The following is a 144,179-nucleotide window of genomic DNA, read 5'->3' as shown; positions in this document are numbered from 1 at the left end:
GCTCCTGGACAGTCTGTGGCGCTACTTGGCAGCGTCGGAGGCATGAAAACATAATGTCCCTCAGGTTTTCAATTGGTTTCAGGTCTGGGGAGGAGAACGACTTGCCAATGTTGCTGTTCTTTTGTGAATGCCAATTGATCTGCATGGTGCTGTTTCGTGAGCAAAGGGTCCCTCTAGCGGATGTTGGGCCCTCATGCCACCCTCATGGAGGGTGTTTGTATGTTTCTGACCACTGTTTGGTGGTCAGAAACATACAAACTGGACAACATGTGCTGGACAACATGTGGCAACCTGAATGGACTGCAGGCACCGCCTAATGCCACCAGTATTGACAAGGACACTAGACAAATGCAAAACTAAAGAAGAATCAGTCAGGAAGGATAAGGAGAGAGAAACTGTCTGAGTCCACCACCTGCAAAAACCATTCCCTTTTTGGGGGTTGTCTTGGTGTTGCCTTTACAGTGCACCAGTTGTCACATTAATTTGTACCAAAACAGGTGACTTTGATTCACAATCGCTTATGCTTCTGTGACAAACCCCATTAGGCAGTGACGTTAAACAAGGGTTAAGATTAGTTTTGGTCAGCAAGAGTGCAATGTTTAGCTAGGTTTGTGGCTCACTTTCCGTTGCATCGTTGTGCGTGAATGCTAACATGAGTACATTTCTGTTTGTAAATTTGTTCTCTTTTAGCAATGTCATATTGTCGATGTCTTATCATCGGTAAATGTGTATATTTGTTTACATTACTGTTGATGATCCCCGTTTGTACCAATGCTAGGTCTGACTGAATTTAGCTTACTGTAGCCTCGTTACTTTATGCTTTATCTCTTTAGCTTATTATATCAATGGCTATATATATGTAAATTTAGATACCTTTTTTCGGCCATTGTCATTAACAGTCTAAGAATGTTTGAATACTGAAAGCCAATTTCCATAGTGTTTGTTATTACAGAAATATTACTACCACCCTACGATGTCAGCCATTTAATGTCTGGTTAAATACTGATGTTTGCCATTGGTAAGTTTGGGGACATCCTGGTATGACACACAGCTCCACCCTAGGTGTCATGTACTGGTATGACATCATTACGTTCAGTGTGCTAATGGAGGAAGAAGAGTTAAGAGAGTCTGATGAAGAATCTGGTATACAGTTTGGATTTCAATGTGTGTCTAGGTCAACAGTTGTGCTAAGTTTTTCTCCTTAGTCTGCTAATGAGCCACCATATATATTATGTGGATGTCAGAAATCCATGTGGCTTGACTAAATATAAAAACATCAGTAGCACTGCACACCATTAAAACCCAAATCCCCAATGTAAAATCCCAATAAATGATAGGCCAAAACTGAGTATGGCACTTTTGACACATTGGACTCTTCAAGTGTGTTTGTGGATGTACATTGTAAGTAAACCAAACATTACCATCTGATGTTTTCATTAGTCAGTGCCACCACCATATCAAACAGAAAAACTGAAGCTGCTAGCACATTAGTATACTTGCTCAACCATACTGTATAATCTATAATGCTCCATGGTAATTGATTTAAAACACTGTATTGTAACACAATGTCCACTAGATGGCCCATAGAACCCATCAGTGTCAGTCAGTCCATCTAGAGCAGAGGTCTCAAACCGGTTCCACGGAGGGCCATGTGTCTGCAGGTTTTTGGGTTTTCCTTTAAATTAGTTCCCAGTTCAGACCTAAACAACCAGATGGGGGTAGAAACTAACCAATTAGTGACCTAATTAGTCAAAAAGTACAAGGTGAGAGCGAAAACCTGCAGACACTCAGTTCTCTGTGGAACTGGTATGAGACCTCTGCTCTAGAGTTAATCCACACTTACTAGAACTATCCAATATTAATATACACACTTTATTTCATCTACAACTAATATAAACATATTCTGTTCATGTAACTATCAGATGATCCACACCTGACAGAAACATCCTCCATTCTATGTGACAGCATACATTTATTATTAAAGTGTCTGACATCAATGGTTGACCAGCATTTAAATATGGATTGAACTGGAATGGATGGCGATTTTAGAGGTGAGTCGAGACTGAATGATCTATAAAACCCGCTTCATGATAAATTGCTTCTCAACATGAGTTGTAGATTTGTCAGTTAGCCACATCCTTCACAACATCACAGTGTTTATTCTGTAAAAGGCAACTTGTGTGATTGAGGAAGGAAGACCTCTGCATCTTGGTTCCTAACATAGAGTTGTATAGAGGATCCACCTTTGAATATTTGATACATATGTTGTGCCAACATGGGACGAGTCAATTAATGTAGTATTTAAGTACATTTCTACTATTTCTAAAACCTCCTTATTTAAGGTCTGAAATAATAAATGTACATACAATGGCTGAACAAGACTGGAAGGGGTTTCTCTATCTAACTCTATGCCCACAGACCACAAACTGAAGCACAAACCAAAAACCTCCCAAACTGATTCTGTTTCCTCAACATACAAAGTAAAAGAAGAGTGGTATGGTAAGTAACTCATATTAAATGTATATTTAAATCATTGGTTTGTAGACAAGAACCCTAGTCTCGTGTGGTGGACATTTTCTTTTTCCAATTTACTGTGCAAAGTATGTATTTGTGTGATATACTGTCTCTGGTACAAATTGAACATGTCAGATGTTTATAAGATATATCTGGGGTTCTGGGAACATTATAGTACAGTGACATTAAATGGTCCATGTTTGATATAGTGTAGTTATATGTGTATTCTTGTGATTGGAGATAGATAAAACACTTTTGCATTTCATATTGGTGTTAAAACAATAACCTGCCCTCCAGATCATCACAATAAACAGTAGATGGAGCCATTTGAGACACAACCAGTATATCAGAATGCTGTAGTGGTTTTATATTACTGACCAGCTGAATGAGGACATCATATGAAGATTGGCTGTAAGTTAATAATTGACCAGCTGAATGAGGACATCATATGAAGATAGACTTTAGGTTAGTAATTGACCAGCTGAATGAGGACATCATATCAAATGTGACTGTGGGCTTCAGTAATGTTAAGACACCATTTTCTGTCCCTTTTAAAATGCAGGGCCACCTCAAAAGAAGAAATGTGACCCTTTTCTATCTAGTACTTCATGCATCTTAATGTCGCCACACTCTGACTAGGCTACATTTAGAAGGTGTTAAAACAGAACTCACACTTGATACCAAAGCAACTAGAAATCTAAAAATGTATGTGATGTCATACCCATAGCATACTGTCCCAAATTCCATGGCTATAAACCAATCATCTTTCAGGATTCTAAGAAACCAGTTGATAAATATGTACAGATAACACTCACAATTAAATATTACAAGGAGAACAGCAAGCCACAATGATGTTGAACGTTCTCAGAGTTGTATTGCCACGTTTCACAACAAACAAAGAATTTGTTTTGGGCCGTTAGTGCAACAATTACTACAAAAGAAATAAAAACAAACAGACTAAGCAAAAATAATAATCAGTTATAGATTGTGTCCAGTTGAGGGTTGTGTGTATGTGGGGAGGGGTAATAGATTTGTCCAGTTGAGGGTTGTGTGTGTATGTGGGGAGGGGTAATAGATTTGTCCAGTTGAGGGTTGTGTGTATGTGGGGAGGGGCTATAGTCAGTTTATGAGCCCTACTGCTGTTGTACTACTTCTGACATCATTGATTATGTGTTTGTCAACAGTGTGACAGGATATGGCAGAGTTATTATATATATATATCATATATATATATATATATATATGAAAAGTCTTTTGCATTTGGACCCCACACAATGTTAAATTTTGTATATGAAATTCTGAGAAAAAGTGACACAACCACTTCTCCAGTACCCCACCTGATGCACTTGCCATAATGAAAGTAGCTTAACTGAAAACAGGCCACATGCTAACAACATAAATTATCTGGTTAAATAGTTCTCTAAGCAAGCTATTTATGTATCCATAAAGACAAGGAAACAAAGAAACTTGTTTGTGTGCCACATGATTGACAGCCCTCATCTGATGGTTTCTTCTCAAGTGTCCAATCACATTTTTCCAAGCATAAAACACACAGTCCAATGAAGAAAGCTCTATCAAATGGTTTAGGTCCTGCCTCGTATCATTTGGATGTTGCACTAATTCACACCATCCAAATGAAATGCGTGAGTGTACACAATTCAAATGCAATGTGCATTTATTTATTAATATATTTAATTATTTAGGTATTTAATTATTTATATATTTATTTATTTATTAATTTTATATTATGGCACATTTAGTCCTCCATAGTTATACTACTACAGACATCTTTGGTAATTTTTTTGTGTGTGTTTTGCATTATATGTTTAGTGGTTATAGCATTGGTGTGTTATGTTGTTATTAATGTAAAATAAATAGGGTAAATTATTAAGGTGCAGAAATTATGAGATTCCAGTAGGGGACACTCTACAATAAAACAGCAGGACCACCTGAAGCATTTACCATAATCTAAGCAGGAGTGTCAATGGAATGAATTAGTAGAACATAACGATAAACAAGGACTTCTGAATCAGCAACTTGTCCTTTGACTGTTAGTTGGTTGTAACCACTGAATTCACTGTCTGTTTCCACTCAGTGACATTAAGTATACTTACTGTAGAACAGGGAAGTGTTTTGTACCATTCAGCATGTCAGCTTAAACAGATGGATGTTAACTGACATGCATCACATCACATGTTACATACGTGTTGTAACTGACAAACAGACATCTAGTGGGAGTGTTCTCTGTCATCTCTCCTCCACTGATTCAAGATGTCCACCATCACCCCAGTACTCAAGACAGAGAAAGTAACTGAAATGAATAAAGACTGACTTGTAGCACTCATTTCTGTCTTCATGATGTGCTTCAAGAGGCTTGTCAAACAGCAAATCACATCCACAGTGTAGTCAGTCTGTCCCAGAGTACCCTCACAGTGTTGTGTATTCAGTCTATCCCAGAAGACCCTCACATTGTTGTGTATTCAGTCTGACCCAGAGGACCCTCACAGTGTCGTGTATTCAGTCTGTCCCAGAGGACCCTCACAATGTTGTATATTCAGTCTGTCCCAGAGGACCCTCACAGTGTTGTGTATTCAGTCTGTCCCAGAGGACCCTCACATTGTTGTGTATTCAGTCTGTCCCAGAGGACCCTCACTGTATTGGGTATTCAGTCTATCCCAGAGGACACTCACAGTGTTGTGTATTCAGTCAGTCCCAGAGGACCCTCACAGTGTTGTGTATTCAGTCAGTCCCAGAGGACCCTCACAGTGTTGTGTATTCAGTCAGTCCCAGAGGACCCTCACAATGTTGTATATTCAGTCTGTCCCAGAGGACCCTCACAGTGTTGTGTATTCAGTCTGTCCCAGAGGAACCTCACATTGTTGTGTATTCAGTCTGTCCCAGAGGACACTCACAGTGTCGTGTATTCAGTCTGTCCCAGAGGACCCTCACAATGTTGTATATTCAGTCTGTCCCAGAGGACCCTCACATTGTTGTGTATTCAGTCTGTCCCAGAGGACCCTCACATTGTTGTGTATTCAGTCTGTCCCAGAGGACCCTCACTGTATTGGGTATTAAGTCTATCCCAGAGGACACTCACAGTGTCGTGTATTCAGTCTGTCCCAGAGGACCCTCACAATGTTGTATATTCAGTCTGTCCCAGAGGACCCTCACAGTGTTGTGTATTCAGTCTGTCCCAGAGGACCCTCACATTGTTGTGTATTCAGTCTGTCCCAGAGGACCCTCACTGTATTGGGTATTCAGTCTATCCCAGAGAACACTCACAGTGTTGTGTATTCAGTCAGTCCCAGAGGACCCTCACAGTGTTGTGTATTCAGTCAGTCCCAGAGGACCCTCACAGTGTTGTGTATTCAGTCAGTCCCAGAGGACCCTCACAATGTTGTATATTCAGTCTGTCCCAGAGGACCCTCACAGTGTTGTGTATTCAGTCTGTCCCAGAGGACCCTCACATTGTTGTGTATTCAGTCTGTCCCAGAGGACACTCACAGTGTCGTGTATTCAGTCTGTCCCAGAGGACCCTCACAATGTTGTATATTCAGTCTGTCCCAGAGGACCCTCACATTGTTGTGTATTCAGTCTGTCCCAGAGGACCCTCACATTGTTGTGTATTCAGTCTGTCCCAGAGGACCCTCACTGTATTGGGTATTAAGTCTATCCCAGAGGACACTCACAGTGTCGTGTATTCAGTCTGTCCCAGAGGACCCTCACAAAGTTGTATATTCAGTCTGTCCCAGAGGACCCTCACAGTGTTGTGTATTCAGTCTGTCCCAGAGGACCCTCACATTGTTGTGTATTCAGTCTGTCCCAGAGGACCCTCACTGTATTGGGTATTCAGTCTATCCCAGTGGACACTCACAGTGTTGTGTATTCAGTCTGTCCCAGAGGACCCTCACAGTGTTGTGTATTCAGTCAGTCCCAGAGGACCCTCACTGTATTGTGTATTCAGTCAGTCCCAGAGGACCCTCACAGTGTTGTGTATTCAGTCAGTCCCAGAGGACCCTCACAGTGTTTTGTATTCAGTCAGTCCCAGAGGACCCTCACAGTGTTGTGTATTCAGTCAGTCCCAGAGGACCCTCACAGTGTTGTGTATTCAGTCTGTCCTAGAGGACCCTCACAGTGTTGTGTATTCAGTCAGTCCCAGAGGACCCTCACAGTGTTGTGTATTCAGTCTGTCCCAGAGGACCCTCACAGTGTTGTGTATTCAGTCAGTCCCAGAGGACCCTCACAGTGTTGTGTATTCAGTCTGTCCTAGAGGACCCTCACAGTGTTGTGTATTCAGTCTGTCCTAGAGGACCCTTACAGTGTTGTGTATTCAGTCTGTCCTAGAGGACCCTCACAGAGTTCTACAGGGGTTCTATGGAGAGTTAACTGACTGACTGAATTACATCCTGGTACATTAACTCAATGGTGTTTCACCACAGGGTTCTGCTGAAGGTGGTAGTTCATCAGGGTCTCATTGTCTACCCCCCCTGGAGTCTCATGACAGCAGGGTCCCCCCGACCTCCCCAACCCATTGTCTGTTCTGACCCAGGAGATCCACCAAACTGCCAGTTCTGAAATATTCTACACAGAACGGTCCAACTGGAGAACAGTTTCTACCAGATAATCAGGATTTTAAACGACCCAGACTTCATTTATACATCCCCGATCCACTTCCCTTGACCCATACTGATCACACAGGAACATACCAGATGCTCTGACGTCTTTTCAGGTACATTAAATGTACATTAGAATATTCCTTTGCACATAACCGTGATATTGGTGAAATGTGATGGTGGGTATCTGTTATTTGGCTGAAATGTGATGGGTTCCTGTAAATTCTGGACAGTTTACATTTCAATATGTTCATTTATTCACCAGCTACAAAATAAATTATTTCATATTTAGGACTACAGTGCAGGAGATGACAACAATGGCCTTGACAACTAAAGAATGTGTGTTTGTGGTCTTTCTCTGGTCTCTGACAGGTATGGGCTGCTTCTGATGTAAAAATATTAAGAGAAAACCTCCTTTTTTGTTGCTTTCTGTTAGGTTACTTTTCTCAGCATCTACAGCAACAAGATGGGGAGAAATTGCTATGTTATTTTCAGCTAATAGACTTTAATCATGGTACCATTATGATGTATGACTCTGTTTCAGTGGTACTGGGTCAGAATGGATGGAGTGTGACCTACTCCATTCAGAGTATCTGTGTCTTGAAGGGGTCAACAGTGGAGATGTCCTGCTCTTACACATTTCCCAGTGGAAAAGTCACATCAACCTTCTGGTTCAGTAAATATGATGCTGATGGGAATCCTGTTAACCTGATTGAGGACTCAGACTACACAGGTCGTGTGAAGTACCATGATGAGAAGTATCGACACACCCTGACAATCACAGACCTGAGAGAGACTGTCTCAGCTGAGTACAAATTCAGATTCATAACAGATCAGTATGGAGGGAGATATAGTGGAAATCCTGGAGTCACTCTGACTTTCACAGGTACAGTGATAAACCTCTACTAATCAGTTAAATTCTATTTAGAACTGTAACATTTTATTTGTATTTATGATGCCTGGATTGTGTCTATTGGAGGTCATTAATTAATGTTTTAACAGTGATGTTGTTTTAAGTGGATATAAAACAACTACCCTAATATGTAACACTACTTGTTATTTACACAGAGGTTTTGTCTGGTCCTGGCTGGGGGCCTCAGCCAGGGCCTGACTGGGGGGGGGGGGGGGTTGAGCCTCTAGGCATCTCTGTGCTGTGTTGCCTCTATTTGGGACCCAATTTAAATTCAGTTGTATCTCCATAGTGTGTGGGTCATTGTTTGTGTCCGTCATGTTTGTGTGCAGTTCGTGGTCTATCTCTCCTTTTGTTGTTTTTTTTGGTTACTGTTAAAAGGATCTCATGTCCTTGTGTCCTGCCTTCCTTCAGCTGTGACAGGTTTATCTGTTTTTAACATCATCATTTCAGGTCTTCAGGTGGAGGTGAGTCCTATAGAGTGGTCATACAGGAAGGCACTGACCTGCAGAACCACCTGTTCTCTGACTGGTAACCCCACCTACATCTGGTACAAGAACGGACAACAGATAAAGGAGAGCTCCTCCTCCCAGTACAAAGACCCAGTCTCCAGTAACTATAGAGACAGTTACTCCTGTACTGTTAAAGGTCATGAGGATCTCCACTCTCCTACAGTGTGTGAGTGTTTATCATGTCATGTCAACATTGTATTTATATTTATACCTTACTTATGAATTAGACGTCAATATTAATTGTCCACAGGGAATAACAGTTAGTTCTTACATTTAGAAAATAGATGTTGTAGTACAGTAATAAGGACATCCTACCCAGTGACGTTACAATCAGTAAATAGTCAATGCTAGATGGAAGAGGGAAAAAATATAATAGGAATTAAATACATTGCTCCATTTATCATACCCTGCATTGTATAGTTAGTACACAATATAATTACTATAAAACATTAATAAATTAATAAATAAGTGATATTATATGAACTTCCTTACAAGTGAAACAATTTTCATACATGTATTTTTAGAACTAACTAAAAAAAACAATAAAGTCTTCATGTATTGTAAATGTCTTCAGGTGTTTATGGTTCACATTGTTGGAGTGTGACTTACACCAAGAGGAGAATCTGTGTCTTGAAGGGGTCATCAGTGGACATCACCTGCTCCTACACTCACCCTAGTTATTATACAGAACAAGGATCATTCTGGTTTACAAAGAAGGACCCTGTGGATCTCCGTTCTGATCCAGACTATCTGAGTCGTGTGACATACAGGAACCCAGGGAAACAACACACCATGAAAATTAAAGACCTGAGAGAGAGTGACTCTGCTGAATACAAATTCAGATTATTAACCAATAAAAACAGATTTTCTGGCCTTCCTGGAGTGATCTTGACAGTATCAGGTGGGTCATTTTGGACTGTAATAGAACGTCTAATTATGTAATATTAATATTAATATATAAATGTGATATACTTATTCCTTGCAAATGTGTACTGCATCTAATGTACTTTAAACATTATGTAATTTATCTAATGTACACTAAATATTATGTCATGTATATAATGTACTCTAAATATTATTTGACCTCTCAGATGTCTGGTTGGAGATGGTTCCTTCATTTGTGTCAGAGGGGGGAAGACTGACACTGCTGTGTAAAACCAGATGTACACTGGATCACATCCCAGAATACATCTGGTACAAGAATGGACGTGTCACCCAACCAGTAACCAGTTCTAACAGGCTGATCCCAGACCAGGAAACCAGTTCTAACAGGCTGATCCGAGACCTGGTCAGCAGGGAAGATGCAGGAAGATACTCTTGTGGTGTAAAAGGGAGTGTTGATCTCAACTCTACTGAAGAGACTCTAACCATCATGTGTAAGTACATAGTTGTATTTCTTCAGTGAAAGTCATTTATAAAATGAGTAACAATAATACAGCCTACATGAATTCAGATGTTTCTCTTATTCAACATAAGATGCTCCAAAGAACACCTCAGTGACAGTCAGTCCCTCTGGTGAAATAGTGGAGGGCAGTTCAGTGACTCTGACCTGCAGCAGTGAAGCCAACCCACCTGTGGACAAATACACCTGGTACAAGAAGACTGTAACCTCACCAAAAGCATCAGGACAGAGTTACAACATCACTAACATCACATCTGAGGACAGAGGAGAATATTATTGTGAGGCTCAGAATGAGTATGGACGTCTCAACTCCTCTTTAGCGTCTGTGGACGTTCAATGTAAGTACACCTAACAATCTGATGTTTTTATTAGTCAAAGCACAATATCAAACAGAAACTAAAGCTTCAATGAATTCTTACATCACATTATTTAGAGCTAATAGAATATTATGTAACTTTTACAATCATAATATAAGTCCAAGTTCCCTGATGCCATCTTGAATAATTAATTTTTTTGAAACATTGTATTTTAACATAATGCCCCCAGACAGACCAAAGAACACCTCAGTGTCAGTCAGTCCCTCTGGTGAAATAGTGGAGGGCAGTTCAGTGACTCTGACCTGCAGCAGTGATGCCAATCCAACTTTGGACAAATACACCTGGTACAAGAAGACTGTATCCTCACCAAAAGCATCAGGACAGAGTTACAGCATCACTAACATCACATCTGAGGACAGTGGAGAATATTACTGTGATGCTGAGAATAAATATGGACGTCTCAACTCTTCCTCTGTGTATGTGGATGTTCAATGTAAGTACACCTAACCCTCTGATGTCTTCATTTGTCAGTGCCACAATATCAAACATAAGTACTAAAGCTTCAATGAATACTTACAACATTAAAAGAAGAGCTAATAATATATTATAAAAATTTACAATAATGATAAAAGTTCCAGTTCGATAATGCCATCTAAAGTTAAATAAAGGTATGTTAAAACCCTGTATCGTAACATAATCCACCCCAGACGGACCAAAGAACACCTCAGTGTCAGTCAGTCCCTCTGGTGAAATAGTGGAGGGTATTTCAGTGACTCTGACCTGCACCAGTGATGCCAACCCACCTGTGGACAAATACACCTGGTACAAGAAGACTGTAACCTCACCAAAAGCATCAGGACAGAGTTACAACATCACTAACATCACATCTGAGGACAGTGGAGAATATTACTGTGATGCTGAGAATAAATATGGACGTCTCAACTCTTCCTCTGTGTCTGTGGATGTTCAATGTAAGTACACCTAACCATCTGATGTCTTCATTTATCAGTGCCACAATATCAAACATAAATACTAAAGTTTCAATTTATACTTACCACATTATAAGCAGAGCTAATAGTAAATAGTAACCCCTCAGTGTCAGTCAGTCCCTCTGGTGAAATAGTGGAGGGCAGTTCAGTGTCTCTGACCTGCAGCAGTGATGCCAACCCACCTGTGGACAAATACACCTGGTACAAATAGACTCTAACCTCACCAATGTATTATAATGAGTGATTTTGTCATGTTATTCATATTTTCTATTAGTGAAACAATCCTTAGTCTCTGGAGTTGTAGGAATCACAGTGGTTGTTCTGGTTCTCATCCTCTGTCTCTCTGGATTCATCTGGTTCAGGTGAGGGGATGATGTATCTTTTTAAAACATAATTTCACATTCATACTCTGATGTAAAAATGAATGAATTCATTAATTTCTACACATGCAAAATAGGAAGAAGTCCTCCCAATCAACATCTAATGAAGGAAACATCAGAGACACACAAAACAATGGACAGGTGAGTCTGTCAGAATACTTTTCTATGAAGTAATTGGTGTAATAGTTGCTCTCATGTTGCCTGTTCTCTTTCTCCCATTAGACAGACTTCAGTCCTGTGTATGACAACGTATCAGACATGGTCATGACCTCTACTGCAGCACAGACAGCAGACACAGACGACCAGGATGACCTTCACTATGCCAGCGTCCACTACTCTTCCTCCAATGAACAGGAAGAACCTCTGTACTCCACTGTCCAATCATCTCAACCCCAGAAACAGGAAGAGGAAGTCCAGTATGCTGCTCTGAAATTCAACTGTCCCAGTGCTGCCCCCCGGTGAGTATATTCTGTCATTACATCAACACAGAGTCAAGAGTTCAGACAGCTACAAGGTCATTCATATGATATTGTTTATTGTAGAAGTAGAGAGCAATCAATTCATTTTTCTAATATATTCTAAGATGCCCTTTATGATCATGTCGTCAAAAGTGTCAATAGCATTTGACATATTGGTGAAAAGAGATTCCCAGAGCTCTTTCCTGTCCATGGCATCTATTAGGTCAACAACACTAGTGGTGTCTTGCTGTGAAAGTGGGCCCATTGTGCTTTACTCAGAAAATGTGGCCCTTTTTACAGGGTCATTACAATGGCAGATTTTCATATTCTGTTATTAACATTTATGCTCAAGAGAATGTTGCAAAAGGTATTTAACGGGCTCAGCTACAAAGCTGCAGATATCTACAGGTGTGGTTGTCCAGAACTGCTTATGTTTCATGGTCAGAGCCTTTTAAGGCTTTATGTACCACAGAAACAGCAAATTTGGAAAAACTTGACTATCTCGTTTTGATGCGATCATAAATAGATGTAATAAAATAACAGTTCCAGTTTTTCCCAATCTATTTGACAGGTGTAACTGTTCTCAGAACAGTTAACACAGCATAATTAAGCACTACTTTTTTTCTAGCAATGCATTTTTCTAGCATACTGCAACCATTGAATCAATTTACTTTATTGATCCAACCCTTAATTACATCTGGCCAGAGAATTTCATGAACATCAGAGCAAATATTTTCATGAGTCATGCATTCTGGGAAAAAAACGCTGTGAATTCTGTGTCCATCCTTGACATGCTAGTGCCTCAATTTCTCGACAGGCCTCTTCCATTGCTTTAAGAAGACTTACTTAGTTGTAAGAGTTGCAATCATATACTTTCCACCTCCAAGAGGAGAAGAACTCCTCAATTGGATTCAAGAAAGGAGAATATGGTGGAAGGAACACCATCCTGAAATGTGGGTGATGATTTATGCAACACTATGCTGAGAGATGCCTGAATCTTTTCACTTCAATTTTCTTTGAGGCGGAGGGGGATGTTCTGGACCACCGTGTCAACAATGATATACTCTTGTTCAATTGAAAAAAGTCTTGTTCGTCAACCTGAATATTCTCGAACTTCATTTCTAAATAATATTTGGACAAGCAGGAACATTTACAGTACAAAACTAGACCTATGTAAAACAAGACTACATAGACTCTAACTGTAGAAGTAGAATGATATGGATACTTTTTTCCCTCTGAAATGTGCGGATAATTTAATCCACTGTGGATCTGTTTATGTTGGCCTGAACTCTCTGCCCATCTTCTCTTAAGGAGAGACCCAGATTTCTGACATGGTCAATAAGTGTGGCTCTGATTTCATTTGAAACATGTCCGTACCCTCCTTCTACCTGTCCTCCCTCCTCTCACACCTTGTCCTCCTCTTCCTCTCTGTCTATGTCTTCTTATATTGTCTTCTCTTCCTCTTTTCACTCTACCAATGTCGTCCAATCTACCCATCTCTTCTCCCTCTACTCCTCCATCTTCTTCTCGCCCTACTGTGCATCCTCAGCTCTTCTTCCTTCTTCTCCTACATCCTCAGATCTTCTTGCTTCTTCTCCTACATCCTCAGATCTTCTTGCTTCTTCTCCTACATCCTCTGCGCTTCTTTCTTCTTCTCCTACATCCTCAGCTCTTCTTGCTTCTTCTCCTACATCTTCAGTTCTTCTTACTTCTTCTCCTACATCCTCAGCTCTTCTTGCTTCTTCTTCTTTATCCTCAACTCCATCTCCTCTTCCTATACCCTCTACTCCATTCCTATCATTTCATTCTACCTCCTCAACTGTTCCTCCCTCTCTGTCCTGTCCACCTCCTCTTTCTCTTAAACTTCTTCCTTTTCCACATCTCATTCTTCTTCTTCGTTGTCTTTCTTTTCCCCTTTTCTAGTTGTTCTAATTAGGACAGATGTGTAAACAATTAGTACATTTGAACTTCTTGTGTTGTGTGTCTTATTAATTCATCAGATATCAATTTGGGGCTGATTGGAAACAAACCATTTGCAACTGAGAATTTACCAAATAACAGAGTTTTGTTTGTTGTGTTTGTAAAATGATACACAAATGTTTGTGATTTTTGTAAAGTTCCAAAAGAAAAGCTGCTATGTTTTTTTCTGATATTTTAAAGTTTTGGTTGGCTGTGAGAATTGTGTGCACAGTGTTTGATGCATGTTTTGTAACTTATATTAAATTAAGGAAAATTTACCATCTGTTTAGAACAATTATGATGTGTTTAGATCACCATGTTAACTGTTTTGAGAGCAGTTACCTGAGTTTGGATAAATGTGTCATATCTTTTGAGAGAAACTTTAACACAGTTTAATGTACAGCATCTAATCTGACAAAGACAATTTTAAGTCCAAAATTGTACAAGGTAGCAAATCATGGTGGCAATAACTTAGTTACATTCCAAAACATAAAACGGTCATGACGATTCTCAGTCATTGCGGATAAATAATACTCCGATTTAGATTTTATTTTCTGAAACCATAGAATGTAATTTTTGTTTCATTTAAGAAATTGTTATGTAAAAAAGCTCCAAGCCATTTCAACCAGAATGGAGGCCATTCTCCTCCAATCCCTGTCTAATGTATCATGTAAAAAACAACGTCATTAGAACTGTTTAAAATGTTCAGCCGTTGCAAACTTAGGGCTCATTTACATTATGAGAGATAATAAAACATTTCATGGTCTTGTCATAGTTTGCATAATCATTTTCATAGTGTTTAAAGGGGCATGTTTCAGACAATGTATAGTACTGTTGGAATCACTTGAGGGAAAATCAAGAGTTGTGGCGTCTTGGAAGATGGCGCCTCGAGCTATCAATCCCTGCAAGTTTACTCAACAAAAGAATCAACTGAAACAGGTTTTCTTTGATATCTCTAATGTAGATCATAACGTATATAAGCCCTTTGGTAAATTTCTTCCCAAAGCTGTAACACATTGGCAACTCACATTTTTCCCTCAAAACATTAAAATGTAGAGAGATTCCAGAGATCCAAAGGAAATATTTTATATTTGGATTTTTTTTTCCTGTTTCTCTTTAGACTGACGACACGTGGAGCTGAGGAGGAACCCTCTATGTTGTACAGCACAGTCATACCCAGAACCAAGAGAACCTGAACACAACAAGACCAAATCCAAGAGGACCTGAACACAAAAGGACATGACGACAACTATACCTGACCGCAAGAAGAATTGATCATAACAAGACCTGAACACAATAAGACCTTAACACAATAAGACCTGACCAATACATCATCTCAACACAACAAGACCAGAATACAAAAAGACCTGAACACACCAAAACCAGAACAAAGAAGACCAGAACACAATGAGACCTGAACACAACTAGACACAAACTTATTGCACACAAACAGAATAAGTTATGATCATAACAAGACCTGAACACACCAAGACTTGAAACAAGACGACCTGGACACAACAAGACCCAGACACAGTGAGACCATAACCAAACAAGACCTGAACACAACAAGACCTGAACACAACAAGATATAATCACAACATGATCAGAACACAACAAGACCAGAACAAAAGACCTAAATACAACAAGACCAGAACACAAACAGCTTTGACAAAACTGTTGGGCAAGCATTTGGATGATTTAAAGTTGATTTCCCACTGAGGCATTTACTAGGATACCCAAGATACTACCTGTTAATTGACCTTGTCAGATCCAAAATTCTGTAGCTTGGATCAAACTCAGTGGTCACAGATCTCAGATATTTGGGAACATATTTAAAATATTGACAAATTACATATAATCTGGTCCACCGGTAACTGATTTTGTAAGATAATCACAAATGAATATTATGGGATCTCAGATGACATCTGCTGTCAATGTGTATCTGTGAAGGCTGGAAGATAACCATGAAATGGTCAAGAAACCATGAAATCCCAAGAAAGGATCATCAGATTCAATCCCAGCCACTTTATATCTCAACTCTTATTTCTAACCACAGTTATAAAAATCAACTATATAAACACAGAGTATAATATGTGATGGCTTAGGTAATTTCAGAGTCATGTTTTGAGTCCTTACAGGAACGCCCTAGTGTGTATTTAACCAATGTTTTATGCTACACCAACTAAACCACATACTGTCAGACAAACTCTGTTCACGCTAGTAGGAGTGAAGAGCCATTGGTCAATCTAGTCTTTTAATATTATTTAATTGTAACTATTATTTTATTTTAAAAGACTGGGACCTGGATCTCTTTTACAGCTGTGCCCTGTGTAAATGTTTATACAGGGCACACCCTTAAAACAGATCCAGGTCTCAGTCAAACCATGGTAAATAAGAGGATGGACTTTATTTTCAAATGTAGGTAAATGTTTTAAAGGAATATTTTTAGATACATTTTAAGTACATATATTTGCTGGACCGCATAAGCGGAGCCGGCTAAGAAGAGCGAATGTCTCTAACTGAGTGATTGACTGATTGACTGACTGACTGTCTGTCTGACTTACTGACTGCCTGAATGACAACCCCTTGTTAAATAGCGTTGTGGTTATAGAAGCGGACTTGTGAACTTTAGGTCCCAAGTTCGTATCTCCTCGAAGGCGAAGCAAAGTATGCGTTGTGTATTGACGAGAACTTTGCTGGCTGAAACTGTATATGGTTACATTGCGACTGTTTCTGGCATGGAATAGTTCATCTTCAGTCTCACTAGAAATTGAACGGCCAGTGGCAAACGCCATTCATAGACACTATTTGTGGTGGAGGTAAACTTAGTAAAAAACGTTAGTCAGTTTAACTGTATCAATTTCAACAATTTCAAACAAGACAGTGGCAAGAGAGGATATGTTCAGGATAGAGACAAGAGGCTATACTGACACTTGGTAAATGTACAGCTCTGTGGTGTAGTGGTTAACGACCCAGCCTTTCATGTGGGCGACCTGGGTTTGAATCTTGAGGTGGCAACCTTGTGGGCTGGCTGAACTAGGCTTGCCTGGTTTAAAAAACATGACTTTTACCTTCAATGGCAAGAACTGGTTTTCCTGTTTTTATCCTTTTTCCTACCATTTAATTTCATTATAATTTTGCTTGTAAATCTTCCGATTCATTCATTATTGTTGTTTGTGTGAGTAAATCGAGTTAATATTGTTACTTTGGTAATACTATAGAATTCATTTCTCATATCTTTTATTGAGAATATATTAATGTGGACACCTGTCCTGCTGTATGTTGATAACAGAAATGTAAAACCATGAACACACTTGTTTCACCATTATACCATTCATTAATATATATATATATATATATATATATATATATTATTATTTTTTTTTAATTCATCATTAATTATATATCTAACATGTAAATATGCTCAATGTTTAAGAAAAACATAGACGATAGACTGTAGACTAGTAATTGACCAGCTGAATGAGGACATCATATGAAGATAGACTGTAGGTTATTAATTGACCAGCTAAATGAGGACATCATATGAAGATAGACTGTAGGTTAGTAATTGACCAGCTGAATGAGGACATCATATGAATATAGACTGTAGGTTAGTAATTTACCATCTGAATGAGGACATCATGTGAAGATAGACTGTAGGTTAGTAATTGACCAGGTGAATGAAGACATTATATGAAGGTTTTTGCTAGGCATCAGATTTAGCAATTTTTTGTTTTGTTTCTAGTAACTGAAAGATATATCATAGGGGTATTCATGGGGGTATTTCAGAAAGCTGGGTTACCATACTCTGAGTTGAAACCACAACTCTGGGTTAACTGACTCTGAGCTGTCAAACGATTTCAGAACAGGTGGTAACATTTAGTTCAGTCAACTCTGAGTTAAGTTAACCTTTAGTAAAGCACATGTACGAGGAGATAAAAAGGCCTCATCAGTGGAACGCAGATAACATGATTCACCATAGCAACAGGACAAAAAGGTCTAAAAACCCATTCTTCTCCCCAGTGGAGTTAGATATATTAAAGTTGAGGGGCGCATGGATTCCAATCAATATCAGCAGATTCTTGAGAATAATGTTGGAGAATCAGTCACAAAGCTGAAGTTACACCAGGGCTGTATAGTTCAACAAGACAATGACCCAAAACACTGCTCAAAATCTACCACGGCATTTATGCAGAGGAACAAGTACAATGTTCTGGAATGGCCATCCCAGTCCCCAGACCTGAATACCATTGAGAATATGTGGGATGATTTGAAGCAGGCTGTCCATGCTCAGCAACCATCAAACCTAACTGAACTGCAGATGTTTTGTAAGGAGGAATGGTCCAAAATACCTTCATCCAGAATCCAGACACTCATTAGAGGCTATAGGAAGCATCTAGAGGCTGTTATTTTTGCAAAAGGAGGCTCTACTAAATATTGATGTGATTTTTCTGTTGGGGTGCCCAAATTTATGCACCTGTCTAATTTCATTTTTGAAAGCAAATTGCACATTTTCTGTTCATCCAATAAACCTATTTTCTCTACTTAAATATTACTGTGTCCATCTGTTATTTGATTGATCAAAATGAAATTGCTGATCCAAACAATTATTTAAAAATGAAAATCATGGAAATTGTCAGGGATGGCCAAACTTTTACATTTGACTGTATGTAGAGCTAAAAGTATGGTTTGTAACTTGTACAAACATGATATAAGCCATAGATGGCAGTTCCATAATGCCATCTAAAGAAATAAGCTGTGTTAAAACACTCTATTGTATCATAATGCCCCCAAAGATGTCCCAAAGAACACCTCAGTGTCAGCCAGGCCCTCTGGTGAAAAAGTGGAGGACAGTTCAGTGACTCTGACCTGCAGCAATGATGCCAACCCATCTGTGGACAAATACACCTGGTACTTTCAAAACAAGCCTTTGCTAAATGTCTATGGGCAGATGTACAATGAACGTATTTTGAGGTCAGAAAACAGTGGACATTATGAATGTGAATTCTGGAAAAGAAAAGGGTCCAAGAACTCTACAGCATGAATGCTCTTTAATAAAGGTATATTTTCAACTTCACTACTTCAATATACAATTGCCAACTGTGTTGGCTTATACATTGTTTTATCTGAAAAATGTATTTAGCTTCCTGTATTTAGTGTTAGTTTGTAATTACATGCCATGTATTTATATCATAAATATTACATTGTATCCAAACAAACCAAAGTTCAGACTGCAGCTGTAGCAGTCACAGTGGTTGTTCTGGTTCTCATCCTCTGTCTCCCTGCGTTCATCTGGTTCAGGCGAAAATATATTTATATTTTTCAAACAACATTTTCTTTATTCATTTGAATTTCACTTTTGAACATGGATGTGTTATTCATTCATTAATCATTTCATTAAAAGGGGGAAGTGGTTTTCCAAATCCACCTCTGTTCAAAGAAACACCAGAGACACACCAGACAGTGAACAGGTGAGTCTGATAGAATAACTTTGAATCTGTTGCCCTGTGGAATATTTCATCCCCTTGTGTATCTATACAGTGGGGAGAACAAGTATTTGATACACTGCTGATTTTTCAGGTTTTCCCACTTACAAAGCATGTAGACTCTTTAGACCGGTGACACGAGGTGCTGAGAAAGAACCCTCTATGTTGTACAGCACAGTCACCATCCCCAGAACCAAGAGGACCTGAACACAACAAGACCAGAACCAAGACGACCTGAACACAACAAGGCCAGAACCAAGAGGACCTGAACACAACAAGGCCAGAACCAAGAGGACCTGAACACAACATGGCCAGAACCAAGAGGACTTGAACACAACAGGATTTGAACAGAATAAGATCTAAAAAGAAACTTAATGAGAATTTTAAAACAACGTAGTTTTGTTTCTCTAAAGTAGACTGCTTTGATGTCAAGTTGTAACGCTCCCAACAACGCTCCTAATTTTGGCATACTAATTATTTAGGTTTGTGCATTGATTCCAGAGCTGGACAGGGCGAATGAAACTACGCCGACGCATCGGAAAATAGTATTATTTTATTAAATATCTAAATACACCTCAAGGTGAAACAATATTGAAATGCATATGTTATAATCGACTGGTAGCATTCTTGAGTCCCAGTGTACAGTCCAAGGTAACGAGGAGAACTGCCGTCAGCTGTTAGTCCCTCTGTTCTTCCTTATCCAATTCCAATCCAAGCTGGGTGGCGTTGTCTTTGACAGAGCGGACCGATGGACTTTCCCAACATGTACGGTAGGGCGCTATCTCTTACACCTGCACACAAACTACACAACATTCTGTTAACACAGCATTCTGGTGATTTAATTGAATGAAGGGAAGAGCAACGACACGACCTACGCACAAACTATCCGTTAACACCCCCTCCCCTGGTGACTGGTTAGATGCCATTAAATAGGGAGGACTGAAGGAAATACTACATCACCCACAACTCTACATGCATAAATTAATTGGGCCCCACTGCAACCATGTGATGTGGACACAGCAATTTCACAAGTGCCAACCGATCACACACACACACCACAGTCTGTTAAAAATGGCCAGTGGCAAACAAGGATATGTTTAGGATAGAAGCTATACTGACACGCTTTGAACTTAGAGCTCTGTGTTGTAGTGGTTAGCGACACAGCCTTTCCTGTGGGCGACCCAGGTTTGAATATCAAGAGAGCAATACATTCTATTGCGTTCTGGCTGAACTATGCCTGCCTGGTTTCTAGTTTATTTATTTATTACATCCATTTTGATTACAGTTTTTAACAATCGCTATGACAGTTTTTTCAATACATTTAACAAGTTTCCTAAACTCTTAACACGGCTAGCACAACATCCATCTTTGTAGGCTATACAATTAACACATTTCTTGTTGCTTTGACACAAAATGCATACAGTTAACACAAATTTAAAATGCTTGAACTTCTTTTACACACAAGCTCAACCAAGACCAAAACAATGTAATTTTACAGTCAAATTTACAAATGCTTTCACACTGTATGTCAGAACAGATAACACCATGTTCTAAACCTAACCTTACAGGCTAAAGTCAAGGTAAACAGCTGTTTATATTGTGAATTGATACACAAATATATTCCCTGTATCTTATTCCATTGCTAATGAGAAACAGCTAATTGAAGTTATGCAAATATATAAATCACAGCTGATTCCCATTAAGGAAGCACACTCAGGTGTTGAGGTTCTTTCAATCGCATGATCATATGTTATAAAAGAGTACTCTTTGGGCTGATATTGTGTGGAAAAGGAACAATTTGGAGCAACACAAAGAAAGAAAGAAAGAAAGAAAGAAAGAAAAATATGCCTGCACGAGGGAGAGGAAGACGAGTACCAGGACAAGGGAGAGGAGTGGGACAAGGACAAGGGAGAGGAGTGGGACAAGGACAACGGAGAGGAGTGGGACAAGGACAACGGAGAGGAGTGGGACAAAGACAAGGACAAGGGAGAGGAGTGGGACAAGGACAACAGAGAGGAGTGGGACAAGGACAACGGAGAGGAGTGGGGCAAGGACAAGGGAGAGGAGTGGGGCAAGGTAGAGGGAGAGGAGTGGGGCAAGGACAAGGGAGAGGAGTGGGGCAAGGACAAGGGAGAGGAGTGGGGCAAGGACAAGGGAGAGGAGTGGGGCAAGGACAAGGGAGAGGAGTGGGGCAAGGACAAGGGAGAGGAGTGGGGCAAGGTAGAGGGAGAGGAGTGGGGCAAGGTAGAGGGAGAGGAGTTAGAATGCGTGGTGGCGCTCAAAGAAGGACCAGAGCTAGGGTAACTGATCAAATAAGAGCTACTATCATTGACCATGTCATAAACCACGGGCTATCATACAGAGAGGCTGGTGAACGAGTACAGCCAAATCTCAGCCGGGACACAGTGGCATCCATTGTCCGTATTTTCAGAGAAACCAACAGGTAGGATATTGCTTTTCCTATAGCAAAGTGTAAATACAGTAATTTTACCATTTACAGTATTAGAGTGACTGTATGCCTCCGGTCTCTAAAATGTAACTGTCTTTTGTCCCTCTAAGGATTCAACGTCTACCTCCCTCAGGGGGCAGAGGAAAGCTCCTGAATGAAGAACAGGAACATGCTATTGTCAACATGGTGATTGCTGACAATGAAATAAAACTGAAGGACATTCAGTCCAGAGTTGTAGAGGACAACCTTGTCTTTGGGAACATTGCAGCAATCAGCATAACATCCATTTCTCAGACTCTAGCTAAACACAGAGTCCGAATGAAACAACTATACAAAGTTCCTTTTGAAAGGAACAGTGAGCGCATCAAAGAACTCCGTCACCAATACGTCCAGGTAAGGTTATGCAATTCAGTCATTTCTGTACTATACACAGTGTGTTTTGCAGTAAACTACTCTATAAACCTGGAGTACATTAGGACATACAGTAGATATACAGTACAGCACAGCATTTACATACACTGTGTCTAATTACTTTCAGAGAGTCATGGAGTTGGAGGCCAATCAAGTCCCACATGAAATTATCTATGTTGACGAGGCTGGCTTCAACTTGGCAAAAAGGCGTCGCCGTGGGAGAAACATAATTGGCAAAAGGGCCACAGTTACCGTGCCGGGCCAGAGAGGAGCCAACATTACCATGTGCGCCGCAATCTCCAACAACGGTGCACTCCTGCATAAATGTGAGATTGGCCCCTACAACACAGTCCGCCTTCTCCTGTTTTTAGAAGACCTGCACGAAAGACTGGTGCCAGAGGTAGAAAGGGGACAGGTGGGAGACCACTTGCCAATATATGTGATCATATGGGACAATGTGGCATTCCACCATTCCCGGGAAGTCACAGCCTGGTTTGACACCCATCCAAGGATGATGTCCCATTTCCTTGCCCCTTACTCTCCTTTCCTCAACCCCATTGAGGAGTTTTTCTCAGCCTGGAGATGGAAAGTTTTTGACCATCATCCACATGACCAAATGTCCCTCCTGGATGCAATGGATGCTGCATGCCAAGACATCACAGCGGAACACTGCCAGGGGTGGATAAGGCATGCCAAACGATTCTTCCCACGATGCCTTGCCAATGAAGATATCAGGTGTGATGTGGATGAGAACATGTGGCCAAATGCAGAAGACCGGGCAGATTAGAAGATTACTTTGTTTTTGTTATTATTTTTCCAGTGCTTTTTCTGTTTGTTTATCTTGCAGCAATGTCCTTTTACAAATAAAGTCTTTACTGCAGCAATTCTGTCTCTGTCTTTTTTTTTCATAAACTGTACATTCTATAAAGCTACTCTAAGATGGTCATTCATTTTTTCTATTGAATTTCTGCAGCAAAAGAAACAAAATGCATGCATTTACTAAACCCAACAAAACAAAAATGTAGATAGGCATCAAAAGAAACTGCAGTGCAAAACACAATCTATGATCAATACAATATACTGTATATTGTATAAGGGCAGACCTGATACATAAAATAATGCAGTTTCTGTAATTTTAGCTGATGATAGTGTTTTTTTTGTCATTGTGTTATGATTGACTAAATGTTCCTGTTGGAAGAGAACATGTGTTAGTGTTTTGAATAATTATTTGATTTTGAAACATGTTTGCAGTGTTTTGTTAGACATAGTGTATTGTGTTAGTGTATTATAGTATTTTGTAAATTGGTTTTGGAGTTTAGTTTACAATGTTTGATTTTGAGCATGAAATTAACCGTTTTGCCAATTGTGTGTTTTAGGTGTGTTGGTGCGTTAAGAGTTTAGGAAACTTGTTAAATGTATTGAAAAAACTGTCATAGATATTGTAAAAAACTGTAATCTCAGCTCAAATATTTTTCCAGCTTTGGCTCCCCCTAGAGGAGCAATGTGCAGATGGCAGCATGTTGAATTGACAGGTGATGATTTGTGAACCCTATCAGAATGGACAGAGGTAGGTGAAGATCTTAAATGGACATATATTCTTAATAATATTGACAAATTATGAAATTATTAAAAATGTTCAAATCCACAGTGAGGATTTTGTTTGCTTATATAAGCATTTTGATATAAATAATTTGCATTTTGGTATAAAACATTGGCTACATTTTGGAATAATCCATGTTCTGGGAGAAGATGTTGGGAAATAACCAGATTGGAACAATGACCCACTGAGCTTCTCCAAATAGTCACCTGGCATTTATTCATCATTAGAACTTGCACTCTAAACATTTTCACCCTGCGTAAACAGAAGAGTCTGGTTCCTCTCTAGGCTTCTTCCAAAATGTTGGCCTTCTTAGGTAGTTTTTCCTAACCACTGAAATTTGACACTGTTGTTATTTGCTCCTTGGGGTTTCAGGCTGGGTGTTTTGTAAAAGCACTTTGTGACAACTGCTGTTGTAAAGAGGGCTTTATAAATACATTTGACTGATTGATTGATGACCTTGGATTAAGGCTTAATAAATTAAATAGATATTTTGTCACAATTAAAAAGTGAAAAATTCAACTAGATTTATTTTGTGCCCACTGCACATAACAGGTGCATCTTTCTGACATAGTTGACAACAATATTTGAACCCTGTAGTTCCTGGTCTATATGAATAGAGTGACATCTGGGACACAGGTTCTGTGTAATTTATTCATCTCTTTTTTGACCGGCAGTGACAGAAGTAGCTGTTGTCTCTTTAATCTACAGCACAGGCTAAGAAGACAGCACCTAGAGTGTATGAAACAAGGTTTACACTCATCAAGACATGATTATAATAAGATCTGAACATAGCAGGACCTAAAGACAGCAAGACATAAATACATCAAGACCTAAACACAGCAAGACATGAATATAGCAAGACCTGGACACGACAACACCTGAACACAATCAACTGGACAGAAAAATACTGTTTTCTTTCGACAACACTTCACATACACTGATGTAATCACTGTGTATTTCAACTGTACTATAAATAAGTTGAATGAGACAGATGCTTCATAAAGAACTGCTGAAGAAGTACAGTGGAATGTTTACTTAGAAGCCGTCTTCCAACCATGTTGATTAATAGATAATACTGTTGGCTCTGTTACAATCGGTACATTATAGTAGTGTCAGCAGTAGAACTGATTCATATACTTTCTTTTTTTTTGTATTGAAACCAATGTAGGTGGGTTTTTCTATACATTAGCTGGTTTATAATTATTACAAATGTGTGGTAATGTTGAACTGCCAGTAGGGGGAGCTGAAGTATCAAACACTGGAACCATCAGTAGCACTTTAACCTAGATGACTGGAGTTCATTGAATGAGTTAGTGGAATAGCATGAACAAGATCATGGATCACCGGGGGTGGTGGTCCCTCTTTTTAAGAAGGGGGACCGGAGGGTGTGTTCCAACTATAGGGGGATCACACTTCTCAGCATCTCCGGGAAAGTCTATGCCAGGGTTCTGGAGAGGAAAATACGGCCGATAGTAAAACCTCGGATTTAGGGGGAAAGGCCCGGCCACCAGGCGCTCGCGAACGAGCCCCAACCCCGGGCCTGGCTCCAGGGTGGGGCCCCGGCTGCGCCATGCCGGGCGACGTCACAGAACACACGATTTCTTTCATCATTAAGGGGTTTTTGAACCGCTCTTAGTCTGACCCGTCTCCCAGGACCTGTTAGCCTTGGGAGACCCTACCAGGGGCAGATAGCCCCAGACAACATAGCTCCTAAGGTCACTCGGGTACTCAAACCCCTCCACCACGTTAAGGTGGCAGTTCAAGAAGAGTGGTATGGTAAGTAAATAATATTAAATGTATATTTAAATGATTGGTTCATAGACATGAACCCCTAGTCCCGTGTGGTGGACATTTTCTTTTTTTTTATTTATTGTGCAAATGTATATAGGTCCGGGAAAAACAATTTTTTTTGAACACTGCACTTTTTTTCCTTTCCAAAAAAGTTGAAAAAGAGGGTTTTGAGTGAGGAAAAGAAGGGTTAAAATGAAGAGACCACTGCAAACTGAACGCTTCTGTTCCTCACTCAAAACTTTCCTTTTCAACTTTTTTGGAAATGAATGAAAAAGGTGCAGTGGTCTCTTCATTTTTTCTGGAGCTGTTGATGTAAATGCATGTATTTGTGTGATATACTGTCTCAAGTTGAACATTCAGATGTTTACTTGATATTTCTGGGGATTCTGGGAGCTTTTTATCACAGTAAATTTAAATGATCCATGTGTTAAATGGTGTAGTTAGATGTGTATTCTTGTAACTGTACATGGAGGATAAAACACTATTACATTTCATATTGATGTGTAACGACTCGTCTTGGTGTAGTGTTGGAGGGAACCAGGCGCAGGCAGATAACACGTTCGTTGGTTTTATTAAACAACAAACAAACCAAACACGAACAGAAAACAATACTAATGACTGAATGAAATCAAAGTGCGCAACATGCGTCTTAACAATAAACATTCAAACAGTACATTAAACAACACTCACCGATTAACTAACAAACAGCAACAATGACAGCGACAGCAACAATGATCCACAATGTGGGGAGCAGAGGGGAAACATATATACACATACAAACGAGCTAGATTGGGACCTGGTGTGGAAGATGGGAAACATGTGACAGTCCGGGATGTGTTCGTGAGAATATGGGAACTTGTGGAAATATGGCACGGTGGCGCTGCTGCTCACCGCACCATGACATGATGTTCTTATTGACCCACCAGATCACCACGTTAACCAGTAGATAGAGCCATTTGTGACACAACCAGTATAACAGAATATTGAATATATAGACTGTAGTCTATATCTTCAATACTGTAGGTTAGCAATTGACCAGCTGAATGAGGACATTATATCAAATGTGATTTTAGGCTGCAGTAATGTTAGGATACCTGTGGGTAGAGATTTAGTTCATAACTTTGGAACATTCAGTACCTCCTTGATGTAGATGATGATATGTGATCATCATAAAATGCAGTGCCTCCTCAAAAGAAATGTGACACTTTTCTATCAAGTCCGTTATGCATGTTAATGTCTTCACCCTGACTAGGCTGCATTTAGAAGGTGTTAAACACAGAACTCACACTTGATACCAAAGCAACTAGAAATGTGAAAATGTATGTATCTCATACCCATAGTATACTGTCTCTAATACCATGGCTATAAACTAATCAGCTTTCAGGATTCTAAGAAACCAGTTGGTGTGTACAGATGACTACTACTACTACAGACATCATCATTTGGACCCCACACAATGAAATTCTGAGTAAAAAGTGACACATCCACTTCTCCAGTCCTCCACCTGACCATGCACTTGCCATAATGAAAGTAGCCTAACTGTGGACAGCTCTAACAAATGGTTTAGGTCCCGCCCCGTATAATTTGGATGATGCACTAATTCACACCATCCAAATGAAATGCGTGAGTGTACACAATGAAAATGCAATGTGCATTTATTTATATATTTATTTATTTGAATTTTTATTTCATATCATCGCACATTTTGTCCTCCATAGTTATACTACTACAGACATTATTGGTAAAAATGTTTGTTTGTTTTGCATTATATGTTTAGTGGTTATAGCACTGGTGTGTTATGTTGTTATTAATGTAAAATACATAGGGTCAATTATTAAGGTGCAGTAATGTTGAGATTCCAGTAGGGGACTCTCTACAATAAAACAGCAGGACATTCTGAAGCACTTTTCATGATCTAAAGAGGAGTGTCAACAGAATGAATTAGTAGAACATAACGATCAACAAGGACAAGACACTTCTGCATCAGCAGTTATTTATTTATAACCACTGGATTCACTGTCTGTTTCCACTCATTGACAGTAAGTATACTTACTGTAGAACAGGGAAGTGTTTTTACCATTCAGCATGTCAGCTTAAACAGATGGAGGTTAACTGACATGCATCACATCACATGTTACATACGTGTTGTAACTGACAAACAGACATCTAGTGGGAGTGGTCTCTGTCATCTCTCCTCCACTGATTCAAGATGTCCACCATCATCCCAGTACTCAAGACAGAGAAAGTAACTGAAATGAATAAATACCGACTTGTAGCACTCATTTCTGTCATCATGATGTGTTACAAGAGGCTTGTCAAACAGCAAATCACATCCACAGTGAATTCAGTCTGTCCCAGAGGACCCTCACAGTGTTGTGTACACACACACTGCAGCAGGGATTTTGGCCCACTCCTCCATGCAGACCTTCTCCAGATCCTTCAGGTTTCGGGGGTGTCGCTGGGCAATACAGACTTTCAGCTCCCTCCAAAGATTTTCTATTGGGTTCAGGTCTGGAGACTGGCTAGGCCACTGCAGGACCTTGAGATTCTTCTTACGGAGCCACTCCTTCGTTGCCCTGGCTGTGTGTTTCGTGTCGTTGTCATGCTTGAAGACCCAGCCACAACCCATCTTCAATGCTCTTACTAAGGGAAGGCGGTTGTTGGCCAAGATCTCGCAAAACATCCTGCCCTCAATACGATGCAGTCGTCCTGTCCCCTTTGCAGAAAAGCATCCCCAAAGAATTATGTTTCCATCTCCATGCTTCACGGTTGGGATGGTGATCTTGGGGTTCTACTCATCCTTCTTCTTCCTCCAAACACAGCGATTGGAGTTAAGACCAAAAAGCTCAATTTGTGTCTCATCAGACCACATGACCTTCTCCCATTCCTCCTCTGGATCATCCAGATGGTCATTGGCAATCTTAAGACGGGCCTGGACATGCACTGACTTGAGCAGGGAGACATTGCGTGCGCTGCAGGATTTAAATCCATTACGGCGTAGTGTGTTACTAATGATTTTCTTTGAGACTGTGGTCCCAGCTCTCTTCAGGTCATTGATCAGGTCCTGCCGTGTAGTTCTGGGCTGATCCCTCACCTTCCTCATGATCATTGATGCCCCACAAGGTGAGATCTGGCATGGAGCCCCAGACCGAGGGAGATCTAACGTCATCTTGAACTTCTTGCACCAATAGTTGTTGCCTTCTCACCAAGCTGCTTGCCTATTGTCCTGTTGCCCATCCCAGCCTTGTGCAGGTCTGCAATTTTATCCCTGATGTCCTTACACAGCTCTCTGGTCTTGGCCGTTGTGAAGAGGTTGGAGTCTGTTTGATTGACTGTGTGGACAGGTGTCTTTTATACAGGTAACGAGTGGAGAACAGGAGGGCTTCTAAAAGAAAAAACTAACAGGTCTGTGAGAGAGGGAATTCTTACTGGTTGGTAGGTGATCAAATACTTATGTCATGCAATAAGATAAATTTTTTGGCCATTGTCATTAACAGTCTAAGGATGTTTGAATATTGAAAGCCAATTTCCAAATGGTTTGTTATTAGAGAAATACCACAACCACCTTACAGTGTCAGCCCTGTTACTCCCATTTATTGCTTTATTCAGATTAAATACTACAAAGTGGATCTCCTGCCTCCTGTGATTCTCATATCCTACTCTTCACCCAATCACCCAGTGGATTCATAGTCTGAGGCCCCGCCTCTTTGACAGCTTCCTAACTGGACAGATTGATATCCCTGACCTTTAATTGACTTGGTGTAATGTGATGATAACCTGTTCCCTTAGTTTTTATTCAGCAGTGTGTTTTATTTTATTGTTTGGAGGCGTGGCATAAACTTCTCACTCTACAGGCATCAACAGCAGTGATACTGTGCAGGTGACTAATGAAGTTAACTTCTATTCAGAAATAAATACTAATAACCAAACACTGTACAATCAGTGGTACAGTATGGTGAAGGAAACAGTGTTTACCCCCATCATAGTGAAATGGACTGATAGCACCAGGTGTGTTTTGTGTTTTCCAACATCCAGTTTTCCCACATTCCACCAGCTATATAATATGTATTATATTCATTTTCTAAGACTACAGGGTGGCCCAACAATGACCTTGAAAACAACAGGAAGTGTGTTGGTGGTCTTTCTCTTGTCTCTGACAGGTATGTTCTCATTTCAATATGCATGTTCTAAAGAAAAAAATCAATTGTGTTGTGTTCTGTTATGCATCATCACATAGTAAATACAACAAGTCAAACACTTCTGTTATTGTCTGCTAATTGACCTTAGTTTAATGATGGTACTTTTGTGTCATTTGACTGTGTTTCAGTGGTACTGGGTCAGGGTGACTGGGGTGTGACCTACTCCACTCAGAGTATCTGTGTCTTGAAGTGATCAACAGTGGAGATGTCCTGCTCTTACAAATTTCCCAGTGGAACAGTCACATCAACCTTCTGGTACAGAAAATTTTATGCTGATGGGAATCCTGTGGACATGACTGATGATCAAGACTACAGAGGTCGTGTGAAATACAGGAGTGATAAGAAGAACTACCACACCCTAAAAATCACAGACCTGAGAGAGAGTGACTCAGCTGAGTACAAGTTCAAATTTATTACAAATCTGCCTGGAGGGAAATGGATTGGCACACCTGGAGTCACTCTGTTTTTTCAAGGTATTTTTTTATATAATATCTTTGAAGATCCAGTTCATGTTGTTAATACAGATATATTAAATTCTGTATAAAGTATAATATTTTCCACTATTGTGTTCTAATGATAAGTCAGTGACAACAGGGTGTAGAGTTACAGAAAGTTGTTTATTCTCCAGGTCTTCAGGTGGAGGTGACTGGTGGAGATGTGAAGACACTGACCTGTAGACACTGTCCTCCACCTAGTAACCCCAACCCCACCTACATCTGGTACAAGAACGGACAACAGATTGATGAGAGCTCCTCCCCCCAGTACAAAGACCCAGTCTACAGTAACCATGAAGACAGTTACTCCTGTTCTGTTAAAGGTCATGAGGATCTCCACTCTCCTACAGTGTGTGAGTGTTTATTTAATACATCATGTTAACCCTGTTTAACATCTGGTTAAGGTGAAGGAACTACAGAACTGTCCTCCTCATGTTGTTCTCCTTCTATTGACCAACATCAACCCGGTCCTCCTTGAACTGTATAAATACAAAATGTCCCCCTAAGATCGGAGTCACTGCCCGGTCTAAGCCAGGACATGTTCCTCCGCAGCTGGTAAAATATAGAACATGAAAGCTCTAAACCCAGGACAGCAACAGCAGCAATTAGTGCAGTGAAAAGTTACCTCATTTCATACATATCTCATAAACCACGGCTATCAGCCAATCAGCAGTCAGGATTTATACCACCTTGCGTATAATGGGCATATATATTAAAGGAAATAATGCAGAGTGCCTGGATTCAGTATTTGTAAAATATTACAAACCCAAGACTTGACTTGTGTCTATTGTAAGGCTATAAACTACACAATTAGAACGGTACAATTATTTTTTATTTTCTCAAAATCATGGCATACAGTTTCACATACCTTGCTTTTCAGATAATCTTTTCAGAATTTTAATAACATGATTTTGTTTTAACATGGTAATTGTTGTTTAGTGTTATGGTACCTGTGACAGTCAGAGTTGTTCCAGGGAGACTATAACCCCATTTAAAGCTGCCTATTTTAAAAGTGAAGCGATACTCAGCTGAATCCTCCTCTCTCAGATCAGTGATTCTCAGGGTGAAGGGACCTCTGTATCTTCTACTCTCTTGGTCAGGATACTCCACCCGACCTGCATACCCTGGGTCTGTGGTTAGGTCCATAGGGATAAACTTATCCCTCCACCTACCACTCTGTTTAGGACTAAACCACAGTGGTGATGTGACATAATAATAACCAACATAAGTACAGGATATGTCCACAGATGACCCCTTCAAGACACAGATACTCCTCTTGGTGTAAGTCACTCCGCTGCAGTACTGACCCTCAACACCTGAAACACAGTGACAGAACAAGAGGACATTGTCTTATTTATTATATAATGTAAGGATTTCTCATATTTCAAACAAGAACACACAGACCTTGAAGCGTTAACCAATCAAGTAAAAGAGGGGAAGGAGAGTCCAGGCCCTCAGCCCTCCATGGAGTCAGATACCTGTGATTTACTGTACAACATAAAATACATCATATGTTCAATATGATCAAGTCCCCATCTATCTCATGTACTTACATGTGACATTGAGAGTCTTTTCAGGAAACAGGAGAGTCTTATGACCTTTGACACAACAGGAGTATCTGCCTGCATCTTCCCTGCTGACTGAGAAGATATGGACAGTAGAGTTGGTGTTGGTGTTTTCTATAGGCTGTCCATTCTTATACCAACTGTATTCTGGGTTGGTGAGGACAGGTGAGGCAATTTGAATTGATTAATGTTTTTTGAAATCATGGGTGATGTTTCATAGCACACTCTATCTCACTCTCTCCCTTCTCTGCTCTTTCATTCTCACTTTCTCCCTCCCTCTCCAGAGTGTCCATTCTGATCCTGACAGTGACATGTACACAACTCTGAACATGAAGACCAGATCCCCTGAATATGACACGCTGGTAGTAAGTATTGTCACGTTTCCTCCCCTATATCAACATCAGACCAACTATCCTGTGAGAACCACTTGTCCCAGAGCTGAATAAAGGGCCTGTTGAACACAGCTCAGTTCCTAAACACCCAACCTGTGTCTGTTTCTTGTGTCTCTCCCTGTGTCTGTTTCTTGTGTCTGTCCGTGTGTCAGTTTCTTGTTATGTAGTGTTGTTATGAGGGGTAATAAGATACTTGGAGACAGTGGTAGTAGGTGGAGCCTAAAGCTTTTATTAATGAACTTATTTTATGATGTTCTCTTTCCCTACACTCCTCCAGTGTTCTTCTGCAGTGGCCTCTTCAGGCAGTGTTGGGTTGTGTATTTTCTTTAGTCCATGACTGTTCAGTCTGTAAAGGGAAACATGACATTGTTAATAATCTGATTACCTTAAAGAGGCTTCTTCTCCCCTATATAAGTTCCCTGATGGGAATCAGGTGTCAGTAGACAGAGAGGAACCTTCCCTCTCCTGTCTGACTCCAATGGAGCTCCAAGGTACTGAACTGGTGAACACTTGTCCAGGGGAGACACTGATCTGATCTATGTGTGTGTGTGTGTGTGTGTGTGTGTGTGTTGTTTCAACAACTGAACAACACCTGTGTGTGTTTGTCTTTGCACATGGTCAAGATTGTGGTGTATGAAGTGTTTATTAAGTGCATCTTCTTTCAGAGTGTGAGACATCCAGATAAACACTGAGCCTTCTGATTATGAGAACTGTAGAGAACGACCACAGAACCTGCACTGAAGAGAACCACCACAGGACCTGGACGGAAGAGAACAAAAACAGAACCTGGACTAAAGAGAACAAACAGAACTGGCCTTGCATTTTCACATGTCTATTATATGACTATCATACTTCTATATTGAAGGAATCCAGATGATTCATTTATCTTCAGTAAATGTAGAGTGGATATTTGTTTCATAGTAATGATAATGATAGTAAAGTATATTGATGATTAATTGTACAGTTTATGCTTCTTCTATCTTTCGTTTTGAAAATGTCAAGTTCTTTTCATTGCATGACTAATATGAATAATATTATCAATATCTCTAGTTGTCTTTTTTGTTGTTTTAGAATTAACTATTTAATATTTTTCCTTGATCAATAAATCAGTCAGTCACTTTCCCAAAATGCATCACAGTTTTGATGCTCTCAAACACGACTGGTGTGAGTAATGAAGACATCACTGGACTTTCAACTGTCTCCATTTTAAAGCAGTGGTCAGACTGAAGGAATACGAAGATGTAATCAGTTTCTTCCACTAAAATGTTTTATTGCTGTAAATAATTTAAAAAGTTGAATAATATCACACATGTTTTGTTTTTCTAGAGTGCCCCAGGTGAATATCTATGGTGCCTGATTAGTTGTGTCATCCACAGACCGGAAACCTCTCACTTTGCTTTCTTTGACTGTCATTGAGTTTACTAAGTATTCTGGATGCTTTCTTGAAATATGTATCTTTAATGATTAGAATAGTCCTTATTTTTGGGCATAGTAATGCTGTTTTGACAATTGTTATTTGCTTGCTTTTATATTAAATAGAATAAAAAGTTGGTTCATATAAATTAACTTGTCTTCTGTTGTAGGCATAATGATGTTAGAAATATATATTTTTTTTTTATCTGCTATGCAGAGTTTAAAACTATAAACCTCATTGTGAAACCATAAACATATGGATAATAGGTGAAAGCCTGGGACCAGTTTTAAACTTGAACAGATTTTGTCCCATCTGTCGTCAGTCTAAAGTTTAAACATAATTAACACTACATCAGTTGTGGACCAAACCATTAAAACAGTTCATGTTGTTTTTACAGAATAGGAAGTCAAATAACACATTTCTAAAATCCTTATATTTTCTTTACATGAATGCTTACTCAATACAAACATTGTGGATCTTTCTTGTCATATTTACAGATGCTTGTACACAGGATGTCAGAAATTAAGACCTAATGTTCAAAACCCACCACATCTGTAACTGACACAACGGTAAACGAGTGGGGACCCAAATGTGGACACAGAGGCAGAGGAGGGCGGTCCAAAGTAGTTACTGAATGACCAGGAAGTGGGCAGGCTCGTAGTGGTGGACAGGCAGGGGTCGTTATCAGAAGGTCAAATGGTCGAAGGTACAAGGGTAGCAGGCAGGCTCGCGGTGGGGGACAGGTAGTGTTCGTTGTCGGGCGGTCAGATGGGCGAAGGTACAGGGGAGGGCAGGCAGGCTCGTAATCTGAAATACAAGCAATGGGCGCAACCGGGGAAGAGAAGGACATGTAGAGTGGATAATGCAACACATAGAACGCTGGAAACGACTGTACAAGACAAGACGATCTGGCAACTGCCAAACAGAGAACAGGGTTAAAATACACAGGGCTAATAGGGAACCGGGAACACCTGGTGAGGGGCGGGGACAAGACAACAGGTGAAACACATCAGGGCGTGACAGTAACAACAGCAGCTAAACAGTTATATTGAAACAGCTGATGAGCAGTTTTGAGTGTACAGATAATTGAACCATTGAGAAATATATTTTTACTGTAAGTTGTGTAAAATAAACCAATCACAGCAGAATCTCAATAGGAGACAGGGCCAGATGTTCTTTCAATTACATGGATATAAACCAACGACGTGTTTCTGCCAGGATAAACCCAGCCTCATATTCATAAATGATTCCATGTGAGATCTGATTAGCATCCAAATCCATGACTGATAGACATCAAATTCAGTATGTCTAAATGCTATTCAGTATGTCCTACTGTATATACTGAGGGAGAGGAGTAGTTGATCCAGGGTGAGGAGAGCTGGACGAGGGAAAGGAGTAGCTGGACGAAAGGCTGGTGAAACAGTGGTTTATCACTGAGAGTCTGGTGAAACCGTGGTCTATCTCTGAGAGTCTGGTGAAACCGTGGTCTATCTCTGAGAGTCTGGTGAAACCGTGGTCTATCACTGAGAGGCTGGTCAAACTGTGGTCTATCACTGAGATGCTGGTGAAATAGTCAACGCTCAACCGTGGTTTCCATTTTCCAGCAGAGTTGGAGGAACATCATTAGGGAGGGCAGGTGTGTTTGGGGGGCATTGTGTACCAAGCCCCAGTTCAGGGGACTTTTGAGTTGGTTTCCCTGGGCCTCCCACAGGACTCCCACAATATGGTGTATTTCTGTTCCTCTTTTCACAATGTGCAAAGTATCAGCTTGTCTACCACCAACATTGCTCAGGCTGACCCAACAGAGTTTGAGTGAAACAGTTGAACCCAGATCATTTGAAATGTAACGGAACTCTGACTCCAATTCGTCCAGGTATGGGATCCATCCAATATGTCTTGTTGAATAGTGAGTTTTACACTATGCAAGTCTACATGTAAACATGGGTTATACTACCTACAGCAGAACATACTAAATAACACTCACATATTCTGTGTGTAGCCCAGGATTAATAATGACACTTATTTATTTATAACATTCCTTTTATTTTGTTGAGGTAATAAAATGTGGTTGGATGTAGTGGTTACAAGCTGTATTTAAATAAAACGGTTGATAACACTTACTACACTATTTATCTGTCTGACCCCATGTCACCACTAAGGGTTAACTTACAGTGTTTTGGTCTTTGATTGGTTTGCAAGTGAGCCAATGGGTGAACTCTGAGTCTTGTGCTGACCAATCAGCTATCAGCTAGGTTCCGTTACTGTTACACCTTTAGATTTTCATCTCCTCACGTTCTTTTGGCGCCGCACCAGAGAGGAGGAGGAGCCAATAAGGAATATCTGCAGACCGCAAGTCGGGGGCGTTGCGTAATATGGGGGTAGCTGAATTTCAAGTTACGCCCACTGAATATCAAGTTACGCCCACTGAATATTAAGTTACGCCCACTGAATATTAAGTTACGCCCACTGAATATTAAGTTACGCCCACTGATGTTCGCCATTGGTTAGTTTGGGGACATCCTGGTATGACACACGGTTCGACGCTAGGTGTCATGTATGGGTATGACATCATTGCGTTCAGTATGCTAATGGAGGAAGAAGAGTTAAGAGAGTCAGATGAAGAATCTGGTACACAGTTTGGATTACTATGCGTGTCTAGGTCAACAGTTTTATGTGGATGTCAGAATTCCCTGTGGCTAGTCATTAAACGCCTTGGGAAATAAGAACTCATAGATAAAAGAATCCTTGACTTTAGAGAATATGTTGAGTAATGATGAGAATCCTTGACTTTAGAAAGTATGCTAAGTAATGATAAGTAGTGTTTTGGGGGCCAAATCCCAGAGAGTTATGAAACATTGATAGAAGATTCTAGAAGGATCTGTCCTGCGTAAACTCACATAATCGATGAATGTATCATTATGTTAATTACACTGATACAACTATTCATAATGGTAAACTTATTGTAAACTGTATAATCATCAGTGCTCATTTGCATAAATATTTCGAAAAATAGATTCGCCATAATCGTCCGATTCCAAAGGTAGATTATTTGTAGCCACTTTCGTGAAGCGTTCCGTGTATAATTCGGGTTGTCCGTGTATAATATGGGTTGTATAGTTGTATAGTTTGGGTTGCTATGAGAACTTTTCACCAGGCAACGACATTGCCAATGCATCTTAGAAAGGCTCATGTGTAGACAAGAATAGAGATTACAAGGGTGTACATCACTATATATGATGTTTTGAACCATAATACATCGTTTGTATTATAAATATGATATGAAAATAAATATTTAGTCCACATAGTATGGGGGTGTTCTTGAGTTTTTGGGAAGAAGTTGGTCATTTATCTGAGTTTATAAAATATATAAGTCCAAACGTAACTAGCGATCTAGTGCTAGTGTTAGGGTTAGGGTTAGGGTTAGCGTTTTGTGTCATTACACCTAAAAGAACCGTTAGATAGGGTTATAATCTTTCATTTTATAATGTTTTATTTCTAGGTAGAAGAACCAATTTTTTGGGGGGTGCCTATATTTTTTACCTTCTATTATTCAATTATTTCATTATTTTCAACCCAATTACAGTGTAATTTGATAGTAAAGGCATGAAAGTATGAGTAAATACCATTGACACAAAACCTCATAATGCTTTCAAAAAAAAATCTTGATGCTGAATGGCAGAAATGTTTTTCGAAAACGATTTTTTTGCCTTTCAAACAGATGAGTTTTATAAATATTGACCCAGAAGTCTGTTTTTAGGTGTTTTTATTGTAGCCAGAGGTGTTGTTATTACCAGGATACATCATAATAGGTTGTATCTGTTACAGAAATGAATCTAGGACCCAAAATGTCCAAGTAGTGAAATCCGGCCGAAATCCCCATAGGCTACCAAGGGTTAAGAGGCAATGTATAAGTCTTGTATTGGAAGTAGTCAAGGTACAATTGAATGCATTAAATCCAAGGGCCCAAATGGCTCTATTATTTTAATGGGGTTTCCAGAACATGCGCCACCAATATTTAACAGCAAGGGTTTGTTGGGTGGATTCCAGAAAGATAGGAGATAATGGTGGTGGATCGAAGAGGATCCACCCAAGGGATTAGCATAGAGGGATGGCCAGGTGATGTTATACAAGATGGTAATGTATTAAAATGAATGTCTGATGTTGGAAAGACAGTTGTTCTGCAGACCAACTCAGACTTTAATGACGAATCGTAAAAGCTATTTTGAATTCCCAAGCTCCTGGGTCTTTACAGCTTTTTGGCTGAAAAGTATTTTCAATGAGAAAACACAAAAAAAATAAAAATCCACACATAAAAACCTCTAAATATAAAAACATCAGTAGCACTGAACACCTTAAAACAACCGAATCCCCAATGTACAATTCCCATAAATGATAGGCCAAAACTGAGTATAGCACTTTTGACATAATTAACAACTCAACTATTCAAGTGTGTTTGTGGATGTACATGGTAAGCAAACCAAACATTACCATCTGATGTTTTTATTAGTCAGTGCCACCATATCAAACAGAAAAACTGAAGCTGTTAGCACAATAGTATACTTGCACAACCATACTGTATATTCTATATTGCTCCAGTGTAATTGATTTAAAACACTGTATTGTAACATAATGTCCACTAGATGGCCCAAAGAACCCATCAATGTCAGTCAGTCCCTCTAGAGATGCACACTTAATAGAAACATACAATATTAATATACATGTTTTATTTTATCTACAACTAATATAAACATATTCTGTTAAGGTAATTATCAGATAATCCACACCTGACAGAAACATCCTCCATTCTATGTGACAGCTTACAGTTATTATAAAAGTGTCTGACATCAATGATTGACCAGCACTTAAAAGTGGTTTTAACTGGAATGGAGGACGATTTTAGAGGTGAGTCGAGGCTGAATGATCTATAAAACCAGCTTTATGATAATTTGCTTCTCAACATATATTGTAGATTAGTCAGTTAGCCACATCCTTCACAGAATCACAGTGTTTCTTCTGTAAAAGGCAACTTGTGTGATTGAGGAAGGAAGCCATCTCTGCATCTTGGTTCTTAACATAGAGTTGTATAGAGCATCCATTTTTGAATAATTGATATTACAGATTTTGTGACAACATGGGCCGAGTCAATTAACGTAGTATTTAAGTACATTTCTACTATTTCTAAAACCTCCGTATTTAAGGTCTGAGAAAATAAATGTACATACAATGGCAAAAGCAGACTTTGTTTGAAGGGTTTTCTCTATCTAACTCTATGGCCACCGACTACAAACTGAAGCACAAACCAAAAACCTCCCAAAGGGTGTCTGTTTCCTCAAAATACAAAGTAAAAGAAGAGTGGTATGGTAAGTAACTTAAATTATTGGTTTGTAGACATGAACCCTAGTCCCATGTGGTGGATATTATCTTTTTCCAATTTACTTTGCAAAGCATGTATTTGCGTGATATACTGTCTCTGGTACAAATTGAACATTTCAGATATATCTGGGGTTCTGGGAATATTATATTACAGTGACATAAAATCCATGTCCACATGTGACATAGTGTAGTTAGATGTGTATTCTTGTGATTGGAGATGGAAGATAAATCTCTTTTGCATTTCATATTGGTGTTAAAACAATAAACTGCCCTCGAGATCATCACAATAACCAGTAGATGAAGCCATTTGAGATACAATGAAGATAACATAATACTGTAGTGGTTTTATATTACAGACCAGTTGAATGAGGATGTCACATGAAGATAGACTGTAGGTTAGTAATTGACCAGCTGAATGAGGACATCATATGAAGATAGACTGTAGGTTAGTAATTGACCAGCTGAATGAGGACATCATATCAAATGTGATTGTAGGCTGCATTAATGTTAAGATTCCTGTGGGTGGAGATTATTCGTAACTTTGGAACATTCAGTAACACCTTGATGTAGATGATGATGAGTGATTGGAAGGGATCATTTTCTGTAACACTTTTCTCTCAAGTACTTTTTGCATGTTAATGTAGCTACAGCCTGACTAGGCTACTTTAAGAAGGTGTTAAACACAGATCTCACACTTGTTACAAAAGCAACTAGAAATGTAAAAATGTATGTGATGTCATACCCACAGTATACTTTTTCTAATACCCTGGCTATTAACCAATCAGCTTTCTGCTGATTCTAAAAACCAGTGGACAAATATGTACAGATAACACACTACATTAATATTACAAGGAGAACAGCAAGCCACATACTCAAAATAAGGAACGGTTTTATTGCCAAGTTTCACAACAAACAAGGAATTTGTTCTGGCCCATTGCAAATATTTATACAAAATAAATAAAAACAAACAGACTTACCATTGATAATAATGGGTTATAGATTTGTCTAGTTGATGGTTGTGTGTATGTTGGGAGGGGGTATAGTCAGTTTGGTCACTCCTCTCCTATTTAATCTTTAATTTAATGATCTACAAATCACCTTTCATTATAAATAACTTCTCAACATGATATGTAGATTAGTCATTCAGTCACTTACCCATCACTGCATTACAATGTTTATTGTCTAAAAGGCAACTTGTCTAATTGATTAAGGAAGCTTCACTGTGTCTTGGTGCCTGACATAGAGTTGTATAGTGGAACAACCCTTGAATATTTAAAATAACAGATTCTGTGACACTGCCTTTAAATGCAGCCTCTCTTTTAGATAAGTACATTTCTTCTGCATCTACATCCTCTAAATGTAACGTCTGTGGAAATAACATTCACACCATGGCTAAAGCAGACTTAGTTGTGTCCTCTATCCCACTCTATGCTAAGTGACTACAATGTTTTGTTAACCACAGACCAAAAACCTCCCAAACTGTTTCTGTTTCCACATACAATACAGCTCTTCCTTTTCCTCAGTAAGCAAATCATTTTAAATGTATATTGCATTATTTGTTTTGTAGAGAGTTCCCGTGTTTTTGTCCAATACACTCTGCATTTAAATAAATATAAATGCATTTTACATTTTACATTGGTGTTAAAAACAATAACCTGCCCTTGAGACCATCACATTTTTCAGTAGATGGAGAATATTGTAGTGGTTTTGTATGACTGACCAGCTGAATGAGGACATCTATGAAGACAGACTGTAGACTGCAATAATGTTGAGAAACCTACGGATGGAGTTTTAGTTAACAACACTGGAACATTAAATATCACATTGATGTAGATGATAATGAGTGATCAGAAGGGGAAGTATTCTGTCTCTATTCAAAATGCAGGGTCACCTCCCGAAAAGAAGAAAATAAACACTTTTCTATCATGTTAATTATTCACGTTAATGTCTTCACTCCCTGACTAAGCTAAATTAAAATGTGTTAATCACAGAACTCACACTTGTTACAAAGGCAACTTGAGCAGTAAATAGTGATGTGATGTTAAAAACCTGCAGTCCCATGGACCGACTGCACAGTGTACATTTCTATAAATATCATGAACGGTAATCACAAGAATTATAATTTTTTCTTTAGCTGCTATCTAAATATTCTAACAAAGCGGTGCATAGTTGATGTTCCTATGGGGATCACAGCCTGCTAGAGTTGCACCAAAACCTGCCAACACTGACTGGGCCATAGTGTACATGTATATAAATATGCAGAACTGAACTGTAATAACTTGAATCGTACTTACCTAATATCCAGACATTCCAACAAAGCGATCCCTATGTAGTTTGTGTTCCTATGGGGATCACAGCCTGCTAGAGTGATTTTGGACATACAAATGTGAATGTTCTGTTTACATGCAACCCGTTGCTAAAAATAAATGTACTCTGTACATAAATATGTATACCCGTTCTCTGTGTACTACAGAATTGTACAGTATCGGCTTTTCCCAGTAAACTTTTGCCTATTGTTAAAATGGTTATATAAAATGATACACAATAGCATTCTGCTCAACAAAACTGACATTCCTGTACAGTACAGTAAGGAGTGAGTGTCAGCAGACAAGTAGAACAAAACTGAAATTTGGATAAGACAAACATTTCCAAGGTGGACTGGCCTGGTGAAAAAAACATTTTGACCAGTACGGCTCACGCAATGACAAAATAACATTTCAGATTGGTGGCATTGGCCTACGTACTGAACTAAAAACGATGTTAGGTTTTGAAGAATGAATTCAATGTTTTGGGTGAGTTAATACATTTTGCAGACATGCCATAGAGTTGTGATGTCCAATTAAACAGTTATGATGATTGTACTGTTGTACAATATGAGCCAAAGCCATTGAGAATAACTGTTAACACCAGAACCATCTGAAGCCCATTGATTCATGTAAGGAGTGTCAATAGAATGAGTTAGTAGAACATAACGATCAAGAAGGACAAGACACTTCTGCATCAGCAACTTGTCCCCCAACTGTTAGTTGGTTGTAACTTTGGATGTAAATTCACTGTCGGTTTCCACTCACTGACAGTGAGTATACTTACTGTAGAACAGGGAAGTGTTTTTTACCATTCAGCATGTCAGCTTAACCAGACAGATGTAATCAGACTTGCAAAACCATACATTACATATGTGATGTAAATGACAGAAAGACATCTACTGGGAGTGTTCTGTGTCATCTTCATCCTTTCACTGTCACAGATCGTTCTCCCTGACTGACTCAAGATGTCCACCATCATCCCAGTACTCAAGTTAGAGTAAGTAACTGAAATGAATGACTACCGACCAATAGCACTCACTTCTGACATCATGCGAGAGGCTTGTCAAACAGCACATCTTGTCCACAGTGTATTCAATCTGACCCAGAGGACCCTCACAGTGTTGTGTATTCAGTCTGTCCCAGAGGACCCTCACAGTGTTGTGTATTCAGTCTGTCCCAGAGGACCCTCACAGTGTTGTGTATTCAGCCTGGCCCAGAGGACCCTCACAGTGTTGTGTATTCAGTCTGTCCCAGAGGACCCTCACAGTGTTGTGTATTCAGCCTGGCCCAGAGGACCCTCACAGTGTTGTGTATTCAGTCTGTCCCAGAGGACCGTCACAATGTTGTGTATTTAATCTGACCCAGAGGACCCTCACAGTGTTGTGTATTCAGTCTGTCCCAGAGGACCCTCACAGTGTTGTGTATTCAGTCTGTCCCCGAGGACCCTCACAGTGCTGTGTATTCAGTCTGTCCCAGAGTGTTCATTTAATACATCATGTTAACACTGTTTAACATCTGGTTGAGGTGAAGGAAATACAGAACTGTCCCCCTGATGTTGTTCTCTTTTTGTTGACCAGCCTTAAACCAGACCTCCTTGAACTGTATAAATACAAAATGTGCCCGTAAGATGGGAGTCACTGCCCGGTCTAAGCCAGGATATGTTCCTCCCCAGCAGGTAAAATATAGAACATGAATGCTATAAAACTAGGACAGCAACAGCAGCAATTAGTGCAGTGAATAGTGACCTCATTTCGTACATATAGTGGGGAGAACCAATATTAAATACACTGCCGATTTTGCAGGAGAAGTCTGTCATTTTTATCATAGGTACTCTTCAACTGTGAGTGACTGAATCTAAAACAAATATCACATCATATGATTTTTAAGTAATTAATTTGCATTTTATTGCATGACTTAAGTATTTGATATACAAGAAAAGCAGAACGTAATATTTGGTACAGAAACCTTTGTTTGCAATTACAGAGATCTTACGTTTCCTGTAGTTCTTGACCATGTTTGCACACGCTGCAGCAGGGATTTTGGCCCACAGCTCCATACAGACCTTCTCCAGATCCTTCAGGGTTGGGGGCTGTCGATGGGCAATGAGACTGGCTAGGCCACTCCAGGACCTTGAGATGCTTCTTAGGGAGCCACTCCTTAGTTTCTCTGGCTGTGTGTTTCTGGTCGTTGTCATGCTGGAAGACCCAGCCACGACCCATCTTCAATGCTCTTACTGAGGGAAGGAGGTTGTTGGGCAAGATCTCGCGATACCTGGCCCCATCCATCCTCCCCTCAATACGGTGCAGTCGTCCTGTCCCCTTTGCAGAAAAGCATCCCCAAAGAATGATGTTTCCACCTCCATGCTTCACGGTTGGGATGGTGTCCTTGGGGTTGTACTCATCCTTCTTCTTCCTCCAAACACGGCGAGTGGAGTTTAGACCAAAAAACTCTATTTTTGTGTCATCAGACCACATAACCTTCTCCCAGTCCTCCTCTGGATCATCCTGATGGGCAAACTTCAGACGGGCCTGGACATGCGTTGGCTTGAGCAGGGGGAACTTGTGTGCACTGCAGTATTTTAATCCATGACGGCGAAGTGTGTTACTAATGGTTTTCTTTGAGACTGTGGTCCCAGCTCTCTTCAGGTCATTGACCAGGTCCTGCCGTGTAGTTCTGGGCAGATCCCTCACCTTCCTCATGATCATTGATGCCCCACAAGGTAAGATCTTGCATGGAGCCCCAGACCGAGGGAGATTGACCGTCATCTTGAACTTCTTCCATTTTCGAATAATTGTGCCAACAGTTGTTGCCTTCTCACCAAGCTGCTTGCCTATTGTCCTGTAGCCCATCCCAGCCTTGTGCAGGTCTACAATTTTATCCCTGATGTCCTTACACAGTTCTATGTTCTTGGCCATTGTGAAGAGGTTGGAGTCTGTTTGATTGAGTGTGTGGACAGGTGTCTTTTATACAGGTAACAAGTTCAAACAGGTGCAGTTAATACAGGTAATGAGTGGACAACAGGAGGGATTCTTAATGAAAAACTAACAGGTCTGTGAGAGCCAGAATTCTTATTGGTTGGTAGGTGATCAAATACGTATGTCACTTTTTTTGGCCATTGTTATTAACAGTCTAAGGATGTTTGAATATTGAAAGCCAATTTCCAAATGGTTTGTAATTACAGAAATCCCACAACCACCTTACAGTGTCAACCCTGCTACTGCCATTTAATGCTTTATTCAGATTAAATACTACAAAGTGGATATCCTGCCTCCTGTGATTCTCATATCCTACTCTTCACCCAATCACCCAGTGGATTCATAGTCTGAGGCCTCGCCTCTTTGACAGCTTCCTAACTGGACAGATTGATATCCCTGACCTTTAATTGACTTGGTGTTGTACTGTGATGATAACTTGTTCCCTTAGTTTTTATTGAGCAGTGTATTTTACTTTATTGTTTGGATCCGTGGCATAAACTTCTCACTCTACAGGCATCAACAGCAGTGTTTCTGTGCAGGTGACTAATGAAGTAAACTTGTATTCAGAAATCAATCCTAATAACCAAACACAGTACAATCAGTGGTACAGTATGGTGAAGGAAACAGTGTTTACCCCCATCATAGTGAAATGGACTGATAGCACCAGGTGTGTTTTGTGTTTTCCAACATCCAGTTTTCCCACATTCCACCAGCTATATAATATGTATTATATTTATTTTCTAAGACTACAGGTTGGCCCAACAATGGCCTTAAGAACAACAGGAAGTGTGTTGGTGGTGTTTCTCTTGTCTCTGACAGGTATGGTCTCATTTCAATATGCATTTTGTAAAGGAAACATGCAATCATATTTTGTTCTGTTATGCATCTTCACACAGCAAATACATCAACAAGTCAAACACTTCTGTTATTGTCTGCTAATTGACCTTAGTTTATTGATGGTACTGTGTTTCAGTGGTACTGGGTCAGGGTGACTGGGATGTGACCTACTCCACTCAGAGTATCTGTGTCTTGAAGGGGTCAACAGTGGAGCTGAGCTGCACCTACAAGTATCCAAGTGGTCATAAAGTCACATCAACCTTCTGGTTCACTAAAGTATATCCTACTGAGAATTATGTGAATCTGTTGGATGACCCAGACTACACAGGTCGTGTGACATATCATAACATTAATAATAACCACACCCTGATAATCACAGACCTGAGAGAGAGTGACTCAGCTGAGTACAAGTTCAGATTGATTACAGATCAGCCTGAAGTGAAATGGATTGGCACACCTGGAGTCACTCTGTCTTTTCCAGGTATTTTTTACATTATATGAACATCCAGTCCATGTTGATAAACATTTTATTTTCTGTATAAAGTATAATATTTTCCACTATTGTGTTTTAATGATAAGTCAGTGACAACAGGTTGTAGAGTTACAGAATGTTGTTTGTTCTCCAGGTCTTCAGGTGGAGGTGACTGGTGGAGATATGAAGACACTGACCTGTAGACACTGTCCTCCACCTAGTAACCCCAACCCCACCTACATCTGGTACAAGAACGGACAACAGATAGATGAGAGCTCCTCCCACCAGTACATAGACCCAGTCTCCAGTAACAATGAAGACAGTTACTCCTGTTCTGTTAAAGGTCATGAGGATCTCCACTCTTCTACATTGTGTGAGTGTTAATTTAGTACATCATGTGAACACTGTTTAACATCTGGTTAAGGTGGAGGAACTTTCCTCCTGATGTTGTTCTCCTTCTGTTGACCAACCTCAACCCAGTCCTCCTTGAAATGTATAAATACAAAATGTGCCCCTAAGATGGGAGTATAAGCCAGGATATGTTCCTTCCCAGCTGGTAAAATATAGAACATGAATGCTCTAAACCCAGCACAGCAACAGCAGTTATTAGTGCAGTGAAAAGTGACCTCATTTCATAAATATCTCATATACCACGGCTATCAGCCAATCAGCAGTCAGGATTCATAGAACCTTGCGTATAATGGGCGTATATATTAAACGACACAAAGCATAGTGCCTGCATTCAGTATTGGAAAAATATTACAAACTCAATACACAAGAGTAAACTACACAATTACAACGGTAATTCTTCTTCTTTTATTTCTCAAAATCATGGCATACAGTTACCTTATTTTTCAGAAAATCTTTTCAGATTTTTAATGACATGATTTTGTTTTACTGTTCAATGTCTGTGTGTTCTTGTTTGGTGATGAAATATGAGAAATGATTATATTATATAAGAATTAAGACAATGTCCTCTTGTTATGTCACTGTATTTCAGGTGTTCAGGGTCAGGACTGTAACAGAGTGACTTACACCAAGAGGAGAATCTGTGTCTTGAAGGGGTCATCAGTGGACATATCCTGTACTTATGTTGGTTATTATTCTGTCAGATCATCACTGTGGTTTAGTCCTAAACAGAGTGGTAGGTGGAGGGATAAGTTGAAACCTGAGGACCTAACCACAGACCCAGGGTATGCAGGTCGGGTGAAGAATAAAAATGAAAAGAGTGGAAAAAAGGGCTCCACCCTGAGAATCACAGATCTGAGAGAGGAGGACTCAGCTGAGTATCGCTTCACTTTTAAAACATATTACTTAGAATGGGGTCATGATTTCCCTGGAACAACTCTGACTGTCACAGGTACAGTAAAACTAAACATAAATTACCATGTTAAAGGTGGACTCAGCTACATGAGTTCACCATGAGCAGCACATCAGATATAAACTCCTGCATGTGAACACATTTGTTTAACATTGTTAAAGTTTGGTTGCCATGTGACCCAAACATTGGTCAAATTGTGGAGAAGATCAACCTTGTGTCCCACACTCTGAGTTGTTGTATAAATTGAGGCACTATGTTGTTTTACTATAGATGTTGTGTTGGAGATGCCTACATCTGTGTCAGAGGGGAACAGGGTCACTCTGACATGTACAACTAATTGTAGTCTGGACCCCAACCCAGAATACAGTTGGTATAAGAATGGACAGCCTATAGAAAACACCAACACCAACTCTACTGTCCATATCCTCTCAGTCAGCAGTGAAGATGCAGGCAGATACTCCTGTGGTGTCAAAGGTCATGAGACTCTCCTGTCTCCTGAAAAGACTCTCGATGTCACATGTAAGTACATGAAATGGATGGGGACTTGATCATATTAAATATATGATGTATTTTATGTTGTACAGTAAATCACAGGTGTCTGACTCCATGGAGGGCTGAGGGTCTGGAGTCTCTTTACCTAATTTTACTTGATTGGTTTATTAAGACCCCTATTTAGTAAGGACCTCCTATCACCTGGTTATTTAGGTTATAACCGTGCACTACATTTACCACTGTATTAGAAATTGTCAAGCTCCTCCAAAATATCACCCTGTCTCACAGTGACCTCACCCTGTCTCAAAGGGACGTCACCCTCTCACAAAGTGACCACCCTGCCTCAAAGTGACCTCACCCTGTCTCACAGTGACCTCACCCTGTTTCACAGTGACTTTAACAATGTTGAATCCTAAATGGACCCCATTAGTCATCTCTTCATGCTAATTGATGAACAAATGTCAGACACTGTCAATATAAATCCCTCAGGAGTTTTCCAGACTGCAGAAATTCCACAGAGATCAATCAGTTTCTTTTAGGTAGTTATTACAACAATTGAACAGTGTAGTGAATTGTAGTGTATTATAGAATTTCACCCTGATTTCACAAGGGAAACGCATTCTTCTCAAATCTACATTAATATATCTGGCTGATGGATTAGACCACAGCTTCCAATCCAGTTCCACGGATTTGCTAGTGTCAGCAGGTTTTCACTTTCAGAATGTAACCTCACCAAAAGCATCAGGACAGAGTTACAGCATCACTAACTTCACATCTGAGGACAGTGGAGAATATTACTGTGAAGCTGAGAATAGAATAGGATCTAACAACTCCACATCTCTGATGCTCATTATTGCAGGTTGAAGTTTGAGGGAAACACCCTCCATGGAATCAGTAGGGTTATGGTTAGTGTGGTTAAGACAGTTAATGGCTCAGACGTGGCTATTTTTATCATGTTTGTATATCAACAGTAGAGAACTTTCTAGAAGGTCATTATAGAGATGCTGACTGTCCTCTTATTAAAAATTCCGTTATTGTTATCACAAGAAAATGCACAGAATTCTGTTTTGGAAAATATTCATTAAATGATGCATCTTGGATTGTATAATTATTTGATGAATGGAAATTTTAGGATTATTTCATGAAATGAAAACAAATATTTTCCCTTATAAAATTAACCTATTATATTCATCATGTCCACAAGTGTTGTCCCAACTTTTTGAATTACTAACATAATTAATTAATTAATTACAGATGGCCCAAAGTACACTTCAGTGTCACTTAGTCCCTCTGGTGAAATAGTGGTGGGCAGTTCAGTGACTCTGACCTGCAGCAGTGATGCCAACCCACCTGTGAACAAATACACCTGGTACAAGAAGACTGTAACCTCACCAAAAGCATCAGGACAGAATTACAACATCACTAACATCAGACCTGAGGACAGTGGAGAATATTACTGTGAGGCTGAGAATAAATATGGACGTCTCAACTCTTTCTCTGTGTCTGTGGACGTTCATTGTAAGTACACCAAGCCCTCTGATTTTTCCATTAGTCAATACCAATATATTATAACAGGAACGGAAAAGCCTTAAATAATACTTACATCATGATATGTTGACCTATTAGTATATTATGTAACTTTTACAATCAAAATGAGTCTCAGTTCTATGATGCCATCTTAAGTAATGATTTGTTTTAAAACAATGCATTCTATCAAAATGTCTCCCAGATGGCCCAAGAAATACCTCAGTTTTAATCAGTCCCTCTGGTGAAATAGTGGTGGGCAGTTCAGTGACTCTGACCTGCAGCAGTGATGCCAACCCACCTGTGGACAAATACATCTGGTACAAGAAGACTGTAACCTCACCAATAGCATCAGGACAGAGTTACAGCATCACTAACATCACATCTGAGGACAGTGGAGAATATTACTGTGAAGCTCATAATAGAAAAGGAACAAATAATTCGACAGCTCTGATGCTCATTATTGCAGGTTGAAGTTGGATCTTCAACATTTCACTACGATACTTAACCTTTATTCTCCTTTGAAAACATTTTTTTTTTTATACTTTGTATTATAATTAGGTGTGAGTTTTAATATATTATTTGCAATTCTGACATATCATCCTCATTGTATTTTAGTGAAGCTGTCATCAGTTCTGACTTCATCTGTAGGAATCACAGTGTTTGTTCTGGTTCTCATCCTCTGTGTCTCTGGATTCATCTGGTTTAAGTAAGGAGACATTTTATGTTTTTAAACCAAATGTCACATTTACACTCGGATGTGATGTTTAATGATATTTAATAATTAATTGTGTTCAAAGAAGGAAGAATGTCTCCAAATCCACCTCCTCTGACAAAAGAAACACTAGAGACACAGAAGACAATGGACAGGTGAGGCAGTTAGAATTGATTATTATATTTTGAAATCATGGGTGATGTTTCATAGCACACTCTTTCTAACTCTATCTCTTCTCTGCTCTTTCACTCTTGCTCTCACTTTCTCCCTCCCTCTCCAGAGTGTCCATTCTGATCCTGACAGTGACACATACACAACTCTGAACATGAAGACCAGATCCCCTGAATATGACACACTGGTAGTAAATACATTATCATGCATTATTAACATGTCTTTGAGTTGTGAGATTTTGATGACAGAAAACAAACATAACACTCATATTCTCCCTCTCTACATTTATCTCCCTCCCTCCCCCACAGAGTGTCCATCCTGATACTAACAATGACATGTACTCATCTCTGAACATGAAGGCCAGGTCACCTGACTATGACACCCTGGTAGTAAGTATTGTCATGTTTCCTCTCCTCTATCAACATCAGACCAACTCTCCTGTGAGAACCACTTGTCCCAGAGCTGAATAAAGGTCCTGTTGAACACAGCTCAGGTCCTAAACACTCCACCTGTGTCTGTTTCTTGTGTCTCTCCCTGTGTCAGTTTCTTGTTATGTAGTGTTGTTATGAGGGGTAATAAGATACTTGGAGACAGTGGTAGTAGGTGGAGCCTAAAGCTTTTATTAATGAACTTATTTTATGATGTTCTCTTTCTCTTCACTCCTCCAGTGTTCTTCTGCAGTGGCCTCTTCAGGCAGTGGTGGGTTGTGTATTTTCTTTAGTCCATGACTGTTCAGTCTGTAAAGGGAAACATGACATTGTTAATAATCTGATTACCTTAAAGAGGCTTCTTCTCCCCTATGTAAGTTCCCTCATTACTCCTGATGGGAATCAGGTGTCAGTAGACAGAGAGGAACCTTCCCTCTCCTGTCTGATTCCAATGGAGCTCCAAGGTACTGAACTGGTGAACACTTGTCCAGGGGAGACATTGATCTGATCTACGTGTGTGTTGTTTGTTTGTGTTTATCACCACAGGACCTGGACGGAAGAGAACAAAAACAGAACCTGGACTTAAGAGTACCACAGCAAAACCTGGACTAAAGAGAACAAACACAGAACTGGCCCTGCATTTTCACATGTCTATTATATGACTATCATACTTCTATATTGAAGGAATCCAGATGATTCATTTATCTTCAGTAAATGTAGAGTGGATATTTGTTTCATAGTAATGATAATGATAGTAAAGTATATTGATGATTAATTGTACAGTTTATGCTTCTTCTATCTTTCGTTTTGAAAATGTCAAGTTCTTTTCATTGCATGACTAATATGAATAATATTATCAATATCTCTAGTTGTCTTTTTTGTTGTTGTAGAATTAACTATTTAATATTTTTCATTGATCAATAAATCTGTCAGTCACTTTCCCAAAATGCATCACAGTTTTTATGCTCTCAAACACGACTGGTGTGAGTAATGAAGACATCACTGGACTTTCAACTGTCTCCATTTTAAAGCAGTGGTCAGACTGAAGGAATACGCAGATGTAATCAGTTTCTTCCTCTAAATTGTATTATTGCAGTAAATAATTAAAAAATGCCAATAATATCACACGTTTTGTTTTTCTAGAGTGCCCCAGGTGAACATCTATGGTGCCTGATTAGTTCTGTAATCTACAGACAGGAAACCTCTCACTTTGCTTTCTTTGACTGTCATTGAGTTCACTAAGTATTCTGGATGCTTTCTTGAAATATGTATCTTTAATGATTAGAATATAGTCCTTATTCTGGGGCATAGTAATGCTGTTTGACAACTATGTTATTTGCTTTCTTTTATATTAAATAGAATAAAAAGTTGGTTCATAGAAATTAACTTGTCTTCTGTTGTGGGCATAATGATGTTAGTAATATATATTTTTCTTTTTATCTGCTATGCAGAGTTTAAAACTAAAAAAAATCATTGTGAAACCATAAACATATGGATGATAGGTGAAAGCCTGGGACCAGTTTTAAACTTGAACAGATTTTGTCCCATCTGTCGTCAGTCTAAAGTTTAAACATAATTAACACTACATCAGTTGTGGACCAAACCATTAAAACAGTTCATGTTGTTTTTACAGAATAGGAAGTCAAATAACACATTTCTAAAATGCTTACATTTTCTTTACATGAATGCTTACTCAATACAAACATTGTGGATCTTTCTTGTCATATTTACCGATGCTTGTACACAAGATGTCAGAAATGAAGACCTAATGTTCAAGACCCACCACATCTGTAACTGACAATTGGGGTCCCCAATTCATCTAAACAATTGGGGACCCAAATGCGGACACAGAGGCAGAGGAGGGCGATCCAAAGTATTTATTGAACAACCAGGTAGTGGGCAGACTCGTAGTGGTGGACAGGCAGGGGTCGTTATCGGGACGGTCAGATGGTCGAAGGTGCAAGGGTAGCAGGCAGGCTCGCGGTGGGGTGGGGGTAGTGTTCGTTGTCGGGTGGTCAGATGGGCGAAGGTACAGGGGAGGGCAGGCAGGCTCTTAATCCGAAAAACAAGCAAGGGTCGCAACCGGGGAAGAGAAGGACAGGTAGACTGGATGATGCAACACATAGAATGCTGGAAACGTTGTATTGAAACAGCTGATGAGCAGTTTTGAGTGTAGAGATCATTGAACCATTGAGAAATATCTTTTTACTGTAAGTTGTGTAAAATAAACCAATCACAGCAGAATCTCAATAGGAGACAGGGCCAGATGTTCTTTCAATTACATGGACATAAACCAACGACGTGTTTCTGCCAGGATTAACCCAGCCTCATCTTCATAAATGATTCCATGTGAGATCTGATTAGCATCCAAATCCATGACAGATAGAAATCAAATTAAGTATGTCTAAATGCTATTCAGTATGTCCTACTGTATGTACTGAGGGAGAGGAGTAGTTGATCCAGGGTGAGGAGTAGCTGGACGAGGGAAAGGAGTAGCTGGACGAGAGGCTGGTGAAACAGTGGTTTTCACTTAGAGTCTGGTGAAACTGTGGTCTATCGCTGAGAGGCTGGTGAAATCGTCAACGCTCAACCGTGGCTTCCATTTTCCAGCCGAGTGTGTGGGGTGCATTGTGTACCAAGCCCCAGTGCAGGGGACTGTTGAGTTGGTTTCCCTGGGCCTCCCACAGGACTCCCACAATATGGTGTATTTCTGTTCCTCTTTTCACAGTGTGAAAAGTATCAGCTTGTCTAACACCAACATTGCTCAGGCTGACCCAACAGAGTTTGAGTGAAACAGTTGAACCCAGTTCATTTGAAATGTAACAGAACTCTGACTCCAATTCGTCCAGGTATGGGATCCATCCAATATGTCTTGTTGAATAGTGAGTTTTACACTATGCTAGTCTACATGTAAACATGGGTTATACTACCTACAGCAGAACATACTAAATAGCACTCATATTCTGTGTGTAGCCCAGGCATAATAATGACACTTATTTATTTGTGACATTCCTTTTATTTTGTTGAGGTATTAAAATGTGGTTGGAAGTAGTGGTTACAAGCTGTATTTAAATAAAACAGTTGATAACACTTAGTACACTATTTATCTGTCTGACCCCAAGTCACCACTAAGGGTTAACTTACAGTGTTTTGGTCGTTGATTGGTTTGCAAGTGAGCCAGTGGGTGAACTCTGAGTCTTATGCTGACCAATCAGCTATCAGCTAGGTTCCGTTACTGTTACACCTTTAGACTTTCATCTCCTCACGTTCTTTTGGCGCCGCACCAGAGAGGAGGAGGAGCCAATAAGGAATATCTGCAGACCGCAAGTCGGGGGCGTTACGTAATATGGGGGTACCTGAATATTAAGTTACGCCCACTGAATATTAAGTTACGCCCACTGAATATTAAGTCACGCCCACTGAATATTAAGTTATGCCCACTGATGTTTGCCATTGGTCAGTTTGGGGACATCCTGGTTTGACAGACAGTTCGACGCTAGGTGTCATATATAAGTATGACATCATTACGTTCAGTGTGCTAATGGAGGTTAAGAGAGTCTGATGAAGAATCTGGTATGCAGTTTGGATTTCTATGTGTGTCTAGGTCTACAGTTGGGCACATTATATTACAGTGATATTAAATGGTCCATGTGTGATATAGTGTAGTTAGATGTGTATTCTTGTGATTGGAGATAGAAGATAAAACACTTTTGTAATTCATATTGGTGTTAAAACAATAGCCTGCCCTCCAGATCATCACAATAACCAGTAGATGGCGCCATTTGAGACACAACCAGTATAACAGAAAACTGTATTGGTTTTATATTACTGACCAACTGAATGAGGACATCATATGAAGATAGACTGTAGGTTAATAATTGACCAGCTGAATGAGGACATCATATGAATATGGGCTGTAGGTTAGTAATTGACCAGCTGAATGAGTACATCATATCAAATGTGATTGTAGGCTGCAGTAATGTTAAGATTCGTGTTTGTGGAGATAATTCGTAACTTTGGAACATTCAGTAACACCTTGATGTAGATGATGATGAGTGATCTGAAGGGATAATTTTCTGTCCCATTTAAAATGCAGGCCCTCCTCAAAAGAAGAAATGTAACACTTTTCTCTCAAGTCCTTTATGCATGTTAATGTCCCCACAGCCTGAATAGTTTACATTAAAAGGTGTTATACACAGATCTCACACTTACCAAAGCAACTACTACAGAAATATATCAACCTGTAGAAAGTGTTGGCGACACCTGAGACACAATAACACTTGATGTTTTTGGGACAATTCCTCTAGATTAACGGGTGACATGGATTTTGGGGGTGGGTCACAGAAACGTTGTCCCCTGTTTCACTGACTGAAAATCACTATATATTTCTTGGTCAACTGTGTATCTGTGTATAAAAAAAAGAATACAGTATTTCTCAATAGTTTTGGCTCCTTTCTCAAATGTTTTGGCACATGTTTGGGTGTGAAAAAGAATAATTACAATTGTCTACAGTTGGCACAATGCAATCATGCACAAAGATGATGATGATACTGATATCAGATATCACTTCTACTGGAAGCCGATGATGCGCTCTGCAGACTTCACCACCATCTAGACTTGAGATCAGCAGCGGAGCAGCTGCCGTACCAGGCCTTAAAGCAGCCTGAGAGGATTGTCTCAATGGTGCACCTGTAGAAGTTGGTGAGAGTTTTTACAGACATTCCAAATTTCTTGAGTCTCCTCAGTTTTGGGCCGTTTTTACAGCCATTTTAATTGCCGATTTTTCATGCTCATCCTCACGTATGTGTTGCCTTTTATCAGGTGCGTGTGTCATCAGGGTGATGAGATCGTCCATTCATCTATTAGGATGCAAATTGAAAGGGGTCCAAGATGTCAGGAAGGGTGGAGCAGACGTGGGTCCCGACCAGCCGCTCGAAGTACTTCATATCGATGGAGGTCAGTGCTACAGGGCAGTAGTCATGTGATACTACTACAGACATCATTGGTTATGTGTTTGTCAACAGTGTGACTGGATATGACAGAATCATGTACTAATACTGAGATCATTGTTTATTTGTTTGTCAAAGTGACAGGAAATGACAGTGTCATGTTATTCTACTGCAGATGTCATTATTATGTTTCTGAATGTAACTTTGTCAAGTAGTAGTTTAGTTTTTTATTAGATCATCTGATGCATTTGTGCATTTCACCAGAACCATCAGAAGCACTTTCATGCATCTAAGGAGGAATGGCAAAGAATGTGTTAGTAGAACATGATGGTTAACAAGGACAAGACCATTTCTTATCAGCAGCTTGTCCCCTGACTGTTATTTAGCTCTAATCACTGATTATGCGGCCAAGAATGTATGTAATAATATAGCTAGGACATTAATTCCCGACCAAGGTTGCAACTTTTATAGTTACTGTGTAACAAAACCCTTTGTACGATTGCTCAATGCAATTAACCTGTGGGCTGTGTCTCCTCACCGTTTTACTTTGCTCCAATTCAGAAATGTTCAGCACTGCAAGCCCCACCCATCAAATTTCTGCGAACAGGGACCCTTTTGGGGGTAAAACATAGTCCCCAGGAATTTTATTTAGTCCCTGGTTCCTGTGGTGGAAATGCAGTGAGCTCCTCAAAACTTTCCTAGTTCCTGAGTAAAGATCCTGTGGTGTTTTTCATCATTCAGCTTGTCAGCGTAACCAGACAGATTTAAACAGACATATAACATATAATACGTTTAATGTGTTTTACCTGACAAACTGAAAGCTAGTGGGAGTGTTCTCTGTCATCGTCATCCTCTCACTCTCCCAGGTTGTTCTCCCCAACTGATTCTAGATGTCCACTATAATCCCAGTACTCAAGTTAGAGAAAGTAACTGAAACGAATGACTAACAATCAGTCCCAGAGGACCCTGTAAGTGGTTTATGAAATGTTTATTCAGTGTGTAGTCTTTCAGAGTGTGAAATCATTCTGAAAAACCGACACCCAGATACACATTGAGCATTCTGATTATGAGGACTGAAGAGAACCTCCACAGAACCTGGACTGAAGAGAACCACCACAGAACCTGGACTGAAGAGAACCACCACAGAACCTGAACTTGGAAGAATCACCACAGAACCTGGACTGAACAGAACCACAGAAGAACCTGGATTGAAGAGACCCACTACTGAACCTGGAGTGAAGCAAGCACATTTATTTATATAGCACAATTCATACATAGAAGCATTTCAATGTGCTTTACAAAAAACAAGAAATAATGTAACCATTCAATTGCATGGTTCAGATTGGATACAGTTTGTTATAATCACTAACATCCTTTTGTCTAATCTGTAGTCATAATTTACAAAGTCTAAACATAATTAATACTACATCCATCAGTTGTGGGCCATACCTTAAAAAATTTCATTTTGGATCATACCATTAACACATTGTTTTCACAGAATATGCAGTCAATTATTATTATAGAATTCATCATTAAATCTTTGTCATTACTGTTGCTACAGTATTCCCCACAGTAACTTTAGGCCACCAGTCCCAATGCAAATACATATTGTTCAGCTCCCTGGCACTGACACAGCTCCCCGGGGGACTAGAATAAGCAGACCAGAAACCAGGATGTCGCGGTTCTTTTTGGAGTATATTTCATCAAACAGTGGAACGTACAAGGCTTTAGACCAGTAGTGGCCAAACAGCAGGCTCTTAAGCAAAGGCAAGGAAAAACCAACTAAAACTACCGAACAGAGTCCGGGTACTTGCTTTACTTTACCAAAAGAAATCTAGGTAGTGGAGTGCTATTGCTTTGCATCATCACTGTCTCTGATTTCACCATGCCAGGCCACCAACTGTCACAGGCTTCATCCCTGTTCCCTCAAGCTTTCCTGATCCGGGCCAGCTGAGCTTTAAGAGGAACGCACATCATTAGTGATGGCAGGTGTGTGTCTGAGTGCGGGGTGTGCCCCAGTTTAGGGTGTGTAACAATGCTTTGTGTAATAACAACACATTTTAGTTAGTTTCCCTGGGCCTCCCACAGGATTCCAACAATATGGTGTATTTCTGTTCCTCTTTTCACAATGTGGAAAGTATCAGCTTGTCTACCACCAACATTGCTCAGACTGACCAAACAGAGTTTGAGTCAAACAGTTGAACCCAGTTCATTTGAAATGTAATGGAACTCCGGTTCCAATATGTCCAGGTATGGGACTAATCCAGTATGTCTTGTTGAATAGTGAGTTTTACATTATACAAGTCTACATGTAAATGTGATACACACAAAGAATGTACACAATAATGTTTTTTTCCCCTTTTCTCAATATGTTGATTGTCGAGGTAAATTGTTACACTATTTTATTTATTCAATGTTGAAACGCAAATTAACGAATGTATATTTACAAAAAAAGGACTTTTATTTTGACATTCTGGCTGGAGAGTCGCGAACGGAACAGTGAACTGCGCATGCCCTCTCATATCTGCAGAGGAGCTGTGAAAGAGCAGACGCGACTCTCGTTTCTTTTCTTTGAATCCTGTTTTACAGGTAAAAACATGGACATACAAAAGAGAAACATTTGAATATACCAACGCAATTGCACTGTAACCATGTTTAGTGAATGTAAAGTGTTAAATGTGTTTTACTTGGTGACGTTTTGTTTGTTCTGATGTATGCTCACTTTAACATGGGGAAAATAAGTTTAAGTTATGCTCCAGTGGTCATTATACCTAACTAGTGTGGCATTAATAGTTGTTTGGTCATAAAAAGTTTGTTTGCTCATGAGAATGAGTCAATAGCGTTAAGTGTATCTTTGAAGCTCACTCTGTGATCACATTTGGCGCGCTTGCCAGTCACGTGACCAGGCACTGAGGGAAGCATAGAAAGCCACTGAATCTCTGTGTGTCCATCATAATACATTCCTGTGGAGGTAAAAGCGTGAATTGTTTTCCACAATGGTTTTAAGGAGCAAGTGCCTTTTGAAAACAGATTTTCCCCCGTACATATGAACTTAATTCATACTAAATCTCATTGTGTTAATGAATATTGGTATTACTGGTTATAAAACATGTAAGATATAAAAGTTAAATGTTAACTGAAGATGGTAAAGTGAAGAAATGAGACGGAGTGACAGAAAGTGCTTTATTTTGGTGTTGGTGACAAAAGAGATGTAGTGAGACAGATAAAATAATGTGAAATAATGCTTTAAAAGCAATTGTTGTGTTAAAATTGAGTTTTTGGGCATTAAATAAAGATATCTGCAGAGGAGCTGTGAAAGAGCAGACGCGACTCTCGTTTCTTTTCTTTGAATCGTGTTTTACAGATAACAGTAATCTGTCAGCTGGGTCTCCTGAGCCGGGGCCTGCAACATAAACATGGGTTACAGCACATACAGTAAGACATACTGAATAGCATTCACACATACAGTACTGTGTTAGATTTTTATCAGGGAGTCATGGATTTGGAGGCGATTCAGACCCAACATGGAATCATTCATGAAGATGAGGCAGGGTTTAACCTGGTAAAAACACATCAGTGACAAATGTCCCCCCTGGATGTAATGGGATGTAATGGAGACATCTCAGCTGATTACTGCCAGGGGTGGATGAGGCCAGACTGCCAGGGGTGGATGAGGCCAGACTGCCAGGGGTGGATGAGGCCAGACCGCCAGGGGTGGATGAGGCCAGACCGCCAGGGGTGGATCAGGCCAGACTGCCAGGGGTGGATGAGGCCAAAAAAGCAAAAAGTCCTCTTCATGAATGCCTACCGCCCTGTAGCACTCACACCAATCATCATGAATGACTACCGCCCTGTAGCACTCACACCAATCATCATGGATTACTACCGCTCTGTAGCACTCACACCAATCATCATGAATGACTACCGCCCTGTAGCACTCACACCAATCATCATGAATGACTACCGCCCTGTAGCACTCACACCAATCATCATGAATGACTACCGCCCTGTAGCACTCACACCAATCATCATGAATGACTACCGCCCTGTAGCACTCACACCAATCATCATGAATGACTACCGCCCTGTAGCACTCACACCAATCATCATGAATGACTACCGCCCTGTAGCACTCACACCAATCATCATGAAGTGTTTTGAGCGGCTAGTTAAAACACACGTCACAGACTCCATGTCTGTAACACTTGACCCACTACAGTTTGCCTACAGAAAAAACAAATCCACAGAGGATGCCATCACTCTGTCCCTCTACTTTGCACTCTCTCATCCACACCTGATAGAAACATCCTCTATTCATGTTACTGCATCATATAATCCACAGCTAAAAGAAACATCCTCTATTCATGTTACTGCATCATATAATCCACAGCTAATAGAAATATCCTCTATTCATGTAACTGTATCATTTAATCCACACCATATGGAAACAACCTCAATTAATGTAACTGTATAATTTAATCCACAGCTAATAGAAACATTCTCTGTTGTACGTGATATTATATAGCTATTAAAATAGTTTTTGAAATGTACTAATTCATGAGCATTTTTACGTGGTAGCAACTGGAATTGCAGCCAATTTATCAAGACTGGATGATCTACAAATCACCTTTCATGATAAAATACTTCTCAACATAATTTTTAGATTACCCATCACACTAACCTATCACAGTGTTAATTCTATAAAAGGCAACTTGTGTCATTAAGGAAGGAAGCCATTCACTGTCTTGGTTCTTAACATAGAGTTGTATAGAGGAACTAACTTTGAACATTCAAAATAACTGAATCTGCGACAATATGTGTAGTGCAATCAAATACAGCCTCTCTTTTGAATAAGTAAAAATCTTCTGCATATACAACCTCGAAATTTTAAGTCTGAGAAGAGAACATTCACACCATGGCCAAAGCAGAGTTTGCTGTTACCTCTATCGACCTCTATGGTCCCTGAATACAATGTTTTGTCAACCACAGACAAAAAAAAAAAAAAAACTCAAACTGTTTCTCTTTCCTGGACATTTAATAACACTCTTCCTTTTACTGAGTAAGTAAATCATTATACATTTATATTTTATTATTTGTTTTGTAGACATTTCTCGTGTTTTTGTCCAATATACCCTGCAAATGTATTGATGTGAATCCATCTATTTGTATCATATTCTTTATCTGGTACATTAACTTGAACATGCCAGGCATCTAAATTATATTTCTGGGGTTCTGGGAGCTTTATATTACAGTGACATAAAATGGTACATGTGTGAAATGGTGTAGTTAAATGTGTTTTCTTGTGACTGGAGATGGAGGTTAAAATAATATTGCATTTCTTATTGGTGATCATATAGGGTTTGAGTTTACAACACTGGAACAATAAATATCACCTTGATGTAGATGATAATGAGTGATCAGAAGTGGAAGTATTCTGTCTCTATTCAAAATGCAGGGTCACCTCCTGAAAAGAAGAAATTAAACACTTTTCTATCAACTTCATTGTACACGTTACTGTCTTCACACCCTGACTAGGCTATTTTAAAATGTGTTAAATACAGAACTCAGACAGTGGTATACGATCTAAACAACCATGGCTATGAACCAATCCACACTGTTTAATCAGTTTTGTATATTATTTGATCATCATTAGTGTGTTATATTGTTATGGATACAACATTAATAAGATCATATTAATTATTAAGAAGGAGTGTCAATAGAATGAGTTAGTAGAACATAATCATCAACAAGGACAAGATACATCTGCATTAGCAACTTGTCCCCTGACTGTTATTTTGTTGTAACCACTGAATTCACTGTCTGTTTCCACTCACTGATTGTAAGTCAACTTACTGTAGAAGAGGGAAGAGTATTTCACCATTCAGCATGTCATCTTAACCAGACACATGTAACCAGACTTGCAACACTTCACAAACATTATATGTGGTAATTGATAAACAGACATCAAGTGGGAGGGTTCTCTGTCATCTTCATCCACTCACTATCCCAGGTCGTTCACCTCGACTGATTCAAGATGTTGACCATCTTCCCAGTACTCAAGACAGAGAAAGAGACTGAAATGAATGACTACCGTTGTGTATCACAGAGGACTCTCACAGTGATGTGTATTCAGTCTGTCCCAGAGGACCCTCACAGTGTTGTGTATTCAGTCTGTCCCAGAGGACTCTCACAGTGTTGTGTATTCAGTCTGTCCCAGAGGACCCTCACAGTGTTGTGTATCCCAGAGGACTCTCACAGTGTTGTGTATTCAATCTGTCCCAGAGGACCCTCACAGTGTTGTGTATTCAGTCTGTCCCAGAGGACCCTCACAGTGTTGTGTATTCAGTCTGTCCCAGAGGACTCTCACAGTGTTGTGTATTCAGTCTGTCCCAGAGGACCCTCACAGTGTTGTGTATCCCAGAGGACTCTCACAGTGTTGTGTATTCAATCTGTCCCAGTGGACCCTCACATTGTTGTGTATCCCAGAGGACTCTCACAGTGTTGTGTATTCAATCTGTCCCAGAGGACCCTCACAGTGTTGTGTATTCAGTCTGTCCCAGAGGACCCTCACAGTGTTGTGTATTCAGTCTGTCCCAGAGGACTCTCACAGTGTTGTGTATTCAATCTGTCCCAGTGGACCCTCACAGTGTTGTGTATCCCAGAGGACTCTCACAGTGTTGTGTATTCAATCTGTCCCAGTGGACCCTCACAGTGTTGTGTATCCCAGAGGACTCTCACAGTGTTGTGTATTCAATCTGTCCCAGAGGACCCTCACAGTGTTGTGTATTCAGTCTGTCCCAGAGGACCCTCACAGTGTTGTGTATTCAGTCTGTCCCAGAGGACTCTCACAGTGTTGTGAATTCAGTCTTTCCCAGAGGACCCTCACAGTGTTGTGCATTCAATCTGTCCCAGAGGACCCTCACAGTGTTGTGTATTCAGTCTGTCCCAGAGGACCCTCACAGTGTTGTGTATTCAGTCTGTCCCAGAGGACCCTCACAGTGTTGTGAGTGTTCATTTAATACATCATGTTAACACTGATTAACATCTGGTTAAGGTGAAGGAACCACAGAACTGTCCTCCTGATGTTGTTCTCCTTCTGTTGACCAACCTCACCCCAGTCCTCCTTGAACTGTATAAATACAAAATGATAAAAAAAGATGGGAATCACTGCCCGGTCTAAGCCAGGATATGTTCCTCCCCAGCTGGTAAAATATAGAACATAAATGCTCTAATCCCAGGACAGCAACAGCAGAAATTAGTGCAGTGAAAAGTGACCTAATTACATACATATCTCATATTCCACTGGTATCAGCCAATCAGCAGTCAGGATTCATACCACCTTGTGTATAATGGGCGTATATATTAAAGGACACAATGCAGAGTGCCTGCATTCAGTATTGGTAAAATATTACCAACCCAAGACTTGTGTTTATTGTAAGGCTGTAAACAACACAATTTGGAACGGTAAAATATTTTTACATCTTCTTTGGGGAGGATCTTCAATGCTCCCCAAAGAATGATGTTTCCACCTCCATGCTTCACATTTGGGATGTTGTTCTTGGGGTTGTACTCATCCTTCGTCTTCCTCCAAACACGGTGAGTGGTGTTTAGACCAAAAAGCTCTATTTTTGTCTCATCAGACCACATGAAGTTCTTCCATTCCTCCTCTGGATCATCCAGATGGTCATTGGCAAACTTCAGACCGGCTTGGACATGCGCTGGCTTGAGCAGGGGGACCATGCGTGAGCCGCAGGATTTTAATCTATGACAGCGTAATGTGTTACTAATGATTTTCTTTGAGACTGTGGTCCCAGCTCTCTTCAGGTCATTGACCAGGTCCTGCCGTTTAGTTCTGGGCTGATCCCTCAACTTCCTCATGATCATTGATGCCCCATGAGGGGAGATCTTGCATGGTGCCCCAGACTGAGGGAGATTGACTGTCATATTGAACTTCTTCCATTTTCTAATAATTGCGGCCACTGTTGTTGCCCTCTCACCAGGCTGCTTGCCTATTGTCCTGTAGCCTATCCCAGTCTTGTGCAGGTGTGCAATTTTATCCCTGATGTCCTTACACAGCTCTCTGGTCTTGGCCATTGTGGAGAGCTTGGAGTCTGTTTGATTGACTGTGTGGACATGTGTCTTTCATACAAGTAACAGGTTCAGACAGGTGCAGTTAATACAGGTAATGAGTGGAGAACAGGATGTCTTCTTAAAGAAAAACTAACAGGTCTGTGAGAGCCAGAATTCTTATTGGTTGGTAGGTGATCAAATAGTTTTGTCACTCCATTTTGGCCATTGTCATTAACAGTCTAAGGATGTTTGAATATTGAAAGCCAATTTCCGTATGGTTTGTTATTACAGAAATCCCACAACCACCTTACAGTGTCAGCCCTGTTACTCCCATTTATTGCTTTATTCAGATTAAATACTACAAAGTGGATCTCCTGCCTCCTGTGATTCTCATATCCTACTCTTCACCAAATCACCCAGCGGATTCATAGTCTGAGGCCCCGCCTCTTTGACAGCTTCCTAACTGGACAGATTGATATACCTGACCTTTAATTGACTTGGTGTTGTACTGTGATGATAACCTGTTCCCTTAGTTTTTATTGAGAGGTGTATTTTACTTTATTGTTTGGATCTATGGCATAAACTTCTCAATCTACAGGCTTCAACAGCAGTGATCCTGTGCAGGTGACTAATGAAGTTAACTTGTATTCAGAAATCAATCCTAATAACCAAACACAGAACAATCAGTGGTGCAGTATGGTGAAGGAAACAGTGTTTACCCCCATCATAGTGAAATGGACTGATAGCACCAGGTGTGTTTTGTGTTTTCCAACATTCAGTTTTCCCACATTCCACCAGCTATATAATATGTATTATATTCATTTTCTAAGACTACAGGGTGGCCCAACAATGGTCTTAAGAACAACAGGAAGTGTGTTGGTGGTCTTTCTCTTATCTCTGACAGGTATGGCCTCATTTCTACATACAGTTTGTAAAAGAAAACATTCAATTGTGTTGTGTTCTGTTACGCATCTTCACACAGCAAATACAACAACAAGTCAAACACTTCTGTTATTGTCTGCTAATTGACCTTAGTTTAATGATGGTACTATTGTGTCATTTCACTGTGTTTCAGTTTTACTGGGTCAGGGTGACTGGGATGTGACCTACTCCACTCAGAGTATCTGTGTCTTGAAGGGGTCAACAGTGGAGCTGAGCTGCACCTACAAGTATCCAAGTGGTCATAAAGTCACATCAACCTTCTGGTTCACTAGAAATGATGCTGATGGGAATCCTTTGAACCTGAGTGATGACCCAGACTACAGAGGTCGTGTGACGTATCGTAACCATACGAATAATAACCACACCCTGATAATCACAGACCTGAGAGAGACTGACTCAGCTCAGTACAAGTTCAGATTTATTACAGATCAGGCTAGTGGGAAATGGATTGGCCGACATGGAGTCACTCTGTCTTTTCCAGGTATTTTTTATATTATATCTATGAAGATCCAGTCCATGTTGTTAAACATTTTAATAATATTTTCCACTATTGTGTTCTAATGATAAGTCAGTGACAACAGGGTGTAGAGTTACAGAAAGTTGTTTATTCTCCAGGTGTTCAGGTGGTGGTGACTGGTGGAGATATGAAGACACTGACCTGTAGACACTGTCCTCCACCTAGTAACCCCAACCCCACCTACATCTGGTACAAGAACGGACAACAGATAGATGAGAGCTCCTCCCCCCAGTACAAAGACCCAGTCTACAGTAACCATGAAGACAGTTACTCCTGTTCTGTTAAAGGTCATGAGGATCTCCACTCTCCTACAGTGTGTGAGTGTTCATTTAATACATCATGTTAACACTGTTTAACATCTGGTTAAGGTGAAGGAACTACAGAACTGTCCTCCTCATGTTGTTATCCTTCTGTTGACCAACCTCAACCCAGTCCTCCTTGAACTGTATAAATACAAAATGATAAAAAAAGATCGGAGTCACTGCCCGGTCTAAGCCAGGACATGTTCCTCCCCAGCTGGTATAATATAGAACATGAATGCTCTAAACCCAGGACAGCAACAGCAGCAATTAGTGCAGTGAAAAGTTACCTCATTTCATACATATCTCATAATCCACGGCTATCAGCCAATCAGCAGTCAGGATTTATACCACATTGTGTATAATGGGCGTATATATTAAAGCACACAACACAGAGTGCCTGCATTCAGTGTTGGTAAAATATTACAAACCCAAGACTTGACTTGTGTCTATTGTAAGGCTGTAAACTACACAATTAGAACGGTACAATTATTTTTTATTTTCTCAAAATCATTGCATACAGTTTCACATTTCTTATTTTTCAGATAATCTTTTCAGAATTGTAATCACATGATTTTGTTTTACTGTTCATTGTCTGTGTGTTCTTGTTTGGTTATGAAATATGAGAAATGCTTAGATTATATAAGAAATAAAACAATGTCCTCTTGTTATGTCACTGTGTTTCAGGTGTTATGGGTCAGTACTGTAACAGAGTGACATACACCAAGAGGAGAATCTATGTCTTGAAGGGGTCATCAGTGGACATATCCTGTACTTATGTTGGTTATAATGATATCACATCATCACTGTGGTTTAGTCCTAAACAGAGTGGTAGGGGGAGGGATAAGTTGATCCCTGAGGACCTAACCACAGACCCAGGGTATGCAGGTCGGGTGGAGTATTCTAACCAAGAGAGTAGAAGATACAGCGGTACCTCCACCCTGAGAATCACAGATCTGAGAGAGGAGGACTCAGCTGAGTATCGCTTTACTTTTAAAACATCTAATTTTCAATGGGGTCATAGTTTCCCTGGAACAACTCTGACTGTAACAGGTAAAACTGAACACATGATCATGTGTATATTCACTGAATTCTATCTGCTGTCTGGTTTCTTTTCTTTTAGTCAATAACATTTAACTGGTCTATGACACTGTAATTTGCTCTGTATTCAGATCTACAGGTGAAGATTAGTCCTGCTACAGTGACTGACGGACATACTGTAACACTGACCTGTATCATATCCTGTCCTCTGACTGACAACCCCACCTACATCTGGTATAAGAATGAACAACCTATTACAGAAGACCATTCCAGCTTGTATGTTAACTACTTCAGTGAAAGAGACAGTTACTCCTGTGGTGTTAAAGGCCATGATTTGCTCCGATCTCCTGCAATGTGTGAGTTTGGACATCAGTGTACGAATACAATTCTTTATTGTTATCAGTTTTTGCCAGTAAAGGAATAATTATATTTCAGTATTCAATCTTTATTTCACCTACCATTAACCAGCCTACTTTAAACAGCATCTACAGTACACCCCTCGCATTTGTATATTATTTTATATAATTATTATTTAATATTTTATTGTATCTGTTCATGTGACAACACTGAAGAAATGACACTTTGCTACAGTGTAATGTAGTGAGCTTGTATAACAGTGTAAATTTGCTGTCCCCTCAAAATAACACAACACACAGCCATTAATATCTAAACCGCTGGCAACAAACACTAACGAGTCACATGACACTAACGAGTCATGTGACTTGTTAGTGTTACAAGGTCTCAGGTGTGAATGGGGAGTAGGTGTGTTAAATTTGGTGTTATCGCTCTCACACTCCCTCATACTGGTCACTGGAAAAAATTAAATAAAACATTTACGCAAATGTGAGGGGTGTACTCACTTTTGTGAGATAGTTTAATAAGTCCATAGCGATAGATATTGTTACAGTGCCTTTGGTTCCACCACGACCGGTTCCACATTCACACAGACCGTATCTAAATCAACCGGTTCCAGCTTCACACCTTCAGTGGTCTAGTGGAGTCTATGCCTCGACAGGTCAGGGTTGTTTTGGCGGCAAAAGGGGGACCAACACAATATTTGGCATGTGGTCATAATGTTATGGCTGATCGGTATATTCATTATATTTGTATATGCAAATGTATACATAGAAATGTGTTCTATTGTCTATTTGTCATCTCAGGCCAGAAGTGTTGGAGTGTGAATATCACCTCTCAGAGCATCTGTGCCTTGAAGGGGTCATCAGTGGACATACCCTGTTCTTACACATATCCCAGACATCATGAGGTCAAGAAAACGTTCTGGTTCACTAAATGGGATCCTGACAAGGAGCCTGAAGATGTCATCTTGGTACCAGGGAATGAGGATCATATAGAATACCATGGAGATAAGAAGAATGACTGTACCCTGAGAATCTCACACCTCAGATTAACTGACTCCTCTGAGTACAGGTTTAGATTCATTACATCTGGAGGAAGGTTTTCTGGCTCTTCTGTCTCCCTGACTGTCACAGGTAATGTGTCACACCTGTTTTACCATGTTGATAGTACATGTTGCAGGCTAAATACAAACACCTTTGTGCTGGTCGCCACAAGACCTCGTTCAACCTCATACTTTAACATTGTAGGTGTTGCAGAAATTCACCCACTATTCTGTACTTTATTTTCCCCTAGATGTTGTGTTGGAGATGGAGCCTACATCTGTGTCAGAGGGGAACAGGGTCACTCTGACATGTACAACTAAATGTAGTCTAGACAACAACCCACAATACAGTTGGTATAAGAATGGACAGCCTATAGAAAACACCAACACCAACTCTACTGTCCATATCCTCTCAGTCAGCAGTGAAGATGCAGGCAGATACTCCTGTGGTGTCAAAGGTCATGATACTCTACGCTCTCCTGAAAAGACTCTCAATGTCACATGTAAGTACACCACATATTTGGGTGGCATATTTTAAATATATCATGTGTATTTATAAATTGGACACACCTACTAATTTAAGTTCCACATTGTTGAATAATATAAAAGACATATATGGAATAGCATATATTGTAATACTGTTGTATCCACACTTTGCATAGATTACAGTTTTGCACAGTCTTTGCATTCTGTCAACCCTAAAAGAAATACAAAGCAGGAAACAAATAGTCTATAACTGGTAGAGGTTATTGTTCATTTAAGTTGTATTACATTTTTTTAGTGGGGGGGGGGGGTATTTAGAAAAGGGCATAGTAAAAAATATTGTTGAAATTGCAAAAGCAAATATGTTCTCACTGAAAAACTTAACCATCAAGCTAAGAATGTGGTTTTTCATGCGTTAGTCATGGTTAGCCTTGACTTTAGTCCCTACATTAATGAATATATTACTGTCCACCAGATGCCCCAAAGAACACCTCAGTGTCAGTCAGTCCCTCTGGTGAAATAGTGGAGGGCAGTTCAGTGACTCTGACCTGCAGCAGTGATGCCAACCCACCTGTGGACAAATACACCTGGTACAAGAAGACTGTAACCTCACCAAAAGCATCAGGACAGAGTTACAGCATCACTAACATCAGATCTGAGGAGAGTGGAGAATATTACTGTGAGGCTGAGAATGTAAGAGGATCTATGAACTCTACAGTTCTGATGATCATTGTAGCAGGTAAGTTTGATCTTCAAAAATGATCCTTTAAGCTCATTTCAAATATTATAATGTGTGGTTATAAAAGTTTGCTTTATAATAATGTATAAGCTAACCTCATATGAATAGCCTGGATTACATTCTTTTTTAATGTACTATAATGAGCAATTTTGTCATGTCATCCATATTTTCTATTAGTGAAACAGTCCTTAGTGTCTGGAGTTGTAGGAATCACAGTGGTTGTTCTGGTTCTCATCCTCTGTCTCTCTGGATTCATCTGGTTCAGGTGAGGGGATGATGTATCTTTTCAAAACATAATTTCACATTTATACTCTGATGTAAAAATGAATGAATTCATTAATTTCTAAACATGCAAAGACGGATGATGTCCTCCCAGTCAACATCTGATGAAAGAAACATCAGAGACACACAAAACAATGGACAGGTGAGTCTGTCAGAATACTTTTCTATGAAGTAATTGGTGTAATAGTTGCTCTCATGTTGCCTGTCCTCTTTCTCCCATCAGACAGACTTCAGTCATGTGTATGACAACGTATCAGACATGGTCATGACCTCTACTGCAGCACAGACAGCAGACACAAACAACCAGGATGACCTTCACTATGCCAGCGTCCAATACTCTTCCTGCTTTGAACAGGAAGAACTTCTCTACTCCACCGTCCAATCGTCTCAACCCCAGAAACAGGAAGAGGAAGTCCAGTATGCTGCTCTGAAATTCAACTGTCCCAGTGCTGCCCCCCGGTGAGTATATTCTGTCATTACATCAACACGAAGTCAACAGTTCTAACAGACAGACAGCTACAAGTTCCATCATATGATATTGTATATTGTAGAATTAGACAGCAATCAATACATTTTTCAAATATATTCTAAGATGCCCTTTATGTTCATGTCATCAACAGTGTCAATAGCATTTCAAATATTGATGAAAAGTGATTCCCAGAGATCTTTGCTGTCCATGGCATCTATTAGGTCAACAACTTGTGGTGTCTTGCTGTGATTGTGGGCCCATCGTTCTTTATTTACCTTCACTTCTAAATAATATTTGGACAAGCAGGAACATTTACAGTACAAAACTAGACCTATGTAAAACAAGACTACATTGACTCTAACTGTAGAAGTGGAATGAAATACATTATTTCTGTTTTTCCCTCTGAAATGTGCGGATAATTTAATCCACTGTGGATCTGTTTATGTTGGGCTGAACTCTCTGCCCATCTTCTCTCAAGGAGAGAACAAAATGTCTGACATGGTCAATAAGTGTGGCTCTGATTTCATTTGAAACATGTCTGTACCCTCCTTCTACCTGTCCTCCCTCCTCTCTCACCTTGTCCTCCTCTTCCTCTCTGTCCATATCTTTTTATATTGTCTTCTCTTCCTCTTTCCACTCTACCGATGTCATCGAATCTACCCATCTCTTCTCCCTCTACTCCTCCCTCTTCTCCTCCTCCTACATCCTCAGCTCTTCTTGCTTCTTCTCCTACATCCTCAGCTCTTCTTCCTTCTTCTCCTACATCCTCAGCTCTTCTTGCTTCTTCTCCTACATCCTCAGCTCTTCTTGCTTCTTCTCCTCTTCCTATACTCTCCTTTCCTTTCCTGTCATTTCATTCTACCTCCTCAACTGTTCCTCCCTCTCTGTCCTGTCCACCTCCTCTCACTCTTAAACTTCTTCCTTTTCCACATCTCATTCTTCTTCTTCGTTGTCTTTTTCCCCCCTTTTCTAGTTGTTGTAATTAGGACAGATGTGTAAACAATTAGTACATTTGAACTTCTTCTGTTTTGTGTCTTATTAACACATCAGCTATCAATTTGGGGCTGATTGGAAACAAAACATTTGCAACTGAGAATTTAACAAATAACAGAGTTTTGTTTTGAAAATGGTAAGCAAATGCAAATTTGTGATTTTTGTAAAGTTCCAAAAAAGAGCTGCAATGTTTTTTTCTGATATTTTAAAGTTTTGGTTGGCTGTGAGAATTTTGTGCACAGTGTTTGATACATGTGATTTGGAACTTATATTAAATGAAGGAAAATGTACAATCTGTTTAGGACAATTACAAAGTGTTTAAATCACCATGTTAACTGTCTTGAGAGCAGTTACCTGAGTTTGGAGAAATGTGTCATATCTTTTGAGAGAAACTGTAAAACAATTTAATGTAGAGCATCAAATCTGACAAAGACTATTTTAAGTCCAAAATTGTACAAGGTAGCAAATTTAATAACTTAATTACATTCCTAAACATAAAACGGTCATGACGATTCTCAGTCATTGCGGATAAATAATACTCCAATTTAGATTTTATTTTCTAAAACCATAGAATGTATTTTTTTTGTTTCATTTAAGAAATTGTTGTAAAAAAGCTCCAAGCCATTTAAACCAGAATGGAGGCCATTCTCCTCCAATCCCTGTCTAATGTATCATGTAAAAAAACAAAGTCATAAAATGTTCAGCCGTTGCAGCCTTGGGGCTCATTTACATTATGAGATATATTAAAACACTTCATGGTCTTATCATAGTTTGCATAATAATTTTCATAGTGTTTGAAGGGGTCATGTTTCAGACAGTCTATAGTACTGTGGAAATCACTTGACGGAAAATCAAGAGTTGTGGCGTCTTGGAAGATGGCGTCTCGAGCTATCAATCTCTGCAAGTTTACAGAACAAAAAAATCAACTGAAACAAGTTTTCTTTGATATCTCTAATGTAGATCATAACATATATATGTCCTTTGGTACATTTCTTCCCAAAGCTGTAACACATTGGTAACTCACATTTTCCCCTTTAAAACATTAAAACGTAGAGAGATTCCAGATATCCAAAGTAAATATTTTATATTTGGAACATGGGTTCTTTTTTTTTCGGTTTCTCTTTAGACTGAAGACACGTGGAGCTGAGGAGGAACCCTCTATGTTGTACAGCACAGTCAACATCCCCAGAAACAAGAGGACCTGAACACAACAAGACCTGAACACAGCAATACCAAAACCAAGAGGACCTGAACAAAACAAGCCCTGAACAGAAAAGGACATGACTACAACTATACCTGACCGCAAGAAGAATTGATATTAACAAGACCTGAACACAAGAGGACCTGAACACAATAAGACCTTAACACAAGAAGACCTGACCAATAAATCATCTCAACACAACAAGACCAGAATACAAAAAGACCTGAACACACCAAAACCAGAACAAAGAAGACCCAAACACAATGAGACCTGAACACAACTAGACACAAACTTATTGCACACAAACAGAATAAGTTATGATCATAACAAGACCTGAACACACCAAGACTTGAAACAAGACGACCTGGACACAACAAGACCCAGACACAGTGAGACCATAACCAAACAAGACCTGAACACAACAAGACCAGAACTAAAGACCCAAATACAACAAGACCAGAACACAAACAGCTTTGACAAAACTGTTGGGCAAGCATTTGGATGATTTAAAGTTGATTTCCCACTGAAGCATTTACTATGATTTTTAGGTATTTGTATACAGTATATATATACCCAAACTTGAGTACCCAAGATCCTACCTGTTAATTGACCTTGTCAGATCCAAAATTCTGTAGATTGGATCAGACTCAGTGGTCACAGATCTCAGATATTTGGGAACATATTTGAAATATTGACAAATTACATAGAATCTGGTCCACTGGTAACTGATTCTGTAAGATAATCACAAATGAATATTATGGGATCTCAGATGACATCTCCTGTCAATGTGTATCTGTGAAGGCTAGAAGATAACCATGATATGGTCAAGAAACCATGAAATCCCAAGAAAGGATCATCAGATTCAATCCCAGCCACTTTATATCTCAACTCTTATTTCCACAGTTATAAAAATCAACTATATAAACACAGAGTATAATATGTGATGGCTTAAGTAATTTCAGAGTCATGTTTTGAGTCCTTACAGGAAAGCCTTTTCTCAGATCAGTGGCCCTAGTGTGTATTTAACCAATGTTTTATGCTCTACCAACTAAACCACATACTGTCAGACAAACTCACGCTAGTAGGAATGAAGAGCCATTGGTCAATCTAGTCTTTTAATATAATTTAATTTTAACTATTATTACATTTTTACAGACTGGGACCTGGATGTCTTTTACGGCTGTGCCCCTATATAAATGTTTACACAGGGCACAGCCTTATAACAGATCCAGGTCTTGGTCAAACCATGGTAAATAAGAGGATGGACTTTATTATCAAATGTAGGTAAATGTTTTAAAGTTATATTTTTAGATACATTTTAAGTATATATGTATTTGCCGGACCGCATAAGCGGAGGCGACTAAGAAGAGCGAATGTCTCTTACTGAGTGATTGACTGATTTACTGTCTGAATGACAACCCCTTGTTAAATAGCGTTGTGGTTACAGAAGCAGACTTGTGATCTTTAGGTCCCAAGTTCGTATCTCCTCGCAGGCGAAGCAAAGTATGCATTGTGTATTATTCTGTATTGACGAGAACTTTGCTGGCTGAAACTGTATACGGTCATATTGCGACTGTTTCTGGCATGGAATAGTTCATCTTCAGGCTTACTAGAAATTGAACGGCCAGTGGCAAATGCAATACATAGCCTCTATTTGTGGTGTAGGTAAACTTAGTAAGAAACGTTAGTCATTTTAACTGTATCAATTTCATTGACGAATGGCCAGTTAATTATTAAAACGTCCAGTGGCAAGAGAGGATATGTTCAGGATAGAGTGGCTATACTGACACCTGAAGAATGTCCAGGTCAGTGGTGTAGTGGTTAACGAACCTGCCATTCATGTGGGTGACCCGGCTTTGAATCTCGAGGTGGCAACCTTGTGGGCTGGCTGAACTAGGCTTGCCTGGATTCTTGTTCATGATATTGAGAACTTAAAATAAAAAGTGTTTTGTATCTCTGTAATCACACACCTTCACTTTCCACGTGGTCCATATTTGACATCACCCGATCAAATAAGGCCAAGACTTTTACCTTCAATGGAAAGAACTGTTTTTCCTGTTTTTATCCTTTTTCCTACCATTTCATTTCATTATAATTTTGCTTCTAAATCTTCCGAATTCATTCATTATAATTTTTTGTTTGAGTAAATCGAGTTAATATTGATACTTTGGTAATACTATAGGATGAATTTCTCATATCTTTTATTGAGAATATACTAATGTGGGCACCTGTCCTGCTGTATGTTGATAACAGAAATGTAAAACCATGAACACACTTGTTTCACCATTATACCATTCATTAATATATATTTTTTGAATTCATCATTAATTATATATCTAACATAATAAATATGCTCAATGTTTAAGAAAAACATAGATGATTGACTGTAGACTAGTAATTGACTTGCTGAATGAGGACATCATATGAAGATAGACTGTAGGTTAGTAATTGACCAGCTGAATGAGGACATCATATGAAGACTGTAGGTTAGTAATTGACCAGGTGAATGAAGACATTATATGAAGGTTTTTGCTAGGCATCAGGTTTAGCTATTTTTTGTTTTGTTTTTAGTAACTGAAAGAAATATCCTAGTAGTATGTTGCTAATAGTCATTTATACAGATTTACTTTCAGCACGTTGATGCTGGGATGTGATGTAACACTGGAATGTAGTGTGATACATTCACATATATGTAAACAATAAAATGCTCTTCATGGGGGTATTTCAGAAAGCTGGGTTACCATACTCTGAGTTGAAACCACAACTTTGGGTTAACTGACTCTGAGCTGTCAAACGGTTTCAGAACAGGTGGTAACAGTTAGTTCAGTCAACTCTGAGTTAAGTCAACCTTGAGCAAAGCACATGTACGAGGAGATAAAAAGCCTTCATCTGTGGAAAGCAGATAACATGATTCACCATAGCAACAGGACAATAAGGTCTCAAAACCCATTCTTCTCCCCAGTGGATTTAGATACATTAAAGATGAGGGTCGCATGGATTCCAATCAATATCAGCAGATTCTTGAGAATAATGTTGAAGAATCAGTCACAAAGCTGAAGTTACGCCAGGGCTGGATATTTCAACAAGACAACGACCCAAAACACTGCTCAAAATCTACCCGGGAATTCATGCAGAGGAACAAGTACAATGTTCTGGAATGGCCATCCCAGTCCCCAGACCTGAATTTCATTGAGAATCTGTGGGTTGATTTGAAGCGGGCTGTCGATTCTCGGCAACCATCAAACCTAACTGACCTGGAGATGATTTCTATGGAGGAATGGTCCAAAATACCTTCATCCAGAATCCATTAGAGGCAATAGGAAGCATCTAGAGCAGGGGTGTCCAAACCATTCCACGGAGGGCCGTGTGTCTGCAGGCTTCTGGTGTTTCCTATAAATTGGTTCGCAGTTCACACCTAAACAATCAGGTGAGGGTAGAAACTAACCAATTAGTAACCTAATTAGTCAAGCAAGTACAAGGAGAGCGCAAAAACCTGCAGACACACGGCCCTCCGTGGAATACTTTGGACACCACTGATCTAGAGGCTATTATTTTTACTAAATATTGATGTGATTTTTCTGTTGGGGTAACCAAATGTATCCACCTGTCAAATTTCGTTTTGATGCATATTGCACATTTTCTGTTCATCCAATAAACCTAATTTCTCTACTGAAATATTACTGTGTCCATCAGTTATTTGATTGATCAAAATGAAATTGCTGATCCAAACACCCAATTATTTATAAATGAAAATCATGGAAATTGTCAGGGGTGACCAAACATTTTCATACAACTGTGTTAGATTCTGTCCAAGTTTGATCCATGAACAAAATAAATGCAACCAGAAGTCAGGGGAGAGCCATCTTTATTCAGCATGAGTCTATGATGTTGTCCTTCCATTTCTCATTTCTATCTCTTCCATAATTACAGAGGCAACACAGTCTTTTATGCCAGGATACATAGGAGGTGGCCAGTGGTCATAACCAACCATTACACATTCCAATAACCTCCAATAAGAAAGGTTTATCCTACAACAGACCCTTGTATGGTATGTTCCAACCTATGGTCAATGGACCTATCCATATAGCCTATGTCAGTCACATGGGCAACTCCTAGCAGGAGGAATGGACAGAATGTATGGACAGGATGTGTGGGGCCCATCAGTAACAGGCAACACGTCCTGTCTATGATCCTTCTTTCAGAGTTAGTCAGCACATCTGTGTTGTGTTAAGTTTCTCATGCCCATTTCCTATGAACTGTATGTTTGTATATAGTTTGAACAAACATGATATAAGCCCCAGTTCCATAATGCCATCTAAAGAAATAATTTGTGTTATTGTATCATAATGCCCCCAAAGATGGCCCAAAGAACACCTCAGTGTCAGTCAGTCCCTCTGGTGAAATAGTGGAGGGCAGTTCAGTGACTCTGACCTGCAGCAGTGATGCCAACACACCTGTGGACAAATACACCTGGTACTTTCATAACAAGCCTTTGCTAAATGTCTATGGGCAGATGTACAATGAAAGTATTTTGAGGTCAGAAAACAGTGGACATTATCAATGTGTCTGGAAAGTCTGGAATGGAAAAGGGTCCAAGAACTCTACAGCATTAATGCTCTTTATTAAAGGTACATTTTCAACTTCACTACTTCAATATACAATTGCCAAATGTGTTGGCTTATACATTGTTTGATCTGAAAAATGTAATTAGCTTCCTGTATTTAGTGTCAGTTTGTAATTACATCCCATGTATTTATATCATAAATACTGCATTGTAGCGAAACAAACCAAAGTTCAGACTGCAGCTGTAGCAGTCACAGTGGTTGTTCTGGTTCTCATCCTCTGTCTCCCTGCATTCATCTGGTTCAGGCGAAAATATGAATCATTTGAATTTCACTTTTGAACCTGGATGTGTTATTCATTCATTAATCATTTCATTAAATTGTCTAAAAGGGGGAAGAAGTGTTCCAAATCCACCTCTGTTCAAAGAAACACCAGAGACACACCAGACAGTGAACAGGTGAGTCTGATAGAAGAACTTTGGATCTGTTGCCCTGTGTAATATTTCATCCCCTTGTGTGTCTATACATCTGCCTCGCCTTTCTCTTTTTCCAGAAGAAAGACTCCAGTCCTGTGTATGACAACGTATCAGACATGGTCATGACCTCTACTGCAGCACAGACAGCAGACAGAGACAACCAGGATGACCTTCACTATGCCAGCGTCTACTACTCTTCCTCCAACAAACAGGAAGTACCTCCGTACTCCCCCTTCCAACTGTCTCAACCCCAGAAACAGGAAGAAAGCTGTTTAGTACGCTGCTGTCAAATTCAGCTGCCTCAGTGTCCCCACCTGGTGAGTATATTCTGCCTAACTGTAGAATATATGCTGCTTATTGTAGATGACGTTCATAGGAATGGTATGATGTCATATTTTATAATAATTAATGATGGTAAGTGATGATAGTTCAGAGGAACCGTTTCTGTTCCATTTTTGACAAGGATTGTGTTTAATTTCCAGTGAACAACTACATTCATTTTGTTCAGACTCAAGCCACTGAGAATAACTCTACAATCTACAGCACAGTAAACAAAACCAGAGCCAAGAGGATCTGATCTCAACAAAACCCGGATAAAAGTACTTAAATTCAAATGATAAACATTCCAAATTCTAGGCTATTTGTGAACAGTTTACATGATAATGCATGTAGTTCAAAGAACACATAGGACGAGACGGCCTGTTGAGCATGTTCTGTTTGAAAAACTGTTACACCCTTTTGTCTCCAGTGCATGTCTGATTGTGATGCTGAGTTTATGAGGAAGGAAAAGACCGTTCAGCTTCAGTGATTTTTGCCTCGACTATTTTTAATTTCTGTCACCAACGTTTACTCCCTTATTATTGACACACGGTTCAATTCCAGTTAGTTGACTTGTGACACAACAGGAGCTCTTACCTTCATCTGTAAGTGATTAAACCGCACACTTGACAATGTCTTGATATAATTATTTTTATTATAATATTTGGTTTTAGGTGAAACTTATATTTGAGGGTGTGTACTGAATCTTTTTATCCTTTTATTTATTCTGAGGTGTGTTTTTTTTTTTTGTTTTGTATAATATATTCTTTACTTGAACGATGTGGTGAATGTCTCCGCGGTCAGGTCATTATTCCATTGAAGGTGTGTGTGTGTGTGTGTCATGGATTGACACGGTGTACATTTGAACAGAGCTTGGTGTTTAACACCGTGAAGGATGTGTATTTTTACCATCCAAATTAGTCACTTTTTTTTTTTTTTTGCAAATCTGGTCAAAATGTCGAAACAGTTTTAAAATGATTTAAAAATGTTACGTTCTCACACGATTAGATACCTGCAGGGTTTTGTTTGATTATTGATGATGAGGAGGAGGATTGGAATACATCCGTTGAGATGAAAATGTAATGTCCGCTTGAGAAGTGAGACGCAGACAAATGTAACACACTTCAGGTACGTGCCCCTCCAAGAATTGGGAAACACTCATCATCATCATCATCATCTTCTTCCGCTTCATCCGGGGCCGGGTCGCGGGGGCAGCAGTCTAAGCAGGGATGCCCAGACTTCTGGGAAACACTCGAGTTATAAGAAAACACAATTAAAAGATGAGTCTGGTGCCTGAGTACAGAATGTCACTTATTATTTCTGCCTGTTTCAACCCCCAAAAAAAGACCAAATAAGACAAAAAAAAGACCAAATGAGACCAAAACACTTTCAGAGATCTGTCACCATATTAATACTAAATAATACTAAATCTTCCAATAAGTTGTAGATCACAAAAATTAATGCATTTAATAATCATTATTACTGTATCCTTATTGTAAAGTGTTACCAACTAGAATAAATCAGGAGTCACATGTAAACAACACTATTAGATCACACAGAACATAATTATATGAGACTGGTTCCTCTTCAGTCCACATGGGTCCTTGTTCCACATTGAGAGGGTACCTGTCTGTATGTTAGATGTACCAGTCCTAGAGTGAGTGGTTCTTTATATTTCCAAGACTACAGGGAGGGAGATACAACAATGGTCTTGAGAACAACAGGAAGTGTGTTGGTGGTCGTTCTCTGGTCTTTGACAGGTATGTTCTGTTTCTTATCCTTTAGATTCCCTGATCAATCTACATAGGTTTCTTATAGAAGAAATTAGGTATTACTTGGGTGTGTTCTGTGCACATTGAGTCACTCAGAGTGATGCTTATTTGTGCTTTCTGGTCACACTCAACTGTGGACAAAATACTGTTGCTTTACAGCTGTGGAAAAAATTAAGAGACCACTGCACCTTTTACTTTCTTTTCCCAAAAAATTAAGAGACCACAGCACCCAAAAAATTGAAAAGGAAGGTTTTGAGGGAGGAACAGAAGGATTAAAATTAAGAGATCACTGCTAATTGAACACTTCTGTTTCTCACTCAAAACTTTCCTTTTAAATTTTTTTGGAAAGGAAGGAAAAAAAATACTGTTTTGTGTGACTGTGTTTCAGTGGTTCTGGGTCAGAGTGTGAACTACACCTCTCAGAGTATCTGTGCCTTGAAGGGGTCAACAGTGGACCTGTCCTGTTATTACTCATATCCCAGCGGTTACACAGTCAAGACACCCGAATGGTATTACTGGAAGGATGGAAACAATACTAAAATCTCAGATAATTCTACAAGTCGTGTATCATACCATGGGAATAAGGTAAATGACTGTACCCTGAGAATCACAGACCTGAGAGAGGAAGACTCAGCATCATATTACTTCAGTTTTACAACTGGAAAATCAGGGAAACCTGGCTCCTCTGTCTACCTGACTGTCACAGGTAATCACTCACACCTGTTTTATTATAATTACCAATTAAGGTACACTCAGCTAGATGAGCCAGGTCCGGATGCAGGATCAAATGTCTGAGGGGGCATTTCGTTACAATTGGGGGGTGTATCTTATTCATATAACATTTGCAGTGTTTATGGGGAAAATAAACCTGCGGGAGCACAGATTCTCTCTGGAGGGGCAATGTCCAATTCACACCCCTCCACTTCTTGACTTCTGCATGTGAACACATTTGTTTAACACTGTTAAAGTGTGGTTGCCATGGGAACCAAACATTGGTAAAGTTGCGAAGATCAACCTTGTATCCCACACTCTGAGCAGAGGTATATAATTGAGCCACTATGTTGTTTTACTATAGATGTTGTGTTGGAGATGGAGCCTACATCTGTGTCAGAGGGGAACAGGGTCACTCTGACATGTACATCTAAATGTAGTCTGGACCCCAACCCAGAATACAGTTGGTATAAGAATGGACAGCCTATAGAAAACACCAACACCAACTCTACTGTCCATATCCTCTCAGTCAGCAGTGAAGATGCAGGCAAATACTCCTGTGGTGTCAAAGGTCATGAGGCTGTCCGGTCTCCTGAAAAGACTCTCGATGTCACATGTAAGTATATTAATTCTACAAACACACTGTATATTTCAATGTCACATGTAAGTACAATAATTCTACATACACACTCTATATTTGCTAAATTGCATTCATGTTCTCCTGAATGCTGATGGGCTGATATTTTCACTGTATGACACAGGTGTGCCATTACATAACTTTTGATTGTTACTATTGGGTTGGTAAGCAGATTTAAATAGCAAAAAGGCAATGAAGGTAAGAATACATCGATCAGGTTGAGATGCATGGATTGCAATCTTCCAGGTAGGATTACTAATAAAACTGGCTAGTTGAAACGCCAGGATTGCAACCTTCCAGGTAGGATTACTAATAAAACTGGCTGTTTGATTGATTGGCTGACTGGTTCAACCCAGAATACAGTTGGTATAAGAATGGACAGCCTATAGAAAACACCAACACCAACTCTACTGTCCATATCCTCTCAGTCAGCAGTGAAGATGCAGGCAGATACTCATGTGGTGTCAAAGGTCATGAGACTCTCCTGTCTCCTGAAAAGACTCTCAATGTCACATGTAAGTACATTAAAGACACAGTGAATTGTCCATACTCACTGTATATATATACAGCTCCGGAAATAATTAAGAAACCTCTGCACCCTTTTCTTTTCTTTCCAAAAAAGTTGAAAAGGAAAGTTTTGAGTGAGCAACAGAAGTGTTCAATTTGCAGTGGACTCTTAATTTTAACCCTTCTCTTCCTCACTCAAAACATTGCTTTTTGTCTTTCTTGGGAAGAAAAAGGTGCAGTGGCCTCTTAATCTTTTTCCGGCACTGTATATATATGGAAATTCTGTTCAGGTTCTCCTGAATGCTGATGGACTGATAGCCAAGGTCATTTTGACTGTATGACACAGATGTGCCATGAAATAACTTGATTGTAACAATTGAGTTGATAATTGCAATAAGGTGTCTCGGGGGTTTTGTGGTTTGTACCACACTATGTTTTCTGGTCATTGGTCTTTGTGGAGATCAGGCCATGGCTTGCAGAATTAATGATGCACTTAAACATCCTGAACTACATCCAGACTGGCAGTGCGTTACACTGTGAGGAGAACCGTCAGTACGGACAGAATTGGAGCATTTGCCAGAACCACATTCACATTTCCAAACCCTTTTTAAAGGCAGAAGAGTGTCCTGATGTCCTGTGTAGCAAACAGTTCAGAGGAACAGTGACTTGTGAAAGCAAAGGCACAAACCACAGGCAATATATCCTGCCTATCTATGGTTGACATTGACAGGTCTTTCACTGTGCTGGTCTTGTCTGGGGTCTGACTCTCAACTCATGTCCAAGGTACTTGATGCCTCTCCTAGACAACTGGTATTCCAGTGGCTGAAGCTTGAGACCCTGAAATACCCATTAAGGAACCCTTTATTGCGTGGCATGGGGCTTTTGTGTAACAGCGATCTGTGGGTCCTAAGTGGAAACGCCTATCTTGTACTGTATATAACGAGGAGAACAATGATCTTATGACGATCCTGATGTATGGAATATTAATGGGGACAACTACACTGCAATTCCAATAAGTAACTGAATGTCTCTCTCTTGACTAGACTGGGGACACTGTTATTATTTCACCACCATACAGGAATACATGAATACTAATATCTAACACAACCCCAGTCTCAGTACCCAGTATATTTCAACCAATCATTTATGTTCCCTGGGTACTTGGGTCAGTGGGTTCAGTCAAGGAATGACCCCCGACCACAAGTGACCTCCGACCACATGTGACCTCCTGCTTAGTTAGAAACTCTAACAAGTTGAAAACGGGGATATGATCGTCCAGTCGAAGCTGCAGGAAACCTGGACTGAATGTGTCTAATGTCTGTGAGCCTACCTGGGAGGTTTTTCTACTGTAAATATATGACTGTACTCAATCTACTGAATGACTGCATGCTTTGGGGGTTTAATTCTGGGTGTCTTTAAGCATTTCTGAAAAATTTACAAAGGACTAAACAATACATTTTACCGATTGACTAATTGACTGAATGGCTTTTTACATTTATTTCTTATAACATTTAAAATGCATCTTGCTATGAATATATGATCTTAACAGATGCTCCAAAGAACACCTCAGTGTCAGTCAGTCCCTCTGGTGAAATAATGGAGGGCAGTTCAGTGACTCTGACCTGCAACAGTGATGCCAACCCACCTGTGGACAAATACACCTGGTACAAGAAGACTGTAACCTCACCAAAAGCATCAGGACAGACTTACAGCATCACTAACATCACATCTGAGGACAGTGGAGAATATTACTGTGAGGCTGAGAATAAATATGGACGTCTCAACTCTTCAAGTGTTTTTGTGGAAGTACATTGTAAGTAAACCAAACATTACCATCTGATGTTTTCATTAGTCAGTGCCACCATATCAAACATAATTACTGAAGTTGTTAGAACAATATTTTACTTACACAACCATACTGTATATTCTATAATGCTCCATTGTAATTGATTTAAACCACTGTAATGTAACATAATGTCCACTAGATGGCCCAAAGAACCCATCAGTGTCAGTCAGTCCCTCTGGTGAAATAGTGGAGGGCAGTTCAGTGACTCTGACCTGTAGCAGTGATGCCAACCCACCTGTGGACAAATACACCTGGTACAAGAAGAATGTAACCTCACCAAAAGCATCAGGACAGAGTTACGGCATCACTAACATCAGATCTGAGGACAGTGGAGAATATTACTGTGAGGCTGAGAATAAATATGGACGTCTAAACTCTTCAAGTGTTTTTGTGGATGTACATTGTAAGTAAACCAAACATTACCATCTGATGTTTTCATTAGTCAGTGCCCCCATATCAAACAGAATTACTGAAGTTGTTAGAACAATATTTTACTTACACAACCATACTGTATATTGTATAATGCTCCAGTGTAATTGATTTAAAACACTGTATTATAACATAATGTCCACTAGATGGCCCAAAGAATCCATCAGTGTCATTCAGTCCCTCTGGTGAATTAGTGGAAGGCAGTTCAGTGACTCTGACCTGCAGCAGTGATGCCAACCCACCTGTGGACGAATACATCTGGTACAAGAAGACTGTAACCTCACCAAAAGCATCAGGACAGAGTTACAGCATCACTAACATCAGATCTGAGGACAGTGGAGAATATTACTGTGAGGTCAGGAATGTAAGAGGATCTATGAACTCTGCAGTTCTGATGGTCATTGTGGCAGGTACAAGTTAAATATTTGTTACTTTAATGCAAAATTACTAGCAATATAACTCTTAACAATGAGTAATGTTACTCTTAACAACAAGTATTGCAATAACAACTTTTATCATATTCATCTGTTGTGTTTTACATTATGCCATACATTCTTATCATTCAAATTGCATTTTAGGAAAGTCCTCAGTTCTGACTGCATCTGTAGGAATCACAGTGGTTGTTCTGCTTCTCATCTTCTGTCTCTCTGCATTCATCTGGTTCAGGTCAGGGGAACATCACAATTTGTAAGATTATTTGATTTGTTATTTAATTGGTTTAATGTATTAATTATTAATTTGTCTACTAAACAGGAGGAAGGCTCCCAAATCCACCTCTGATACAAGAGACAAAAGAAACTCAGAAGACAATAGACTGGTGAGTCTGTTACAGAACCAGTAAATGAATATACTGTTTAGTCATTTAAAAACCCCTCAGGAAAGGAGCATTATTTCTTACATATTTGATTCTATGTATATTAATATGTATTCTGTACTATTGTCACATAAAGGTAAACTAACAAAGGTCACTGACAGATTATACTTTACAATCATGCAGTGTTTTCCATATTAGTATCATGACGTTAAAGTCAAATAGGATGTTTTCTGTACCCTCAAGACACAGGAAAATACAGTTGAAAGACCATTATGAGGCCAAAGTGCAGAATGTCACATTTATATATACATATATATATATATATATATATATACTTTTTTTTTTTTTACCAACGAAGAACAACACATAATATACTCTGTAATGATATTCTAATCACATTAATCTGATTAGGTACACATGGTTTTAATTTTAGTTTAGGTACACAGGGATTTAAAGTTTAGTTTAGGTACACAGGGTTTTAAATATTCGTTTATTTGCTTATTTAGTATATTTCATAGTTAAGGTAAGGGTGTTCTAATGTTTCACAGATTAGGAAATGTAATTTCTGACTTTATTTACATAAACGGTTCCAAATGTAGTTACCTTGTGTGATTTGTTAAATCCTCTTACCTTCAACAATGAGTGTAATTGGAATTAATCTCAATCATCCAAAGTAAAAGTGAACTGTCAAGTGGGTGTACTTCCCTTTTCACATGACTGATCATGGTTGACCACATCTGTTCTCACGCTGTCCTCTCCTCCCATCAGAGAGACTCCAGTCTGGTGTACCACAACGTGTCAGGAATGGTCACCATGAGCCCAGACTCAGACAACCAAGAAGAACAGGTCTGCAACAATATCCCCCTCTCTTACCCCCACCACCAGGAAGAGGCTCTGTACTCCACCGTCCAGATGCCTCCACCCCAGAATCAGGACGCCAACCTGATGTACACTGTTGTGAAATTCAACAGCGCCAGTGGTTCCACCCAGTGAGTATTTTCTGGTAGTCACACAGTACTTTGTTGTCTGTCGTGAGATGACAGTATGTCATCAATTAACATGAACAGTGGGACCTCTAACATCCACTGATTTAGTGATTCTATAATTCAATTAACATGAAAAGTGGGACCAGTAACATCTACTGATTGAGTAATTTAATTCAATTCAATTAAATTGATAAGTGGGACCCGTAACAACCACTGATTTAGTGATTTAATAAATCAATTAACATGAAAAGTGGGACCCGTAACATCCACTGATTTAGTGATTCAATAATTCAATTAACATGAACAGTGGGACCTCTAACATCCACTGATTTAGTGATTTAATAATTCAATTTACATGAACAGTGGGACCCGTAACAACCACTGATTTAGTGATGTAATAAATCAATAAACATGAACATTGGGACCCGTAACAACCACTGATTTAGTGATTTAATAATTCAATTTACATGAACAGTGGGACCCGTAACAACCACTGATTTAGTGATGTAATAAATCCAATACTAGTTCATAATGAGTGACTTGATGATGGTTCTGAAGAACTGTTCAGAATGTGTTCCAAATGGTTCCCTACTCCACATGTACCACACTACCTTCGACAGGAGCTTCATAGGCCCAGGTCTGAAGTAGTGGACTAAATGGGAACAGGGTCACATCTGGGGTGCAGATTCAGATTACTTTTGGATTGTCTCTCTACAGACCAGCAGCACCAATGACAGAAGAGGATCCCTCTGTGATCTACAGCACAGTGAACAAACCCAGAACGTGACGACCTGAACACAACAACATCTGAAGTCAATATGACCAGAAATCGACCACACAAGGTGTTTGACAAAAAACAGGTCTTGGGGATGAAATTGCATATTTTTGTCATTTCCAATTGATCCGACAAATAAAGGGTTTAGTGTGAATGTGGTGTCGTATGAATTCTTGACCACTTGTGTACTAATGATGACTGGATTGAATCCTGTCCATGTACAGTATATCCTCATCTGTCTCTTCAAACAAAGTGATATTCAGATATAATCTGTGTAGAAGTCAGTCACACGTGCACAGCCACAGTGGATTCAGTTACAATTCAGATCCTTCACTTTTCTCCACCTGTTGTTGGGAAGACGAGGAAGATGACGATGAGAAGCGTGACTGGATCAGCTTTGTAGGATAGATCTTATGACATCACAAATATTGAAATTAAAATGTTGAATTGCTCAAAGAAGAGCTCATGGTTATATGTAACACATTCTAAAATATACAGAATACGTTGAGACTTTATGGAGAGAAATAAACAGAGCCTGCCTTGATATGAAGACAGGTATTTTGATGTGTTCTGCTTCACAATCTGGGTTGAAACGCAGTCAGCTCCATTTCCTGACTCACTGGTCTGTTTGTTATGACTGTAAATGACATAAAGAGGAAGGAACAGATCATCAGCTACATGTGTGATCACTCTTTGTAATATATACCAACCCAGAATTACTGTCAGTCTCAACCTGCTGACAGTAAGTTGAATGGGCGTGCCAGACCTCTCAGCCAGGGACTCCAACAAGGGGGGGACAACTGAGAACTTTGCATTGATGATGGGATTCATGTTTTTTACTCTTTGCAGTTTTTATTTTTTTTCATACAGCATTGTGATTAAACCTTTTTCTGTCACAATGATCAATCAATCAATGATACCCTAACACCTACAGCCAATTGGAGTGATACTAGTGATCTAGGAGCACAAAAATGGAAGGACAAATCTCAAAGAGAACATCTAAATATGTGTAGCAGCTGATTGGGATTGAATGGGTTATGAATGGAAAAGATGTGACAATCCCTTGTGGGTGAATAGAATGTGGCCTATTTATGAATTAAAACATTAAACCATAAAACCTTTATGACCTGTTTTTTGGACAGTATTATAACAACTATACATTTACGTTTTGGCCCGTGGTTTCAGTCCTAAACGTTAAATTCTGCCCCGGGCCTTGTCATTCATGTCATTGTCCCTGCTCTCAGCATCACTTCACTTTTTAATATTTTTTTATTAAGGCGCTCACTTGTGAGTGATATTTTACTTGTTTTGGTTGTTACAGGAATGTCAGTATTTACAGTGTCAAAGTGGGAGGGTTAATCTGCAGTATGATCAGGTCAACCCTCAGTGAAAACACTAAAGATTCAACACTAGGCATTTGACTAGATCCCTATTATGTCGATAGACAGCAGCTCGCAAGTCTTCATCCCCCTTGTTTTACATTGAACAAGAAATCTAAATGGATTGAGAGTTTTGGTCGTTGATCAGCATCTCAAAAGTGACACCTTTAGCAGTAATTACAGCAATAATTATTGGATAAGATGTGTAGAGGTATTAGTATATTATGTAACTTAATCATAATGTAAGTCAATGTTCCATGATGCCATCCATAGTAATTGTTTTAAAACCCTGTATTGTAACCTACTGTCCTCTAGATGGCGCAAGAAACACCTTAGATTCAGTCAGTCACTCTGGTGAAATAATGGAGGGCAGTTCAGTGACTCTGACCTGCAGCAGTGATGCCAACCCACCCATGGACAAATACACCTGGTACAAGAAGAATGTAATCTCACCAAAAACATCAAGACAGTCCTAAAAAATCCCTAACATCAGATCTGAGGTCAGAATATTACTGTGAAGCTTATAATGTATGTGTCAGAAATGCCCGGGTGTCTAGCTTTGCAAAGCAGCACTGAGTCAATTTCTCATTCAGATCTCACAGTGAAACACCACAAACAAAGTATAACCATGGTATATTTTATTACAGTCATTTCTTAAAACACTAAATACAAAATGACTAAAAAGATACAACTCTAAAATCATGAAAGTAGTAACCAGTGTTTACCAAGCGGGTATGCTGGGATGTCAGATAATGTGCCTAGGAGAGAGAGAATAGAAGTGGTATGAATAATAATATTAACCAACATGTCTCTGCTAGTAGGCTGAATCTCCGCTGTTGAAAGTAACACTTCCGTCTAGGAAAATGCTGGATCCCCTTAACTCTGGATCCCCGTCCCTATGGATCCCCATCCCTATGCCCATAGGTTTTGTGGTCGCCCCGAACCCACTCTGTTCCGTCCGTTTCGTTTTCTAGTCGTTTCTCTGCTCCCCTTTTCTCCATCTGATTGGCCCAATCCCAATGTACCCCCTAAACCCTAAGCCTGAACCCTCACAGACTTAACTGATGTCACCTGGTAAGTGATTGAGTGCAAGAGGCTGCGAGGGCTCTAAATGCTTTAAATAAAAATGGGACAGCAATAAATAAAAATGGGACAGCACTAAATAAAAATGGGACAGCACTAAATAAAAATGGGACAGCACTTTGGACATGATCACGTTACCTTAACAGCTGAAACATGTTGCACACTATTGTGGGTTTGGGACTTTATATTTCACGTTTTTTACTTTCTTCGCGGCCAAGGCACTTAATAGGCCGACTGCCTGATTTATATGTCTTGCAGGCTCTTGCCCTACAGAGTGGACCAGAGGTAATTGTCAATAACAGTCTACATTTGTCAATAATCAATGTACTATTTTTGGTCAAAACAGCATTGATAAGCAAAAACTAAAATAAATAGTTGATTATGTGTAGAAAAGGAGACTGATTTCATGTGTTCTATGTGTGTCATGGTGCGGTGAGCAGCAGCGCCACCGTGCCATGTTTTCACAAGTTCCCATATCTCACGAACACATCCCGGACTGTCACATGTTTCCAATCTTCCACACCAGGTCCCAATCTAGCTCGTTTGTATGTGTATATATGTTTCCCCTCTGCTCCCCACATTGTGGATCATTGTTGCTGTCACTGTCATTGTTGCTGTCTGTATGCTGGTGAGTGTTGTTTGTGCTACTGTTTGTATGTTAGTTGTTAAGTCGCATTGTTGCGCACTTTATTTTCATTCAGTAGAGTAGTTATTGTTTTCCGTTCGTGTTCGGTTTGTTGTTTGTTGTTTTAATAAACCAACGAACGTGATCTCTGCCTGCGCCTGGTTCCTCCAACGCTACACCTTGACAAGTTGTTACAGAATGATCCACCGCAACTGGAGCCAGCAGGCAGCCCCTCCAGAGAGGGTGTATACGTGGAGGGGCGATTGGGGGTCTGACTCCCTCTCATCGGACGATGATGAAGCGGTCTATGAGAGAGTGGAGGAGGATCCCCTTGGGGAGCAGTGCTGGGGGTTGCCCCAAGATGGGTTCGGGGTGCCGCTGTGGGGCATGGACCAGTATGGAGTGGTCAAGCCCCTCACCAAAGAACAAGGGGAGCTGGTGAAGGGTCTCCTGCAGGACATGCAGGAGGCAGGAGGGTCAGGACGTAGGCGAGGCCGGAGGAAGAAGAGGGCGAGGTGCCCAACGCTCGGTCCGAGGTCCCCCCAGGAAAATTTTAGGGGGGGGCTGAGTGGGTGCCCGGGGGAAGTCCCGACGACGCCCCCTCTATGTCCGGTGCCTCCTCGACCCCGTGCAGGCTGGCCAGGCTGTAGGCTGGCAATTAGGCGCACACCGCTTCCTGCTCCGCGGCCTTCCGCTGCCCCTGTCCCTGCGCCACGGCGCCGATTGCCCACTGCTGCATTGGAGCAGCAGCCAGCGCCTCCTTCCTGCCAGCAGCAGCAGCCTGCACCGCCTGAGGCCGAGGAGGAGTGGCCTGCACCGCCTGAGGCCGAGGAGGAGTGGCCTGCACCGCCTGAGGCCGAGGAGGAGTGGCCTGCACCGCCTGAGGCCGAGGAGGAGTGGCCTGCACCGCCTGAGGCCGAGGAGGAGTGGCCTGCACCGCCTGAGGCCGAGGAGGAGTGGCCTGCACCGCCTGAGCTTGCCGGGGTTTGGCCGCCACCGCCCTCTCCTGTCCCGGCCGCCCCGGCGCCCTCTCCTGTCCCGGCCGCCCCGGCGCCCCTTCCTGTCCCGGCCGCCCCGGCGCCCCTTCCTGTCCCGGCCGCCCCGGCGCCCCTTCCTGTCCCGGCCGCCCCGGCGCCCCTTCCTGTCCCGGCCGCCCCGGCGCCCCTTCCTGTCCCGGCCGCCCCGGCGCCCCATCCTGTCCCGGCCGCCCCGGCGCCCCTTCCTGTCCCGGCCGCCCCGGCGCCCCTTCCTGTCCCGGCCGCCCCGGCGCCCCTTCCTGTCCCGGCCGCCCCGGCGCCCCTTCCTGTCCCGGCCGCCCCGGCGCCCCTCCTTCGGCTCTTCCGGCTACCGACCCTCCTTCGGCTCTTCCGGCTACCGACCCTCCTTCGGCTCTTCCGGCTACCGACCCTCCTTCGGCTCTTCCGGCTACCGACCCTCCTTCGGCTCTTCCGGCTACCGACCCTCCTTCGGCTCTTCCGGCTACCGACCCTCCTTCGGCTCTTCCGGCTACCGACCCTCCTTCGGCTCTTCCGGCTACCGACCCTCCTTCGGCTCTTCCGGCTACCGACCCTCCTTCGGCTCTTCCGGCTACCGACCCTCCGTCGGCTCTTCCGGCTACCGACCCTCCGTCGGCTCTTCCGGCTACCGACCCTCCGTCGGCTCTTCCGGCTACCGACCCACCGTCGGCTCTCCCGGCTACCGACCCACCGTCGGCTCTCCCGGCTACCGACCCTCCGTCGGCTCTCCCGGCCTCTGACCCTCCGCCGGCCGCCGACCCTCCGTTGGCTCTCCCGGCCTCTGACCCTCCGCCGGCCGCCGACCCTCCGTCGGCTCTCCCGGCCTCTGACCCTCCGCCGGCCGCCGACCCTCCGTCGGCTCTCCCGGCCTCTGACCCTCCGCCGGCCGCCGACCCTCCGTCGGCTCTCCCGGCCTCTGACCCTCCGCCGGCCGCCGACCCTCCGTCGGCTCTCCCGGCCTCTGACCCTCCGCCGGCCGCCGACCCTCCGTCGGCTCTCCCGGCCTCTGACCCTCCGCCGGCCGCCGACCCTCCGTCGGCTCTCCCGGCTCCTGGCCCTCCGCCGGCTCCTGATCTTCGGCCGGTTCTGCCTCCCCGGCCTGTCCCGACGGCTCCGCCACCCTGGTTAGTCTCGGCTGTTCCGCCCCCTCGGCGGGTTTGTGCCGATGGGGGTACTGTGCTGCCCCGCCCCCCCTCCCTTGGGCTGGGGTTCGTGTTGGCCCGTCCGGTGGCCGGGCCTTTGGGGGGGGGTACTGTCATGGTGCGGTGAGCAGCAGCGCCACCGTGCCATGTTTTCACAAGTTCCCATATCTCACGAACACATCCCGGACTGTCACATGTTTCCAATCTTCCACACCAGGTCCCAATCTAGCTCGTTTGTATGTGTATATATGTTTCCCCTCTGCTCCCCACATTGTGGATCATTGTTGCTGTCACTGTCATTGTTGCTGTCTGTATGCTGGTGAGTGTTGTTTGTGCTACTGTTTGTATGTTAGTTGTTAAGTCGCATTGTTGCGCACTTTATTTTCATTCAGTAGAGTAGTTATTGTTTTCCGTTCGTGTTCGGTTTGTTGTTTGTTGTTTTAATAAACCAACGAACGTGATCTCTGCCTGCGCCTGGTTCCTCCAACGCTACACCACGACAGTTGTTACAATGTGCCTTCTTAAATCCTTGTTAATGGAGTGCAATTCACCGTCCTTTTCCCTCACAAAGCGGGTTTGCCGGGATTATTCTCTCGCATCCAGGCTTCCCCTGGTAACCCTCGTGTTTCACGTCACACCGCTATGAACTGTGGGCAATTCCCGCAGGCAAAGTCTGCAGATATGCAGACTTACAAAAAGAGTGCATAAAGGGCTCAAAATGTATGCGAAAGAGCCCCTGCACACTTGACGATTTGACAGTGGGACAGCCCTAAGCCCTCACAGAATTGGGGAGAACATGCTTCAAAGTCTGTGAGTGTGGACATCGAGATTGGGCCATTGTCTTTCTTCAAACCCCCCTTTAGGGGCATGTCTCGCACATTTTAGGTTGAATGAGAGAAAGCCAGGGGATGTAATTGGCTAGGCGCAGGTGTACTCAATCAACAAATAACACAATCACTGCACAAAGAACCACATAACAGCACTGCAAATGTCAAAGATATACACAAAAACGTAATGGACAACTCAACTCTTCAAGTGTTTTTGTGGATGTATATTGTAAGTAAACCAAACATTACCATCTGATGTTTTCAATAGTCACAGTGCCACCATATCAAACAGAAAAACTGAAATTGTAAGAAAAATCTTTTACTTGCACAACCATACTGTATTTTCTATAATGCTCCAAAGTAATTGATTTAAAACACTGTATTGTAACATAATATCCACTAGATGGTCCAAAGAACCCATCAGTGTCAGTCAGTCCCTCTGGTGAAATAGTGGAGGGCAGTTCAGTGACTCTGACCTGCAGCAGCGATGCCAACCAGGGGTGTTTCTGGCCAAACTGGCACAATGGGCAGGATCTCTAAATGCCGGGCCAAAAGAAAAATACCTGTTTTAGGGAAAAAACCACATTTTACTATTATAAACACAAAATGAATAATTATTGCTCCGAACTGACATTTAGTGTGCTACTTCCTCCCTTTGCCCACGGCCTGACCACATGCTATGTGTGTACTGCTACTATGTAGTTCTTGTTTAGCTAGCTTAACGCGCTACATTTCAAATAGCTAAAACCAGTCAGCAGATGCTTCTAAAAATGTCCAGAAAAAACAAACAACTATACTTGTGTCCTCTTCTATCTTAACAATACATTCAGCCAGGGCTTAGAACAGAGATTACCGGAAAAAAAATATTTCAAACAGCTAAATGTATTAGTTTTACTTTTTAATGAGTATTAATAGTATTAATAGTAGCTACTGAAGGTTTTAGCCAGCGACATTTTTGTCTATCCTGACCCAAAAAGCATGCAAATATGTGTAGTGTTGAAGTCTAACACTTCCCCGAGTTGGTTTGTTGGAAAGGAGAATAAAACACCAGGAGTCAGGTCAATTACCGTACCGCATATTCCGTTTATTACAAAAGCTTTTGGAGACACGTGTCGCCGCACAATGTCTAAGGATCAACAGTCAAAACATCATATTTATACTTCTACTACGCCCAAAAAGATAGAGGCGTTTACTTACAAAGTGTGTGCCATTGGCCCAATCCCAGTTTTATTCCTTATAGGATAACTGCAAGTATCCCCTTGCCCCCCTTGTGGTTTCTGTGTTGTCTGTCTGACTATGTGTGTGTGTCTCTGACCTGTGACCTGTTTCTCACAAGACAGACATACTAAATCTTTCTCTCCCCGGCAACCGCTTGAACAGGGTGTCCTATTCTCCTACTTGCACCTTCCATTTTAGCTCGTATTACAAACAATTAATATTTTGCTTCATTGGTTACAACAGCTTATAACAGTTCACTAACTTATATTATCAATACATCTACAGTAGGCTACTTCGAAAATCCACCAGAAATAGTCCCAATATAACCAAGAACAGGATTATTTTAGGCTTACTACAACGCAGCTACTGAAGGTTGTGCTTTGACTGAGTCAACCGCGAGACCTATTTGTTACAGATCCGTGTCTCTATGCTTTTTAACAAGGGTCGGTCAGTCAGTCGGTCAGTCAGTGAAGTTCATTCTTCTTGGCCGATCCCGCTTACGCGGTCCAGCAAAAAGACAATCATTCCTGGAACATAGCCCGAACGAGCGACATGGGGCCGCCCTCCCGTGGGCTCACCACCCACAGGAGGGACCATAAGGGGCCGGTGCAGAGAGGATCGGGCGGCAGTCGAAGGCGGGGGCCTAGACAACCCGATCCCTGGACACGGAAACTAGCTCTAGGGACGTGGAACGTCTGAGATTGTGCGTGAGGTTGAGAGGTTCCAACTAGAGGTAGTCGGGATCACCTCTACGCACGGCTTGGGCTCTGGAACCACACTCCTTGAGAGAGGATGGACTCTTCACCACTCTGGAGTTGCCCATGGTGAGAGGCGGTGGGCTGGTGGGGGTTTCCTTATAGCTCCCCAGCTCTGCCGCCATGTGTTGGAGTTTACCCCGGTGAACGAGAGGGTCGTTTCCCTGCGCCTACGGGTCGGGGATAGGTCTCTCACTGTTGTTTGTGCCTACGGGCCGAACGGCAGTGCAGAGTACCCGACCTTCTTGGAGTCTCTGGGAAGGGTACTGGGGACTCTATCGTTCTACTGGGGGACTTCAACGCCCATGTGGGCAACGACAGTGACACCTGGAGGGGCGTGATTGGGAGGAACGGCCCCCCTGATCTGAACCCGAGTGGTGTTCAGTTATTGGACTTCTGTGCTAGTCACAGTTTGTCCATAACGAACACCATGTTCAAGCATAAGGGTGTCCATCAGTGCACCTGGCACCAGGACACACTAGGCCGCAGGTCGATGATCGACTTTGTTGTCGTTTCATCTGACCTGCGGCCGTATGTCTTGGACACTCGGGTGAAGAGAGGGGCGGAGCTGTCAACTGATCACCCCCTGGTTGTGAGTTGGATCCGATGGCGGGGGAGGAAGCTGGACAGACTCGGCAGGCCCAAGCGTACTGTAAGGGTCTGCTGGGAACGTCTGGCCGAGTCTCCTGTCAGAGAGATCTTTAACTCCCACCTCCGGCAGAGCTTCGACTGGATCCCGAGGGAGGCTGGAGATATTGAGTCCGAGTGGACCATGTTCTCCACCGCCATTGTCGAAGCGGCCGCTCTAAGGTGTGGCTGTAAGGTCTCCGGTGCCTGTCGAGGCGGCAGTCCCCGAACCCGGTGGTGGACACCGGAAGTAACGGATGCTGTCAAGCTGAAGAAGGAGTCCTTTCAGGCCAGGTTGGCTTGTGGGACTCCTGAGGCAGCTGACAGGTACCGACAGGCCAAGCGGGCTGCAGCCCGGGTGGTTGTGGAGGCAAAAACTCGGGCCTGGGAGGAGTTCGGTGAGGCCATGGAGAAGGACTATCGGCTGGCCTCGAAGAGATTCTGGCAAACCGTCTGGCGCCTCAGGAGAGGGAAACAGTGCCCTACCAATGCTGTTTACAGTAGAGGTGGGCAGATGTTGAACTCAACTGGGGATGTCGTCAGGCGGTGGAAGGAGTACTTTGAGGATCTCCTCAATCCCGCCGTCACGTCTTCCATTGAGGAAGCAGAGGATGAGGGCTCAGAGGTGGACTCGTCCATCACCCAGGCTGAAGTCACATAAGTGGTCAAGAAACTCCTCGGTGGCAAGGCACCGGGGGTGGATGAGATCTGCCCTGAGTACCTCAAGTCTCTGGATTTTGTGGGGCTGTCTTGGTTGACACGCCTGTGCATTATTGCGTGGTGGTTGGGGACAGTGCCTCTGGGATGGCAGACCAGGTTGGTGGTCTCTCTTTTTAAGAAGGGGGACCGGAGGGTGTGTTCCAACTATAGGGGGATCACACTTCTCAGCCTCCCCGGGAAAGTCTATGCCAGGGTTCTGGAGAGGAGAATACGGCCGATAGGAACAGTGTGGTTTTCGTCCGGGCCGTGGAACACTGGACCAGCTCTATACCCTCTACGGGGTGTTGGAGGGTTCATGGGAGTTTGCCCAACCAATCCAGATGTGTTTTGTGGATTTGGAGAAGGCATTCGACTGTGTCCCTCGCAGCATCCTGTGGAGAGTGCTTCGGGAATATGGGGTCCTGGGTCCTTTGCTAAGGGCTGTCAGGTCCCTGTACGACCGAAGCAGGAGCTTGATCCCAGTGCATGTTGGACTCCGGCAGGGCTGCCCTTTGTCGCCGGTTCTGTTCGTAATTTTTATGGACAACATTTCTAAGTGCAGCCAGGGGCCGGAGGGTGTCAGATTTGGGGACCACACAATTTCGTCTCTGCTTTTTGCGTATGATGTTGTCGTGTTGGCCCCTTCAAACCAGGAGCTTAAGCATACACTGGGATGGTTTGCAGCCGAGTGTTTAGCGGTGGGGATGAGAATCAGTACCTCCAAATCCGAGGACATGGTCCTCAGACGGAAAAGGGTGGTTTGCCCACTTCAGGTTGGTGGAGAGTGCCTGCCTCAAGTGGAGGAGTTAAAGTATCTAGGTGTCTTGTCCACGAGTGAGGGAAGGATGAAACAGGAGATTGACAGACGGATCGGTGCAGCTTCTGCAGTAATGCGGTCGATGTATCGGTCTGGCGTGGTGAAGAAAGAGCTGAGCCGCAAGGCGAAGTTCTCGATTTACCGGTCAATCTACGTTCCTACTCTCACCTACGATCCTGAGCTTTGGGTCATGACCGAAAGGACAAGATCCCGGATACAGGCGGCCGAAATGAGCTTTCTCCGCAGGTTGGCTGGGCGATCCCTTAGAGAGAGGGTGAGAAGCTCGGTCACCCGGGAGGAGCTCAGAGTAGAGCCGCTGCTCCTCCACATCGAGAGGGGTCAGCTGAGGTGGCTTGGGCATCTGTTTCGGATGCCTCCGGAACTCCTTCCTGGGAAGTTTTTGTTGTTGTTGACCGCTGAAACCATAAGCATTACTTTGATGTTGAGACCCAGCTGATGATGATGATGTGAATACATTTAATGGGATTATTGAATATTGTGAATGACATCATGAGCAGACCAGATTTAAATAGAACTTCGACCTGTTCTATGAACAACTCAGAAGGGTAGAGCAACATATTCTCATGTCTTATAAACATTTCAAATTGCTGGCCATTTGTAATCAGTTCACATGATTTTGTATGTAGTCAATAGAACACAGGACGAGACATATTTAATCTTTTTGATCAAATCAGCCACTTCCTCAAATTACTACTTCGGCCTGTTAAACATTTTCCGTTTGAAAACAGTTACGCCCCTTTCATCAAGTGCCTGTCTGATTGTGATACCAACTTTATGAGGAAGGAAAAGACTGTTCAGCATCAGGGATTTTTGTCTCGACTATTTTTAATTTCTCTCACCAACAAAACTCCCTTATTAATGGCACATGGTTTTGCTTCAGTGCTGCTTAGTTGACTTGTGTCACGACAGGAGCTCTTACCTCAATCAGTAAGTGACTAAATTGAACATTTGACAGTGTCTTAAATATTTTTTTTATTATAATATTTGTGTTTATTAATATGTGACATTTTGGAAGGGTTTGTACTGAATGCTTTAATGCTTTTTTTATTTTTGTATGTTTTGTGTTTTACTTCAAGACAATATACAGCTCCGGAAAAAAAGAAAAAAGAAAAAGTGCAGTGGTCTCTTTATTTTTTCCGGAGCTGTATAATATGATCTTTAATTGAGTGCTTATGTAGGATATGTGACTACAATATCATTATTACATTAAAGGTGTGTTTGTGTGTGTGTGTGTGTGTGTGTGTGTGTCATGGTTTGACATGGTGTACATTTGAACAGAATTTGGTTCAAACACTTTGAAAGATTTGTTTTGTTACCATCCAAAAGTTTCACTCTTTTATGATGAAATTGCCATCACAACGCAGACTAATGTAACACCCTTTATGTACATTTCCATCAATAAGTGTTGGGAAAGTGAAGTCCAAATTGTTATTTTTGCTGAACACTCAAAGCACATGGAAATATAATTAAAAGATGTAAACAATGTCACTTTTTTATTTCTGCCTGATTCAAAACAAATATGTTTTACAAGAACAAAAACAACTTATCACCCTATTAATGTATATACTACTCAAATAATAATACTATAAAATCTAAATCTTCCAATAAGTTGGTCATCACAAACATTTTACACATGGTCCAACTAGCATACAGATTCACATGTAGACAACAGTATTAACCAGACAGCGCCGAACAATGTTAGCCTGCTGAGCCATGGGGAGCCTGCATTTTAAGTTATGGGTTCTTGTACTCAATCGACAGGTTAAACTTTTGTATGTCAGATGCAGTGATTCACCAGTAACAGAGTGAGTTGTTGTTTATATTTCCAAGACTACAGGGACGGAGATACAACAATGGGCTTGAGAACAACAGGAAGTGTGTTGGTGGTCTTTCTCTGGTCTTTCACAGGTATGTTCTGTTTCTTATCCATTAGAGTGATGCATGTTTGTGGTTTCTAGTCACATTCAACTGTGGACAAATACACAAATACTGTTGCTTAGTGCTTAACAAAACATTCTGTTTTGTGTTAAGGTGTTGCAGTGGTACTGGGCCAGAGTGTGACTTACACCTCTCAGAGGATCTGTGCCTTGAAGGGGTCAACAGTGGACCTGTCCTGCTCTTACCCACATCCCAGTTATCATGATGTCATGACAACCATGTGGTATTACTGGAAGAATCGAAATTGGAATAAAATCCCCAATGATAACGCAGGTCGTGTATCGTACCTTGGGAATAAGGACAATGACTGCACCCTGAGAATCAAAGACCTGAGAAAGGAGGACTCAAAAATATATCAGTTCAGTCCTACACCTTGGCATTCAACAAAATGTCTACCTGACTGTCACAGGTACTGTAACTGCAGTTATGTGCCCTGCTCAAATAAATGTAGGGAACACCAAAATCACACATGAACAAAATACACTCACCCAAAGGATTATTAGGAACACCATACTAATACTGTGTTATACCCCCTTTCACCTTCAGAACTGCCTTAATTCAACATGGCATTGATTCAACAAGGTGATGAAAGCATTCTTTAGAAATGTTGGCCCATATTGATAGAATAGCATCTGGCAGATGGAGATTTGTGGGATGCACATCCAGGGCATGAAGCTCCCATTCCACCACATCCCAAAGATGCTCTATTGGGTTGAGATCTGGTGACTGTGGGGGCCATTTCAGTACAGGGAACTCATTGTCATGTTCAAGAAACCAATTTGAAATCATTCAAGCTTTGTGACATGGTGCATTAACCTGCTGGAAGTAGCCATTAGAGGATGGGTACATGGTGGTCATAAAGGGATGGACATTGTCAGAAACAATGCTCAGGTAGGCCGTGGCATTTAAACAATGCCCAATTGGCACTAAGGGCCTTAAAGTGTGCCAAGAAAACATCCCCCACACCATTACACCACCACCAGCCTGCACAGTGGTAACAAGGCATGATGGATCCATGTTCTCATTCTGTTTACGCCAAATTCTGACTCTACCATCTGAATGTCTCAACAGAAATCGAGACTCTTTAGACCAGGCAACATTCTTCCAGTCTTCAACTGTCCAATTTTGGTGAGCTCGTGCAAATTGTAGCCTCTTTTTCCTATTTGTAGTGGAGATGAGTGGTACCCGGTTGGGTCTTCTGCTGTTGTAGCCCATCTGCCTCAAGGTTGTGCGTGTTGTGGCTTCACAAATGCTTTGCTGCATACCTCAGTTGTAATGAGTGGTTATTTCAGTCAAAGTTGCTCTTCTATCAGCTTGAATCAGTTGGCCCATTCTCCTCTGACCTCTAGCATCAACAAGGCATTTTCGCCCTCAGGACTGCCGCATACAGGATGTTTTTCCCTTTTCACACCATTCTTTGTAATTCCTATAAATGGTTGTGCGTGAAAATCCCAGTAACTGAGCAGATTGTGAAATACTCAGACCGGCCCGTCTGGCACCAACAACCATGCCAAGCTCAAAATTGCTTAAATCACCTTTCTTTCCCATTCCGACATTCAGTTTGGAGTTCAGGAGATTGTCTTGACCAGGACCACACCCCTAAATGCATTGAAACAACTGCCCTGTGATTGGTTGATTAGATAATTGCATTAATGGGAAATGTTACAGGTGTTCCTAATGATCTTTTAGGTGAGTGTATATTAAAGATCAAAATCTTTACTGTACATTGTGTAATTTGTTTAGAAAAAAAATATGTAACAATGGTAAATGGAAACCAAAATCTCTAACCAATTGAGGGCTGGAATCAAACTCACACAGAAAATAAAACAATAAGTAAATAATCACAGGCGGCTCCAACTTGTGTGAATTTTATCACATCAACTCATAATGTGACTCAGTAGTGTGTATGGCCCCCACATGCCTGTATGCACACCCAACAAAGTCTAGGCATGCTCCTGATAAGACGGCGGATGGTGTCCTGGGGGATCTCCTCCCAGACCTGGATTAGGACATCAGTGAGATCCTGGACAGTCTGTGGCTCTACTTGGCGGCGTCGGATGAACCGAAAGATGAGCACACGTCTGTCACATGTGCTCAGTGTGAACCTACTCTCATCTGTGAAGAGAACGGGGCACCATTGGTGGACCTGCCAATTCTAGTGTTTTCTGACGAACGCCAATTGAGCTGCACGGTGCTGGGCTGTGAGCACTGGTCATCAGGCCACCCTCATTGAGTCTGTTTCTGACAGTTTGGTCAGAAACATGCACACCAGTAGCTCATTTTGTAGGGCTCTGGCAGTGCTCCTGTTCCTCCTCGGACAAAGAAGGCGATACCGTGCTGCTGCTGAGTTGATGCCCTTCTACGGCCCTGTCCAGCACTCCTCGTGTAACGTCCCGTCTCCTGGTATCTCCTCCATGCTCTTGATACGGTACTGGAAGATGCAAGCAAGCAAGTTTATATAGTACAAGTCATACATAAAAGCAATTCAGTGTGCTTTACAGAATATAAAAATACAATAGCATAAAAACAAATACTCAAATTAAAACATCTTAAAAACATCATAATATGTTGCAAATCTTCTTGCGACAGCACATTTGGATGTGCCATCCTGGAGGAGCTTGACTGCCTGTGCAACCTGAATGGGCTGCAGGTACCACCTCATGTTACCAGTAGTGACAAGGACACTAGCAGAACAAAAAAATAGAAAATAATCAATCAGGAAGGATAAGGAGAGAGCAATTTTCTGTGGCCACCACCTGCAAAACCATTCCCTTTTTGGGGGTTGTCTTGCTGCTTCCTCTCCAGTGTATCTGTTGTCACTTTCATTTGCACCAAAACAGGTGACATTGATTAACAATCGCTTGTGATTCCTAACTGGAAAAATGTATATCCCAAAAGTTTTATTGTCTTGGTGTCATACTGTGATGTTTACGTGGAGCTTTTTAATGAAATATTACAACTCAAAGCAGGTATTTTATTTTCATTAAAAAGAGTGGTAATGATTTTTCCTAACAAATATATTCCTTTTTTGAAACATCACTCTGTTCAGATCTGCAGATGAAGGTGTCAGGGTACTATAAGAATACACTGACCTGTAGTACAACCTGTAATCTGCCTTACAAAACCACCTACACCTGGTACAAGAACGGACAGCCTGTTAGAGAAGACACTTCCATCTTCAATGTTGACTTCTTTAATGATGATGATCGTTACTCCTGTGGCGTGAAAGGTCACGAGAGCCTCCGATCTCCTGCAGTGTGTGAGTGTGGACATTTTCAAATGAATGCCATTTTGTTGTATCTTGAGAAAAATATGAAATAATCAATCATTTTATATCAATATTAATATACAGTTGTGCTCATAATTTTACATACCCTGGCAGAAATTGTGACATTTTGGCATTGATTTTGAACATATGACTGATCATGCAAAAAACATATATAAGGATAGTGATCACATGAAGACATTTATTATCACATAGTTGTTTGGCTCCTTTTTAAATCATAATGATAACGGAAATCACCCAAATGGCCCTGATCAAAAGTTTACATACCCTTGAATGTTTGGCCTTGTTGCAAACACACAAGGTGACACACACAGGTGAAAATGGCAATTAAAGGTTAATTTCCCACACCTGTGGCTTTGCAAATTGCAATTAGTGTATGTTTATAAATAGTCAATGAGTTTGTTAGCTCTCACGTGGATGCACTGAGCAGGCTAGATACTGAGCCATGGGGAGCAGAAAAGAACTGTCAAAAGACCTGCGTAACAAGGTAATGGAACTTTGTAAAGATGGAAAAGGATATAAAACGATATCCAAAGCCTTGCAAATGCCAGTCAGTACTGTTCAATCACTTATTAAGAAGTAGAAAATTCAGGATCTCTTGATACCAAGCCAAGGTCAGGTAGATCAAGAAAGATTTCAGCCAAAACTGCCAGATTTGTTGGGGATACAAAGAAAAACCCATAGGAAACCTCAGGTAAATTACAGGCTGTTCTGTAAAAAGACGGTGTGGTTATTTCAAGGCGCACAATACAACGATACTTGAACAAAAATGAGCTGCATGGTCGAGTTGCCAGAAAGAAGACTTTACTGCACCAATGCCGAAAAAAGCCAGGTTACAATATGCCTGACAACTTTTTGACACATCTCACAGAATCTGGCACACTGTAATTTGGACTGACGAGACCTTAATAGAGCTTTATGGTCACAACCATAAGCAACATTTGGAGATGGGTCAACAAGGCCTATAGTGAACAGAATACCATCCCCACTGTGAAGCATGGTGGTGGCTCACTGACATTTTGGGGGTGTGTGAGCTCTAAAAACATGGAGACATTTTGCATTCTTTGGCTCGAAAGCTGCACATGGGTCACTCTTGGACTTTCCAGCACGACAGTGACCCTAAGCACAAGGCCAAGTTGACCCTCCAGTGGATGCAGCAGAAAAAGGTGAAGGTTCTGGAGTGGCCATCACAGTCTCCTGACCTATATATATATTATCAAACCACTCTGGGGAGATCTCAAACGTGCGGTTCATGCAAGATGACCAAAGACTATGCATGTCCTGGAGGCATTTTGCCAACATAAATGGGCATCTACATCTGCAAGAATTCGGGGCCTCTTAGACAAATATTACAGAAGACTGCACACTGTCATTGATGCTAAAGGTGGCAATATACAGTATTAAGAGCTAAGGGTATGCAGACTTTTGAACAGGGGTCATTTCATTTTTTTCTTTGTAGCCATTTTTTGTTTTATGGTTGTGCCTTTCTGTTTTAACCTACAATTTAATGAGAATCCCATAAGAAATAAAATGAATGTGTTTTGCCTGCTCATTTTTGTTTTCTTTACATATGGTACACACAGTATTTTTTGAGCACAGCTGTATTTATATTTTTTATTTCAGGTAACAAATATTGTGTGACCTACACATCTCATAGTATTTGTGCCTTGAAGGGGTCAACAGTTGACCTGTCCTGCTCTTACACATATCCCAGTGATTACACAGTCAAGACAACTGAATGGTTTTACAGAAAGAAACAAAACTGGAAGAAAATCTCAGACAATTATGCAGGTCGTGTATTGTACCTTGGGAATAAGGTCAACGAATGCACTCTGAAAATCACAGATCTGAGAGAAGAGGACTCAACATCATATATATTCGGTTCTTCACCTTGGTATTCAGTGAAAGATGGCAACGTCTCCCTTACTGTCACAGGTAATCAGTCACAGTTGTTTTACTGTAAATACCAAGTTAAAAGTAGACTCAGCTAAATGAGATTACCATGAGGAGCACATCAGATACAGACTTCTGCATGTGAACACATTTGTTTAACACTGTTAATGTGTGGTTGCCATGGGACCTAAACATGGGTATAGTTGTGAAGAAGATCAACCTTGTATCCCACACTCTGAGTTGTTGTATAAATTGAGCCACTATGTTGTTTTCCTATAGATGTTGTGTTGGAGATGGAGCCTACATCTGTGTCAGAGGGGAACAGGGTCACTCTGACATGTACAACTAAATGTAATCTGGACCCCAACCCAGAATACAGTTGGTATAAGAATGGACAGCCTATAGAAAACACCAACACCAACTCTACTGTCCATATCCTCTCAGTCAGCAGTGAAGATGCAGGCAGATACTCCTGTTGTGTCAAAGGTCATGAGGCTGTCCGGTCTCCTGAAAAGACTCTCAATGTCACATGTAAGTACATGAGAGACAGTGAGTTGTCCATATTCACAGTATTTACTGTATATAATATACTCATGTTCTCCTGAATGCTGATGGGCTGAATGCCAAGGTGATTTTCTACAGATTGCCACAATGTTTTCTACAGATTAATGTATGGTCATTGGTCTTTGTGAAGATCAAGCCATGCCATGCATAATTAATGATGCTCTTAAACATCTTGAACTACATCCAATATGCAGCAAAGTCAGTACAGACAGAATTGGGGCATTCACCAAAACCACTTCCAACTTTCCAAATGTTTGCTAATCATTTTCTGCCATGTTGTCCTGATGTTCCGTGTAGCAAAATAGTTCAGAGAAACAGTGACTTGTGAAAGCAAAAGCATGAACCACAGGCATACAACATTTCCTGTGGTTGACATTGACAGGTCTCTCATTGTGCTGGTCTTGTCTGGGGGTCAGACTCGGTTTAGACATAAATGTCTGTGTGTTGTGTTATTTTGAGGGGACAACAGATTTACACTGTTATACAAGCTGTACACTCACTACTTTACATTGTAGCAAAGTGTCATTTCTTCAGTGTTGTCACATGAAAAGATATTATCAAATATTTACAAAAAAGTGAGGGGTGTACTCACTTTTGTGAGATACTGTACATTAAGACAACTACACTGCAATTCCAATAAGTAACTGAATGTGTCTCTCTCTTGACTAGACTGGGGACACTGTTATTATTTCACCACCATACAGGAATACATGAATACTAATATCTAACTCAACCCCAGTCTCAGTCCCCAGTATATTTCAACCAATCATTTATGTTCCCTGGGTACTTGGGTCAGTGGGTTCAGTCAAGGAATGACCCCCGACCACACCTGACCTCCGACCACACGTGACCTCCTGCTTAGTTAGATACTCTAACAAGTTGAAAACGGGGATGTGATCGTCCAGTCGAAGCTGCAGGAAACCTGGACTGAATGTGTCTAATGTCTGTGAGCCTACCTGGGAGGTTTTTCTACTGTAAATATATGACTGTACTCAATCTACTGAATGACTGCATGCTTTGGGGGTTTAATTCTGTGTGTCTTTAAGAATTTTAGAAAAATTACAATTTACAAAGGACTAAACAATACATTTTACCGATTGACTAATTGACTGAATGGCTTTTTACATTTATTTCTTATAACATTTAAAATGCATCTTGCTATGAATATATGATCTTAACAGATGGCCCAAAGAACCCCTCAGTGTCAGTCAGTCCCTCTGGTGAAATTCTGGAGGGCAGTTCAGTGACTCTGACCTGCAGCAGTGATGCCAACCCACCTGTGGACAAATACACCTGGTACAAGAAGACTGTAACCTCACCAAAAGCATCAGGACAGAGTTACAACATCACTAACATCAGATCTGAGGACAGTGGAGAATATTACTGTGAGGCTGAGAATAAATATGGACGTCTCAACTCTTCAAGTGTTTTTGTGGAAGTACATTGTAAGTAAACCAAACATTACCATCTGATGTTTTCATTAGTCAGTGCCACCATATCAAACATAATTACTGAAGTTGTTAGAACAATATTTTACTTACACAACCATACTGTATATTCTATAATGCTCCATTGTAATTGATTTAAACCACTGTAATGTAAAATAATGTCCACTAGATGGCCCAAAGAACCCATCAGTGTCAGTCAGTCCCTCTGGTGAAATAGTGGAGGGCAGTTCAGTGACTCTGACCTGCAGCAGTGATGCCAACCCACCTGTGGACAAATACATCTGGTACAAGAAGACTGTAACCTCACCAAAAGCATAAGAACAGAGTTACAGCATCACTAACATCACATCTGAGGAGAGTGGAGAATATTACTGTCAGGGTGAGAATGTAAGAGGATCTATGAATTCTACAGTTCTGATGATCATTGTGGCAGGTACAAGTTAAATCTGTGTTACTTTAATGCAATTTTACTAGCAATATAACTCTTAACAATGAGTAATGTTACTCTTAACAACACATTTTGCAATAATGTCTTATATCATATTCATCTGTTGTGTTTAACATCATGCCATACATTCTTAACATTCAAATTGCATTTTAGGAAAATCCTCAGTTCTGACTGCATTTGTAGGAATCACAGTGGTTGTTCTGCTTCTCATCCTCTGTCTCTCTGCATTCATCTGGTTCAGGTCAGGGGAACATCAGAATTTGTAAGATCATTTGATTTGTTATTCAATTGGTTACATTTATTAATTATTAATTTGTCTACTAAACAGGCAGTCTCCCAAATCCACCTCTGATACAAGAGACAAAAGAAACTCAGAAGACGGTAGACTGGTGAGTCTGTTACAGAACCAGTAAATAAATATACTGTTTAGTCATTTAAAAACCCCTCGGGAAAGGAGCATTATTTCTTACATATTTGATTAAAAGTGTATTAATATGTATTCTGTACAATTGTCACATAAAGGTAAACTAACAAAGGTCACTGACAGATTATACTTTACAAGCATACAGTGTTTTCAATATTAGTATCATGACATTAAAATACCACCATACATGAATACACGGGAAGAGACTCCGGGGAAGACCTAGGACACGCTGGAGGGATTATGTCTCCCGGCTGGCCTGGGAACGCCTCGGTGTCCCCTCGGAAGAGCTAGAGGAAGTGTCTGGGGAGAGGGAAGTCTGGGCATCCCTGCTTAGACTGCTGCCCCCGCGACCCGGCCCCGGATAAGCGGAAGAAGATGGATGGATGGACATTAAAATAAATGTTTTCTGTACACTCAAGACACAGGAAAATACAGTTGAAAGACCAATATGAGGCAAAAGTGCAGAATGTCACATTCATAATATACTCTGTAATGATATTCTAATCACATTCATCTGATTAGGTACACATGGTTTTAATTTTAGTTTATTTGCTTATTTAGTATATTTGATAGTTAAGGTAAGGGTGTTCTAACTTTTCACAGATTAGGAAATGTAATTTCTGTAGACAAATTATTTACATAAACGGTTTCAAATGTAGCTACCTTGTGTGATTTGTTAAATCCTCTTACCTTCAACAATGAGTGTAATTGGAATTAATCTCAATCATCCAAAATAAAAGTGAACTGTCAAGTGGGTGCACTTCCCTTTTCACATGACTGATCATGGTTGACCACATCTGTTCTCACGCTGTCCTCTCCTCCCATCAGAGAGACTCCAGTCTGGTGTACCACAACGTGTCAGGAATGGTCACCATGAGCCCAGACTCAGACAACCAGGAAGACCAGGTCTACACCAACGTCCCCCTCTCTTACCCCCACCACCAGGAAGAGGCTCTGTACTCCACCGTCCAGATGCCTCCACCCCAGAATCAGGACACCAACCTGATGTACACTGTTGTGAAATTCAACAGCGCCAGTGGTTCCACCCAGTGAGTATTTTCTGTCAATCACACAGTACTCTGTTGTCGGTTGTGAGATGAAATTATGTCAACAATTAACATGAACAGTGGGACCAATAGCAACCACTGATTTAGTGATTTAATAATTCAATTAACATGAAAAGTGGGACCCAGAACATCCACTGATTTAGTGATTTAATAATTAAATTAACATGAAAAGTGGGACCCAGAACATCCACTGATTTAGTGATTTAATAATTCAATTGACATGAACAGTGGGACCCGTAACAACCACTGATTAAGCAATTTAATAATTCAATTAACATGAACAGTGGGACCTGTAACTTCCACTGATTAAATGATTTAATAATTCAATTAACATGAAAAGTGGGACCCATAACATCCACTGATTTAGGTATTTTAATAATTCAATTAACATGAAAAGTGGGACCCATAACATCCACTGATTTAGGTATTTTAATGATTCAATTAACATAAACAGTGGGACCCGTAACAACCACTGATTTAGGTATTTTAATGATTCAATTAACATAAACAGTGGGACCCGTAACAACCACTGATTTAGTGTTTTAATAAATCAATTAACATGAACAGTGGGACCTGTAACAACCACTGATTTAGTGATTTTATAAATCCAATACTAGTTCATAATGAGTGACTTGATGATGGTTCTGAAGAACTGTTCAGAATGTGTTCCAAATGGTTCCCTACACCACATGTACCACACTACCTTTGACAGGAGCTTCATAGGCCCAGATCTGAAGTAGTGGACTAAATGGGAACAGGGTCAGATTACTTTTGGATTGTCTCTCTACAGACCAGCAGCACCAAAGACAGAAGAGGATCCCTCTGTGATCTACAGCACAGTGAACAAACTCAGAATGTGACGACCTGAACACAAAAACATCTGAAGTCAATGTTTGACAAAAAACAGGTCTTGGGGTTGAACTGTTTGGGCATTGCATATTTTTGTCATTTCGAATTGATCCGACAAATAAAGGGTTTAGTGTGAATGTGGTGTTGTATGAATTCTTGACCACTCGTCTACTAATGATGACTGGATTGAATCCTGTCCATGTACAATATATCCTCATCTGTCCCTTCAAACAAAGTGATATTCAGATATAATCTGTGTAGAAGTCAGTCACACGTGCACAGCCACAGTGGATTCAGTTACAATTCAGATCCTTCACTTTTCTCCACCTGTTGTTGGGAAGACGATGAAGAGGAGGATGAGAAGCGTGACTGGAACGGCTTTGTAGGATAGATCTAATGACATCACAAAAATGAGAGCCGGCGGTGGGTCAGCAGCCGGCGGAGGAGCAGGAGATGGGGGAGCCGGCTGAGGGTGCCGGGACCGGAGAGGGCGCCGCTGAGGCCGGGACCGGAGAGGGCGCCGCTGAGGCCGGGACCGGCGGCGGCTCCAGGGCAGGAGTGGGCGCCGCGGGACGAAGCGGCGGCTCCTGGGCAGGAGAAGGCGCCACTGTACGAGGCGGCCAGTCATTGGCGGGTCCTGGCGGCGGCGAAAACAGGGCAGCGGGAGGAGCTGGGCAACGGGAGGAGCTGGGCAACGGGAGGAGCTGGGCAGCGGGAGGAGCTGGGCAACGGGAGGAGCTGGGCAACGGGAGGAGCTGGGCAGCGGGAGGAGCTGGGCAACGGGAGGAGCTGGGCAACGGGAGGAGCTGGGCAAAGGGAGGAGCTGGGCAGCTGGAGGAGCTGGGCAACGGGAGGAGCTGGGCAACGGGAGGAGCTGGGCAACGGGAGGAGCTGGCGCCACTGGCTGCGGCTCCCGGGCACCGGTACTGCAGACCAGTCAGGGTGTCCATGCTGACCTTTGTCCTCTGCCAAAAGCGTCTACAATGGGCAAGTGAGCATCAGTACAGGACCATGGAGCAATGGACCAAGGTGGCCTGGTCTGATCAATCTCGTTTCCTTTTAAATCACGTGGATGGCCGGGTGCGTGTTTGTCGCTTACCTAGAGAAGACATGGCACCAGGATGCACCATGGGAAGAAGGCAAGCCGGCTGAGGCAGTGTGGTGCTTTGGCCAAAGTTCTGCTGGGAAACCTTGGGTCCTGCCATTCATCTGGATGTTACTTTGACACGTACCACCTACCTAAGGATTGCTGCAGACTGTGTGGTTGTTCTGGTTCTTGAATATCTCTGTCTTCATGGGGTTCAGCTGAGGTACCATTAACATAATTACTATTAGAAATGCTCAGATATTTCACTAACTTCATAAGTTCATTTATACAACAGGAGGAAGAAATCTCAATCCACCGCTGATACCAGAGACACAGCAGACAATAGACAGGTGAGTCTGTCAGAGAAAATGTAAATGTATACACTATGTGTTCCTTTGTGGAACATGTACTAATGTTGTCCTTTTGTCCAATCAGACAGACTCCAGTCCCGACAGACTGGCCGCCTTGTCCCGCAGCTCCTGTCCCGGGCTCTCCGCCTCCCCGGCCTGTCCCTGCCGCTGCGCCGGCTCTCCCTGCTCCTGACCCTCTCCCTGCTCCTGACCCTCAGTCGGCTCCTGACCCTCAGTCGGCTCCTGACCCTCCGCCGGCTCATGACCCTCCGCCGGCTCCCCCTCCCCGGCCTGTATCGGCGGCTCCAGGTGCTGAGCCTCCGCCTGTCCAGGTGTCGTCGTCCCGCCCCCCTGCCAGCGGGGTTGTTCCCGGTCTTGCTGTCGGGAGCCCGCGCCTTTTGGGATGGGTACTGCCACTTCCTGGCTATGCCCCTAGCCATCTCTGCGCTGGGCTCGGGGCATAGTCAGGACAGAACAGGAGGTGGCACCTCTAGCCACCTCCAATCCTTTAAGTCTCCCCACTTGGAGGCAGGTGTTGGTCGTTGCCTCCTATTGGGGACCCTGTTTACGTTCCCTTTTTTGCCCGTGTGGTTCATTTTGGTTTCTCCTTTGTATGGAATTCCCCACGTCACTGGTTGCTGTGGATTGTTTTGTTTGAGTCTTTTGTGTCATTAAAACATGGATTACACCCTTTTCCTCGACTCTGCGTTCGTGTCCTACACCTACCACAACCATGACAGGTGTCTATGTTAAATTCTACATGGTCTTTAACCATCCTAAGCACCCAGATGATGAGAGTATATTGAATGAGTTAGTAGAATAACATGAATGAGATCACGGGTCTGACCCAATCTACATGGAACCCCTTTCCTGATGTGTTGGTCTGTTCATCATGTATGTTCATAGTGACAGTGGATCTGACTGCCTTGACTCCTTGTAATGTGAATCCACCTCAGATCTCGAACTTACCTGACAGTTTCTAAAGAACAAAACCTCTGTTTCTAAAGAACAAAACATGAGAATAAAATTGAAATTGGACAATGAGTGTTGATGCAACGCAACAAGTGTTCAATAAGTTACTGTGGTTGTCGTCATTGTTTTTGGCACTGATGTTTTTGTGGTCGTTTTTGTTGTTGTTGACCGGTGAAAACATAAGCATTACTTTGACGTTGAGACCCAGCTGATGATGATGATGTGAATACATTTAATGGGATTATTGAATATTGTGAATGACATCATGAGCAGACTAGATTTAAAAATAACTTTGACCTGTTCTTTGATGAACTCAGAAAGGTAGAGCAACATATTCTTATGTCATATAAACGTTCCAAATTGAAGGCTATTTGTAAAAAGTTCACATGATTTTGTATGTAGTCAACAGAACACATAGCACAAGACACATTTCATCTTTTTGACACAATCAGCCACTTCCTCAAATTACTACTCCAGCCTATTGAACATTTTCCGTTTGAAAAACAGTTACGCCCCTTATCTCAAGTGCCTGTCTGATTGTGATACCGTCTTTATAAGGAAGGAAAAGACTGTTCAGCATCAGGGATTTTTGTCTCAACTATTTTTAATTTCTTTCACCAACAGAACTCCCTTATTACTGGCATGTGGTTTTGCTTCAATGCCATTTAGTTGATTTGTGACACAACAGGAGCTCTTACCTTTATCTATAAGTGACTAAAATCACACATTTGACAATGTCTTAAATATTTTTATTATAATATTTGTTTTTAGTAAATGCAAGTGACATTTTTGAGGGTTTGTATTGAATCCTTTAATAATTTTATATAGAGTGAAATGTGTTTTGGGTATTGTAACTGTTGAAATCTGTGATTCCACACTAACCACACCCACCCACTTAATACTGCTTCGCAGGGACCTTGTTGCACTACTCTTTCTGTACTACTGGACTCTGACACTGCTTTGCAAAGCCTGATAAGGCCATTTTCAGTTGTTAGATGTACCTGTCTACCTCGGGAACCTCCTGTCATCCTTGCATTTCAGTTGCACATGCTACCTTCAATTTGCCTTCATTGCACATTTGGAATTGCATTTTGTACTTGCATTTGCCTTCATCTGTACATCCCACTGGTAACATACATTATACTTCATTCTTGTACATCTGGTGCCCTCTTCTATTAGCGTCTAGTTAGATGCTAACTGCATTTCTTTGTACTTTACTTGAAATTTGAATCTAAACTAGTCAAAAATGCTACTGTAATTGAAGAAATGTTGATAGGATATTTCTTTCTCTTTTCCCTTCAGCCACTTCAAATGACTATGGCAGCCTGTTGAAAATGTTCCATTTGAGAAACATTTACGCCTCTTTTCTCAAGTGCCTGTCTGATTGTGATACCGACTTTATGAGGAAGTAAAGGACTGTTCAGCATCAGGGATTTTTGTCTTGATTATTTTTAATCCACCAAAACTCCCTTTTTACTGTCACATGGTTTTGCTTCAATGCCATGTAGTTGACTTGTGACACAACAGGAGCTCTTACCTTCACCTGCAAGTGATTAAATTGCACACTTGACAATGTCTAGAGGTAATCATTTTTATTATAATATTTGTTTTTGGAGGGTTGACATGTGTGACATTTTGGAGGGTTTGTACTGAATCCTTTTATTTATTATGAGGTGTGTTTAGGGTATTACTTCTAGACAATATATAATATGTTCTTTAATTGAGTGCTGACTTAGGATGTGTCCACAGTATCTTTATTACATAGAATGTGTGTATATGTGGGTGTGTGTATGTGTTTGTCACACACAATGACACAGTGTACATTTGTATAGGGCTTCGCTTTAAAACTGTGAAGGGTGTATATTTTAACCATCCAAACGGGTCACTTTTTTTCTCAAACGTTTTTTAAATGTTGAAACCTGCAGAAATATGAAGTGAGACGCAGACAAATGTAACACACATGTACATTTTCCTGTAGTGTTGGGAAAAGTGTTTGGGAAAGTGAAGTTCAAATTGCTATTTTTGCTGAACAATCAAGGGACATTAAAATATAATTAAAAGATGAGTCTGGTGCAAGAGAACAGAATGTCACTTTATATGTCTGCCGGTTTCAACAAAATGTTTTGCCAGCTAAGTATAAAAACACTTTCAAAGTTTCATTGCCATATTAGTGTATATATAACTCAAATAATAATTTTGTTATAATAACTAAATCTTCCAATAAGTTGTACATCACAAACATTATATACATTGTCCAACTAGCATTAAGACCTTGAGGATTCACATGTAAACAACACTATTATATCACACAGAACAGAATTATATGAGACTGGTTACTCTTCAGTTATGGGTCCTTGTTCTCCATTGAGAGGGTACCTGTCTGTATGTTAGATGTACCAGTCCTAGAGTGAGTGGTTCTTTTTATTTCCAAGACTACAGGGAGGGAGATACAACAATGGTCTTGAGAACAACAGGAATTGTGTCTGTGGTCTTTCTTTGGTCTTTGACAGGTATGTACTGTTTCCTTTCCTTTACATTCCCTCACCCATCTGCATAGGTTTCTTAAAGGAGACATTAAGTATTATTTGAGGGTGTTCTGTGCACATTCAGTGACTCTGAGTGATGGATGCTTCATAGACTCCTCATGAAATCTACTAAGGAATTTACCAGTTTTTTTTGTAACATAATTTATTTATTTCTATGTAGTTATTTCTATTTTCGTATTCTGTGTACAGCGCATTGATTTGCCAATTTGATGTTTTTATTCTAGTATTTGTTTTTATTCTGTTTTAGTTTTATATTTTCTTTTTAGAAGCACATTGAATTGCTTCTATGTATGAATTGTGCTATATAATATAAATAAACCTACTTGCTAGTGTTTAAAGTAACACCCTGTTTTGTGTGAAGGTGTTGCAGTGGTACTAGGTCAGAGGGTAAAGTACACCTCCCAGAAGATCTGTGCCTTGAAAGGGTCAACAGTGGACCTGTCTTGCTCTTACACAAATCCTAGGGGTTACACAGTCACAGGAACCGAATGGTATAACAGGAAAAATGGAAACTGGAAAGAAATTCTAGATTATTCTGCAGGTCGTGTATCGTATCGTGGGAATATGGACAATGACTGTACCCTGAGAATCACAGACCTGAGAGAGGAGGACTCAGCATCATATTCCTTCAGATTTAATCTTGGATATTCATGGATATCTGGATCATGGATTGTCCTGTCTGTCACAGGTACTGGAACCTTGGTTGTGTAATAATTATATTCCTTCAGTTTTACACCTTGGGATTCAATGAAAGTTGACTATGTCTCCCTGACTGTCAGAGGTACTGTAATCGTAGTTATGTAATAACATAGTACAACTGGGATCATGTATTACATTTCCAATAAGAACAGCTATGTTTTAACTAATTAATGTTTTCCTTCTTTTGAAATCACTCTGTTCAGATCTACAGGTGAATGTGGGTTGGTACAATGAAAGGACTCTGACCTGTATTTCATCCTGTTCTCTGCCTTACCAAACCACCTACATCTGGTTTAAAAATGGACAACGTGTTAGAGGGGACTCTTCTAGCTTGAATGTTCAGGACTTTAGTGATAGAAACAGTTACTCCTGTGGTGTTAAAGGCCATGAGAACCTACTGGCTCCTGCAGTGTGTGAGTATGAAACAAACACAATTGTAAAACAAACACCATGTTGTGAATCATAAGTGATATTTCTCAGTATAATTGTTGTATTCCAGGTAAGGGAAGTTATTGTGTGAAGTACACCTCTCAGAGTATCTGTGTCTTGAAGGGGTCAACAGTGGACCTGTCCTGCTCTTACACATATCACAGATATCAAGATGTCAAGACAACCGAATGGTATTATCAGAAGAATGGAAACTGGAAAGAAATTGTAGATTATTCTACAGGTCGTGTATTGTACCTTGGGAATAAGGACAAAGACTGTACCCTGAGAATCACAGACCTGAGAGAGACTGACTCAGCATCATATTTCTTCAGTTTTAAAAATGGGAATCATTGGACAACTGGATCACATATCACCATGTCTGTCACAGGTTATGGAACCTTGGATATGTAATAACACAAGTACAACTCAAATCAGGTGTTACATGTTCAATAAGAAGAGTGACATGGTTTTAACTAAAACATGTTTTCCTTTAATTTTCGCTCCAGATCTCCAAGTGGAGGTGACTGGTGAAGATATAAAGACATTGACCTGTAGAACCACCTGTCCTCTGACTGGTAACCCCACCTACATCTGGTACAAGAATGGACAACCTGTTGTAGAGGGCAATTCCTGCTTTTATGTACACAAATTTAGTGATGAAGATCGTTACTCCTGTGCTGTTAAAAGCCATGACAGTCTCTTGTCTCCTGCAGTGTGTGAGTGTGGACATGTTCAAATGAATACCATTTTGTTGTATCTGATATATCAAATGATATAAGCAATCAGAATTTTTCAATATTTACATCTATATTTATATATTTTTTTTAATTTCAGGTAACAAAGATTATTGTGTGACTTACTCCTCTCAGAGGATCTGTGCCTTGAAGGGGTCAACAGTGGACCTGTCCTGCTCTTTCACATATCCCAGGGGTTACACAGTCACAGCAACTGAATGGTATTACAGGAAGAATCATGCCTGGAAGAAAATCTCAGATGATAATGCAGGTCGTGTATCGTACTGTGGGAATAAGGTCAACAACTGTACCCTGAGAATCACAGATCTAAGAGAGGAGGACTCAACATCATACTACTTCAGTTTTGCAATTTGGAATTATTGGAAAGATGGCTCTTCTATCTCACTGACTGTCACAGGTAATCTGTTACTCCTTGTTTACTTTAATTACCATTTTAAAGGTGGACTCAGCTAAATTAGTTCACCATGATCATCACATCAGATATACACTCACCTAAAGGATTATTAGGAACACCTGTTCAATATCTCATTACAGTTTTTTACAATCGCTATGACAGTTTTTTCAATACATTTAACAAGTTTCCTAAACTCTTAACACGGCTAGCACAACATCAATCTTTGTAGGCTATACAATTAACACATTTCTTGTTGCTTTGACACAAAATGCATACAGTTAACACAAATTTAAAATGCTTGAACTTCTTTTACACACAAGCTCAACCAAGACCAAAACAATGTAATTTTACAGTCAAATTTACAAATGCTTTTACACTGTATGTCTGAACAGATAACACCATGTTCTAAACCTAACCTTACAGGCTAAAGTCAAGGTAAACAGCTGTTTATATTGTGAATTGAAACACAAATATATTCCCTGTATCTTATTCCATTGCTAATGAGAAACAGCTTATTGAAGTTATGCAAATATATAAATCACAGCTGATTCCCATCTAGGAAGCACACTCAGGTGTTGAGGTTCTTTCAATCGCATGATCATATGTTCTAAAAGAGTACTCTTTGGGCTGATATTGTGTGGAAAAGTAACATTATGGAGCAACACAAAGAAAGAAAGAAAGAAAGAAAGAAAGAAAGAAAGAAAGAAAGAAAGAAAGAAAGAAAGAAAGAAAAAAATGCCTGCACGAGGGAGAGGAAGACGAGTACCAGGACAAGGGAGAGGAGTGGGACAAGAACAAGGACAAGGGAGAGGAGTGGGACAAGGACAAGGACAAGGGAGAGGAGTGGGACAAGGACAAGGACAAGGGAGAGGAGTGGGACAAGGACAAGGACAAGGGAGAGGAGTGGGACAAGGACAAGGACAAGGGAGAGGAGTGGGACAAGGACAAGGACAAGGGAGAGGAGTGGGACAAGGACAAGGACAAGGGAGAGGAGTGGGGCAAGGACAAGGACAAGGGAGAGGAGTGGGGCAAGGACAAGGACAAGGGAGAGGAGTGGGGCAAGGACAAGAGAGAGGAGTGGGGCAAGGTAGAGGATGAGAACATGTGGCCAAATGCAGAAGACCTTTTTCTGTTTGTATATCTTGCAGCAATGTCCAATGTCCTTGCAGCAAAGCATTTGTGAAGCCACAACACGCACAACCTTGAGGCGGATGGGCTACAACAGCAGAAGACCCCACCGGGTCCCACTCATCTCCACTACAAATACGAAAAAGAGGCTACAATTTGCACGAGCTCACAAAAATTGGACAGTTGAAGACTCGAAGAATGTTGCCTGGTCTGAAGAGTCTCGATTTCTGTTGAGACATTCAGATGGCAGAGTCAGAATTTGACCATGTCCAGTTTCTGACCATGTCCATCCCTTTATGACCACCATGTACCCATCCTCTGATGGCTACTTCCAGTAGGATAATGCACCATGTCACAAAGCTCAAATCATTTCAAATCGGTTTCTTGAACATGACAATGAGTTCACTGTACTGAAATGGCCCCCACAGTCACCAGATCTCAACCCAATAGAGCATCTTTGGGATGTGGGACCTTGTTGAAACAATGCCACGTAGAATTAAGGCATTTCTGAAGGCGAAAGGGGGTCAAACACAGTATTAGTATGGTGTTCCTAATAATCCTTTAGGTGAGTGTAGACTTCTGCATGTGAACACATTTGTTTAACACTGTTAAAGTGGGGTTGTCATGGGACACAAACATTGATAAAGTTGTGGAGAAGATCAACCTTGTATCCCACACTCTGAGTTGTTGTATAAATTGAGCCACTTTGTTGATTTACTATAGATGTTGTGTTGGAGATGCCTACATTTGTGTCAGAGGGGAACAAGGTCACTCTGACATGTACAACTAAATGTAGTCTGGACCCCAACCCAGAATACAGTTGGTATAAGAATGGACAGCCTATAGAAAACACCAACACCAACTCTACTGTCCATATCCTCTCAGTCAGCAGTGAAGATGCAGGCAGATACTCCTGTGGTGTCAAAGGTCATGAGACTCTCCTGTCTCCTGAAAAGACTCTCAATGTCACATGTAAGTACATGAGATACACAGTGAATTGTCCATACTCAATGTATATATATATATATATATACATATATAATACAGTATATATCAATATTCATGTTCCCCTGAATGCTGATGGGCTGAAAGCCAAGGCAATTTTGACAGTATGACACAAGTGTGGCATCAAATAACTTGACATTTACTATAGTGTAAGCAGTTTAAAATTGCAATAATGAATCTTGAGGGGTTTGTGGTTTACACCACACTATGTTTTCTACTGATTAATGTATGGTCATTGGTATTTGTTGAGATCAGGCCATGGCATGCATAATTAATGATGCTCTTAAACATCCTAAACTACATACAGATTGGCATTATGTTTCACTGTGAAGAGTAAAGTCAATACAGACAGAATTGGGGCATTCGCCAGAAGCACTTTTATAATTCCAAACGCATGCTGACCGTTTTCTGCCTGATAGTCCTGATGTCCTGTGTAGCAAACAGTTCAGAGAAACAGTCAGAGGGCAAAGTGAAAGCACACACCACAGGCAGAAAATATTTCCTGCCTATCTGTGGTTGCGATTGACAGGTGTGCTGGTCGTGTCTGGGGTCTGACTCTCACCTCATGTCCAAGGTACTTGATGCCTCTCCTGGACAACTGGTATTCAAGTGGCTGAAGCTCGAGACCCTGAAATACCCATTCAAGAAGCGTTTAGTGTCCTCGGAAAGTTGCCATCCAGATCGATCCCTAGAAATTTGTGTCTACACTTGAGATTACAATTATAGTATTTTCTTTTTTACAATTAATCTCATTTTAGTAGGACAAGAACAAGATACACATCTGTGTTTAGATTCTCTCTCTGCAAGTCACATTCTGACAACCTCAGTAATGTGTGATTGACCATCTGGCATGGGGGTGTCATTGAAGAGTGATTTGTGGGTTCATCTTAATGTACAGCTCCAGAAATAAATAGTTTTATTTTGTAAGTATATGACTGTACCCAATCTACTGAATGACTGCATACTACTGGGGGTTTGAAGCTGGGTGTTTGTATGAGCAATTTCTGATTATTTCTAATTTACAAGGGACAAGACAACACATTTACTAGATTGACTTTTATGGAATGGCAAATACATTTCTTATAACATTTAAAATACATCTTTCTATAAACATTATGATCCTAACAGATGCTCCAAAGAGCACCTCAGTGTCAATCAGTCCCTCTGGTGAAATAGTGGATGGCAGTTCAGTGACTCTGACCTGCAGCAGTGATGCCAACCCACCTGTGGACAAATACACCTGGTACAAGAAGAATGTAACCTCAACAAAAGCATCAGGACAGAGTTACAGCATCACTGACATCACATCTGAGGACAGTGGAGAATATTACTGTGAGGCTCAGAATAAATATGGACGTCTCAACTCTTCAAGTGTTTTTGTGGATGTACATTGTAAGTAAACCAAACATTACCATCTGATGTTTTCATTAGTCACAGTGTCACCATATCAAACAGAAAAACTGAATTTGTTACAGCAATATTTTATTTGCAAATCCATACAGTATATTCTATTATGCTCCATTGTAAATATTTATTTTATAAACTGTGTATTGAAACATAATGTTCCCCAGATGCTCCAAAGAACCCCTCAGTGTCAGTCAGTCCCTCTGGTGAAATAGTGGAGGGCAGTTCAGTGACTCTGACCTGCAGCAGTGATGCCAACCCACCTGTGGACAAATACATCTGGTACAAGAAGACTGTAACCTCACCAAAAGCATCAGGACAGAGTTACAGCATCACTAACATCACATCTGAGGACAGTGGAGAATATTACTGTGAGGCTGAGAATGGAATAGGATCTATGAATTCTGCAGTTCTGATGATCATTGTGGCAGGTACAAGTTAAATCTTTGTTACTTTAATGCAAAATTACTAGCAATATAACTCTTTACAATGAGTAATGTTACTCTTAACAACAAGTATAGCAATAACATTTTATATCATATTCATCTGTTTTGTTTAACATCATGCCATACATTCTTATCATTCAAATTGCATTTTAGGAAGATCCTCAGCTCTGTCTGCATCTGTAGGAATCACAGTGGTTGTTCTGGTTCTCATCCTCTGTCTCTCTGGTTTCATCCGGTTCAGGTGAGGGGAACATTAACATTTGTAAAATTATTTGATTTGTTATTAAATTGGTTACATTTATTAATTATTAGTTTGTGTACTAAACAGGAAGAATGCTCCCAAATCCACATCTGATACAAGAGACAAAAGAAACCTAGAAGACAATAGACTGGTGAGTCTGTTACAGAACCAGTAAATAAATATATTGTTTAGTCATTTAAAAACCCCTCGGGAAAAGTGCACTTTTTTTTTACATATTTGATTATTTGCATATTACAGTTTTTCTCCATTGGTTTGGCTCATTTCTTGTAACAGAAATTACATTCTCAAAACTCTAAGTACATTTGGCAAAACAGTCTTACAGTTCAGCACAACACTAAAGCTCCCTTGCAAAAAGTGAGGGGAAGAAACGGCGTGCAACCATCCCCTACACTGATCCTCCCATTGCATGGAGCAGGGACCTGTGATCTTGAGCCCGATGCTCATACACTCTCCACCTCCAAGTGGAGAAATACTCCTCAACAGGATTGAGGAAAGGAGAGTAAGGTGGTAGGAACACCATGACCGTCCTTGGATGAGTAGTGAACCAGGCCCTGATGAGCGGGCCACAGTGGAAATTCACATTGTCCTATACAATGACATGTTGTGGTGGGTGAGGCCCTACGAGACCTCTCTCATTTTCAGGGATCAAATCAAAATGAAGGCTGTCCAAGAAAGGGTCTCCTTTCATTCCAGTGCCATTACACTCTACAATAGCGTAAAAAAAAGAAAACATAAAATCTGTCATCCAGAAGAGTCATACACTACTACAGTTACAGACAATCACATAGGAATGCTCTATGTTCTCCACAAGTTCAATGTACTACTGGCCACTACTCCAGTGGTTCCAAACCTGGGGTACGTGTACCCTATGCAGAGGTACTACAGGGGGTATTTGACAGAAAGGGGAGGGGGGAAATCATCAATGACTAGACTTACTGAAATGTTACAGTAAAACCCACAGTATTAGATAGATTGTTGTGCATGTGATGACTTATACAATGAAATGACACTGACACGTTTTGGAGCTAACAACCATGAGACTGAGAATCAACAATCAGTTGAGATCAACAAGATCTATCCACTTGGATATTGTGCTAAATGTAGGCTACCTGTACTTAATCATTTGCAAAGATATACTGAGACATTGAGACTTAGACATTTGCAATTTGATGAAATTATTGAGAAATTCAATTATGTTGTGAACAATTGCCAAGTGGTTTGGAGGTTTCTCCAAGTTGTTTTGAGAATGTAATTTCTGTTTCAGGAAATGAGCCAAACCAATGGAGGAAAACTGTAATAAACAGTTGTGCCCAAAAGTTAGCATACCTATGGAGAATTGGTAATATGTGTACCATTTTTAAAGGCAAAACACATGTATTATTTCTTATGGAATTCACATTTAACTGTAGGTCATAACAGAATGGCACAATCATAAATCAAAACATGGCAACAAAGAATAAAATTAACTGACCCCTGTTCAAAAGTCTGCATACCCTTAGTTCTTAATACTGTGTATTGCCCCCTTTAGCATCAATGACAGCATGCAGTCTTTTGTAATAGTTGTCTATGAGGTCCTGAATTCTTGCAGGTGGTATAGCTGCTTATTCATATTGTCAAAATGCCTCCAGGTCATGTAAAGTGTTTGGTTGTGCTTAGGATCATTTTCGTGCCTTCCAAGAGCATCCCATGCGCAGCTTTCGTGCAGAAGAATGCAAATTGTCTGCCAGTATTTTTTGATAACATGCTGCATTCATCTTGCCATCAATATTCACAAGATTCCCTGCCTTTAGAGCTCACGCACCCCAAAAACATCAGTGAGCCACCACCATGCTTCACAGGGGGGATGGTATTCTGTTCACTATTGGCCTTGTTGACCCCTCTCCAAACATACAGGTTATGGTTGTGTCCAACAAGCTTAAATGTTTTGCTTGATCAGTCACATTTTCCAAATTAATGCCAAAATGTCACTATTTCTGCCAGGGTATGCAAACTTATGAGCACAACTGTATACATCTCAGGAAAAAAATAAGAGACCACTGCACCTTTTATCTTTCCTTTCCAGAATAATTGAGAAGGAACATTTTGAGTGGTCTCTACATTTTAAAGCTTCTGTTCCTCACTCAAAACCTTCATTTTCAGTTGTCAAAAAATAAATCCGGAGCTGTGTACAGCACTATTGTCAGACAAAGGTAAACAAATGTCACTGACAGATTATACTTTACAATCATGCAGTATTTTCCATATTAGTATCATGACGTTAAAGTCAAGACACAGGAAAAGTTGAAAGACCAATATGAAAAAAAGTGCAGAATGTCACCTTGTTTCACTTTTAGCTCAAACATCCATGTGTGCAAATATTTGAAGTGAAAGTGAACTGTCAAAGGAGTTTTTCATCCCTTTTCACATGACTGATCATGGTTGACCACATCTGTTCTCACGCTGTCCTCTCCTCCCATCAGAGAGACTCCAGTCTGGTGTACCACAACGTGTCAGGAATGGTCACCATGAGCCCAGACTCAGACAACCAGGAAGACCAGGTCTACACCAACGTCCCCCTCTCTTACCCCCACCACCAGGAAGAGGCTCTGTACTCCACCGTCCAGATGCCTCCACCCCAGAATCAGGACACCAGCCTGATGTACACTGTTGTGAAATTCAACAGCGCCAGTGGTTCCACCCTGTGAGTATTTTCTGTCAATCACACAGTACTTTGTTGTCTGTTGTGAGATGAGAGTATGTTATCAATTAACATGAACAGTGGGACCCATAACAACCACTGATTTAGTGATTTAATAATTCTATTAACATGAACAGTGGGACCCGTAACAACCACTGATTTAGTGATTTAATAATTAAATTTACATGAACAGTGGGACCCATAACAACCACTGATTTAGTGATGTAATAAATCCAATACTAGTTCATAATGAGTGACTTGATGATGGTTCTGAAGAACTGTTCTGAATGTGTTCCAAATGGTTCCCTACTCCACATGTACCACATTACTTTGACAGGAGCTTCATAGGCCCAGGTCTGAAGTAGTGGACTAAATGGGAACAGGGTCACATCTGGGGTGCAGATTCAGATGACTTTTGGATTGTCTCTCTACAGACCAGCAGCACCAATGACAGAAGAGGATCCCTCTGTGATCTACAGCACAGTGAAGAAACCCCAGAACGTGACGACCTGAACACAACAACATCTGAAGTCAATACCACAAGAAACAGACAAAATATAGAAGTTTGACAAAATTACAGGTCTCGGGGTTGGACGGTTTGTGGCCTAGATATGAATGAAAAAATTAAACATTAACACATTTATGACCTATTTTTTGGACAGTAATATAATAACTATTAATTTATGTTTTGGCCCCTTGGTTTTGGTCCTAAACGTTACATTCTGTCATTCCTATCAGCGTCCCTGCTCTCAGCATTACTTCACTTTGTATGTTTTTCTTTTATTATTAAGATGTTTACTTGTGAGTGATATTTTATTTCTAGCTAAATGTTTTGGTTGTAACAGGAATGTCAGTATTTACAGTGTCAAAGTGGGAGGGTTAATCTGCAGTATGATCAAGTCAACCCTCAGTGTAAACACTGGAGATTAAAAACTAGGCATTTGACTAGATCCATATTATGTCGATAGACAGTTGCTTGCAAAAGTATTCATCCCCCTTGTTATACTTTGAATAATAAATCTAAATGGATTGGGAGTTTCGGCCATTGATTTTTGGCCACATTTTGCAGCAATTACAGCAATAATTATTGGATACGATTTGTAGATATTGGATAAGATTTGTAGGTATTAGTTTAGTACGTAACTTGTACAATCATAATGTAAGTCAATGTTCCATGATGCAATGGAAAAATCGTAGTTCAGTGACTCAGTGACCTTCAGCAGTGATGCCAAGCCACCTGTGGACAAATACACCTGGTACAAGATGAACGTAATCTCTCAAAAAACATCAGGACAGACCTAGAAAATCACATCTGAGGTCAGTGGAAAATATTACTGTGAAGCTGATAATGTATGTTTCAGAAATGCCTGGGCATCTAGGTTTGCAAAGCAGCACCCAGTCAATTCCTCGTTCAGATCTCATAGTGTAACACCACAAACAAAGTAAGTATAACCACGGTATATTTAATTGCTATAATTTCTTAAGCAAGCAAGTTTATTCATGTAGCACAATTCATACATCGAAGCAATTCAATGTGCTTTACAAAGCAAGCAAGTTTATTCATGTAGCACAATTCATACATCGAAGCAATTCAATGTGCTTTACAAAGAAAAATATATGAAAACAATAACATAAAAACAAATACCCAAATGAAAACATTAAAACAAATGAAAACATAATATGATTTAAAAAAATATAATAAGAAAACATATAGAGATTAAAAGCTCAGTCATAGGCACGTGATAAGACAAGTGTTTTTATCCTGGATTTAAAAATGTATACATTTGGGGCACGTCTAAGATCTAAAACACAAAATACAAAATGACTAAAAAGATACAACTCTAAAATCATAAAAGTAGTAACCAGTGTTTACCAAGCGGGTATGCTGGGATGTCAGATAATGTGCCTACGGGAGAAAGAATAGAAGTGGTATGAATAATAATTTAAGTGAAAGTAAACATTCACTTAAATGATAGGCTAAAACTAGGTATGGCACTTTTGACATAATGGACAACTCAACTCTTCAAGTGTGTTTGTTGATGTACATTGTAAGTAAACCAAACATTACCATCAGATTTTTTCATTAGTCAGTGCCACCACATCAAACAGAAAAACTGAAGCTGTTAGCACAATAGTATTGCACAACCGTACTGTATATTCTATAATGCTCCAGTGTAATTGATTTAAAACACTGTATTGTAACATAATGTCCACTAGATGGCCCAAAGAACCCATCAGTGTCAGTCAGTCCCTCTGGTGAAATATTGGAGGGCATTTCAGTGACTCTGACTTGAAGCAATGACAACAACCATGCATATCTGGCCAAACTGGCGCCCTAGGCAAGATTTCTAAAGGTCGCCCCAAAAGAAAAAGAAAATAACACATTTTACAATTAAAAGCAGTGAATGTCGTGGCCCTTACTGGATTTGAAACCGGGTGTCCCACCTGAGTGGTTGTATCTTCAACCACTACACCACAGCGCTATACTGTACATTTGCCCTGTATCGCTAAAGTCACATAGTGACATCATGCCAAGTTTGTAAATGTTGCTAGACACCATTAGGTATTGTGTTAACTGACTAACGTTTCTCATGAAGTTTTCCTCTGCCACAAAAAGCATCTATGAAGTGTATGGCTTCCGCCACTCCCCGTTTTAACAACTTATTATGTACCGCTTGTCTATTTATGCCTGTTTTCTGTTCATCCGCTGCCAGATCCTAGTGTCTTTTCATGCATTTCCAGCATGTACTCCCATGTTTCCTGTCTCCTGTTACTCGTTCTCTGCTCTGCCTTCCCAGTTAGTGAACCCCTTCTGTCCCAGACCCCGATCCTGCCTGCCCCCTGTGCTTCTGCCTTGTGGACCACCTCGTTACGACCTCTGCCTGTCCCCGACCTCCAACCAGCCAAATCCTCTGTACTTCTAGTGGTCCGATTCGTTTTCTGACCTCTGCCTGCCTGCCGACCACGAGACTGCTACTATAAACGTCTGTTCACGACACCTCCTATGTGTCTGCGTTTGGTTCCACACCCCCAGCCCTGTCATCTTAGCCAGTAATAGGCCTACTTGTTTTTTCATTCAGTTGTCATTGACATTGATACAATACATATAAATATAGGTGACGATAACTTTTTAGTTGAATGAAAAGACAAGAGAATCGGGGAAACACCTACTCTTTTACTGCCCAATGAGTTTTGATCTAGCCTATATTACCCCAAAAAGAATACATGGATGCGTACTTATTTTCATTTTATTTTAGGCTTACTATAACGTAGCTACTGAAGGTTGTAGCCAGCGACGTGGGTCAGTCAGTCTGCCAGTCATCCATTCAGTCAGTCAGTAAGAGACATTCGCTCTTCTTGGCCGGCTCCGCTTACGCGGTCTGTCAAAATGGCAGAATCATTCCTGGAACAGAACAACAACATCTGAATACATCATGATGTGAAATCTAGTTTGACAAAACTGTTGGCAAAAAAGTTGTCCCGTTGAATGCTGGCACAACACTTTGAAACATGTAGTTCAGTCGGTATAGCATGGTTGGGGGGGGGGGGGGGTATGCCATTGTGTGAATATGTGCACACAACTCTGTAAATTTCCCTGGAGAAGAACGTCTGCTGAACGCCTTAACATGTTTCAGACTAAGTATGATTGGCCTGAGTCTCACCGTACAAGAATGTTGCTAGGAGACAGCTGAGGAGAATTCAGCTACGTAGCGTAGTTATCCTGATAATGTATAGAGGCAGAGCTAACTGTGTTCAGCTAACTGTGTTCAGCTAACTGTGATCAACGTCAACAGCCAGTCAGCATGACATCCGACCATTCAGAAGGAATGACTGGGATGCATCTTTAGATACAAACATTTAATGACTGGGATGCATCTTTAGATACAAACATTTAATGACTGGGATGCATCTTTAGATAGAAACATTTAATGACTGGGATGCATCTTTAGATACAAACATTTAATGACTGGGATGCATCTTTAGATAGAAACATTTAATGACTGGGATGCATCTTTAGATAGAAACATTTAATGACTGGGATGCATCTTTAGATAGAAACATTTAATGACTGGGATGCATCTTTAGATACAAACATTTAATGACTGGGATGCATCTTTAGATACAAACATTTAATGACTGGGATGCATCTTTAGATAGAAACATTTAATGACTGGGATGCATCTTTAGATACAAACATTTAATGACTGGGATGCATCTTTAGATAGAAACATTTAATGACTGGGATGCATCTTTAGATAGAAACATTTAATGACTGGGATGCATCTTTAGATAGAAACATTTAATGACTGGGATGCATCTTTAGATAGAAACATTTAATGACTGGGATGCATCTTTAGATAGAAACATTTAATGACTGGGATGCATCTTTAGATACAAACATTTAATGACTGGGATGCATCTTTAGATAGAAACATTTAATGACTGGGATGCATCTTTAGATACAAACATTTAATGACTGGGATGCATCTTTAGATACAAACATTTAATGACTGGGATGCATCGTTAGATACAAACATTGACTGGGTGGCGTCCTTGATATGGAACTAATCACCAGATTTAGTGGACAGTATGAATTCACTCGTCATGTTTAAAAAAGACTGAAAGGAATGTGGTGTCTATGTTTAATTCTACATGGTCTTTAACCATCCTAAGCACGTCACCCAGATGATGACAGTATATTGAATGAGTTAGTAGAATAACATGAATGAGATCACGGGTATGACCCAATTTACATGGAACCCCTTTCCTGATGTGTTGGTCTGGTCGTCAGTATGTTCATGAGTGACAGTGGATCTGACTGCCTTGACTCCTTGTAATGTAAATCCACCTCAGATCTCACACTTACCTGACAGTTTCTAAAGAACAAAACCCCCTTTCACTTCTAGTCCTGAGAATAAAAATGAAATTGAACAATGAGTGTTGATGAAACGCAACACATCTGTTCAAAAAGTTTCTGTTGTTGTTGTTGCTATTCTTGTTGCTGTCGTTGTCGTTGGACACTGGAATCTTTAGCATTACTTTGACATTGAGAGACAGAATGATGATAATGATGATGATGATGATGATGCAAATACATTTAATGGGATAATTGAATATTGTGAATGACATCAGTGGGCAGACCGGATGTAAGTTGAACTATGCACCTGTTCTATGAAGAAGGGTAGAGCAACATATATTTATGATTTCACTTGATTTTGTATGAGGTTAAAAAAACACATAGGACAATACACATTTCATCTCTTTGACAAAATCAGCCACTTCCTCAAATTACTACTGTGGCCTGTTGAACATTTTCCGTTTGAAAACCGTTACGCCCCGTTTTTCAAGTGCCTGTCTGATTGTGATACCGACTTCATGAGGAAGGAAAAGACTGTTCGGCATCAGGGATTTTTCTTTCAACAATATTTAATTTCTGTCACCATCAGAAAACCATTTTTACTGGCACATGGTTTTGCTTCAATGCCAGTTATTTGACTTGTGGCCCAACAGGAGCTCTTACCTATATCTGTAAGTGATTAAATCGCACACTTGACAATGTCTTGAATTTGTTTTTATTATAATAGTTGTTTTTAATAATAAGGGTAATTTTTTAGGGTTTTACTGAATCCTTTTAATAATTTTAGTTATTTTGAGGTGTGTTTTGTGTTTTACTTCAAGACAATTGTTTCTTTGTTCAAACAATTAATTATACAATATTGCGTTCACACTTGATTAGTTACCTGCAGAAACGTTTTTGTTGATGTTGAAGATGGATGATGATGAGGAAGTAAACACAGCTTGAAAAGTGAAAAAAAAATAATCAAAAAGGAAAGTTTTGAGTGAGGAACAGAAGTGTTCAATTTGCAGTGGACTCTTAATTCTAAACCTTCTTTTCCTCACATAGAGCCTTCCTTTTCTACTTTTTTGGAAAGGAAAGAAAGAGTTGCAGTGGTCTCTTAATTTTTACCGGAGCTGTATATACAGGTGCTGGTCATATAATTAGATTATCAAAAAGTTTATTTATGTAATGTAATTCCATTCAAAAAGGGAACATTTTATATTATATTCATTCATTACACACAGACTGATATATTTCAAATGTTTATTTCTTTTAATTGTGATGACTATAACTGACAACTAATGAAAATCCCAAATTCAGTATCTCTGAAAATTTGAATATTACTTAAGACCAATACAAAAAAAATATTTTTAGAAATGTTGGCCAACTGAAAAGTATGAACATTAAAAGTATGTGCATGTACAGCACTCAATACTTAGTTGGGGCTCCTTTTGCCTGAATTACTGCAGCAATGCGGTGTGGCATGGAGTCGATCAGTCTGTGGCACTGCTCAGGTGTTATGAGAGCCCAGGTTGCTCTGATAGTGGCCTTCAGCTCTTCTGCATTGTATGGTCGGGCGTATCGCATCTTCATCTTCACAATACCCTATAGATTTTCTAAAGGGTTATGGTCAGGCGAGTTTACTGGCCAATTAAGAACAGGGATACCATGGTCCTTAATCCAGGTACTGGTAGCTTTGGCACTGTGTGCAGGTGCCAAGTCCTGTTGGAAAATGAAATCTGCCTCTACATAAAGTTGGTCAGCAGCAGGAAGCATGAAGTGCTCTAAAACTTCTTGGTAGACGGCTGTGTTGACCTTGGACCTCAGAAAACACAGTGGACCAACACCAGCAGATGGCACAGCACCCCAAACCATAACTGACTGTGGAAACTATACACTGGACTTTCTGTGCCTCTCCTCTCTTCCTCCAGACTCTGGGACCTTGATTTCCAAAGGAAATGCAAAATGTACGGCCATCAGAGAACATAACTCAGCAGCAGTCCAGTCCTTTTTGTCTATATCCCAGGCGAGACGCTTCTGACGCTGTGTCTTGTTCAAGAGTGGCTTGACACAAGGAATGCGACAGCTGAAACCCATGTCTTGCATACGTCTGTGCGTGGTGGTTCTTGAAGCACTGACTCCAGCTGCAGTCCACTCTTTGTGAATCTCCCCCACATTTTTGAATGGGTTTTGTTTCACAATTATCTCCAGGGTAGCTATTGCTTGTACATTTTTTCTACCGCATATTTTCCTTCCCTTCGCCTCTCTATTAATGTGCTTGGACACAGAGCTCTGTGAACAGCCAGCCTCTTTAGCCATGACCTTTTGTGTCTTGCCCTCCTTGTGCAAGGTGTCAATGGTCGTCTTTTGGACATCTGTCAAGTCAGCAGTCTTCCCCATGATTGTGTAGCCTACAGAACTAGACTGAGAGACCATTTAAAGGCCTTTGCTGGTGTTTTGGGTTAATTAGCTGATTAGAGTGTGGCACCTGGTATCTTCCATATTGAACCTTTTCACAATATTCACATTTTCTGAGATACTGAATTTGGGGTTTTCATTCGTTATCAGTTATAATCAAAGAAATAAACACTTGAAATATATCAGTCTGTGTGGAATGAATGTATACATTTTACAAGTTTCACTTTTTGAATGGAATTACTGAAATAAATCAACTTTTTGTTGATATTCTAATTATATGACCAGCACCTGTACATGGTCCAACTAGCATACAGACCATCAGGATTCACATGTTGACAACACTAATAGATCACACAGAACAGAATTATATGAGACTGGTTCATCTTCAGTTATGCGTTCTTGTTCTCTATGTTTGGTGTAGTTATTCACTAGTTATAGAGTTGTTTTTTATGTTTCTAAGACTACAGGGAGGGAGGTACAACAATGTCCCTGAGAACAGGAAGTGTGTCGGTGGTATTTCTCTGGTCTTTGACAGGTATGTTTTCTTTTTCATCCTTTGGGTTCCCTAACCAATCTACATAGGTTTCTTATAGAGAAAATTAGGTATTACTTGGGTGTGTTCTGTGCACATAGAGTCACTCTGAGTGATGCGTATTAGTGGTTTCTCGTCACACTTAACTGTAGACAAATACAGCTGGTTTAAAAGTAATACCCCTGTTTTGTGTGAAGGTGTTGCAGTGGTACTGGGTCAGAGTGTGACATACACCTCTCAGAAGATCTGTGCTTTGAAGGGGTCAACAGTGGACCTGTCCTGCTATTACACAAATCCCAGGGGTTACACAGTCACAGCAAATGAATGGTATTACCGGAAAAATGGGGTCAGGACTAAAATCCCAGATAAGTCTGCAGGTCGGGTATTGTACCTAGGGAATAAGGACAATGACTGTACCCTGAGAATCACAGACCTGGGAGAGGAGGACTCAGCATCATATCAGTTTAAAACTGAGTATTCATGGACATCTGGATCCGATATCAACCTGACTGTCACATGTATGGGTACTTTGGTTATGTAATAACATAGTACAACTCAAATCAGGTGTTACATTTTCAGGAAGAACAGTAATATTGGTTTTAACAAACCAATTTCCTTCTTCATAAATCTCTCTCTTCAGATCTGCATGTTGAGGTGATTCGTGGATATCACAATAAACTGACCTGTATCACATCCTGTCCTCTAACTGTCAAGCCCACCTACATCTGGTACAAGAACGGGCAACCTATTGGAGAAGACACTTCCAGCTTGGATGTTTACTACTTCGGTGAAGAAGATCGTTACTCCTGTGGTGTTAAAGGCCATGAGAACCTCAGATCTCCTGCAGTGTGTGAGTGGGAACATTCAATGAATACCATTTTGTTGTATCTTGTGAAAAATATGAAGTTATCAATGATTATTGATCAATTTTAAAATAAATTGAGATTCTAATTTCTTGTTTCAGGCAACAGAGATTATTGTGTGACTTACACCTCTCAGAGGATCTGTGCCTTGAAGGGGTCAACAGTTGACCTGTCCTGCTCTTTCACATATCCCAGTGGTTACACAGTCACAGCAACTGAATGGTTTTACTGGATGAGTCGAAATTGGAATAAAATCCCAAATTATAATGCAGGTCGTGTATCGTACCGTGGGAATAAAGACAATGACTGTACCCTGAGAATCACAGACCTGAGAGAGGAAGACTCAACATCTTATCAGTTCAGATTTACACATTGGCCTTTGGCAAAATATGTCTATGTCACCCTGAGTGTCACAGGTACTGTAATCGTAGTTATGTAATAACACAGTACAACTCAAATCAGGCCTTACATTTTCAATAAGAACAGTGGTACTGGTTTTAATTAACAAATGCTTTTTATAACATCTCTCTGCTCAGGTCTGAAGGTGTTGGGGTATGATAAGAATAAACTGAACTGTAGAACATCCTGTCCTCTGACTGACAATGCCACCTACATCTGGTACAAGAACGGGCAACCTATTAGAGAAGACACTTCCAGCTTGAATGTTCACAACTTCAGTGATGAAGACCGTTACTCCTGTGGTGTTAAAGGCCATGAGAACCTTCGATCTCCTGCAGTGTGTGAGTGGGAACATTTTCAAATGAGTCCCATTTCGTTGTATCTTGTGAATCATGAGAAATAATCAATCAATATTCATCAACATTAAAATACATGTTGATATTCTTTTTTTTATTTCAGGTAAAAAAACATATTGTGTGACCTACACATCTCAGAGTATCTGTGCCTTGAAGGGGTCAACAGTGGACCTGTCCAGCTCTTACCCATATCCCAGTTATCATGATGTCAGGACAACCATGTGGTATTACTGGAAGAATCGAAATTGGAAAGAAATCCCAAATAATAATGCAGGTCGTGTGTTGTACCTTGGGAATAAGGTAAATGACTGTACCCTGAGAATCACAGATGTAAGCGAGGAGGACTCAACATCTTATTACTTCACATTTAAACCTTCGGATTTAACGAAATATGAAAATGTCTCCCTGACTGTCACAGGTAATCTGTCACACCTGTTTTACTGTAATTACCATGCTCAAGTTGGACTCAGCTAAATTAGTTTACCATGAGAAGCACATCAGATATAGACTTCTGCATGTGAACACATTTGTTGAACACTGTTAAAGACATTGGTAAAGTTGTATCCCACACTCTGAGTTGTTGTATAAATTGAGCCACTATGTTGTTTTACTATAGATGTTGTGTTGGAGATGGAGCCTACATTTGTGTCAGAGGGGAACAGGGTCACTCTGACATGTTCAACTAAATGTACTCTGGACCCCAACCCAGAATACAGTTGGTATAAGAATGGACAGCCTATAGAAAACACCAACACCAACTCTACTGTCCATATCCTCTCAGTCAGCAGTGAAGATGCAGGCAGATTCTCCTGTGGTGTCAAAGGTCATGAGACTCCTGAAAAGACTCTCAATGTCACATGTAAGTACATGAGATGCACAGTGAATTGTCCATACTCTCTGTATATTTTCTAAATTACATTCATGTTTTCCTGAATGATGGGCTGAAATTTTGACTGTAAGACACAGGTGTGCAATCACATAACTCTTGATTGTTACCATTGGGTTGGTAATCAGTTTTAAATAGCATGAACACAGTAAAGGTAATAATACATGGATCAGGTTGAGATGCATGGATCACAATTTAAATGTTAAATGTTTTGAAATTATTGATTATTTAGTTGAAAATTCTAAACATTCTAAACAATTCTAAACATTGAATGAATACTGTCCTTATGTACATGTCAACACAAAGCCAGAAGCATCCATCATTGCCCACAGAAACAGCCATAACCAAGGAAACCACGTCTGTCTGGGTCAGTTCCAGGGAGGAATCCCATCTCTAGACAGTCTCTGGCATTTCCTCTCCAACAAAGCACTGGATAGACAGAAGTAGACCTGCACACACACACACACACACACACACACAGGGTTACGAGGGTAGTGGAGAGGCAAAAACGAAGTAACAAAACAACACTGACACGAGGAATCACGTTTCTGGTCACACGGTGTTAACAAACAGACACAATAACCCGTGAGTTGCTCACTGGGTGAAAACAAGGAACCTAAATAGACATCATGATAACTAACTGAAATCAGGTGTGTGGGTGTGTTGGGTGCTCTGCTGCCCTCTGCTCCAGGCGAGAACAGAGACCAGGGAACGGTCGTTGAAGCTCCCCGTAGCCTCGGAGTCAATCAGGGCTGTGGATGTATGAGAGGGAGACCCACCAGACAACACCACAGAGCTACAGAAAGGGCTTGCTGTATCATGTAAATGCAAGGCACTTACTGTGCCAAACTGGCCACTCACCTCCTGCCTGCCCTGGGCCTAGACACACCCCTTCAGGAAGTGCCCCTTCTCACCACAGAACAGGCACCGACACCGCAGACTCTGTCCTTCTCTCTCCGCTGCGAGAGGGAGAGTGACGGGCGCGGCGCGCCAAACGGTCACGGTCCCGAAGCTGCCCGTCGATGGCAACGGACCAGACGATGTAGACGTCCAGCTGGACCTCAGTTCCCCTGCGAAAACGGTCCGCAATAAAGCTGGCTGGTTCAAGCCACTCGACGCCACCTTGTCTCCCCCCGCCCCCCCACACCCCCTCCTGCAAAAAGGGCATCTTGGGGGGTTTGTGGTTTTGTGATGATGATTTCACCGATAAGAACTCTTAATGGAAGGAAGTACAGAGACAAAATAATCTGGAGCACGATTAGCGGTTTTATTAACTTGCAAGGAGAGAAGTGTCAAAAGCTTACAGAATTAACCTGTGAGGAAACTCTGAGTAACACAGAACAGTCACAGTATTTAAACAGTTAAACGTGGTGTGGTAAGACTGCTCATTCATTCTCTAAAGACAACATTTGTTACTTTATCACTTCCTGCCCCCGGTTGTGTCTTCCTCTATCTTGTCTTAGGTGTTTACTCTAAAGGGAGTAGGGGAGCATCGTAAAGTCACTCTCAGACAGCTAGCCCTATTCCTGAAGAACAAAGGACAGATACCCTTATTGGTTTAGGCAGATTAACAGATGGTCAGAGGACCCAATTATCCACTGATATTATTCAGACATCACAAACAAAAACCAGTTACATACCAGGGAATAGAAATGCAGACATTTCTAAAATGTACATTAGTTCAATATATTCCATAACAGTTTTTAGCACACTATACGTTTTCTACAGATTCATGTATAGTCATTGTTTTTAGGGGGTTTGTGGTTTACAACACACTATATGTTTTCTACAGATTCATGTATAGTCATTGGTAATTTTGGAGATCCGGCCATGGTTTGTATAATTAATGATGCCATTAAACATCCTGAACTACATCCAGACTGGCAGTATGTTACACTGTGAAGAGAACCATCAGTATGGACAGAACTGGCAGAACCACATGTACCTTTCCAAACACGGCAGAGGAGTGTCCTGATGTCCCGTGTAGCAAACAGTTCAAGGAAACAGTGCCTTGTGAAAGCGAAAGCACCAACCACAGGCAGACAATATTTCCTGCCTATCTGTGGTTGACATTGACAGATCACTGACTATGGAGGTCGTGTCTGGGGACTTCTATTATATATGACTGTACCAAATCAACTGTATGACTGCATACTTATGGGGGTTTAATTCTGGGTGTCTGTTTAAGCCCTTTCTGACAAATGCCAATTTACAAAAGACTAAACAATTGATAAACTAATTGATGAATTGATGACGATTTTAAAGGCTAGACTGAATGACCTACAAATCACATTTCATTATAAATAACTTCTCAACCTGATTTGTAGATTAGTCAGTCAGCCACTTATGCATAACAGCATCAGCATGGTTATTCTGTAAGAGGCAACTTGTGTGATTGAGGAAGGAAGCCATTCACTGCAAATGGGTTCTTAACATAGAGCTGTATACATGAACCACCTTTAAATATTTGATATTACAGATTCTGTGACACCATTGGCCGAGTCATTTAATATAGTATTTAAGTAAATGTTTACTATTTCTACAACATCTTTATATAAGGTATGCAAAAATATTAAATAATCATACCTTGGCTAAAGCAGACATTGTTGCGAGGGATTCCTCTATTCAACTCTATGGTCACTGAGGACAAACTGAAGCACAAACCAAAAACCTCCCAAACGGTTTCTATTTCCTCAACATACAAAGTAAAAGAAGAGTGGTATGGTAAGTAACTCATATTAAATGTATATTTAAATTATTGGTTTCTAGACATGAACCCATGTCCTGTGTGTTGGACAGGTTTTTTCCTATTTACTGTGCAAATTTATACAGCTCTGAAAATCTTTTTTGCACCTTTTTCTTTCTTTTCCAAAAACGTTGAAATGGAAGGTTTTGAGTGAGGAACAGAAGGGTTAAAATTAAGAGACCACTGCAAATTGAACGCTTCTTTTCCTCATTCATAACTTTTCTGTTCAACTTATTTGGAAATAAACTAAAATGTGCAGTGGTCTCTTAATATTTTCTGGAGCTGTTGATGTAAATGCATGTATTTGTGTGATATACTGTCCAGAAAGTTGAACAGATGTTTACATGATATTTCTGGGGATTCTGGGAGCTTTTTATCACAATTTTTATCACAATCAGTTTAAATGGTGTAGTTAGACGTGTATTCCTGTGACTGGACATGGAGGATAAAACACTATTACATTTCATATTGGTGTTAAAACAATAATATGCCCACCAGATCACCACATTAACTAGTAGATGGGACACAACGAGTATAACAGAATATTGAAGACATAGACTGTAGGTTAGTAATTGACCATCTGAATGAGGACATCATATGAAGATAGACTGTAGGTTAGTAATTGACCAGCTGAATGAGGACATCATATGAAGATAGACTGTAGGTTAGTAATTGACCAACTGAATGAGGACATCATATGAAGATAGACTGTAGGTTAGTTATTGACCAGCTGAATGAGGACATCATATGAAGATAGACTGTAGGTTAGTAATTGACCAACTGAATGAGGACATCATATCAAACATAAGTGTGATTGTAGGCTTCAATAATGTTAAGATACCTGTGAGTAGAGATTTAGTTCATAACTTTGGAAAATTCTGTATCTGCTTGATGTATATGATGATGAGTGATCTCTTTTAAAATGTAGGGCCTCCTCAAAAGAAGACTGTGACACTTTTCTATCAAGTCCGTTATGCATGTTAATGTCGTCACACCCTGACAAGGCTACATTTAGAAGGTGTTAAACATAGAACCCACACTTGATACCAAAGCAACTAGAAATGTAAAAATGTAGGTGATCTCATACCAATAGTATACAGTCTCTAATATCATGGCTTTAAACCAATCAGCTTTCAGGATTAAAAAAAAAAAAACTGTTGATGTGTACAGATGACACGCTGCATTAAATATTACAAGAACAGCAAGCCCCAATGATGATGAACGTTCTCAGAATCAGAAAGTCTTTTATTATTAAGTTTCACAACAAACAAGGAATTATTCTGGCCTGTTAGTGCAACAATTTATACAAAAGAAATAGAAACAAACAGACTGTTCCTGTAAATTCTGGTCAGTTTACATTTCAATATGTTCATTTATTCACCATCTACAAAATAAATTATTTCATTTTTAGGACTACAGTGCAGGAGATGACAACAATGGCCTGGACAACTAAACAATGTGTGTTTGTGGTCTTTCTCTGGTCTCTGACAGGTATGGGCTGTTTCTGTAAAATTTTAAAGAGAAAACCTCCTTTTTTGTTGCTTTCTGTTAGGTTACGTTTCTCAACATCTACAGCAACAAGATGGGGAGGAATCGCTATGTTATTTTCAGCTAATAGACTATAATTGTGGTACAATTGTTTTGTGTGACTGTGTTTCAGTGGTACTGGGTCAGGGTAACTGGGGTGTGACCTACTCCACTAAGAGTATCTGTGTCTTGAAGGGGTCAACAGTGGAGATGTCCTGCTCTTACACATTTCCCAGTGGAACAGTCACATCAACTTTCTGGTTCACTAAATATACATACACAAATCCTGTGAACCTGATTGTGGACCCAGACTACACAGGTCGTGTGAAGTACCATGATGAGAAGTATAGACACACCCTGACAATCACAGACCTGAGAGAGAGTGACTCAGCTGTGTACATATTCAGATTCATAACAGATCAGTCTGGATGGGGATTTACGCGAAATCCTGGAGTCACTCTGACTGTTAGAGGTACAGTGATAAACCACCACTATTTGGTTACTTTTTATTTAGAACAGTAAAATTTTCTTTGTATTTATGATGCCTGGATTTAAAAAGATTGTGTCTAATGGAGGTCATTAATACATTTTTTACCAGTGATGTAGTTTTAGGTGGAGGAAACAAGTGGATATCCAACAATTACTGTAATATGTAACACCATCTGTTATTTACACAGAGGTTTTGTCTGGTCCTGGCTGGGGCCCTTTAAGCATCTCTGTGCTGTGTTGCCTCGATTTGGGGACCCAATTTAAGTTCAGTTGTTTGGTCATTGTTTGTGCCCGTCGTGTTTGTGTGCAGTTCGCGGTCTATCTCTCTTTTTGTTTTGTTTTTTGGTTACATTTAAAAGGATGTTATCCTACACTCTCTCTGCAACTCATGACCTGCCTTACTTCAGCTGTGACAGGTTTATCTGTTTTTAACATCATCATTTCAGGTCTTCAGGTGGAGGTGAGTTCTGAAGGGTGGTCAAACTGGAAGACACTGACCTGTAGAACCACCTGTCCTCTGACTGGTAACCCCACCTACATCTGGTACAAGAACGGACGACAGACAGATGAGAGCTCCTCCCCCCAGTACAAAGACTCAGTCTACAGTAACTATATAGACGGTTACTCCTGTTCTGTTAAAGGTCATGAGGATCTCCACTCTCCTACAGTGTGTGAGTGTTTATCATGTCATGTCAACATTGCATTTATATTTATACCTTAGTTATATATTAGACGCCATTATTAATTATCCACAGTGAATTACAGTTAGTTCCTAAATTTAGAAAATAGATGTCTGGGTGTTACAACCATTCAATGTTGTAGTACAGTAATAAAGACATCCTACCCAGTGATGTAACAATCAGTAAATAGTCAACACTAGATGGAAGAGGGAAAAAATATAATAGGAATTAAATTAATTGCTCCATTTATCAAACCTTGTATTGTCTAGTTAGTACACAATATAATTACTATAAAACATTAACAAATCTGATTTTATAGGAACTTTCTTACATGTGAAACAATTTAAATACATGTAAATTATGCATTTATAGAACTAACTCAGAAAAACAATAAAGTCTTCAAGTATTGTAAACTTTTTCAGGTGTTCATGGTTCAAATTGTTGGAGTGTGACTTACACCAAGAGGAGAATCTGTGTCTTGAAGGGGTCATCAGTGGACATCACCTGCTCCTACATTCACCCTAGTGATCATACAGAACATGGATCATTCTGGTTTACAAAGAAGGACCCTGTGGATCTCCGTTCTGATCCAGACTATCTGGGTCGTGTGACATACAGGAACCCATGGAAACAACACACCATGACAATTAAAGACCTGAGAGAGAGTGACTCCGCTGAATACAAATTCAGATTATTAACAACAAATGATGGTAGATTTTCAGACCATCCTGGGGTGATCTTGAATGTAACAGGTGGGTCATTTAGGACAGTAATAGTACATGTCTAATCATGTAATATATTAATGTATAAATGTGATACACTGATTCCTCGCAAATGTGTACTGTATATAATGTACTGTAAATATTATGTAATGTTTATAATGTACTCTAAATATTATGTAATCTATATAATGTACACTAAATATCATGTCATGTATATAATGTACTCTAAATAATATGTAATGTATATAATGTACTTTAAATAATATGTAATGTATATAATGTACTCTAAATATCTTTTGTCCTCTCAGATGTCCGGTTGGAGATGGTTCCTTCATCTGTGTCAGAGGGTGGAAGACTGACACTGCTGTGTAAAACCAGATGTACACTGGATCACATCCCAGAATACATCTGGTACAAGAATGGACGTGTCACCCAGCCAGTAACCAGTTCTAACAGGCTGATCCCAGACCAGGAAACCAGTTCTAACAGGCTGATCCGAGACCCGGTCAGCAGGGAAGATGCAGGAAGATACTCTTGTGGTGTAAAAGGGAGTGTTGATCTCAACTCTACTGAAGAGACTATAACCATCATGTGTAAGTACATAGTTGTATTTCTTCAGTGAAAGTCATTTATAAAATGATTAACAAAAATAAAGCCTACATGAATTCAGATGTTCCTCTTATTCAACATAAGATGCCCCAAAGAACACCTCAGTGTCAGTTAGTCCCTCTGGTGAAATAATGGAGGGCAGTTCAGTGACTCTGACCTGCAGCAGTGATGCCAACCCACCTGTGGACAAATACACCTGGTACAAGAAGACTGTAACCTCACCAAAAGCATCAGGACAGAGTTACAGCATCACTAACATCAGATCTGAGGACAATGGAGAATATTATTGTGAGGCTCAGAATGAGTATGTACGTCTCAACTCCTCTTTTGTGTCTGTGGACGTTCAATGTAAGTACAGCTAACAATCTGATGTATTTATTAGTCAAAGCACAATATCAAATAGAAAGTAAAGCTTCAATGAATTCTTACATCACAATATTTAGAGCTAATAGAATATTATGTAAATTGTACAATCATAATATAAGTCCAAGTTCCATGAAGCCATCTTGAATAATTAATTATTTTGATACATTGTATTTTAACATAATGCCCCCAGATGGCCCAAAGAACATCTCAGTGTCAGTCAGTCCCTCTGGTAAAATAGTGGAGGGCAGTTCAGTGACTCTGACCTGCAGCAGTGATGCCAACCCACCTGTGGACAAATACACCTGGTACAAGAAGACGGTAACCTCACCAAAAGCATCAGGACAGAGTTACAGCATCACTAATGTCAGATCTGAGGACAGTGGAGAATATTACTGTGAGGCTGAGAATAAATATGGACGTCTTAACTCTTCCTCTGTGTCTGTGGACATCCAATGTAAGTACACCTTAACCATCTGATGTCTTCATTTATCAGTGCCACAATATCAAACATAAATACTAAAGTTTCAATTAATACTTACAACATTATAAGCAGAGCTAATAGTAAATTATTAAAATGTACAATTATGATAAATGTCCCAGTTTGATAATGCCATCTAAAGTAAAAAAAAAAGGTGTGTTAAATCCCGGTATCATAACATAGTGGAGAATATTACTGTGAAGCTGAGAAAGAATATGGACGTCTCAACTCTTCATCTTTTCACTTAAACATTCAATGTAAGTTCACGTACCTGTAAAAGTCGGTTGTTTAATTTAACGACCATAACGCAGAGTTAAACAGAAGCATTAATGATGATTAGGTGATTATCTTGTAAAGCAGTTAGTACAGTATTGTCTTTTTAAAGTAGGTGGACATTCCATAATTAAACCCTCCTGAAATGCTTTCTTCCTACTTTGCATTATAACTTACTGTCCACCAGATGGCCCAAAGATCCCCTCAGTGTCAGTCAGTCCCTCTGGTGAAATAGTGGAGGGTAGTTCAGTGACTCTGACCTGCAACAGTGATGCCAATCCACCTGTGGACAAATACACCTGGTACAAGAAGACTGTAACCTCACCAATGTATTATAATGAGTGATTTTGTCATGTCATTCATATTTTCTTCTAGTGAAACAATCCTTAGTCTCTGGAGTTGTAGGAATCACAGTGGTTGTTCTGGTTCTCATCCTCTGTCTCTCTGGATTCATCTGGTTCAGGTGAGGGGATGATTTTCAAAACATAATTTCACATTTATATTCTGATATAATAATTAATTGATTAATTTCTACATATGCAAAGTAGGAAGAAGTCCTCCCAATCAACATCTGATGAAGGAAACATCAGAGACACACAAAACAATGGACAGGTGAGTCTGTCAGAATAACTTTCTATGAAGTAATTGGTGTAATAGCTGCTCTCATGTTGCCTGTCCTCTTCCTCCAATCAGACAGACTCCAGTCCTGTGTATGACAACATATCAGACATGGTCATGACCTCTACTGCAGCACAGACAGCAGACACAGACAACCAGGATGACCTTCACTATGCCAGTGTCTACTACTCTTCCTCCAATGAACAGGAAGAACCTCTCTACTCCACCATCCAATTGTCTCAACCACAGAAACAGGAAGAGGAAGTCCAGTATGCTGCTCTGAAATTCAACTGTCCCAGTGCTGCCACCCGGTGAGTATGTTCTGTCATTATATTAACACAGAGTCAAGAGTTGTAACAGACATTTCCATCATATGATATTATATATTGTAGAGGTAGACAGCAATCAATACATTTCAAATAAATTCTAAGATTCCCTTTATGATAATGTCGTCAACAATGTCATTATCATTTGACAAATTGATGAAAAGAGATTCCCAGAGCTCTTTCCTGTCCATAGCACCTATTAGGTCAACAACACTAGTGGTGTCTTGCTGTGAAAGTGGGCCCATTGTTCTTTACTTAGAATATTCAGCCCTTTTTACGGGGTCATTACAATGGCAGATTTCTAATTCTGTGATTTACATTTTATGCTCAAGAGCAAGGTTCAAAAGGTACTTTAGGGGCTCAGCTACAAAGTCTGCTGCAGATTTCTACAGGTGTGGTTGTCCAGAACAACTTATTTTTCATGGCCGAAGACTTTTAAGGCTTTATGTTCCACAGAAACAGCAAATGTGGAAATACTTGACTATCTCGTTATGATGTAATCATAAATAGATGTAATAAAATAACAGTTCCAGTTTTTCCCTATCCATTTGACACTTGTAACTGTACTCAGAACAGTTAACACAGCAAACTAAACATGTTGGCGAAACAGCTCAACATTCACTGCATAATGATATTCTAGCAATGCATATTTTTTTTTAGTATTACTAACATCAAAACTACAAGTGTGTTGTCTGTTGAATTGATAACAAATTCAGCTGTAGTTATACAAATAAATGAATGAAAATACATGATTTTCGTGTTCATAAATACATACATGCGTAATTAAATGAACAAATAAATGTACTGAAACCGTTGAAACAATTAACTTTATTGATCCAACCCTTAATTACATCCGGCCAGAGAATTTCATGAACATCACAGCAAATATTTTCATGAGTCATGCATTCTGGGAAATGAATGAATGTTAATGCTGGGTCCATCCTTGACATACTAGTGCCTCAATTCTCGACAGGCCTCTTCCATTGCTTTAAGAAGACTTACTTGGTTGTAAGGGTTTCAATCATATACTTTCCACCTCCAAGAGGAGATGAACTCCTCAATTTGATTCAAGAAAGGAGAATATGGTGGAAGGAACACCATCCTGAAATGTGGGTGATGCTTGATGCAGCACTATGCAGAGATGCCTGAATCTCTTCACTTTATATATGTATATATGAAATAGTATAAGGACATTTACATAACATACATTTCTCTGTAGAACAGGATCAGTTGGAGACTACATTTGTGAATATTGTGGAATAGTTGATTGTCCTGTATGATTCTTTGCTGGATTTCTTTGAGGCGGACTGGGTTGTTCTGGACCACCGTGACAACAATGATATACTCTTGTTCAATGGAAAATAGTCTTGTTCTTTCACCTGAATGTTGTAAAACTTCACTTCTAAATAATCTTTGGACAAGAAGGAACTTTTACAGTACAAAACTAGAACTACATAAAACAAGGCTAAATAGACTCTCACTGTAGAAGTGTAAATGTGCGGATAATTGTGCGGATAATTGAAGCCACTGTGGATCTGTTTATGTTGGCCTGAACTCTCTGCCCAGCTTCTCTCAAGGAGAAACCAAGATTTCTGACATGGTCAATAAGGGCGGCTCTGATTTCATTTGAAACATGTCTGTACCCTCCTTCTAAGTGTCCTCCCTCCTCTCACACCTTGTCCTCCTCTTCCTCTCTGTCCATGTCTTCTTATATTGTCTTCTCTTGCTCTTTTCACTCTACCAATGTCGTCCAATATACCCATCTCTTCTCCCTCTACTCCTCCCTCTTCTCCTCGTCCTACATCCTCAGCTCTTCTTGCCTCTTCTCCTCGTCCTACATCTCCTCTTCTTGCTTCTTCTCCTACATCCTCAGCTCTTCTTGCTTCTTCTCCTACATCCCCAGCTCTTCTTGCTTCTTCTCCTACATCCTTAGCTCTTCTTGCTTCTTCTCCTACATCCTCAACTCTTCTTGCTTCTTCTCCTACATCCTCGGCTCTTCTTGCTTCTTCTCCTACATCCTCGGCTGTTCTTGCTTCTTCTCCTCTTCCTATACTCTCCTTTCATTTCCTGTCATCTCATTCTACCTCCTCAACTGTTCCTCCCTCTCTGTCCTGTCCACCTCCTCTCACTCTTAAACTTCTTCCTTTTCCACATCTCATTTTTCTTCTTCGTTGTTTTTCTTTTCCCCTTTTCTAGTTGTTGTAATTAGGACAGATGTAAACAATTAGTAAATTTGAACTTCTTGTGTTCTGTGTATTATTAACTCATCAGATATCAATTTGGGGCTGATTGGAAACAAACCATTTGCAACTGAGAATTTAACAAATAACAGAGTTTTGTTTGTTGTATTTGGAAAATGGTACGCAAATGTTTGTGACTTTTGTAAAGTTCCAAAAAAGAGCTGCAATGTTTTTTTTCTCTGATATATAAAAGTTTTGGTTGGCTGTGTGAACAAATTTGAAAATGTGAGAATTGTGTGCACAGTGTTTTGATGCATGTGATTTGTAACTTATATTAAATTAAGGAACATTTACAGTCTGATTAGAACAATTACAAAGTGTTTAGAACACGATGTTAACTGTTTTGAGAGCAGTTACCTGAGTTTGGAGAAATGTGTCATTGATTGAGAGAAACTGTAAAACAGTTTAACATACAGCATCTAATCTGTCTTGGAACATGGCGCCTCGAGCTATCAATCTCTGTTAGTTTACACAACAAAATAATCAACTGAAACATGTTTTCCTTGATATGTCTTGAAAAGGCAATATAACGTAAATAAGCCCTGTGGTAAATTTCTTACCAAAGCTGTAACACATTGGTAACTCACATTTTTCCCTCAAAAAATTAAAACGTAGAGAGATTCCAGACATCCAAAGGAAATATTTTATATTTGGAACATGGGTTCCTTTTGATTTCTGTTTTTCTTTAGACTGACGACACGTGAAGCTGAGGAGGAACCCTCTATGTTGTACAACACAGTCAACAACCCCAGAAACAAGAGAACCTGAACACAACAAGACCTGAACACAGCAATTCCAAAATCAAGAGGACCTGAACAGAACAAGCCCTGAACAAAAAAGGACAT

At 40.5% G+C, this 144,179-nt stretch overlaps 1 protein-coding gene and 1 long non-coding RNA gene across 2 annotated transcripts; both read left to right on the top strand.

Annotated features, from left to right (window-relative positions):
* Window positions 1-57,956: 57,956 nt before the first annotated feature.
* Window positions 57,957-139,395, top strand: LOC105009334 (sialoadhesin-like). The gene is made up of 10 exons (XM_034294476.1): window positions 57,957-58,853; window positions 64,319-64,392; window positions 64,564-64,911; window positions 65,046-65,264; window positions 65,934-66,299; window positions 66,419-66,643; window positions 67,448-67,777; window positions 67,938-68,189; window positions 139,118-139,223; window positions 139,392-139,395. The coding sequence occupies exons 2-10, from the start codon at window positions 64,338-64,340 to the stop codon at window positions 139,393-139,395; spliced, it is 1,905 nt and encodes a 634-aa protein (XP_034150367.1). The 5' UTR covers window positions 57,957-58,853; window positions 64,319-64,337.
* Window positions 131,174-132,220, top strand: LOC109616110. Its single transcript, XR_002197171.3, has 3 exons — window positions 131,174-131,359; window positions 131,478-131,792; window positions 131,991-132,220. It is a non-coding gene; the product is annotated as an uncharacterized LOC109616110 (long non-coding RNA).
* Window positions 139,396-144,179: the final 4,784 nt, after the last annotated feature.

This window comes from Esox lucius, chromosome 9, assembly GCF_011004845.1.
Source record: "Esox lucius isolate fEsoLuc1 chromosome 9, fEsoLuc1.pri, whole genome shotgun sequence".
In the NCBI taxonomy this organism is placed as follows: Eukaryota; Metazoa; Chordata; class Actinopteri; order Esociformes; family Esocidae; genus Esox; species Esox lucius.
This window is presented reverse-complemented; position numbering and strand designations above follow the sequence as displayed.

Bases quoted from the DNA above. Each gene is read 5' to 3' on its own strand.
- LOC105009334 (XM_034294476.1), top strand. From the start codon at position 64,338: ATGGTCTTAAGAACAACAGGAAGTGTGTTGGTGGTCTTTCTCTTATCT. The intron at 64,912-65,045 runs GTATTTTTTATA...TTTATTCTCCAG, and splicing joins AGTCACTCTGTCTTTTCCAG to GTGTTCAGGTGGTGGTGACT. The intron at 66,644-67,447 runs GTGAGTTTGGAC...TTGTCATCTCAG, and splicing joins GCTCCGATCTCCTGCAATGT to GCCAGAAGTGTTGGAGTGTG.